The 144,179-nt window shown below is 33.4% G+C and overlaps 13 protein-coding genes, 2 long non-coding RNA genes and 1 other non-coding gene across 21 annotated transcripts; 10 read left to right on the top strand and 6 right to left on the bottom strand.

The window, feature by feature from the left end:
- Positions 1–16,945: 16,945 nt before the first annotated feature.
- LOC123921283 lies at positions 16,946–19,006 on the top strand. Its single transcript, XR_006814013.1, has 4 exons — positions 16,946–17,131; positions 17,387–17,472; positions 18,574–18,612; positions 18,757–19,006. It is a non-coding gene; the product is annotated as an uncharacterized LOC123921283 (long non-coding RNA).
- Positions 19,007–33,909: 14,903 nt separating this feature from the next.
- LOC123921313 (protein RDM16-like) lies at positions 33,910–38,862 on the bottom strand. Of its 3 annotated transcripts, none has more exons than XM_045973804.1 (3): positions 38,528–38,862; positions 37,002–38,436; positions 33,911–36,639 (listed from the first exon to the last, which is right to left on the bottom strand). In XM_045973804.1, exon 2 carries the CDS (start codon positions 38,375–38,377, stop codon positions 37,040–37,042), a length of 1,338 nt encoding a protein of 445 aa, XP_045829760.1. In that variant the 5' UTR covers positions 38,378–38,436; positions 38,528–38,862; the 3' UTR covers positions 33,911–36,639; positions 37,002–37,039. The 3 variants fall into 3 exon arrangements, with proteins under 3 accessions (XP_045829759.1, XP_045829760.1, XP_045829761.1); XM_045973805.1 differs by having other exon boundaries at positions 37,002–38,441; positions 38,528–38,861; XM_045973803.1 differs by having other exon boundaries at positions 33,910–38,436; positions 38,528–38,861.
- A 2,694-nt stretch (positions 38,863–41,556) lies between these two features.
- Positions 41,557–47,227, bottom strand: LOC123920737. Its single transcript, XM_045973040.1, has 3 exons — positions 47,185–47,227; positions 46,727–46,999; positions 41,557–41,900 (listed from the first exon to the last, which is right to left on the bottom strand). Exons 2-3 carry the CDS (start codon positions 46,944–46,946, stop codon positions 41,605–41,607), a joined length of 516 nt encoding a protein of 171 aa, XP_045828996.1. The 5' UTR covers positions 46,947–46,999; positions 47,185–47,227; the 3' UTR covers positions 41,557–41,604.
- Positions 47,228–47,704: 477 nt separating this feature from the next.
- Positions 47,705–51,489, bottom strand: LOC123920736 (probable inactive purple acid phosphatase 9). The gene is made up of 2 exons (XM_045973038.1): positions 50,632–51,489; positions 47,705–49,175 (listed from the first exon to the last, which is right to left on the bottom strand). Exons 1-2 carry the CDS (start codon positions 51,328–51,330, stop codon positions 47,910–47,912), a joined length of 1,965 nt encoding a protein of 654 aa, XP_045828994.1. The 5' UTR covers positions 51,331–51,489; the 3' UTR covers positions 47,705–47,909.
- Positions 51,490–54,577: 3,088 nt separating this feature from the next.
- Positions 54,578–56,710, top strand: LOC123921745 (peroxidase P7-like). Its single transcript, XM_045974401.1, has 3 exons — positions 54,578–54,943; positions 55,169–55,363; positions 56,038–56,710. Exons 1-3 carry the CDS (start codon positions 54,728–54,730, stop codon positions 56,587–56,589), a joined length of 963 nt encoding a protein of 320 aa, XP_045830357.1. The 5' UTR covers positions 54,578–54,727; the 3' UTR covers positions 56,590–56,710.
- Positions 56,711–59,226: 2,516 nt separating this feature from the next.
- On the bottom strand, positions 59,227–60,345 carry LOC123882332. Its single transcript, XM_045931179.1, has 2 exons — positions 60,150–60,345; positions 59,227–60,118 (listed from the first exon to the last, which is right to left on the bottom strand). Exon 2 carries the CDS (start codon positions 60,089–60,091, stop codon positions 59,507–59,509), a length of 585 nt encoding a protein of 194 aa, XP_045787135.1. The 5' UTR covers positions 60,092–60,118; positions 60,150–60,345; the 3' UTR covers positions 59,227–59,506.
- Positions 60,346–64,647: 4,302 nt separating this feature from the next.
- On the top strand, positions 64,648–69,229 carry LOC123882316 (protein INVOLVED IN DE NOVO 2-like). 2 transcript variants are annotated; one of them, XM_045931161.1, is made up of 7 exons: positions 64,648–64,901; positions 65,870–66,802; positions 67,157–67,338; positions 67,861–67,950; positions 68,054–68,341; positions 68,532–68,741; positions 68,854–69,229. In XM_045931161.1, the coding sequence occupies exons 2-7, from the start codon at positions 65,896–65,898 to the stop codon at positions 69,085–69,087; spliced, it is 1,911 nt and encodes a 636-aa protein (XP_045787117.1). In that variant the 5' UTR covers positions 64,648–64,901; positions 65,870–65,895; the 3' UTR covers positions 69,088–69,229. The 2 variants fall into 2 exon arrangements, with proteins under 2 accessions (XP_045787117.1, XP_045787118.1); XM_045931162.1 differs by having other exon boundaries at positions 64,895–64,906.
- Positions 69,230–71,144: 1,915 nt separating this feature from the next.
- Positions 71,145–74,443, top strand: LOC123923453 (WEB family protein At2g38370). The gene is made up of 2 exons (XM_045976140.1): positions 71,145–71,646; positions 72,840–74,443. Exons 1-2 carry the CDS (start codon positions 71,470–71,472, stop codon positions 74,313–74,315), a joined length of 1,653 nt encoding a protein of 550 aa, XP_045832096.1. The 5' UTR covers positions 71,145–71,469; the 3' UTR covers positions 74,316–74,443.
- Positions 74,444–75,678: 1,235 nt separating this feature from the next.
- LOC123923452 (proactivator polypeptide-like 1) lies at positions 75,679–79,017 on the top strand. Of its 2 annotated transcripts, none has more exons than XM_045976139.1 (6): positions 75,679–75,746; positions 76,158–76,244; positions 77,231–77,376; positions 77,511–77,705; positions 78,193–78,252; positions 78,706–79,017. In XM_045976139.1, the coding sequence occupies exons 2-6, from the start codon at positions 76,163–76,165 to the stop codon at positions 78,868–78,870; spliced, it is 648 nt and encodes a 215-aa protein (XP_045832095.1). In that variant the 5' UTR covers positions 75,679–75,746; positions 76,158–76,162; the 3' UTR covers positions 78,871–79,017. The 2 variants fall into 2 exon arrangements, with proteins under 2 accessions (XP_045832095.1, XP_045832094.1); XM_045976138.1 differs by lacking the exon at positions 75,679–75,746 and adding an exon at positions 75,790–75,891.
- A 4,877-nt stretch (positions 79,018–83,894) lies between these two features.
- LOC123923320 (CBL-interacting protein kinase 18-like) lies at positions 83,895–87,582 on the top strand. The gene is made up of 2 exons (XM_045976008.1): positions 83,895–84,044; positions 85,417–87,582. The coding sequence occupies exon 2, from the start codon at positions 85,820–85,822 to the stop codon at positions 87,176–87,178; it is 1,359 nt and encodes a 452-aa protein (XP_045831964.1). The 5' UTR covers positions 83,895–84,044; positions 85,417–85,819; the 3' UTR covers positions 87,179–87,582.
- A 3,528-nt stretch (positions 87,583–91,110) lies between these two features.
- Positions 91,111–94,875, top strand: LOC123923646 (TATA-box-binding protein-like). Its single transcript, XM_045976340.1, has 10 exons — positions 91,111–91,340; positions 91,641–91,721; positions 92,337–92,424; positions 92,786–92,857; positions 92,986–93,036; positions 93,279–93,323; positions 93,458–93,550; positions 94,273–94,374; positions 94,465–94,538; positions 94,650–94,875. Coding segments are annotated over exons 2-10 (603 nt in total). The 5' UTR covers positions 91,111–91,340; positions 91,641–91,644; the 3' UTR covers positions 94,651–94,875.
- Positions 94,876–96,388: 1,513 nt separating this feature from the next.
- Positions 96,389–96,474, top strand: TRNAY-GUA. Its single transcript is given in 2 exon segments — positions 96,389–96,425; positions 96,439–96,474. It is a non-coding gene; the product is annotated as a tRNA-Tyr (tRNA).
- A 2,429-nt stretch (positions 96,475–98,903) lies between these two features.
- LOC123922086 lies at positions 98,904–99,779 on the bottom strand. Its single transcript, XM_045974831.1, has 2 exons — positions 99,638–99,779; positions 98,904–99,142 (listed from the first exon to the last, which is right to left on the bottom strand). The coding sequence occupies exons 1-2, from the start codon at positions 99,777–99,779 to the stop codon at positions 98,904–98,906; spliced, it is 381 nt and encodes a 126-aa protein (XP_045830787.1).
- Positions 99,780–109,013: 9,234 nt separating this feature from the next.
- LOC123922727 (U-box domain-containing protein 16) lies at positions 109,014–111,573 on the top strand. The gene has a single exon (XM_045975421.1). It carries the CDS (start codon positions 109,190–109,192, stop codon positions 111,413–111,415), a length of 2,226 nt encoding a protein of 741 aa, XP_045831377.1. The 5' UTR covers positions 109,014–109,189; the 3' UTR covers positions 111,416–111,573.
- Positions 111,574–119,360: 7,787 nt separating this feature from the next.
- Positions 119,361–120,877, top strand: LOC123881509 (transcription repressor OFP1-like). Its single transcript, XM_045930218.1, has one exon. It carries the CDS (start codon positions 119,588–119,590, stop codon positions 120,752–120,754), a length of 1,167 nt encoding a protein of 388 aa, XP_045786174.1. The 5' UTR covers positions 119,361–119,587; the 3' UTR covers positions 120,755–120,877.
- Positions 120,878–125,555: 4,678 nt separating this feature from the next.
- On the bottom strand, positions 125,556–128,564 carry LOC123923107. 2 transcript variants are annotated; one of them, XR_006814266.1, is made up of 5 exons: positions 128,092–128,564; positions 127,800–127,931; positions 127,152–127,237; positions 126,896–127,006; positions 125,556–125,839 (listed from the first exon to the last, which is right to left on the bottom strand). It is a non-coding gene; the product is annotated as an uncharacterized LOC123923107 (long non-coding RNA). The 2 variants fall into 2 exon arrangements; XR_006814265.1 differs by lacking the exon at positions 125,556–125,839 and adding an exon at positions 125,873–126,446.
- Between the last annotated feature and the right edge of the window lie 15,615 nt (positions 128,565–144,179).

Genomic DNA, 144,179 nt, shown 5'->3' with positions numbered 1-144,179 from the left:
TGCGATTACATCTGTGTAATGCTTCTTCTATTTATTTATTTTTTTAAAAATTATTAATAATAACAAAACGAAGTCGTTTTGGCCTTTTGGGCGAAAAAAAAAACACGCATGTAATAAATCCGGCGGTTTTTTCCGGTTCACCGGTTTTTCCGGTTCACCGGTTTTTCTGATTTTTTCCGGTTTTTTCCGGTTCCCGTCGGTCCAACAACTTGTCCGATCCAACGTGTGAACCAGATCGGATCCTCTCCGATTCCCGGTTCGACCGACCGGTCCGGTCCGATTTTTAAAACACTGCTACTACTACTACCAAGTACCAAGTCTAAATCAATGTTTTTTGAGACACACAAACTGACAAATGTATTTTGTTTATTGAAAATTGTTCATTACGTATACTAGTATTATTAGTGTTATTAATATTTATTATTACTTACTTCCACTTCCCAAAAATAATCAATCCCCCTTTCACTTTCATCATCACCATGTTTCCACACACAACACAACCTCCTCCATCTCTCTTTTTTCTCTCTCCACACACACAACAACACAACACAACATTTTCTTTCTACTCCATGAACTAAAGATCTACTCCAGAGAGGAAGCACTGTTGGGGATTAACCCAAAGCAAAGAGCACTGAAGGATGAAAGATGAATGAATAATGAATTTAGAATAAGCAGAAATTGAGTAAAGGAAAAGTAAAATCTTATTCTTCCACAAAGGGCCTTGATTGTTTATATACAATAGGTGGTTACTTCAAAATGCAAGTAACTGCATAACTACCTAGGACAAACAAAACGTAACTGAATTACAACTGTACAAACTAACTAACTGCTAATTGAAAGCTAATAAAAACAGAACGCGTATCAGAACTTGAAACAGAGCTTCAGAGCCTGTATCAGCTTCAGTGCCTGTATCAGCTTCAGAGCCTCCTATGCTTCAGTGCCTGTATCAGCTTCAGAGGCAGAGAGGTTCAGAGGTTATGTTGCTTCAGACTCTGAAGTGCTGCTTCAGAGGTTATGTTGCTTCAAACTCTGAAGTGCTGGTTCAGAGGTTATACTGCTTCAGAGCTTGAATTACCAATCAAACCAATACTCCTCCTTAAGACAAGCTATCGAAGCATACAATCCCTATTTCCCTCCTGAGCTTGAGGAACTGATCTCTCTTCACAGCCTTGGTCATTATATCAGCTTGTTGATTGTCAGTGGAACAATACTCCAAGCTTAACTTTCCTTTGTTGACTTGGTCCCTAAGGAAGTGAAATCTTGTCTCAATGTGTTTACTTTTACCATGACTAACAGGATTTTTAGCCAAGTTAATTGCTGATTTGTTGTCAATCTTCAGCATTACCGTGATGTTGTCAATGATCTTCATTTCATTGAGAAGTGATTGTAGCCAATTAGCTTGACAAGCAGCCAAGGATCCTGCAACGTATTCTGCTTCACAGCTAGAGAGAGCAATCACTGACTGCTTCTTAGAACACCATGAGACTGGTGCATTTTGGAATTTAAACAAATAACCACTAGTACTCCTCCTGTCTACTTTGTCTCCACACCAATCAGCATCAGAGAACCCATTTAATTCAAGTTTCACACTATCTTTTGAATATGGAAATAACACACCATAGTGTATTGTGCCATTGATGTATCTGAGTATCCTCTTAGCAGCCAGTAGATGAGGCTTCAGTGGTTTGCTCATAAACCTGCTTACATAGCCAACTGCATAGCTAATATCAGGTCTAGTTTGACACAAGTACCTTAGTGAACCAATCAATTGTCTGAATATAGTAGGGTCCACAGTATCACTGTTTTCATCTATTTCCAGCTTAAGTCTTGTGTCTGCAGGTGTGACTGATGAATTGCAATCAAGCATTTCAAACTTTCTCAAAATCTCAGTGGCATATTTTGCTTGATGCAGTATCACCCCCTTTGCAGTATATAACAGCTCCATTCCTAAGAAATAGGTGAGCTTTCCCAAGTCGGTCATTTCAAATTCACTCTTCATCTGTGATTTGAAATCTTCAATCTCTGCTAGTGAGCTACCAGTCACTAACAAGTCATCAACATACAAACATATGATTAGCATATGCTTGTTCTCACTGTGTTTAACATACACACCATATTCCACACTGCATTTCACAAATCCTTGTACAACAAAGAATTGGTCGATTCTCTTGTTCCAAGCTCTTGGAGCTTGTTTCAAACCATACAAGGCTTTGTTCAGTTTCAGCACTTTATCTTCTTTACCTTTCAATTCAAAACCAGGTGGTTGCTTGACATATACATCTTCTTCCAATGGTCCATTTAAGAATGCTGATTTTACATCTAAATGGAATAAAGGCCATCTTCTGCTACAAGCTAGTGCAATAACCAGCCTTATAGTTTCATGCCTTGCCACAGGAGAGAATACTTCATCATAGTCTAGGCCTTGCTTTTGCAGAAAGCCTTTGGCCACAAGTCTTGCCTTGTACTTGACTACTTGGCCCTCAGGATTTTGCTTCACTTTGTACACCCACTTCACATCAATTGCTCTTTTCTCTGAAGGTAGCTTGCACAGGTCCCATGTCTTATTCTTTTCAATTGACTTCAGCTCATCAATCATTGCTTCTAACCACACTTTACTCTTTAGTGCACTCTTGACATCTAAAGGTTCAGTGTCTGCAAGCATAGCATAATGCACAATGTCACCCTCATTGTCTACAGCATTATCTGGAACCATTTCACAATCTGCTAACCTTCTTGGAATCTGAGTAACTCTGTGAGGTCTTGGTGTCGGATGAACTCTATCATCATCATCACTTGAGGTGTGCATATCTTCTTCATGATTAGTACCTTGATTTGGATTAACAAAAGTAACTGGTTCATCTATGTTGTTTAATCCATCATCTAAGTCCACTTCACAAGTTTTCTTAGATACAGATTTCTGTTTCCAATCCCAGCTTTCATTCTCAAGTACTTTCACATCTCTGCTGATCTCTATCTTGTCTGATGTGGGATTATACAGTCTATATGCACCAGTTCTATGATATCCAACAAATATCACAGGTTCACTTTTGTCATCTAGCTTCTTTCTCTTTGCATCTGGCACATGCTTGTAACTCAAGGAACCAAACACCTTCAAGTGTTTCACAGATGGAGTTGAACCACTCCATATAGCTTCTGGCACTTTGTCTAAGCATTTGGTAGGACATCTGTTTAGGATATATACTGCAGTAGAAACTGCCTCACCCCAAAATCTACGTGGCAAACCCTTCTGCTTTACCATGCTTCTAGCCATATCCAGGATAGTTCTATTCCTTCTCTCAGCAAGACCATTGTGTTGAGGAGTGTATGGTGCTGTAATTTCATGAATTATGCCTTGCTCTTTGCAATAATTCTCAAACTCCTTTGATGTATATTCTCCTCCACCATCAGTTCTCAACACTTTTATTGACTTGTCACTTTGTTTTTCAACCAGTGTTTTAAATTTCTTAAACACTTCAAATGCATCACTTTTAGCCTTTATATGATATAGCCATATCATCCTTGAATACTCATCAACAAATGTGATAAAATATTTGTTTCCACCAGTTGATAACACATCAATTGGTCCACAAATATCAGAATGCACAACATTTAGCACTTCACTAGATCTCATAGGCAAGTTACTTTTAAAAGATGATCTAGGATGTTTTCCTAACAAACATACAGTGCATGTATCGACTGGAGGTATAACACTAGGCAGTCCTAACACCATGTTCTTTGAATTAAGCATAGACAAGCTTTTGAAATTCAAATGACCATACCTCTTGTGCCATAAGTCACTGTCTTTACTTTCAGCAGTTGCAACTAAGCATTCAGCTTCAATTGCTTTGATTTGACTCTTGAAGGTTCTATTCCTGCTTTGTGCTGTTTTCAAAATTAATCTGTTCTTTGAATCAAAGAGTTTCAGTGCTTCATCTTCTAGCACTACCCTGAACCCTTTCTCAAGTAACTGACCTACACTCATCAAGTTACATTTCATACCAGGCACATATAGAACTTTCTCAATCACTGCTTTCCTTCCATTATTTCTCTGTATCACTACATTTCCAATGCCTTCAGCTGCAATGGAATTGCTATCTGCTAGCCTGATCTTTGTGTTGAAACACTTGTCAAAATCAGTTAAGATGCTTCTATTCCCTGTCATATGATTTGAGCACCCTGTATCAAAGTACCAAACCATGGAATCTGCTGCTTCATCAGTAATTGTTACCATGAAATTCACATCATCTTCTGATGTTGAATCATCTTGTGCCACATTTGCTTCTTCTCCACTGTTTTGATTTTGGTTCTTCTTAGGAGCCTTACATTCTTTAGCATAGTGACCATATTTGTCACAATTGTAACACTGAATGGTGCTCTTATCCTTCTTTTGATAATTCTTCTTTTTCCCTCCTCCTTCTTTTGAGGATTCAGGCTTGTCTTCAACACTTTCTTTCCCTTTCTTGAACTCTTTCTTTTTCTGCCATTTCTTTTTGTCATCTTGGTACTTTTTGAACTTTACAAACAAAGCTTGCTCATCTTCTTTGCCATGGTTTCTTCCACCATGCTTCATCTCATGAGCCTCAAGTGTACTCTGCAAGTCTTCAATCTTGATTTCACTTAAGTCTTTTGTTTCTTCAATTGTCACCACAATGTGCTCAAATTTTGAAGTTAAAGTTCTAAGTACCTTTTCCACTGTTTCCTGTTCAGCAAGATTACTTCCACAATTCTTCATCTGATTGGTGAGAGTCACCACTCTTGTGAAGTAATCTGCAATTGTCTCATCATTCTTCATCTCCAGCAGCTCATATTGTCTCTTCAAGGCTTGCAATTTCACTTTCTTGACCTTTGCATCACCACCATAGCTCTTCTGCAAAGTGTCCCAAGCCTCTTTGGACGTTGTGAAATCTGCAATCTTCTCAAATACCTTGGCATCAACACATTGATGAATGAGAAATAGAGCTTTGCTATCTTTCTTCAGTGCTTCTCTGAACGTTGCTCTCTGTTCTGCTGTTGCATTTGCTGGTAATGGATCAAGAACTGTCTTCACTTGTTCATCCACTTCTTGAACAATGAATATCACATTCATCTGTTTGACCCATGTATCCCAGTTCTTTCCATCAAGAATTGGCAAATTCGCATGGAAATTACTCTTCCCAGCCATGATTGAATCACTGCAACCTTTGATTCTCTTTCTTGGTGAAAGATCCGAATCAAGATCCCTAGGATCGTGAAAGCTCTGATACCACTTTGTTGGGGATTAACCCAAAGCAAAGAGCACTGAAGGATGAAAGATGAATGAATAATGAATTTAGAATAAGCAGAAATTGAGTAAAGGAAAAGTAAAATCTTATTCTTCCACAAAGGGCCTTGATTGTTTATATACAATAGGTGGTTACTTCAAAATGCAAGTAACTGCATAACTACCTAGGACAAACAAAACGTAACTGAATTACAACTGTACAAACTAACTAACTAACTGCTAATTGAAAGCTAATAAAAACAGAACGCGTATCAGAACTTGAAACAGAGCTTCAGAGCCTCCTATGCTTCAGTGCCTGTATCAGCTTCAGAGCCTCCTATGCTTCAGTGCCTGTATCAGCTTCAGAGGCAGAGAGGTTCAGAGGTTATGTTGCTTCAGACTCTGAAGTGCTGCTTCAGAGGTTATGTTGCTTCAAACTCTGAAGTGCTGGTTCAGAGGTTATACTGCTTCAGAGCTTGAATTACCAATCAAACCAATAAGCACTACTCCACTCCATTAAGCAAACTTCCTTCGCGTATGCTTCTATTAATGATATCCCCATAGTTTTTAAGCAAACTTCCAGGTATGAACATTTTCTCTTAGGAAAATGCTAAACAATGCCCCGGGCACTGTTTAAGGAACCAAATATAGTAATATCATATTGAAGTTTGTGCGGTCAACGCCTCGAAAGTCTAAAAAGTGTAATTTTTAATTTTAAAATTTCATTTTTTAGTTTCCTTAACCAATGTCCCGAGGGCACCGGTTAGCATACCCTTTCTTTTACTACACTGTTGAGGCCTTGACATGACAGCACTTGTATAATTGAATCTCCAACGGTAAAAAAAAAAGAGCAATGATATCAAACGGTAAACAACAGTAGTAGAAGTAAATTACACTGCCTCGGTAATTGAATTCCAACGGCTATATTAATAGGAGAATAAATAGAAACTTATTCCACTCTCACTGTCTCACATCTCTTCTCATCTCAGCTTCAAAAATTTATGTTGTTTTATTTTTATGTAACACTCTCTCTATACACAGAAAGATAGATTATGCATTTTATTTGATTCAACTATACTAGTATGTTAATTGAAATGTCTTTAAGATCAATCGTTGCAGAACAAGCTACAGGTAATGTTAGTGAAATACGTTTATTTATTTATTTTTTCCATCTAATTTGTTCTTGCAAATATTTTTAAGCAAATTTAGATTTTAACATGTACTACTAAAATCATTTGCTGAAAATTTTTATACAAAAAAAATATCCCATTTTATTTTTTGTAGGGAGAGATTAAAACCAAAAACATAAAACTTGTAACTTTATTGGGTTATGCTAACCGGTGCCCCCGAAACACTGGTTAAGGAAAACAGAAAAATAAATTTTTAAATTAAAAATAATATTTTTCAGACAAAGGGACAATGTTATATTACTTTTTTATTGAAAATAATATTTGAAAATAATACGTTGTTCGTACAAACTTCAATGTTATATTACTATATTTGTTTCATTAAACGGTGTCATGAGACGATGTTTAGCATTTTCCCACTTTATTTTTAAATTATAGCTAAAGTCTTGATTTTTTATATTTGGGTTTATCTTGAACATTTTTTTAGCCACAATCTTGGTACAATCTGAATTTGTGTTTCAGTTCGAAAGCTATAACTTTTTTTTATTATTATAGGGAATTTGGTGATTTCTACCTTGAAGATTATAATTGGATTCATATAGACTCATTATTCCACAATTGGCTAGAGGTATGTCTTTTTTTTTTTTTTTTTTTTTTTTTTTTTAATAATCTTATTATTGCCTTGTTTGCTGGGTTTTAAAATTGCGTTTTGTCAAAAAAAAATTAAAAAAATCGCGTTTATTTTAGCCTATACATCTTATATTGGTGTTATACTTTGCGTTAAAATTTAGGTTCTTATATTATTTGGTAGGAAAGAAAACAGGCAATGGTAATTGTTCTTGTGAATGAAAGCATTTATAAAAAATATCCCTATCATGTTCTCCTGCTTATTTATAAGCAAAATTGTTATATTTATTAAAAGGTATTGAAGGTATTGCTAAAGTGTCCTAGAACAATTTTTAAGCGTTCTATTTAACAAAAAGTAAAATACTTTAATTTTTAATTTGTTGACTTCACACACTTCAATATAAATTTAACAAAAATTTATTATTTAAGATGCTAAAAAAATGTTTCGAGGCACTGTTTAACATTTTTTTTTATTAAACTATCCTTAAAATACATTAAATTCCTATTGGAATTATGAAATCATTTTAAAAATAATCTCGTTAGTTGTTTTAGTGGTGAATGGCTTGAACCACTTGATGTCAGAACTGACTCCCGAACCAGATTAAACTGTAAATGAAAGCCAAAAAAAAAAGTAGACCAATTAATGAGGGATATTTTTTGAACAATAACATTAAATATAGATGAATTTAGTTACCTTTTCTTATATTAAAGGCAAAAAAAAATTGTTGACTTTTGTTTATAAATAATATAATTATCTTAAAACTTATGTAATCAACATATTTAAAATATAAAATGTTGTTTCATAAGTCATAACTCAACTGACAAAAATACTAAAATTGTTAGGTCGAACGTCGTCAATCCGAAATCTCACAATTATATTATATGTGAGTTTAATTCATTGGATTACCACTTTATTTAAAACAAAAAAAATATATAAAATGTTAATTTTAATTTATCCTTTAAGATCCATTAACTAGTGTCAAGAAGACTAGTTAGGGATAGGATTAGATTTTTTTATCCAAATGTCCCTAATTTTTCTATTACAACAATACCCTAATTTCCAAAAATATGGTAGATAGTTTATCTAGAAACAAAAATGAAAAATGGTACCCCCAACCTTTAAATTATGTACAACAGCTTTTTAGATATTTTTTTTCCTTCAAACCCGTGAATCCGTTCCGCTTTGAGATATGAGCGTGCCATAAAAGTGGCAGGAGCCACGTGATGGTCTTTGTAAGTGGCTGGTGCCATGTTCTTGTGTGTTGTGTGCTTGCTTCTTTTTGAGCCTTGACTTTTATTTTGATCCAATTTTTGCATTTATTTTGTAACTCTTATACTTTTGTGATAAGTTCCGGACATACTTAAAATAGATAAAAAAAAATAATATAATAACACAAAGAAAATGCAAAGAAATATTAAAATACTAAGCTAATTTAATTAAACAAATAATGCATTTTTTTGGTGTTATCAAATTTCCTTAAACTTGAACCATTGCTTATCCTCAAGCAATTTAACTTGAACCATTGTAAATCAGGACGTGGACGTGGGTCATTCAAATAATAATCGTCAGACAAATAGGGCATGTAGTCTCTTCGATATTGAGTTAAATTCTCGGTTGACGGCATCAGTGGTACAGTGTTGACCAGAACTCCTTGTAGAACACGAAGATGGCAAAGTATCCCACTGTTGGATTTCAGCATCAAAGTATGCGGCTCAATCATGAACATTTTTTTCGCATGTCTATCTTGTGGTAATGTTTCATGATTTGTGCGCGGTCCGTTACCTCATTATTAAGTTCAAATTGTAACCGGACTCGGTCGGTTTGGTGAAACTCAACAATCCCAAAATTAATGAGATATGTGGTTGCTGACCAACATGCCATGTCCGTTGGATACATCGTCTCGTTATTATCGTAAGGAGTCCAAATAAACTGGTAGATTAAAAAAAAAGTTAGAGATTTTTTTAATAGTGTATGAATATAGTTTAGAAATAATTAAGAAAGAAAGAGTAGAATATATATTACATCATTTTTCCCCATATGATCGAGCATGGTAGTAGCAGCATTTAAATTGTGGGCCGGATCACCTTGATACCTTGTCCCGGCAGCAACCCACCTGAAATAAATGTTCATATTTATTTGTTTCGAACACGCTCATATTCATATTTATTATTAATAAAATAATATATACATACTTACTTAAGGGGCAATGGCCTCTCGGCGGGTGGATTTATGACTCTTTCACGTTGGAATAATCGGATGCGAGAATGTACCCATGCTTGAAGAAGTATGGTGCATCCGGAAATTGAATTCACTTTTTTTGATTTAGTTGTCGCATCACACAAGCTTCTATACAACGAGGCCAAACAAGCGCAGAACCCCAACTATACCTTTTTATTGTCGGTATATCTTCCAACAACGACAAATACATAGTATGTATACGGTTGCCGGATTTGTCGGGTATTAAAAATTTTCCAAGAAAGTATAGGAGATACATCCTTAGATTTTGCATTATTTGTTCTTGGGTAGGATTTGGTGGAATCGCTCTAAGATGTTCTTGTAGCCATGCCGTCCTAATAGAGAATCCATGTGTATTATCGGGAGGAACGACTCCCAATAATCGTGGAAACTCTTCCCAAAGGGAAACATTTCTTCCGGTAACTGCTTGTCCGGAAATTTGGAGATCAAGTAACATGTTGACATCTTGGAGAGTTATTGTGCACTCTCCGCTAGGTAGATGGAATGTGTGCACAGCTATGCTAATCAGATGGAGACCAAAAATGCACACATTTCATCTACCTAGCGGAGAGTGCACAATAACTCTCCAAGATGTCAACATGTTACTTGATCTCCAAATTTCCGGACAAGCAGTTACCGAAAGAAATGTTTCCCTTTGGGAAGAATTTCCACGATTATTGGGAGTCGTTCCTCCCGATAATACACATGGATTCTCTATTAGGACGACATGGCTACAAGAACATCTTAGAGCGATGCCACCAAATCCTACCCAAGAACAAATAATGCAAAATCTAAGGATGTATCTCCTATACTTTCTTGGAAATTTTTTAATACCCGACATATCCGGCAACCGTATACATACTATGTATTTGTCGTTGTTGGAAGATATACCGGCAATAAAAAGGTATAGTTGGGGTTCTGCTTGTTTGGCTTTGTTGTATAGAGGCTTGTGTGATGCAACAACTACATCAAAAAAAAGTGAATTCAATTTCCAGATACACCATACTTCTTCAAGCATGGGTACATTATCGCATCCGATTATTCCAACGTGAAAGAGTCATAAATCCACCCTCAGAGAGGTCATTGCCCCTTAAGTAAGTGTTATTTTATTAATAATAAATATGAATATGTTCTTGTTCGAAACAAATAAATATGAACATTTATTTCATGTGGGTTGCTGCCAGGACAAGGTATCAAGGTGATCCAGCCCACAATTTAAATGCTGCTACTACCATGCTCGATCATATGGGGGAAAATGATGTAATATATATTCTACTCTTTCTTTCTTAATTATTTCTAAACTATATTCATACACTGTTAAAAAAATCTCTAACTTTTTTTTTAATCTACCAGTTTATTTGGACTCCTTACGATAATAATGAGACGATGTATCCAGCGGACATGACGTGTTGGTTAGCAACCCCTCATTAACTTTGGGATTGTTGAGTTTCACCAAACCGACCGAGTCCGGTCCGGTTACAATTTGGACTTAATAATGAGGTAACGGACCGCACACAAATCATAAAACATTACCACAAGATAGACATGCGAAAAAATGTTCTTGATTGGGCCGCTTACTTTGATGCTGAAATCCAACAGTGGGATACTCGGATACTCGCCATCTTCGTGTTTCTACAAGGAGTTCCGGTCAACACTGTACCACTGATGCAGTCAACCGAGAATTTAACTCAATATCGAAGAAACTACATGCCCTATTTGTCTGACGATTATTATTTGAATGACCCACGTCCACGTCCTGATTTGCAACCAAAATATACCAATATCCCACACCCATTTACCCAACAACAAACAATCTTCACACAACCAATTACCCAACAACAACATACCTATATCCCAGATCCACCATTATTCACCCAACAACAACAACATACCTATATCTCAGACCCACCATCATTTACCTTTACCCCACAACAACAACATAACTCTACCCCACAACAACAACCATTTACCCAACATCTGATGTCGATGTCATATAGTGAATCCGATTTTGTGACCCCATTTCCACAAACGCGGAATTTCTTCGACTTCGACCACGCCAACTTCGAATCACCGGGAACACAACGTTTCAATCAGAATTTCAGAAATCTTTACCAATCCGGTGAATCTACACAACCCCAACCAACCCAACAACCCCTTCATGAATTAACGTGGGAACAATTATCAGACGAATATTTAAAACTCAACGTGGGTTGAACCCCCTCTCCAGTAACAACAACTAGAAATTTTCTTGGAGTGCAGGAGAATAATGACATCGATGATGAAGAATTATTTGGACTTGGACTTCATCCTCGTAATCGTCCCCCTTGTGGCACCGATGGACACATGTAGTATTAGTGTGTATTATTAGTACTATTTGAATAAAATATATTTCGCATATTTTGCGATGTATATTTATTTTAATTTTTTTATTAATAATGTTTAGTTTTATTAATTATAATTACTTAAAAAAAATTTAAAAAGGCCATTTTTGGCCACAAAAACGTAAATAATAATAATAATAATAATAATAATAATAATAATAATAATATAATAATAATAATAGCCTGTTGTCTGACGCAGGCACGGAAAACGAGCTGGTCAATGACGTTTTCCTCTTTTCCGCCGTCACCCTCACATGGCGTTTCTGTCATTTCCGCCATACCTCCATACATGACGGATTCCTCGTTTCCGCCATCATCCTGTACGTGCACTTTGTCCCCAAAGAGGGGTATTACGGAATAAAAAAAATAGTGGGGGTACAATAAGAAAAAAATCGAGTTGGGTTTGTTGTTGTTGAGGAATGCGTGTATTTATAACACACGTGGTTGCATGTTGAGGTGAGGAATATTGTGGCAGGATGACAAAACATGCATCAAGAAAACATATATCATGGCGCACACCATGTGAGGAAGTATATGTGTGTGCTCTCGCCACAAGGGAAGTGCATATTAATAATAGTTCTACTTTGACCAAAATAGTTTTGTATATATATGATGAATCCTGCAAACAAGATATATCCTACAAACAAGGTATGCTGATGAATCTACCTTACGAAAATTACGATTACTAGATAGCGTAAATTATTTGTTCAAAAATTTAGATTTAAACTATTTCCTATCTCAAAGAAATCCTGAACAGCGCTTAGGTCTAATTGACGAAACATAGCGTCCAGACCCTACTTCCTTTAATATTTTTTATAGAGGTTAAATTTTATTCTTTGAAATTTCATTTTAAATATATCTTCATTTCAATTTTTATACTTTATTAAAAAGATTAAACATATTAAAGAGGTGATAATAGATACATGCTATAGTAATGTTGTACCAAAAACTAGGTACATCAACGTTTAAAAAAAAAATTCAAGAGCGTAAAAAAAATAATTGGTATACAACACAGTAAAAGAAAAATAGATAGATGCAAGTGGGCTGTGGCTGTATTTCATCTGATATGAAGTTTCATCTGATATGAAGAGTTGAAACTATGATGGTAACATCATCAATTTCAGAAGGGCTTATAGTTAGGCTGAGGGAGTTGTTTAAATAACCGTCTCAAAATCAAGAGAAAATATTTAAGAGATTAAAATTTGATAAAAAATTTATAAAATATTTACAGAGACTAAAAATATATTTACGCACTGTTAATGCTCCAGTCAATAGCTTAGTGGCTAGAAAATCCACCATAATGGTGAATAAGTGGAGTGTCTCTGGTTCGAACCCGGGCTCTTGCACATATAGTGCGATGTCCCAACCAGAGATTATCAAAATATACTTTCATCCATGTAGAACAACCATCTTAAGAAATATACATGACTAACAGTATTAATGTAGAACCATCTTTCGATTTCGATAATATCCTTTCATCCATCATAGAAACATGAAATGATTGCAATATTAGAAACATGAAATGAAAAATGACCATACACGAACCTAACATATAAAAATATAAATATGCATTAATAAGAGGCCTAATGGCCTATTTAACAGTACAAAAGTAAACAGAATAATTGCAATAAACTAAAATTCTTGGCTAAAAGCCCTAAGTTTATTCCATGTTTCCGATAATTGGCCTTTTTTTTCTCCAACTATATCCTGTTGTAGCAGGGTTCTTCAACGGAGGAGGGATTGAAGGATTGAAGGAGAGACAGAGAGATTGAAGGATTGTGGTTCTTCTACGGCAAAAGGATTAACGGAATACGGATTGAAGGATTATGGATCTAGTGGATTAGGGATTTTCTCGTTTCCTTTTTGTGTGAAATATTTGGGAAGAAAAACAAAAATTTAAGATATAAAAAATAAAAGATTATAATATGTTACAATGTTGGAACCTTTAACATAAGATGTCGTTGATTTTGCTTGTCATGGTTCAGACAAATATAGAGGCAAATGCTACTAGTGAGATCAAGTGAAAAACGCAACTGGAACTATTTTAATTAGTTTCTCACTAGTGGCTATTAGTACAAAACACGCATAGAAAAATATTTCAATTGCTAACAAATAATCCCTATTCACTTACCTTGCAATCATGTTTCAGAGTCATCAATCCTTTAGACTTATCTGAAATCGTCAAAGTATCAGTGACATCAAATATATAATTGCTACAATATAAATTTTTTTACTCTTTATTTTGTTAATTACAAAATAAATAATTTTTTTTTGACAATTACAAAATAAATAAATTAAAACATAAATATTCTACATAAAGTTAAAGAAAAAAATATTTAAACAATAATATTACGTTTTTTATTTAATTTAAACCAAGTATTTAATATTATGTTATTTATCTATACATAATCTATACTTCTATACTATATATAAAGGGAAGAGTGTGACTTTGGTGTAGCCTTTTTTAAAAAATACAATAATACCCTTAGTGGTTTTTTTTTTCTTCAACCACTTATTAACTTCTAAAACTTCCCTAAAAAAACCTTCCAAAACCACATATCTTCTTCCTATTTCTTCAAACAATATTTGTATTTATTTATGTTTTTTTTCTCAATTTTTTTAAAATTAAATATTTATCAACCATTTTACAGTCTAATATTTCGACATCAAAAGAGCGGACAGACGGGCACGGGAGTGCACGTCTGGACGCTAGTAATAATAATATTATAAAGGGAATAGTTAAATTTTGGTGTAGCCTTTTTTTAAAAATACAATAATATCCTTGGTGGTTTTTTCCCCCCAAAATTTTTAACTTCCAAAACCAACAATTTATTAGTAAAAAAAACCCAACCATTTATATTTATTTGATCTGTTCATTTGGTTTACATGTCATCTCCATATTTCTTAAACAAATATTTGTATTCATTTATAATTTCTTTTGTCAATTTTTTAAAATTAAATATTTTTTGACCACTCTATATCACTTAAATATAATATTTCAACATCAAAAAAGCGGACAGACGGACACGAGAGTACACGTCTGGACGCTAGTATATATAATTAGAATGAAATTTTTGTTTGAAAAAATGAAACCTTTTTTAAAAAAACTGTGATGCATGAAATTTATAATATAATTGCCTTTAAAAATAATTTTAAATTGAAACAATATGAGCATTAATATAAACAGTAAGTTAGTAGCATAATAAAAACAGTAAGTTAGTGCTGGGTTAAAAACCCCAACACAAAATTGTACTTAACATATTTAAATATGTTCAAAGAGATCTACAAACATTTCATCATTTCTTCCAACTAGGGCTAAATCTCTCAACTGCTTTCCTTGCCCTTAACGACCTTCTAACAGGTAGAGTCACTGAAGGCTGAGCATCATTCACAGGAGCATCATTCACAGGAGCATAAATCGCCGGAGGAGCATCATCATTCACGACGGGAGAAGCATCATCATTCACGGGAGCATCTTTCACGGGCGCTGAAGGCTGAGCATCATTCACGGGCGAAGAAGGCTGGGAGGATGCATCCTGTGAATGATGCTCCTGTGAATGATGCTCAGCCTTCAGTGACTCTACCTGTTAGAACCTCCACCAAGGCAGCGGACGTTTTAGCTTCCCCTTTGATATCTCTGTCCATCGGTGATGTGGCGGAGGATGTTGTTGAACCTGGTTCTGTGAAGGAGAATGTTGTTGAGCGAACTGCTATGGTGGAGGTTGATGTTGACCATACTGCTGAGTATGATGTGGCGGGGGACGTTTTAGCTTCCTCTTTGATATCTCCGTCCATTGGTGATGCATCTGCTGTGCCTCCACATCAACCTAAGGATGGTGAGGTGGCGGAGGATGTTGAACCCGGTGCTGTGAAGGAGAATGTTGTTGAGCGAACTGCTATGGTGGAGAATGATGTTGAGCATACTGCTGAGTATGATGTTAAGGATGATGATGTGGTGGAGGAAGTTGTTGAACCTGGTGCTGTGAAGGAGAATGTTGTTGAACCTAAATACGAGAGACCGAAGCGGAATCCAAAACCTGTCATCCGGCTTCCTTTTGATGAAACGTATATCAACCCGAGAAAGAATACGGGCAGAAGTGCGGGCGAGAGAGGCAGAGGTAGAAGTGCGGGCGAGAGAGGCAGAGGTAGAGGTAGAAGAGATTAATATGATGTTAAGGATGATGATGTGGTGGAGGGAGTTGTTGAACCTGGTGCTGTGAAGGAGAATGTTGTTGAACCTAAATACGAGAGACCGAAGCGGAATCCAAAACCTGTCATCCGGCTTCCTTTTGATGAAACGTATATCAACCCGAGAAAGAATACGGGCAGAAGTGTGGGCGAGAGAGGCAGAGGTAGAAGTGCGGGCGAGAGAGGCAGAGGTAGAGGTAGAAGACTCGCCCGCACTTCTGCCCGTATTCTTTCTCGGGTTGATATACGTTTCATCAAAAGGAAGCCGGATGACAGGTTTTGGATTCCGCTTCGGTCTCTCGTATTTAGGTTCAACAACATTCTCCTTCACAGCACCAGGTTCAACAACTCCCTCCACCACATCATCATCCTTAACATCATACTCAGCAGTACGCTCAACATCATTCTCCACCATAGCAGTTCGCTCAACAACATTCTCCTTCACAGCACCAGGTTCAACATCCTCCGCCACCTCACCATCCTTAGGTTGATGTGGAGGCACAGCAGATGCATCACCAATGGACGGAGATATCAAAGAGGAAGCTAAAACGTCCCCCGCCACATCATACTCAGCAGTTAATGATGATGCATCCTCCCAGCCTTCTTCGCCCGTGAATGATGCTCAGCTTTCAGCGCCCGTGAAAGATGCTCCCGTGAATGATGATGCTTCTCCCGTCGTGAATGATGATGCACTACTAGAAAAAGTTCAAATACCGACGGAATTTAGAGACGGAATTTGTTTCTTCTCTAATAGAGATGGAATTAGAGACAAAAAAAAGATGTTAGAGACCGAAATTCAAATATATGTATTAGTCACGGATTTTAGAGACAGAAATTTCTGTGTCAATAAAATTTTGTGTCTAAATCCGTCTCTATTTTATTATCTTTATAATTATAATTGAAATAAATAGTTAGAGACGAAAATTTGAGACGGATTTTAGTCGTGTCTAATATTTTCTGTCTCTATATTCGTCTCTGATTAGTTAACTTAAAATTAAAATAGTCAAACATTTGTCAGAGACAGAAGTAATCCGTCTCTAAATTAATCTCTTTCTAACTAAAGAACATTGAAAATTTATTTTTTGTGTCATCCCTCCAAAAAGTTTACGCCAATTTTTTCACTGCTTTTTTCACTATCCGCCAAAAAAATTCACGGAATTATAATTTTATTTAATATTTTTTTATGATAAGGTTTTTATTTTAATCAAACAAAAACAAAAACAGAGGTCACGTTTCACGCACCCTGCGGTTTCCTCCTGCCGTTTCATCTCTGTTCGTCTCCGCCTCCACGATTCGTCTCCTCCATCCACGATTCATCAGAGGTCACGTTTCGGTAATGGTTTCTCTTAGGTTTTTCTATTTTGTGATGTTTTCCTTGTTAACCCTTCTTCTCTTAGATTTCTACAATTTTCTGCATTTTTTCTTGCCTATGGTAGAAAATACTAGAAAACCCTAATTAAAAATTACCCCCAATAAGTTATCTTGATAAATTTCCATATTCAGAGGTTTTTGTGTCTTTTTTATAACAATGGAGATATATATATATATGTTAAAACTTTCCTGCATTCTCTTAATTGTTGTTGTTTAGTGGCCTGTTTTGCAGGCCATCAATTCCAAGGACTCGCCGTTGTCACACCGTACTCCTCCCATCCATCCCTCTACTACGAAATTAAAGTGAGTTATGATTTGAATTCAAAATCTTAATCCTTACCTTGTTACATGGCTGTGTAAAATTTGATGATACTGCCGCAAACATGTTGAATGAATGAAGTGTGCCCTACGCTCACCATTCAATTACTTGAGTCGATCTTAAAATGTTCAAAATTCTATAAATCAATGATTCATTACATTTTCCTTTCAAAATCATGCCCTCAATAAAGTTTATGCAAAACAATAATATCAATGGTTTTGAATTTGCTGTAGGGCTATATATGCATATATTTTGGATGGCATTCATAGTTGATGGAACTTTATTTAAGCTTTATGATCTTAGAAGTTAGAATGGCACTGATACCATGAAAAAGGTTTTGATTTCCCTGGTAAAGAAAGAGATTTCAAATTTGACCCTTTGGCATAAATAGAATATTTTGGGTTATTTGTAGTTTTGTTGCGTGTGAGCTTATTTGTGTTCTAATCTAATTATAAAACCAGTTCTGTTTAATTATGTTTAGAATTACTTATTTGTGAGATTAAGTGAAAACTCACTTGTTTAATTAGGTTCATGTCATGGTTTTGAATTTGAAGATCGTGCTTGTGAATTACTTATATTAATTTGTTTTTTGAAGTTTTTTGGGATTTTTAAGGTATAATTGAGATTTGTAAGAGTTGAGTTTTAAGGCCTGGCTGTTGTGTTGATCCTCGGTGAAGGTGGCTGGTTTTCCTCTCTGTCCTATTGGCCTCTGCTGTGTGTTTTTTAGTCCCCTGGGCTGCGCTTTTGATTTTTTTCTTCCCTGGTTCTGGTGGTAGCTTTGTGCAGTTTTTAGAAGCTGGTTTTGGTGTTGTTTGGGACTAGTCTTTTGGTGCTTCTTACCTTCTTGTATTATTAGAGATGCTTTTTACTTTTTCTGTGTTTGCTTGGTTTGGTGGTTGGCTTGTGTTAAGCTCAACTACTAACTCCTCCCTTTTGTTTGTATCGTTTCCTTTCCACCCTTGGCATTTCTCATGCTTTGGATTAGTGGTCTTTTAATAAATTATGTTAGATGATTTTGTCCACATTAGTAGTGGTTTGTGCTTGCTGGTTCCATATGTGATGATCACTTATTTTTTATATTGTAGAAAGCTAAGTGAGAGAAGTTGGAGAAGCTTGCTAGTAAGGTATGTCTTCAAATTCCACCTCTTACTCTTCTAATCTTTTACAATTTTACTAGTTTGTATGGTATCAATGTGAATGTTTTGCTATTTACTAGCTTTAATATAGTAGCTAGGGAAACATTGGCCCTGAAAAATGCTTTGTTCAAGGTTCGTAGCGGTAAAGATAAAGGTGAATGGATTGATGAAGACAAAATAAAAGAATAAACGGACCAATGGATTATAGTAAATCTGCTTTAGTGAATTTCAATTTAAGTAGATTATACTAAATTTATGTTGGTTATTGTTTTAGAGGATGAAATTGAATAGAGAGCCAACCTGTTTTGAGGTTTATCAGAGAATGCATAAACCAAAGGAAAAATCAAATGAGTGGTTTAACAAAGAACAAGCTCTGATAGCTATAAGTATAAACTAATCTTGTTTAAGTTATAACTTTTAGCAATGTAAATAATATACTTATAGTTACAATTTTTTAGGAAAGTTACCAAACTAAATTGTTTGAGAGAAATTCTCAAATAGGTAAGGGTAGTAACCAACAATCTGATGATAGTATATACATGGAAGTTGTTGGAGGCATTAACAAGAAGGGACACATATTTGGATTGGGATCTCAAGCTGCCACTATCAAAGAAACAAATTCCGTCTCTAAATTCCGTCGGTATTTGAACTTTTTCTAGTAGTGCATCATCATTCACGACGGGAGAAGCATCATCATTCACGGGAGCATCTTTCACGGGCGCTGAAGGCTGAGCATCATTCACGGGCGAAGAAGGCTGGGAGGATGCATCATCATTAACTGCTGAGTATGATGTGGCGGGGGACGTTTTAGCTTCCTCTTTGATATCTCCGTCCATTGGTGATGCATCTGCTGTGCCTCCACATCAACCTAAGGATGGTGAGGTGGCGGAGGATGTTGAACCTGGTGCTGTGAAGGAGAATGTTGTTGAGCGAACTGCTATGGTGGAGAATGATGTTGAGCGTACTGCTGAGTATGATGTTAAGGATGATGATGTGGTGGAGGAAGTTGTCGAACCTGGTGCTGTGAAGGAGAATGTTGTTGAACCTAAATACGAGAGACCGAAGCGGAATCCAAAACCTGTCATCCGGCTTCCTTTTGATGAAACGTATATCAACCCGGGAAAGAATACGGGCAGAAGTGCGGGCGAGAGAGGCAGAGGTAGAAGTGCGGGCGAGAGAGGCAGAGGTAGAAGTGCGTGCGAGAGAGGCAGAGGTAGAGGTAGAAGAGATTAATATGATGTTAAGGATGATGATGTGGTGGAGGAAGTTGTTGAACCTGGTGCTGTGAAGGAGAATGTTGTTGAACCTAAATACGAGAGACCGAAGCGGAATCCAAAACCTGTAATATTCTACATAAAGTTAAAGAAAAAAATATTTAAACAATAATATTACGTTTTTTATTTAATTTAAACCAAGTATTTAATATTATGTTATTTATCTATACATAATCTATACTTCTATACTATATATAAAGGGAAGAGTGTGACTTTGGTGTAGCCTTTTTTAAAAAATACAATAATACCCTTAGTGGTTTTTTTTTTCTTCAACCACTTATTAACTTCTAAAACTTCCCTAAAAAAACCTTCCAAAACCACATATCTTCTTCCTATTTCTTCAAACAATATTTGTATTTATTTATGTTTTTTTTCTCAATTTTTTTAAAATTAAATATTTATCAACCATTTTATAGTGTAATATTTCGACATCAAAAGAGCAGACAGACGGGCACAGGAGTGCACATCTGGACGCTAGTAATATAATATTATAAAGGGAATAGTTAAATTTTGGTGTAGCCTTTTTTAAAAATACAATAATATCCTTGGTGGTTTTTTCCCCCCAAAATTTTTAACTTCCAAAACCAACAATTTATTAGTAAAAAAAACCCAACCATTTATATTTATTTGATCTGTTCATTTGGTTTACATGTCATCTCCATATTTCTTAAACAAATATTTGTATTCATTTATAATTTCTTTTGTCAATTTTTTAAAATTAAATATTTTTTGACCACTCTATATCACTTAAATATAATATTTCAACATCAAAAAAGCGGACAGACGGACACGAGAGTACACGTCTGGACGCTAGTATATATAATTAGAATGAAATTTTTGTTTGAAAAAATGAAACCTTTTTTAAAAAAACTGTGATGCATGAAATTTATAATATAATTGCCTTTAAAAATAATTTTAAATTGAAACAATATGAAGCATTAATATAAACAGTAAGTTAGTAGCATAATAAAAACAGTAAGTTAGTGCTGGGTTAAAAACCCCAACACAAAATTGTACTTAACATATTTAAATATGTTCAAAGAGATCTACAAACATTTCATCATTTCTTCCAACTAGGGCTAAATCTCTCAACTGCTTTCCTTGCCCTTAACGACCTTCTAACAGGTAGAGTCACTGAAGGCTGAACATCATTCACAGGAGCATCATTCACAGGAGCATAAATCGCCGGAGGAGCATCATCATTCACGACGGGAGAAGCATCATCATTCACGGGAGCATCTTTCACGGGCGCTGAAGGCTGAGCATCATTCACGGGCGAAGAAGGCTGGGAGGATGCATCATCATTAACATGCATAGTGCTTCAACTCATAAATGATGATGCATCCTCCCAGCCTTCTTCGCCCGTGAATGATGCTCAGCCTTCAGCGCCCGTGAAAGATGCTCCCGTGAATGATGATGCTTCTCCCGTCGTGAATGATGATGCTCCTCCGGCGATTTATGCTCCTGTGAATGATGCTCCTGTGAATGATGCTCAGCCTTCAGTGACTCTACCTGTTAGAACCTCCACCAAGGCAGCGGACGTTTTAGCTTCCTCTTTGATATCTCTGTCCATCGGTGATGTGGCGGAGGATGTTGTTGAACCTGGTTCTGTGAAGGAGAATGTTGTTGAGCGAACTGCTATGGTGGAGGTTGATGTTGACCATACTGCTGAGTATGATGTGGCGGGGGACGTTTTAGCTTCCTCTTTGATATCTCCGTCCATTGGTGATGCATCTGCTGTGCCTCCACATCAACCTAAGGATGGTGAGGTGGCGGAGGATGTTGAACCTGGTGCTGTGAAGGAGAATGTTGTTGAGCGAACTGCTATGGTGGAGAATGATGTTGAGCGTACTGCTGAGTATGATGTTAAGGATGATGATGTGGTGGAGGAAGTTGTCGAACCTGGTGCTGTGAAGGAGAATGTTGTTGAACCTAAATACGAGAGACCGAAGCGGAATCCAAAACCTGTCATCCGGCTTCCTTTTGATGAAACGTATATCAACCCGAGAAAGAATACGGGCAGAAGTGCGGGCGAGAGAGGCAGAGGTAGAAGTGCGGGCGAGAGAGGCAGAGGTAGAAGTGCGGGCGAGAGAGGCAGAGGTAGAGGTAGAAGAGATTAATATGATGTTAAGGATGATGATGTGGTGGAGGAAGTTGTTGAACCTGGTGCTGTGAAGGAGAATGTTGTTGAACCTAAATACGAGAGACCGAAGCGGAATCCAAAACCTGTAATATTCTACATAAAGTTAAAGAAAAAAATATTTAAACAATAATATTACGTTTTTTATTTAATTTAAACCAAGTATTTAATATTATGTTATTTATCTATACATAATCTATACTTCTATACTATATATAAAGGGAAGAGTGTGACTTTGGTGTAGCCTTTTTTAAAAAATACAATAATACCCTTAGTGGTTTTTTTTTTCTTCAACCACTTATTAACTTCTAAAACTTCCCTAAAAAAACCTTCCAAAACCACATATCTTCTTCCTATTTCTTCAAACATTATTTGTATTTATGTTTTTTTTCTCAATTTTTTTAAAATTAAATATTTATCAACCATTTTACAGTGTAATATTTCGACATCAAAAGAGCGGACAGACGGGCACAGGAGTGCACATCTGGACGCTAGTAATAATAATATTATAAAGGGAATAGTTAAATTTTGGTGTAGCCTTTTTTTAAAAATACAATAATATCCTTGGTGGTTTTTTCCCCCCAAAATTTTTAACTTCCAAAACCAACAATTTATTAGTAAAAAAAACCCAACCATTTATATTTATTTGATCTGTTCATTTGGTTTACATGTCATCTCCATATTTCTTAAACAAATATTTGTATTCATTTATAATTTCTTTTGTCAATTTTTTAAAATTAAATATTTTTTGACCACTCTATATCACTTAACTATAATATTTCAACATCAAAAAAGCGGACAGACGGACACGAGAGTACACGTCTGGACGCTAGTATATATAATTAGAATGAAATTTTTGTTTGAAAAAATGAAACCTTTTTTAAAAAAACTGTGATGCATGAAATTTATAATATAATTGCCTTTAAAAATAATTTTAAATTGAAACAATATGAAGCATTAATATAAACAGTAAGTTAGTAGCATAATAAAAACAGTAAGTTAGTGCTGGGTTAAAAACCCCAACACAAAATTGTACTTAACATATTTAAATATGTTCAAAGAGATCTACAAACATTTCATCATTTCTTCCAACTAGGGCTAAATCTCTCAACTGCTTTCCTTGCCCTTAACGACCTTCTAACAGGTAGAGTCACTGAAGGCTGAACATCATTCACAGGAGCATCATTCACAGGAGCATAAATCGCCGGAGGAGCATCATCATTCACGACGGGAGAAGCATCATCATTCACGGGAGCATCTTTCACGGGCGCTGAAGGCTGAGCATCATTCACGGGCGAAGAAGGCTGGGAGGATGCATCATCATTAACATGCAAAGTGCTTCAACTCATAAATGATGATGCATCCTCCCAGCCTTCTTCGCCCGTGAATGATGCTCAGCCTTCAGCGCCCGTGAAAGATGCTCCCGTGAATGATGATGCTTCTCCCGTCGTGAATGATGATGCTCCTCCGGCGATTTATGCTCCTGTGAATGATGCTCCTGTGAATGATGCTCATCCTTCAGTGACTCTACCTGTTAGAACCTCCACCAAGGCAGCGGACGTTTTAGCTTCCTCTTTGATATCTCTGTCCATCGGTGATGTGGCGGAGGATGTTGTTGAACCTGGTTCTGTGAAGGAGAATGTTGTTGAGCGAACTGCTATGGTGGAGGTTGATGTTGACCATACTGCTGAGTATGATGTGGCGGGGGACGTTTTAGCTTCCTCTTTGATATCTCCGTCCATTGGTGATGCATCTGCTGTGCCTCCACATCAACCTAAGGATGGTGAGGTGGCGGAGGATGTTGAACCTGGTGCTGTGAAGGAGAATGTTGTTGAGCGAACTGCTATGGTGGAGAATGATGTTGAGCATACTGCTGAGTATGATGTTAAGGATGATGATGTGGTGGAGGAAGTTGTTGAACCTGGTGCTGTGAAGGAGAATGTTGTTGAACCTAAATACGAGAGACCGAAGCGGAATCCAAAACCTGTCATCCGGCTTCCTTTTGATGAAACGTATATCAACCCGAGAAAGAATACGGGCAGAAGTGCGGGCGAGTCTTCTACCTCTACCTCTGCCTCTCTCGCCCGCACTTCTACCTCTGCCTCTCTCGCCCGCACTTCTGCCCGTATTCTTTCTCGGGTTGATATACGTTTCATCAAAAGGAAGCCGGATGACAGGTTTTGGATTCCGCTTCGGTCTCTCGTATTTAGGTTCAACAACATTCTCCTTCACAGCACCAGGTTCAACAACTTCCTCCACCACATCATCATCCTTAACATCATACTCAGCAGTATGCTCAACATCATTCTCCACCATAGCAGTTCGCTCAACAACATTCTCCTTCACAGCATCAGGTTCAACATCCTCCGCCACCTCACCATCCTTAGGTTGATGTGGAGGCACAGCAGATGCATCACCAATGGACGGAGATATCAAAGAGGAAGCTAAAACGTCCCCCGCCACATCATACTCAGCAGTATGGTCAACATCAACCTCCACCATAGCAGTTCGCTCAACAACATTCTCCTTCACAGAACCAGGTTCAACAATATCCTCCGCCACATCACCGATGGACAGAGATATCAAAGAGGAAGCTAAAACGTCCGCTGCCTTGGTGGAGGTTCTAACAGGTAGAGTCACTGAAGGCTGAGCATCATTCACAGGAGCATCATTCACAGGAGCATAAATCGCCGGAGGAGCATCATCATTCACGACGGGAGAAGCATCATCATTCACGGGAGCATCTTTCACGGGCGCTGAAGGCTGAGCATCATTCACGGGCGAAGAAGGCTGGGAGGATGCATCATCATTAACATGCATAGTGCTTCAACTCATAAATGATGATGCATCCTCCCAGCCTTCTTCGCCCGTGAATGATGCTCAGCCTTCAGCGCCCGTGAAAGATGCTCCCGTGAATGATGATGCTTCTCCCGTCGTGAATGATGATGCTCCTCCGGCGATTTATGCTCCTGTGAATGATGCTCCTGTGAATGATGTTCAGCCTTCAGTGACTCTACCTGTTAGAAGGTCGTTAAGGGCAAGGAAAGCAGTTGAGAGATTTAGCCCTAGTTGGAAGAAATGATGAAATGTTTGTAGATCTCTTTGAACATATTTAAATATGTTAAGTACAATTTTGTGTTGGGTTTTTTAACCCAGCACTAACTTACTGTTTTTATTATGCTACTAACTTACTGTTTATATTAATGCTTCATATTGTTTCAATTTAAAATTATTTTTAAAGGCAATTATATTATAAATTTCATGCATCACAATTTTTTTAAAAAAGGTTTCATTTTTTCAAACAAAAATTTCATTCTAATTATATATACTAGCGTCCAGACGTGTACTCTCGTGCCCGTCTGTTCGCTTTTTTGATGTTGAAATATTATATTTAAGTGATATAGAGTGGTCAAAAAATATTTAATTTTAAAAAATTGACAAAAGAAATTATAAATGAATACAAATATTTGTTTAAGAAATATGGAGATGACATGTAAACCAAATGAACAGATCAAATAAATATAAATGGTTGGGTTTTTTTTACTAATAAATTGTTGGTTTTGGAAGTTAAAAATTTTGGGGGGAAAAAACCACCAAGGATATTATTGTATTTTTAAAAAAAGGCTACACCAAAATTTAACTATTCCCTTTATAATATTATTATTACTAGCGTCCAGATGTGCACTCCTGTGCCCGTCTGTCCGCTCTTTTGATGTCGAAATATTACACTGTAAAATGGTTGATAAATATTTAATTTTAAAAAAATTGAGAAAAAAAACATAAATAAATACAAATATTGTTTGAAGAAATAGGAAGAAGATATGTGGTTTTGGAAGGTTTTTTTAGGGAAGTTTTAGAAGTTAATAAGTGGTTGAAGAAAAAAAAAACCACTAAGGGTATTATTGTATTTTTTAAAAAAGGCTACACCAAAGTCACACTCTTCCCTTTATATATAGTATAGATTATGTATAGATAAATAACATAATATTAAATACTTGGTTTAAATTAAATAAAAAACGTAATATTATTGTTTAAATATTTTTTTCTTTAACTTTATGTTTTAATTTATTTATTTTGTAATTGTCAAAAAAAAATTATTTATTTTGTAATTAACAAAATAAAGAGTAAAAAAATTTATATTGTAGCAATTATATATTTGATGTCACTGATACTTTGACGATTTCAGATAAGTCTAAAGGATTGATGACTCTGAAACATGATTGCAAGGTAAGTGAATAGGGATTATTTGTTAGCAATTGAAATATTTTTTTATGCGTGTTTTGTACTAATAGCCACTAGTGAGAAACTAATTAAAATAGTTCCAGTTGCGTTTTTCACTTGATCTCACTAGTAGCATTTGCCTCTATATTTGTCTGAACCATGACAAGCAAAATCAACGACATCTTATGTTAAAGGTTCCAACATTGTAACATATTATAATCTTTTATTTTTTATATCTTAAATTTTTGTTTTTCTTCCCAAATATTTCACACAAAAAGGAAACGAGAAAATCCCTAATCCACTAGATCCATAATCCTTCAATCCGTATTCCGTTAATCCTTTTGCCGTAGAAGAACCACAATCCTTCAATCTCTCTGTCTCTCCTTCAATCCTTCAATCCCTCCTCCGTTGAAGAACCCTGCTACAACAGGATATAGTTGGAGAAAAAAAAGGCCAATTATCGGAAACATGGAATAAACTTAGGGCTTTTAGCCAAGAATTTTAGTTTATTGCAATTATTCTGTTTACTTTTGTACTGTTAAATAGGCCATTAGGCCTCTTATTAATGCATATTTATATTTTTATATGTTAGGTTCGTGTATGGTCATTTTTCATTTCATGTTTCTAATATTGCAATCATTTCATGTTTCTATGATGGATGAAAGGATATTATCGAAATCGAAAGATGGTTCTACATTAATACTGTTAGTCATGTATATTTGATGTTCTTTTGTCTTCGGAGAAAAATATTAAACGATTCCACCGATTAGTTGATGAAATTAAACAGCGTACTGATCTATCTACTCATGAAAAGGCATTCTTAGGAATGGCCAAAAGGTTTTCAAATATGCTGGCTTCTGATCAACCGCTATTTAAATTAGTTTCTTCTTCACCAGGAGAAGCAGACCGCGGTATGGTTGCTCTGAGAGAGGAAGCATCTTTAGTCCGAGAGAATATAAAAACGTGGGAGACTTCGTGGGAGATTCACTCCGAAGAGGAGCGCTGTGTGGATCAAAGTATAGAGGCAGAAATCCTGAACAGGATCGTTACTACCATCCCAGAATCTAGAAGTTTTAATGACACTAATTAAATTTGTATGTTTAATGATGAGTATAAGTTTAATTTCAATGATATGGCTGACCTCTTGCACTTTCCTCATGGACATGGAGTAGCATGTGAGGTCCGTGACGATGAAAGTTGGCTAAATACTTTTAGCCTCTTTTGGAGAGGAATAACGGCTATGCAAATGCAAACTGATAGTTACGAAGGGAACACTGCGTCTTCAATCCATAATCTGGCCTTACGCTACTTTCGTCATTTATTGGCCCATACTATTTTTGGTCGGGGTAGTGCGAATAGGGTTAATTCTAAAGAAATCCTTTATATGTTTGCTGCCATTAAAAAATTGAAAGTCAACATTGTCCCGTTCTTATTTACTCATATGCATTCACTAGTTACTGCATTCACTTGTTACTACAAAACGCGGGGCAATACTTTTTGGTGGCTTAATTACAACCCTAGCTAAAGTCATAGACTAGGACCACATTTAGAAAATTTAGCAAATAAACCACCTAATTGATGAAGACATGGTTAGGAGTATGAACTCAGTAAGGTTAAAAAGCGATAGTAGATATGATTTAATGATTAAAAATCGCGTCTTTAATGACATTATTCTTCATAACGCATCACTAACAGATGTACGTAATGCAAATAATTTCTGTTATATTTCTGTTATAATCCCGATAATGTTGCTGCTGGTGACCAATTTTATTCCACATGCACACACTACACATTTTTCTAACAATTTTGCAGGCAGTTTCTCCTCATCAAGACAAAGTAGATGGACTTTTTGAAATGCGTGCTCAAAATGCTATCAACGAGGAGCGTGATGGACTTTTTTAAGCTATGCATCAGCAACAAGAGGAGATGTTGGAACGAATGCAGTTCATGCAAGCCCAACAAACACAAATTCTCTAAAAACCAATATGAGATGCAGGGCTATTACAACAAATGGGAAAGCTCGGAGCAGCACCGTCAGCAACAGATCGACAATGTCATACAAGAGCTAGGCGGATTGAGGCTTCAGTTCAACAACTTTCAAAATTATCAACAGCCTACCCCATGATTTTTTTCACACTACTCCAGGTTTTGCACTCCAATTCTACTCTTGAGTCGCAACAGTAATGACACTGTTGGATTTAAGTTTAGGGGAGCATTTAACTGCTTTTATTTATTCTCGGTCATTTCAATTTCCATTAAAATAATAATAATAATAATAATAATAAAATTTTATTATTATTATTCCTTTTCTTTAGTTTTTTTTCTAATTTTTTCCTTTTCTTGAGCCAATTTAAAAAAATTTCTGAAGATTTAGGACAACAACTCACTTAGAAAGTATATAGGTTAAGAAAGGACGAGAGGCTAAGTTATGGAAATTAGGGAATTTTACAACAAAATCGGTATTTTTCCAACCTCCAGAAGTCTCCCTAGTATATATATCAATTTGAATACCCATCTATAGTCACATATAGTCACACATTAAGTAGGTTAGTTGATGAATATAAGCGAATCATCTAAGCAAATAGTATAAGGTCATACTGTGGTAATACGGTTAAACCTTGAAAAAAAAGAGAACCGACTTTGCATCATCTATGAAAGCAATACCAAATTTGCGTCATCGAGCTAAATTGCGAGTTGAAAAAGATGAATAAAGTTGCTAACCGACATTCTTAATATATCGTATCCACAGGGACTAGTGTGACATTAATTGCTGTTCCACAATAACAATGATTTTAAGTGCGGGTTTTAAAATGATTTGATTTTTTTTGAACATAAAAAGTGTAAAATTTGTTAGAAGTTCAGAGAAAGGGAATTAAAAGGCACGTGTCAACAAACCCTTCTGTGAAGTAACTTGGTCGCTCAGCGACCACTCTGTTCGCTCAGCGAACATGTATTTTCTGAAAGTCTATAAATAGTTATCAGATGAAGATTTTAGAGATATCAACCACTTTTAGAGAGCTCAAACGAGATAAACTCATAGATCTAGGGTTCTAAGGAGGTTTTGAAGGTGAATTCATCCAAACTTGAGAAATCATGGCTATGAGTAGTTAAATATTTCTTTGTTGGGATTAGATGTAGTTAATTTATGATCATGTATTTCCTTTAACTTTGCTATATATGTTTTATTCATCAATCAATATGAGTGATATCCTTGTTTTTACTTGTTTAATTAAAAGATTTGAATAATATAGACATATGTTGTTTGAATCAAAGATCTAGGATGATCACTTGTTAAATTTCAAAGTTTAGACATAGATTTTGGGCATAGATTTTGGGTTTAATATTCACTAAAGTATCAAAGCTTAATGTTATTATATCGATTAACGATTCGAGATATCGAGAGTTAATAGATACGATAGATTTCATGGCGTATTCCGGACACGGATATGTCCAAAGAGTGATACGTGATAATATTGATTGGTAAATGAAACATATATATCATTAGTTGAGTGATACATGTGAATGAGTTAATAAAGTCTAATCCCGGCAATTCTCTTTCTCTGAACTTCTAACAAATTTTATATCGCACTTTTTATGTTAAAACCCGCACTTAAAATCATGGTTATTGTGGATCAGCAATTAATGTCACACTAGTCCCCGTGGATACAATATATTGAAAATATTTACTTTTGTATTTCATCAAATGAGCCAACAAAGTCAATGCCCCAACAATCGAAAACCTCAACTACATGGATGTTTTGAAGAGGCATCTCATTGCGTTTTGAAATTCCACCTATTCTTTGACAGTTGTTATTTCTATCCGTTCTTTCGATTTCTGGATCAAACCGTAAATTTTCTGCAGAAATCTTTTCTCGCATAAACAGAATACAACAATCTAACCAGACAAGTTAGCATGCACAAAGGATAATAAATACTAAAATAGAACTTAAAAGTGCAAAATTGCTTAAAAGACAGAAATTGTAGTTAAACTATTAATATCAAACGCCAGTCCTCGGCAACGGCGCCATTTGAATAATGTTACATCGTTGATGTCCCTACCAACTGAGTTAAGCTCACGGGGACACTATTATTCTTGATTTAACTTGCAACAAAACAATTTCTTTGTAAAAATAAATTAAAAGCCTACAAGATCCGAACACACAACCATTGTGTAAAAGGGATGCTTCTTACCCACCACACCAAAAACAATCATAAGTAACAAAAATATGTATACCTACTAAAATTTGAAAATTCAGGTGTGGCTATAATCACACTAAGCCCCTACTTAGATCCGTCCCTGGTGGCACATCCGAACGTGGACGTGGTCGTTCAAATATGGATATTGTTTTCATTGCATAGATGGATCGTTGTTGGGTTGTTCTCAAACTAGAACATAATTCATACGATTATTCCAATGTTTGAATTTAGGTCATATATTTTGTGGCATAGTTATCAACTCTTTCCCCACTCATGTCAGTATTGTGGTATGCAGTCATAATATGTGGTATGTTTTGTCTATCTTGAGGGAATCCAAATTGGAGTAACTCTGTCTGCATGGTGGAACTTCACTATATCAAAACATATGATAATTTTAAAATGGTTAAGAAATAAATTGTTAGAATAAAGAAAAAAAATTGGTCTTTAAATGTGTTGTTTAACCGCAAATTTTTGTAGATTATATATCATGGTGAAACATAGATGTTTGAAAATTGATAATTTTTTTGGGATTTTATTGGTAGTTGTGAACTTGTGATGGTTCAATTCTTCTTGACTCTACACCTTCCCTGGAGTGAAAAAAAATGCAAATTAAATATCAATTCAGCTAGAGGATTTGAAGTGGTAGATGAGATCAAGCAAGCTGTGGATGAAGCATGTGAAAAACCAGTTGTTTCTAGTGCAGATATATTGGCCATAGCTGCTAGAGAGACTTTGTCGCTGAGGTGAGTAATAATAAATAATTTTATATATAATAACTATGCCCAAAAACCTGGACTTGAATGTTTATGCATCTATTCTATATTTTTTTGTTTATTTAAAACTTTTTAATTTTTTTTTTAATCAAAATCGTGTTTTTACCTAACTTATCCTTATAAAACCGCCGGCTTACTTAAAACTTTTTAATTTGAATTAGTCAATATTTAGGTTTTAAAGATAAGAATAAAATAGAATTTGTTAGAAAAGTTTTTCCATGATGTACTTTATGGATATGTTAACATTTTCCTTAATGAATTGCAAATTTGAACAACAAAATGTTTGAGTAACACGAATATTAAAATTGAAATTTTACGGATGCAATTAGGAGGCCCATCATGGAATGTGAAACTTGGACGAAAGGACTCCACAACAGCAAGTCGTGGCGATGCAGATGCAAACATTTCTGGACCATCTTTCAGTCTTTCTCAGTTCATCAAAAACTTTGACAATCAAGGTATGATACCAGAGCTTTCTATTATGACTTTGTGAAATCTATGATTAAGATGGGAAATATTAAGCCACTTGTTGGGAGTCAAGGTGAAGTTCGTTCCAATTGTAGAAAAGCCAATTGATTCATAAAGACAGTAAAGCATTATATATGTGTATTAATTAATTATTCATTTTTATTTAACAATGTAATTGCAATAATTAAGTGATATTTTCTCGGTTCCTAATCTTTGTCATTTTAGCTTTATATTTAGTCTCACAATTTGATTTATACTTTATTACTTTATACTCTTGCACAAACTGAAAGCATGTAATGAGATACAACAACATGAGTGTTGGCGATAAGCAAAGCTCATAGACAGAGTCGTGCCTATCTCACACAACGAGACTTGGAAAACCATGCAATCTCACGAAGAGATCGATCATAAACATTTCAGCCACCTTTAAACCTGAGCTAGATAACGCGTCTGCGACAACATTAAGACCCAATTTATATTCTATTGGAAAGTTAAACTCGGTAAGGATTCATTTAAGATGGGTGTTGAATATGTTGGTTGTTGTCTTGTTGTGTTGGAAGTCTCACATTGCTTAAGTTTTTGGGATGTGAAGTGTATAAATATGTGAGGGTAACCTCACCATTTGAGCTAGCTTTTGGGTTGAGATCCAATCATATTTAATATGGTATCAGAGCGGGGTTAAGAACTGCAATGTGGGCATTTGACCCAGAACCGCGCTAGGCGTGAGGGTGGGTGTTGAATATGTTGGTTGTTGTGTTGGAAGCTATGAAGCCCCGATACATGACACGATATCGATAGGATACAACACCGATACAACGATACGAGAAAATTTTCAAAATTCTCGATCCGATACGGCCGGGATACGTTATTTAAAAATTAAATTTAAAATTAAATATATATAAATGCACAATATATAAACATAACTAAAATCGATAATGATAAAAAGTTAACATTCAAATTAGCAAACAAGTGACAATCACATATCGTAAGTTAAGTATTATCCAAAAAGGGGAGTGAGATGTGTAACTCAACTGGTTAAGTTAGTTGAGTTAAGGGTTAAAGAGTTAGAGATCCATGATTCAAGTCCTGACAAGGAGAAAAACTAACATAACAATATAATATCCTATTAGTACCCTTTCATATGTTTCCATCTTCAAAGAACATTAATTGCCCGATGCTTTTTCGATACGTGTATCGGAGAAGTATCTGACACGTATCGGTTATTTTCTTTTTAAAATAATATTAATTTCTGATACTTCTTCGATACGTCTATCAGAGAGTATCAGATGAGTATCTTCGCTATTTTTGGAGTATCGGGGCTTCACAGGTTGGAAGTCCCACATTGCTTAGGTTTCCGGGATGTAAAATGTATAAATATGTGAGGACAACCTCACCCTTTGAGCTAGCTTTTGGGTTGAGATCCAATCATATTTAATAGGTTGAACTCTCCCAACAACCCAATGTTCCGGTTAGTTAAATAGTATTATTTATTTCAAACAAAAATAATTATTCATATTATAAAAAATTAAAAAAAAACGAATACTGAAAATAGCTGCTAATAATCCCCCCCCCCCCCCCCCCCCAGCTGCTAATAATCCCCCCCCCCCCCCCCGAAATTTTATTTAAATTTAATTATAGAACATGAATATTGTTGGATCTTTCTTGGTATAGTGGTTTTAAAAAAATCATTATTAAGATTAGTTTCATCATCAGCTAATTTTCAAACAATAAAAAGACAAAGTGACAAAAGAAAAAGACAAAGACCCGTAAATTTGTACAACTAGCTCATTATACTAAGTTTATTGCTTCGATATGAACATTTGAAACTTTCCGATAACATCAACCTAATAAGAAAATTACTAATAAGAAAATTAATAATAGTATTGCACATTTTTCTTTTTAAAAAATTACAATAGAATGAGAGAATGAAGTCTCAGTTCAAGGCAGAGGGTGCGTTTGATTTGCTAAAAAATGAGAGACAGGAAAGGACAAAAATAATTGTCCCGAGTCTGAACTCAGATTCTCAATGACACAGCCAGGGAAGCATCCGTTACCAGTAAAGTCAAGTTGAAATGGAGATGATGAACTGATGCTCACTTGACTAGCTTAGTGAGAACTGTGAGTTATGATGAATTCTGTCAAACTGAGACTTCAATGCATATAAACTGTCATTATTCATTTAAAGCACATTATTCGTGGAATATGATTTTTTATCCACATGTTAATGGCACTTGAGAATTAATTGAGATTATGGTTTCAACTTTCATGCCGATATTAAGGTAGTTTTTTAGGACAGGAACAGGAAGATTTTTTTTTTGAGTATATCTTTCGATGTCTTGATTAGATTGTAGAAAAACTTACTAGATTTTGGTAACTTTCAAATTCAAAAGATAATACATTTATAACATATTGTTCTGGAAATTTTAATTGCCGGTTCTTTTATAACTCACGAATATCATGTTGGGAGAAAACCACAAACGCAACGGAACAATTCAATCTCTCCCAAATACTAAATGCAACGAAAAATTAACAAAACACACCAAAACAACACAACACAATTTTAGCATGGAAAAACCTCCGTTAACTAGGAGTAAAAAATCACGGGATCTTTAGGCCACTTTAAATCTCCACTATAATCAACAATGGATACAAACAAGTTCTCTCCAACACTAGTTAGAGGTATACATAAACATCATCAAGATCTACAACCAATCTTGGAATACAACAAGAATCAAGAGAGACAAACAACCCAAAAACCATATTTTCGTACCTCAGAAAATGACTCGACAGACTGGCTTAGAAAGCTCCAAATCCAAATCACAATGGTCAAAATGTGCTCCTATGCGTCCTGAACATTGTGTCAAAGTTTCAGGACGATCCAACGGTTAAATTGTGAGAGATCTGCAATTTACTGGGACTGATTTGAGCAGAAAATGCTGCTGCGGGAATGGTGTTGTTGCTGCATATTTTCACTCTTCTCTCTACTTTTCTTTTGTTGTTTCTCACACAATAATAACCTTATTCCTCTTTGTTGGATAATAACAAAGGCATAGCACAGCTACAAATATGACACCACAAAGAAATACAATATAGCATGTCCACATGAATACGATAACTTCTAGATGGGGGTGGATAGCTTAACTGGTTTGAGTTAAGGGTTAAAGGAATAGAAGGACCTGCATTCAAACCCTAGTGAAGGAACAAAATACTAACCTAACAACTAAATACTAACATTGGTCGTTTAAAAAAATATCTAAATTCTAGATCATGATTCGTAGGACACAACATTACTATAGTACAACATATGAAATTAATACAAGATAAACATGAAACCACAAATCTTCAAATAAGACAAAAACCTCAATGTCCACCAATATTAGTATAACTATTATATAAAAACAGCACTGAAGGATGCAGATTGCAGACTACGAGTTATAATGGTATTTGAGGAAGTATGGAATTGAACACTAGTGCAACAACTATTGAACACTAGTGCAACAACTATTTTGAAGTGTTCCTTGCCTTTCACACGTGAAAAAAGGCTCTTCGGTAAAGTATGTGAAATTCTCAAGTCAATATTTGTAAACTCGTGAGACTAGAACACAAAGCCCAACATCTCACTGGAGAGCTAGATTTAGCTCAGTAGAGCTATATTTCAAGTGTCAACACATCAGAGTCGGGTTCATTCAACTCACTGTTCTGTTGGGTTCATTGCAAATTTGCAATGATGAGTTTGTTCATGCTTTATGGTCCATGACTCTGTATGTGTTGAAGCTATGAGGTTGAGACTCACTACAACATCGTTTACCTCCATTGCATATGGGTTCATGCTCGGATGTTGGATGCTTTTATGGAGTTGAGTGCTACAACTATGAAGTTAATGTTTTGTACATAACAAAGTCTTATTATTAGGTTGTTATAATTTGGGTTTCAAAAAAATCACTCAGTCAGTGTCATTGTAAAACTCTCAAGTCTATTTGAGGCTAAACGAATTTACCTGAGTTTATACATATACAATTTTATATTTATAATCTAGGAGTCATAAACTTGTATGATTATGAGTAAACTCTAGAGTTTAAAAACTACGGTTAAGGTTATAAAAACTGTTATAAAACCCCTTAATTTTTTCCTTTCTTGAACCAGCACAAAAATCATCAAATCCGAAACTCACGTTTCATTGTAATGTTGGTTAAACGCTGCTACAAACAAACAGGCCAAAATACAATGCATCAACTAAGAGTGTCATGAAATCCTAATGATGTAACAAGTACTGACTTATGAGTTATGTCCCAAAACCAGGTTCCAAGATAAAAAAGTCACAGCACAACACTTGAGTATTATAAATCATTAAGAATTATCAGAAAGTCCCACATCACTATTGGGAACTGTGAAGTCCCTATGTAGACCACTTCAGTATAAATCATTAAGATTTATACATAAGCACTAATATTAAGTTGTTTATCTAACTAAACAGGCCCTATATATATATATGCTTTACAGACCCAAACAACTTGACACTCAACTCAAACCACAATAGTTTCATAGTTTGGTACAGAATTAATATTTCATATTGAAATTGGATAAAATGCACCAAAAAACATATATTGAGGGGTAAAGTATAATTTCAATTAAAAGAAAAGGGAAAAAGAAAGAGATAAACCTGAAGATTTTGTGATGTTTTATTTATTTATGTTTTATGTAGTTGTTTAAGTTACCTCTTATTGTTCAAGTATGGTATCTGTGTAGGCTCTCTTTTTGTTTTCTCTTCGTTAATAAGAAGTTGAGAAATTGAGTGTTGGTCCGGAGATATTTGCATTCTGCAAAGAGTCGCATGCCACTGAACCTACATATGTACACATGACGTGCTCACCTAGCATCGAAGTACAAGAAACATCTGTCTTAGGATGAGGCTGCACAATTCTCATATCTTTTTCTTTTGTATCTGCATGTTGTTACACAAGAATATTAAGTTACAAATGAAACATACACATAACAGACAAGAATAAATCATGCAATAGATCAAATGGAAAAAATGAAGAACTAGATAGATTTAGGTTGTTTGGTCCATGTCACCGGACCGTCTACAGGCAGTCAAAGAGTACTCTCTGATTTTGTTAGGAAGATCAAGTACGACGTTCACAATTATACAATGAGCAACCCTATTACTCCCTAATATAAAAGATAATACATAAAAAAGGATCTGATATCTATAGATTAATCATTTATTCAAATCAGTTATTATCAGGTTAGTTTTTATATTAAAAAAAAATCTGTGCAAAATTACAATAAGTCGGACTGGCTAACCATGCTAATAATATTGACCAAAAACATTAGAAGACAATTCAAGCAGCACCGCCATCTTTATAGTTAACAGCATGGTCCCAATAATGAGGAACCCCAGCATTCACAAACACTTTTCGAGCAGCTGCTTCAGTGATGCAAGCCTGAACACTGAATTTATTGAAGTTTTGTTTGACAACATTTCCTTGCCACACCAGAACACACTTGTTGGCAGGCTTGTCATCATTTGAATCTTCGGAATTGATACGTCTGAGCATTAGTTTTCCATACCTCTTAATTGTCTTGGTTTTACCTTCAACCACGACAACGCTAATACCATCATAAATCACAGCACATCCGGTCAACTCATTATATTGAGCAGTCCGATCAATTTTAATGCGAGTCTGTGGATGAGAGAGGTCGTCAATCCTGTAAATTGCCACAAGTCTATCCGGTGTATTTGAGTCATCAAACAGCTTCCTTTTCTTCTTCTCACGCTTCTCGGCAGGAGTAAGCTTGCGTGCGATATTCCTATCTATGTGAGCCTGCTCACGCTCAGCAGCTGCATTACGTACTTCCTTCTCAAGCCGAGTGGGATCTTGAGTTGCTTCGGCCCCTAGCACTTTCATTAAATTGTTCATCTTCAACTTTGGTTTTGGCGGTTCTATGACACCCTGTCTAATCATCTCTTGTCGCTCCTTTTCCTTAGCTATCCGCCTTTGGGACTTAAGTTTCTTTTGCTCCTGTTTGGTTAGCTTGAGAGGTTGAGGTGGTGGAGGGGCAAGGTGAACAGGTGGTTCAATCGGACGAACGTGCTCCACATAAAAGGTGATTTTTTCCATTTTCAGTTTATCTTGGTCTATGTCACCGTAATTTCCAGAATGCAAAAGTGCCACGTCCCACCACTCAACTTCTGGAATCGGATCCTTCAGCTTTTCTTTCATTACATCTCTCTCTGTAATTTCTATTAAGTTGGGATTTATATCAGAAGCAGGTTTTGCCTTTGCTAGCTGTGCTTGTTTGGCCTTGTGCTCTTTTGCTTGAGCTTCTCCAAATTTACTCTTCAACTTTATTGATTCAGCATGTTTTGACCATTTTCCTTCTTCGACAAACAGAAAATTCGTCCTCTTGGGGCGCATGAGCTTTGTTTTGTTGATGCCAATACTGTCGTCAAAATGAGGGTTAGAATCAAATAATGCATCATCTATCTTGTGTTTATTAATGTTGACCTTTAATGTGCTGAGGTTGGTTGGCTTAGTTACATTAACAACAACATTCCCATGTTGATCTATTTCCCGTCCATGGGCGTCAAGACGAAGAACATGAGCAGCCTTAGTTGTGACACCAGTAGTAGCTGGAGGAGGAATTCTGTTGAGCTTCTCCGACAAGTCTTTTTGCATTTGTAAAACCTTCTTTGCCTTAGCTAAGGCATGAATAGAGAGGCTTCCAGCAATTGAATCTGTACTAAATTTTCCAGTAACCTCATGAGACATGGTAAAATTAACACCCTTATTATTATTTTCATTATTTGTGGTAGAAATCGATGATACCTTAATAGGAAAGGAAGGAGGAGGAGACACCGCAGCAGCAGGTGGTGATCTCATAGCAACACCACCGTTTTCGAAATCATCTTCTATCTCTTGATCGCGCTTCTTCAATTTGGTACCCTCTCTTTCGTCCCTGGTTTTGCGGTCGCGTTTGGCATTCCTGTCAGATCGATGATGGCGGTGGTCATCGCAGTCACCTTCGGAATGTCGAACTCTCTTTCGCCTATCTGGGGTGACGTCCATACTAGGGTTTCGGAGATACTCACTCTATTCTTTCTTTTTTGGTAGAATGGAGATACTCTATTCTATCGTGTGTGTGAGAGATGAAGAATTGTGTGGAGTATAAGAATCACTTTAGCTTTATTTATACTAATAATTTTTTAAAATCTACTTCTAATCTAATCTAATCTAATCTTTTTTTAAAAAAAAAATTTAACTTGCTTATCAAGAAAAAATAGGCTAATAAATCTAATAAGATTTGGCTAAAAGAAGATACTATAGTTTTGGTATATATTCCTCACAAATTTTCCCCTAATCTTGCGGTTACATATATTTTATTTCAAATCTAATAAAATTTTATTAGATTTTATTTTATCTTTTCATCAAATCTTATTAGATTTATTAGCCTATTTTTTCTTGATAAGCAAGTTAAATTTATTATCCTATTTTTTTCTTCATAAGCAAGTTTTAACGTTAGCTTTCTACCTATAAAAGCAATGTATACTAAACAAATTAAACCAAACTCATAAACACAAAATCAATTACTTTTCCACTTCTCATACTTGCCATAAACTTTTTATAACTCATTCAATGGAGTCTTTCTCCTTCAACTTAAAGGTGAATCCAATCTTTGAATCCATCTTACCAGACACTCCTTCTTTGAATGATTACTTCACCATTCGTTTTTGTTATAACCACTTAACTATTTCTTCTACATCCAATAACCGAAAAAATCCTATCTTTAATTACACAAAACCTATCGATGACAACTTCTTGATTCCTCGTGAAGTCTTATGCAATTATAATAGACACACAATCATGGATTCCATTGATAACACTCGATTTTTTATCGACACCTTTCATGATGTGCCTTATTACGTATTACCTGAAGTTCTACATCAAATGGGAGATTGCGCTAGAAACATGGTTGCACTCAACACCGAAGGATGTGGAATGTTGCATATGAATGTGTTGCTTCAGATTGTTACTAGGGCCAATCAATTTGATCTTAGTTGTATTGGTTGACAAAATATGGGGTTTTCACCAAGATTGGATGTTGAAACTACTACCTCAAAGTCTACGGATCAATGTTCAATTTGTTTTGAAATTTTTTGCAACGGATTCCGTAAAGAATGTCTTATCAAGTAGATCAATCAATTCATCAATCGTTCGTCTTCTTATTCTTTTTTGTTGTGCCGACGTGAGATATTATGATTTATGAATAAAGAAGGAGCGATATGTATTTATTATAGTGCAACAGTTGTCGTTTTTTGTACAAGTACATTAGTTGGTTAATTGTCTTTAAGTATGCATCTATATGTAATAGTTCTTTTATTATGTTTACCAAACAAAATATATTTCTATCTATGTTTTAAGATTGTTACTTTTTTTTGTGCATAACAAATCACCCATTAATAATTATACAATTTTGGATGTAGGTGTCATTGTTGAGATGAATTTCATTGCTGATTTATTCCATCCTACTATTTATTCCATCCTACTATGTAACATTCATTCAAAGATAGAACTTAATCTAAGAAGCACAACATATAGTCAGTTTATGATTGACAATAAAGGTCAAACGACTGATATTACTGATTCTTTAACATTTGGCTTTTCTTTTCATGATGCTTTCTGTAACATTCTAGAATTTTGGGACATTAATTAACACAATTTTACGCGAAAGACGATTTTTTTTATTAAAAGGAATAAAATAAACTTAATACTAATTATTAAATATTATAATATTTTTTATCAAAAATAATAAATCTGCGTAATTGTAATTACAAAACATTAATTTAATTTGTAACTCAAAAGTAAATTCTCAAGTCGAGACTCTCGACCTTTTACTACCCAAACACTCAACCTATATATATTGGTCATATCTTTGAACGCTTGTGAGAATGTCTTGACGAGACTAACACCAATGTCCATAAATCTCGAAACCTCAATCTTTACGACACTGCACTTTCCACGAACTCGTCTACTGGATTAGTAACCTACCCAAATATGTACGTTAGGGTCGCTCCAAAACATAAGAAAACATAAATACAGCATACAGATAAACATTCTCATGCTTTGAATCAGAAGCAGCCATCAACGTTCCACTAGACTTGAGTCACCACGCATATTCCTGAGAAGCATGAGTTATGTTTCCATTGGAGTCTCTCACACAGCTCCCAAAACTGGTTTTATTCACTGCTCTATGGAAGGCAGCATCTATATTGAACTTGAGCATACCTTGACGTAGTGGTTCTCATCGAGCACCATTTTTCTGTCACGCACATTCTTCTGTTCACTTGAGCATACATGAACTAGTCTAGGCATAATTACTCTTCTTAATCACTTAAATTAGACATTGAGTTTGAATAATCCAACAAGAATTTGTTAAGTTGATTTACTCAACAAGAATTTTTAAATTGACAGTTGGATCATTAAAATTCAAGTTTTCTCATTTCTGGTTCATGATTTTTGTTTGTGCTGAAGCTATGAGGTTGAGACGGTACCTATTCACCGCGGCATGCCCGCGATTACTAGCGATTCCAACTTCATGTTCCCGAGTTGCAGAGAACACTACAACATCATTTATCTCATTGTCCTTTGCATGTAGGTTCACGCTGGGATGTTAGATACTTCTATGGAGTTGAATGCCACAATTATCAGTAAGAATAATTTTGTGATCGACTTGTCAGATCATTATTCAACTTGACACATGAGCAAAAATAAGCCCGAAATTTAGTTGTGCAAAAATGTTCTGAAATTTTAAATTTCGAGATTATATTTTCAAAATAAAAAAATGGAAGGGTCTAAAATCGTGAATCGGTAAAAATAGGAGAATCAAATGTGCTCTTAAACCTATTTTATATAAGCTTCATGTAGTTGGTGAAGGTTCCTGTGATTATACCAATAGTATTTTGTGATGTTTTACCTCTTATTGAATGGAAGCTGCTTCCCATAGGCTCTCTTTTTGTTTTCTCTTCGATATTATAAGAAGTTGAGAAATTGAGTGTTGGTTTAGAGATATTTGCATTCTGCAAAGAGTAGCATGCCACTGAACCTACAGATGTACGCATGACATGCTCACCTAGCATCATAGTACAAGAAACATCTGTCTTAGGATGAGGCTGCACAATTCTCATATCTTTTTCTTTTGTATCTGCATGTTGTTACACAAGAATATTAAGTTGCAAATGAAACAGACACATAATAGACAAGAATAAACCACACAAAAGATCAAAGGGAAGAAATGAAGAACAAGATAGATTAGGTGGTTTGGTCAATGTCACCGGACCGTCTACAGGCACTAAACTTTATTTTCTTCAATTAAATTTGAATAATTCAAATTTACATGGAAAGATATTAAGAGACATCCTTCCTGCGGTGATATAAGTTACAATGCCTATATTGTACACCATAAGAAAGCTACTATTTGAATCAGTTAACTATAATGTACATGGACAGTTTAACTCGATATAAGCTCAAACATGACCATGGTCCCCTACTCTTTACTTTTAAGAAGCTTTCAAAACAATGCGTTAGTAACCAATTAAACCCAACACAATTTCCCTAAACTGAACTTCTTGCGAGGCTAACTGACAAAATATAATATAACTATCTAAATTATAAACATTAATGTACTGAATAAAATATATTAGAATGTGTGAAAACTGAATATATTATTATATTTCAAGTTATTAATAATTTACAATCACTAATGTGTTTATATAGGCTATTCTAACCTAATGGGCTCATGGGCCAAATACAAATTACTAATAGAAGATTACTCCTAATAATAGAATATTTACTATTTATTTACAACACTTCCCCTCAAGCTGGTGAATGAATATTTATCATTCCCAACTTGGAAACAATTCTTTCAAAGTTATTGCCGTTCAGCCCCTTAGTTAGAAGATCTGCAAGGTTGCCTTGGGAAGAGACATATGGAGTGCAAATTAGACCACTATCTAATTTTTCTTTGATGAAGTGTCGGTCAACTTCAATATGTTTGGTCCTATCATGTTGCACTGAATTATGAGCTATGCTAATAGCAGATTTATTATCACAATAGAGTTTCATTGGTTCATCACTCTTTATCCTCAAGTCTTCCAAGATGCTTTTCAGCCATAGTAATTCACATATACCTTGTGCCATTGCCCTGAACTCTGCTTCAGCACTAGATCTGGATACCACGCTTTGTTTTTTACTCTTCCAAGTCACAAGATTTCCACCTAAAAAAGTGCAATATCCTGTAGTTGATCTCCTATCCACAATTGACACTGCATAGTCAGCATCAGTATATGCTTCAAGTCCCACACTTCCATTTCGTTCGAACAAAATTCCTCTACCTGGAGTTCCTTTCAAATATTGAACAATTCGGAGTGCAGCTTGTAGATGAATCTCCTTTGGTTGGTGCATGAATTGGCTGACCAAGCTTACAGCAAAAGCAACATCAGGTCTAGTATGTGATAAATATATTAGTTTGCCGACCAATCTTTGATACATTTCCTTATTAACCGCAACATCTTCTTCTGCATTCCCCAACTTTATATTTGGATCAATTGGTGTACATGCAGGCTTGCATGCTGTCTTGCCAGTCTCTTGCAAAAGGTCGGTAATGTATTTTTGTTGGGATATGAAAATTCCTTTCTTAGAGTGAGCCACTTCTATTCCCAAAAAATACTTCAATTTTCCCAAGGTCTTAATCTCAAATTCCTTGGCTAAGTGTTGACTTAACATTTGCTGCTCCTCTTCATCATCGCCTGTTACGATAATGTCGTCCACATACACCAATAACACTGTGACTCCCCCTGACTTAGAGTGTTTAACAAATAAAGTATGGTCTCCTTGACTTTGTTTGAAGCCCAAACCAACCATAACTTTAGTGAATCTTCCAAACCAAGCTCGTGGTGATTGCTTTAGTCCATATAAAGCCTTTTTTAACTTACACACGGTGTTGGCAGCAATATCTTCACGATATCCAGGGGGTACATCCATGTAGATCTCTTCTTCAAGTTCTCCATGAAGGAAAGCATTTTTTACATCAAATTGCTGCAAGTTCCAATTGTAATTAGCTGCTAAAGATAATATCACCCTAACAGTATTCATTTTTGCAACTGGAGCAAATATCTCAGAGTAATCTATTCCATAAGTCTGAGTGAACCCTTTGGCTACCAATCTTGCCTTGTACCTCTCAATAGATCCATCAGCCTTGTATTTTATAGTGTATACCCATTTGCACCCTACAGGTTTCTTTCCATTTGGTAGAGAGACCAATTCCCAAGTATTGTTCTTATCAAGTGCCTCCATTTCCAAATCCATGGCTTGTTTCCATTTCCTGTCAGACAATGCCTCAGACAAGGAAGTAGGTATTGCGGTAGTGTTTAGACTTGTGAGGAAGGCTTTATGGGTAGTTGATAATTGTTCAAAGCATAAGTAATTGGATAGAGGGTAAAGTGGCTTGTTGGTGCAGGTTCTAGTTTCTTTCCTATGGGCAATTGGGAGATGCGAGTCTTTAGAGTGTATTGGTGTTACTTCTCTTGATTTTGGTTTTTTATGTTTTATCGGGTTGGGTTCTTGTAAGGTTGAACTAGATTCTGGTACCTGAACAGGAGAAAATTCGGAAATTGAATCACTAGATTTTGAAGGGTCAAGGAAAGTTTCTTCATGTAATGTTGGATTGGATTCATGGATATGAGTAGATTCAGGAATGATATTCTTTTTCCTTGTGTATACTAAATTCTTCCCATATCTTACATCAACACCAACATTTCCATCTTTTTCGGAATCAATTTCAGTCTCAACATTGTCACCTCTAGTTTCAACATTTTTAGGATCAATTTCAGTCTCAACATTGTCACTTCTAGTTTCAGTCTCAACTTGTGGTCCGAGATTAAGGTCAGGAAGTATAAGAGACTCATCTTCCTTACTTGTGTTCTCCCCGTGAAGATGAGTTTGAGCGAAGTAACTTTCTTGTTCATGAAAGGTGACATCTCGAGAGACAAAGAATTTATTAGACGGTGGATGATAACATTTGTAACCCTTTTGGGTGGAAGAATACCCTATAAAGACACACTTTAAGGCTCTAGGATCAAGTTTCCCTCTACCATCACTATGGATATGGACGAACGACTTACACCCAAATATTCTAGGAATGAGATTACAAGAGGTGGACACATCAGGATAAAATGAGGATAGAACCTCCATAGGAGTTTTAGAGGCAAGGACACTAGAAGGTAAACGATTTATGAGATACGATGCGGTTAAAACCGCCTCTCCCCAATACTTCTTGGGAACCTTATTTTGGAATAATATAGCACGTGTTTGATCTAACAAATGCCTGTTTTTTCTCTCAGCAATCCCATTTTGTTGGGGTGTTTTGACACAAGAGGACTCATGAATAATACCCTCTTTTTGACAAAAGGAATTAAGTCCTTGATTGAAGTAATCTTTGGCATTATCAGACCTGACCCTCTTAATATTCACTCCAAACTGGTTTTTTACCAATGAGAATAAATGTAGAAACACAGAGGTAACCTCAGACTTTTGTCTTAGTAAGTAGACCCATGTAACCCGAGTGCAATCATCGATGAAGGTTACAAACCATCGAGCACTTGATATATTTGGAACATTAGAAGGACCCCACACATCAGTATGAATTAAATAAAATGGAGAAGTACTCACTTTGTTACTGACCGGGAAAGAGGCACGTTTGTGTTTAGCAAGTTCACACACCTCACAACAAAGACTCTCAACATCTAAATTTTTAAAAAAGGAAGGAAATATTTGTTTCATGACTCTAAATGAAGGATGACCAAGACGACGGTGGTATAGAAAGACCTTATCCCTGTTGGTTTTAATTGATTCCGAAAAAAGTGAGTTGTTGTTGTTGAGTGGATTTGGGGGGAGATTTTGGTTATCCAAGTAATAAAGACCATTCCATTCTCTCGCATTTCCAATTGTCCTCCCCGAATGCTTATCTTGAAAAACACAAGCATTGTCATAAAAAATAGCATTACATGATAGGTTTTGGTGAGTTTTTGTATGGAAATTAGGCTAGTAGACAATTTGGGAATGTGAAGGACATTTCGTAGGATTATAGATGGACTTATTTGGATATCTCCTTGACCTGCTACAGTTAAAAGGGTACCATCTGCTGTGGATATTTTCTTGTTATTGAGACAAGGTGAATAAGTGGAAAATTGTGTGGGTAAGGGTGTCATGTGGTCAGTGGCTCCAGAATCCAGTATCCAATATTGGTTATAGGATTTATCCGAAGCATTAAATCCAACAGAAAATTGAGACTTACCAAGAGAAAGTGGAAACGGAAACATACCTGAATATGCCAGAGAAGTTGTAACCGTTGTTGGTGTCTCCAATTCACTAAGAAAAGATTTCAACCTCTTTATTTCATCTTGGTTGAGTGGAACAAATCCTTTTTTTGACATATTGACCGATGTCATGTGATTGTCTTAATAAGGAGAACAAAATAGAAAAAAATCCAAGTTTTTTTTTTTTTTTTTTGAATGAACAGTGACGCACAGTACTGCTATAAACAGTACGCGCGTGAACAGTGTCGTGAATGAACAGTACGCGCGTGAACAGTGTCGTGGATGAACAGTACCACGTGAACAGTGATTTCACAACTGTTTGCTGAAACTGCAATAAAGGCAGTAGTAACAAATCCTAATCCTGCAATGAAGGCAGTTAGGGTTTATGACCGCAATGAAGGCGGCTAGGGTTTATGCGGAAGCAAGGCCCTCAAAGAACGAGAGCTCTGATGCCATGTGAAAACTGGATATATTATTATATTTCAAGTTATTAATAATTTACAATCACTAATGTGTTTATATAGGCTATTCTAACCTAATGGGCTCATGGGCCAAATACAAATTACTAATAGAAGATTACTCCTAATAATAGAATATTTACTATTAGTGGAGTGATGAAAGAATCACAAAACAAGAGAAAATGCCAGCAAGCAACCTTGTTCAGTGAGTGGTTCTTTCAGTTCCTCCTTCTTGTCACCGGCAACATTCTTCACAGAAAGCTTTCTTATTGCTCCTCTGGAATTTGACTTTGTGATGACAAACAACTGCCAAATATTGCTTCTTTGACTGAAGCCTGTGAAGCTTGATTTGGAATGGGGATGTAAAGGTGAGTTGGAATTCCTGCAGATTGTTGAGAAGGGTATTATTGCAGACATTGTTGCAAGGCTTTTCTTGTTCCGTATGCATGTGTCTCAGAGGAAGTAGTAATCTGCAGAACAGAAATAAAGTTATCTTATTTTGACTTGTGATGAAGAAAAAAGAACCAGTGAAAGGGGAAGAGTGCGTGTGTGCGCGCGCGAGCACACGCGTGTCTTAAAATATCTTGGTATTTGGAGAGGATGTTCATATCATATTAATCAAGAGCCAAAATACTGCTTATAGTTACCCATTTACCTTTCCAATTGTGACATTAGTTGGTTGGTCCTCCTGCTTCATGATCAGCAATCCTCAAGATTTAACTGCACTGCATATACATCAAAGTTGATACTGCCATGCTGATTGTCCAAATATGTGTAAGCATGTCGTAACTGTTCACTGAAGCATGAGGTTTGCTTTGCTCTTAATTGAGGAGCAACATATTTCTGTTCTAAGTTTGTGTATCAAAAAGCAACATGGCTTTATAGATCAAAATAAAATCGGGAACTTGCATATTTTCACTATTCACTCCTTTCTCCATGCAGGAAGACATGGGGTTTGTATAATCAAACCATTCAGAGATCATCTCTAAAACACAAAATATGAAATAATATTAAGAACAAAGATAGAATTTTTTATTTTTTTTTTGCTGAGTTACTTCTATCTAAATACCAGCATAGAGATAAAGGGAAAGAGAGTTGTTTTTCCTTTCAATAATTGGTTACATTGGCATCCTTAATGTAACATATTTTATTGTGTAAGAAGTATGCTCTCGCCGTAGATAATATAACTTGAATATATTATAAAACACCACAAGTTACAAGGGATGCCTTAAATGGCATGTTTTGAGCAAGAAAAATTGCATATGTACAAACATAAGTCCCCAAGTATACCATGTTGCAACTCGGGTTTTTATCAAACAAATAGCAGTGATACATAATTCTGAACCTTCCTATAAAAAAGTTGTAAATGGTAATGAATAATCATGTTTCATCAGTCTTCAAGGCAGTAAAATCACTATTGGACCCAAGCTTCTTCCTGGAATGTGAAATGAAACCAAGAATGTAGCCCAAAAAAGCCCCAAGCACCAGTACACTTCCTCCTTGGATATACCACGACAATGTGGATTCTTCGATCTGACCTTCAGGTTTAACACTACCAATATCGCCAATACCATTGACAACTTCTCCAGATGCCAGAATCTCCATTGTATCATGCACCTCGCCATCATGATTTCCAACATAAGAAATCACGAGCTTCTGTTTTGTAGCCGCCAGTCTAATGTACCCAAACTCACCCCCACGGTACAAAGATCGTTTTGGTTGTGGATAGATTGGGTCATTGGGATGATCCGGTCTTGGTTCCCAAATGGGTTGCCAGTCTTGCCCTGCCATGCCAATTACAAGATGAATAGTATATCCTTTTTTGTCCCCTGCTTTCTGGCCCACACCATTTCCACAAGTGTAGTTATTCAGCGGACAAAATTTCTCATACCTATGAACATGACCCCAAAGGGCAAGGGTCACATTGTTATTCACCAATAGAGGTTCCAGGTGCTCAAGCATCTTTTCTCTTAAAGCAGCATCCCTAATTTCGTTGCTTGTTGTGTACATGGGTCGGTGCCCTTGGACTACAACAAAAGGTGTCTTGTTCCTGTCAACTGATTCCAAATCATGCTTTAAGAAGTTATACTGGTTGCTCCCAGGAAGGAAATTGGTTTCTGTGGATATATAGACAAAATGTACTACTCCCATATCAAATGAGTAATAAAGATTCTGAGTTGCTGGAGCTACAGTTCCAGTGGGTTCTGAAGAGTTTCCGGGCATGTTGAACCTTAAACTGTAGGGTACACCACACTCACCACCCCCATCTTTTCCATAATTAGCCCAATCAGGTTTCCATGGCTGTAAAGGCCAGTCATACTCATGATTGCCAATGCATACATGGTATGCCACTTTGGTTGCAATAGGTTCAATCTGCACAAAAAAATGGTCCCATAACCACGCATAACCTCTTGCATAACTAATGTCTCCAATGTGTGACACAAAGGTGGGCTTGTTTCCTAGAGCTTCAATATCACGGAGGATCCACTTCACAGTTGATATGCTTTCATCTTGTGTACGCAAAAATGTATTGTATGGTGTAGCTGTTCCCATGTCGCCAAAAAGGAAAGCTATTGTTTCATTTGAATCACTATTCCTGGACACAAAGCTATGAGTTGCACTCCAACCTCCATTATCATTTCCAACCTGGCACACAGAAAACACCACAATCCAAATTAAGTTTCTAGATACTATATACCAAACTATTAAATGAATAAGACTAAGACCTCAACATTGTTAGCAAAATATGAATTTATCTTACAAAACAATTTTTTTACATAATTGAGTATTCTCGAGTCGAATATAGATTTTAATTTTTATCTCTAATGGATTCTAACTTAAAATTGAGATTGAGTTTTTACATCTAAACGTGGTTTCGACCACAAATGTAAAGCCAAACATAGTTGGGTTCTACAGCTGATCACTTCTAAAAATGGTTCACAGTATAATTTGCCTCAAAAATATTACCATTTCTCATTCAACTAATAATCATTTTTTCTTACCATAGAACGAAACACGAAAGTTTTAAAATATCAGTCAGGTTAAGGGTTTCGCAATTTCGGCTGTGACGAATGTTGCATTATAGATTGTGGTTGTCACGATGTCTATTTTCCACAACATTGCACAAATCTTGTTAAATTATTATTACAATCAAATGTTATGCATAATAACTTAGTATGTCATTGTTTCTACATAATTTCATAACTATAATTCTTTTCATAATTTTTTAGTGAATTTGTTCATTTAAAAATGAAATTAACTACAAAATAACCACTAATAAATTCAGACTTTGTTGTTTTTAGAAGAGACAAGAGCATAAAATAAATCAAATAAGACAATAAATTTGTTCCATTCTATTCACACTATTAAAACGGAGAAAAATGATAATGGACACAACCTTTACCATTTGGTCCCTGCTGTTTTCGCACCGTTTTCGCACTAACAGACAGTTTTTTAAAACCTTACAGTTACATGCACCTATTAAAGTAAGAATAAAATGGCAAATACCCCCCTGAAATTTCAAAATTTGCCTGAAATTTGGAAATAGGCAAATACCCCCCTCCCCCCGAAATTGTAAAACGTCAATCAAATTGCCCCCTGATTCGTTTGCTCCGTCTATTTTGGGTCTTCCAAAGCACATTGTTTAAACTTTCAACCTCCTTGCAACTGAGTAAATAACAAGGAACCAAAACAGCAAAACTATCATCACCATATTCATCCTCATCATCATTATCATTGCTTTCAAAATCAGAACCAAGAGGTTCTAACCACCCAATAGATCAATCTAAGTCATCAGATTCATAACTAGACAAGAAGCACCAATCACCAACATCATATTCCTTATCAATTCTTGTCTCATCCATCTTTTCCTCATCAAAACAGACGGAGCAAACGAAGCGGGGGGGCAATTTGATTGACATTTCGCAATTTCAAGTGAGGTATTTGACGAATTTTATTCATTAAAGTAACAAACAAATAGAAAAATAACTATCAAAACAAAAGCTAATAAAAGTAATGTCACGGGAAACCCAACCCCTACTAGTGATAATTGATAATAGTAATGAAACTGAATAGTAATAAATAGAAAGAAAGAAAATTGAACCTTGTAATAGTATTTTTTTCCTTTATCCAAGCCAGTGATCAATGCATCATGTATATAACCAGGATCTCTCCAACCAACACTTTGATTAGCAGGAGCATCACACATATGCTCCCTATCATATCTCTTCAAACTCGCAACCGCCAAACCATCCATCTTATCCTCTCTTTCCCCATACTTCACATGAGTCTCCTTCGGATCCCAAGTCACATACATAACCCTCATAGCATCTTCTTCATCAGCAAACGCAAGATGAATCTGTTCCGGTGGTCCTCGACCGGTGGAACCACCAAATGAAACCTCTTCGGAGAATCCGAGAAGGTTTCGAGTTTGTGGTAAAGGGTTATGATCATGATCTTGACGCTTAGGGTTGATTTCGGATTGTGTCCATCGGAAGATTCGGAAAGAGTAATTTGATCTGAGGTTGATGAGAGGGAGAGAAAGGGAACCTGAACCTGATTTCCATGTTGGTGATTTTGAGAGGAAGAGGTATCCGATGTAATTGTCGTGGGCGGAGGTTGGTGGTGAGTAGATACCTACGAAGTCTAGCTCAGATGGTGATTGGATCCCGGACCACCGTATTTCGACGGTGTCGCCGGATTTAGTTAGGGTTGTTGGGGTTACGTTTATCGAGGGTTTTGATTGGGCTACAAGGTTGGTGTTCAAGATCAAAAATACAAAGAGTAGAATCATCGTTATCATTATTGTAGTAGATAAATGGTTAATTAATTAATTGTATTGGGAATTTGTTGAAATTGATTCATTCAATCATTTTGTTCTTTGAGTAAGATATAGGAGTACATCATCGAGCTAAAACTATTCAAAGATCATCTTTATCCATTTGGTATATTCTTGTTCTCAATATTAATTAAATAAATTCTTGTATTTCTTTTATGAGGAGAATGTTAACATGTGTCCAAGCCAGGAAGATAAATGTGGAAAAATTTATTGAACTTGTTGTGATGTATTCAATTATCTAACCATTAAATTATTTGTATCATTAAATGTTATATTTCTATTCTTATGTAGCTTTAATATGTGCTTTCAGGACACAAGTTAACATACCCTTCTTTTATTTCTATTTCTATTTTTGTATTTTTATTTTTTTTTAGAATTTTTTTTATTTCTTTCTATTTTGTATAAGGAAGATAAAATATTTAAATATAAAAAAATTGTATTTAATATAAAAAAATTTATTGTTTTATCTTTTTCGGACCAAGATTTGGTTGATAAGGTTTTGCTATTTTTTTTTTTAATTAAGGACGGTTTTGGTAGTTGTTGTGTGAGGATTATGGTTGATTGGTGAGGAGTATTTTTTAATAGTTTATGTGAAAACTGCTTATTTATATCAAAACAAATAGAAAAAATGCATGTGAGTGATTTCGAGTAAAAAAATGACCCAAAATCACCCATTTTTCAATGAAAAAAACTTAGATAGAATGAGGAGTCCGTCTCTTTAAAAATTAGAGTCGGCTTGTAATTTATGGTTGTTGATGATTGAACCTCTTGTGAAGGAGGATGTGATATTTGTGATGAGCTGAATTTTCCTTCCTTCCTATGAAAGTAAGATACTAATAAAATATCAATTTTACTCTTTCGATAGCCGCAATTTATTTCCATATTATACCAAATATTTTGACATTGTATTGAATTCAACAACGGTTGCAAATCTTTATTATTGTTGTATCTGAACTTCGAGGTGAAGTTGAATAAGCAGCAAGTGAATATAGTCGCTCATAATCTTGCTATTGGGACAATTTCTAGGACTAGTCGTTTTTAATCCAAATCCTTCTTGTATTGAATCTTATTTAATAATTAAATGAATTGAGTTTGTTTTTGTAAAAAAAAGAAAAAGTGGTCGCAATTTTTTTAAAAAAATCTTCTACTAACTTTATAAATTCAAACATAGTTTTTATTATATTTAACTAAATTTCACCTTTTTTTTCAAAGTCTTCGTTTCGCAAACTCGCCAAATTGTTGACCAAGCAAGGTCATTGAGAAGTGAGAACACTAACGGAACATATTCTAATAATTCTCATTGAAGCTAGACCTTATCTTTGACCACTGCACAAATCACTTGGTGATTGAGTTCCGAATTCCCTTTCTTCCACTATTCTCGCGAGTGACTCTTCCATAAAATCCATGGAAGGGATTGATTCAATTACTCGCCTCCGACTTGCCCTGATATTGACACAATCTTTCTTTCTATACATACGTAATTTCTTCGTCACGACAACTTTGCCGGCTATCTTCGGAGATCGACTTCCTAAAAACTCTCCAATATAAGTTTCTCATTGTATGTGGATCATCACCAAAAAGAACTTCTCAATGTTATTACAACAGAAATTCCTCTCACAACTAAATTAGGCTCTTCTTGGAAAGATATGTGCAAAGAAATTGCTGTATTTTGTTCACCGTGTACATCTCATGCTTTATACACATGGTTTTTTACCGTTAACATTGTATATGATTTGAATTATTTTCTGTAATGTAAATAAATATCTCTATAGATTAGGTTTATTCCGGTTTATAACGTATATTAATATTAATAACGTAATAACTTGATCGACCAACACGCTCTAAAATTGATCGAGTATTTTCATGAGGAAAAATCTTGAGAATATTCCATTGATTGCAAATTTGTAATAGTCAGACCAAAAAGTAAACAAACCATATAATGGTTTATCAAACTAAGAATGCTAATTAACTAACAAAAAAGTCCCACTCCCCTTCATATAGCTAATGCAGCAATGGATTTTGTCTTTAAATTTAATCTTGATGTTCCTAAAAAATCAAAACAGTACTGTTCAGTACAAAAACTTCAATTGTTCAACATGATCATCAAACAAAGTGAAGTACAAAAAGTTGTCTTGTAATTCAGTCACTTGTCCAGTATTGTTTTGTCCTGTAACCATCTTTTCATATCAAACGCACCCAGAGAAAATTAAAGTTTAAAAAATATGTGATTATATTAAATCAATTTTTTTTAAAGGATTAAATCAAATTTTTAGAATTAACATATTTAGTCTATATTATATATATAAGTCAAGGAAAATTTTAATATGGATCACTTTTTCAAATGGTTTATGGTGGATCAGTATATAAAAAAAATATTTAAAATATTATCGATAATGTACGTTGATGTTGAAAAGTATAATTTAATGATTATTATATTTTCATTTTTATGATTGAAATAATGATTTAATTGACACCGATTTGATTAAAACAACATATAATAAAGATATAACTTGTATTGAATTAACGCTAATAATGTCATTTTTTTTAGCCGTAAAAACAAGAAGAATTGTAATTTTTACTTTTAAAAAGTATTATCGACGGTCATTAAAATTCTTGATAATTTTAAACATTTGTCCATGGTGGACCACTCGTGAAACTTGTCCATCGTAACATTATCCTATAAGTCAATATTATCTAAAAATATATCTTTTCCTATATTAAAAATTAAAGGGATTAACATTGAAGGATTAATTAAGAAACTAGAACGAGTAAACTATGATTGGAATTGACTTCGCATATGTTTCTTATAAATTAAATTAAGGTGATATTGGACAACAAGATTGAACTAATCGAAAGAGATATGGTCCATGCACTCACTATGTATATGTTAAAAAAAATGTATTTTACTTTATATATAAATTTTTTATCTTAATCAAAATTTGACTTTTTAATTAACAAATCTCAAAGACTAAATCAATCATAGACAAATTCTTTCTTTCCAATTACTTACACAAACGAACTTTGTCTAATTATTGATTATGTGTGAAGTTTATTATATACTACGTACCTTGAAGAAATTTTACTATATTTTATGTCCAAAAATATGCCTTGATGCAACAGTTTACTATATTTTATGTCCTAAAAAATGCCTTGATGAAAGTTTCATTATACGAAATTGTCAATTTTATGCCTAGTCCACCACTCACTAAGTACCTTGGTATTTTTTATATCGTTCACACGTTTCTTGTGTCACTATAAATATACATATCAATATGCATACATTAGCAACACAAATAAATCTTCATAAGCAAATTATTTCATCTCTAATCACTTATCAATAATCATTATTTTCTTAGTAAAAATGTCTTCTCATAGGTACTTTTCAATGTTCTTCCAAACATTAGTATTTGCAGCTCTTGCAACCACAACATTTTCAACACTCACAACAAATTACTATGACTACACATGTCCCAACGCTTTGAGTACCATTAGAAGTGTTGTGAAAGACGCTGTTCAAAAAGAGAACCGTATCGGTGCTTCGATACTACGCTTGCACTTTCATGATTGCTTTGTTAATGTAAGATTTTCTATAGTTGAATTTATTTAATTATAGAGGGATTTCACATTTAATTTTTATAGTAGCGCAGAAAAATCGGTCAACAAATCAATCGTTCCATGAACAAATTCTTTTTTAGTTTAAATATGTTGTTCCAAAACAAAAAAAATTAGCTTATCTAATCCAATGATTTTTATTTGAAAGTGATAAATTAATTGCTTAATTTGTTATTTTTTGGTGATTCAGGGTTGTGATGGTTCACTTCTTTTGGACTCTACATCTTCCATGGATAGTGAGAAAAATGCAAATCCAAATATCAATTCAGCTAGAGGATTTGAAGTGGTGGATGCAATCAAGCAAGCTGTGGATGAAGCATGTGGCAAACCCGTTGTTTCTTGCGCAGATATATTGGCTGTAGCTGCTAGAGACTCTGTTGTTGAGGTGAGTAATAATATATAATAATGTGACCTTGAGCCAAACTTTGCATTAAAATATGAGTCAGGATCCGTTGACACCAACTAGTTTGACACCAAATATTACACCTCTCAATAACGTTTTAACCGATATAAATTTTATAAAATCCACCGTTGGATTGAAAGTTTACATCATATAGATCATTTGTGTAAAATTTCAGACAAATCCAAAATCATTTGATATGCTATTGAGACACATAAAGATTAACGGCATTTAAAAAAATACAAAAACCGTTAATTTTGATGTATCTCAATAACATATCAAATGATTTTGAATTTATTTGAAATTTTACACAAATGATCTATATGATGTAAACTTTCAATCCAACGGTGGATTTTATAAAATTTATATCGGTTAAAACGTTATTGAGAGGTGTAACATTTGGTGTCAAACTAGTTGGTGTCAACGGATCCTGACTCTTAAAATATATATATATATATATATATATATATATATATATATATATATATATATATATATATATATATATATATATATATAATTAACTTGTTTTAATTTAGAGATTTTTGTATCCAATAAAAATTTCAAAATCCAACACCTTAATTATAGGAACTCAATTTTGTTTAATTAAGTATAACACAAATATTAAAATTGAAATTCACTTTTATATATTTATGCAGTTAGGAGGACCATCATGGAACGTAAGATTAGGGAGAAAAGACTCTAAAACAGCAAGTCGTGCCGATGCAGATGCAAACATACCCGGACCATCTTTCAGCCTTTCACAACTCATCGAAAACTTTGAAAACCATGGCCTAAACAAAAAAGATCTTGTCGCCCTTTCTGGAGCACACACGATCGGATTCTCACGTTGTCTTTTATTTAGGGATCGTATCTACAACGAAAACAACATCAATTCTAACTTTGCACAACAACTTCAAAACATTTGTCCAAGAGAAGGTGGAGACTCCAACCTTGCTCCTCTGGACAGTGTTACATCGGCGAAATTTGATGTGGCCTATTTCGCGGATTTGATTAAAAAGAAAGGGGTTCTTCATTCTGATCAAGAATTGTTGAATGGTGGTTATACTAGTGCTTTGGTTAAATTATATAGACATAATACTAGAGCTTTCTATTATGACTTTGCGAAATCTATGATTAAGATGGGAAATATTAAGCCACTTACTGGAAGTCAAGGTGAAATTCGTTACAACTGCAGAAAAGCCAATTAATTATGATATATATGGGTATCGTTGTTCACTATGATATAGTTTATGATATTGTAATATTTTGGTAAAATAAAAAATGTAATATTATTGTGTATTACATGAGATTTTATTCATTTCTGTTTAATATATTTTAAAGATTATTAAGGGCATGTATTATTGTAGTGAGGTGATTTGTTTGCTTCTTTACTTCTAAATAAATAAACATGTCCGTATGCTAATCAAATTTGTTAGCTTCCGGGTGGGATGAGTAGCTCAACTGGTTAATCTAGTTGAGCTAAGGGTTAAGGAGCATGAGGTCTAGGGTTCAAGTCCTGACAAAGGAGAAAAAACTAACATATAACATTGTAATAACAACTAATATTACTCATAAAAAAAAAAAATGTTAGCTTCCATTTGAAGTGAAACATTATGTTATATCAAGTGAGTAAAAGTTTATGGAAATAGAATACCAAAAAAAAGTTCATGTAAATAAGCTTAAAACAAGTTTAAAACAGTTATAAACATGTTATAAGTTGTTCTCATAAGCTCTCAAATAGTTTTACAAATTTTGGTTTCAAATCGCAGTAAAATTAAACGCATCGCAACACCACAATTGCATTAGGCTAATAGACAATATACTTAGTGATAAATCATAATATTTGATCATGGCAATAGCCCCATAGTATGCCGCGACCGTAATAACCGCAAATTTAATACCATGCTCACAAGTCACGACTACTAAGTTAGACAATAAACTAAAATAAATCAATCCAAATAAATCTGTAGTGTTGGTTGATACTGTGTGGTTCCAACTTCTTGTGTAATTTTTTTTATCTTTAGCGGTTTCTATCTTGGTTCATTTATTTGTGATTCGAGTATCGCATATACTCTCTCTTCTTTTAATATTATATTTGTCATTAAAAAAATATCCTAACAATGAAAGATTATACCGCGTTTAGACTTTAGAACCGTAGTCAAACAATGTGATATCAAAGTATCAGTTTAATTTTTTTTTAAGTAGAGTGTAAAATTAGAATATGGGAATGATTCGTATGTTTTGAGAAAAGGACTTTTTGATGGATTTCCAAGCATATGATTTCAAATTATACTACCTGGTAAACCAAAATTTGCATGTTTCAAAAAAAAAAAAAAACCAAAATTTGCTAAGATTATATAAGACAAACACTATTTAACCCTTTATTTAAAATATCACATATGCATTAGTAACCAATGAAAACCTCATTTTTGGTTGCTAAGCAAACTTTGTTCAAACTTAATTCAAGTTGACAATGTTATATTTTCCAATGCAACTGTGGTATAACTAATGCAACTTTGTTCTATACAACTTTTTTTTTTTTTGTCACCTTACCTTTTTTTCTTTATTTGATAATGTATAGTTCTAAATAGTAAAGACCATCCATGTATAGTTCTAAATAGTAATTTTCAACCACAAGTGCAGCTGCAATATAAAGGCTTTTTAGAGGAATTTTATTTAGATACGTAACGATATATTGTTGAAGTTGATAATTATGACAGATTCATAAATAATGTTTATTAATTTTTCAATATTAATTACTATTTATAGACCTATTAGAATTGTTCATCTAAATAGTGGATCGGTACATGTTCAAATAAGATGTGTAGCGGAATGTTATACTATGTAACATTTTTATTGATGGAAACAACCTAAAAATGTGGCTGATGATTTCTCAACAATCTTCTTCAATGCAATAAATATATAACATGAATATCTAAATATGTTATTCTGTATTTTGGAGAAAATAATGTGCACATTAATTAGTTGATTTATTTGTTTATGTTATGCTGTACAATTGTGGTCCATATGCACATGTAACTTGGGACAAACTGAAGTATCTAATAAGTAAACTCCTCTACCGACAAATTAGCTGTAAGCATGTTTTTGTTTTGGCAATGAATTTCATATCATGTTTAATTTTTCAAACTTTTTACATTATATTGTAATACATTGTAAAATTGGTTATGATCTGTCTTTTTCATATACATATTTGGGCCAAATTTGTAACTTTCACTTAGGACCAACATAATTTAATTTCCACCCATTCTTGCTACTTGCAATAAATAAAACCATTAAGAATGGCAAAAAACAGAGATACCCTATAAAAACGTCTATTGCATAAAAGACAAATGCTAATTAAGATTTTTACCACTTCTCCCAAGTAAAAGCCTAAACAAATTACTAGAAAAAGTTGAATCCATAATAAAAAAATGAAAAAACAAATAACAACATGCAACAACACCATATTTTGAGTATAAAATTGAGCTCCAAAAAGATGATCCACCAAAATATCTATTAACACATGACATCCTAATCACAAAAAGATCAAGGAAACTATGTATGATCTTTTAAAACTACATGCATTTTCAAGATAGAGCTAATTGCTATTTGAAAAGAACAAACTCAAGACCAATTCTAGCATAGAAAATTGACACTACTTTTATTTTTAACGGCAAATAGAATTACCGGAAAATTTAAGAGACTGAAAAAATAAAATACATCTCTAATTTTGGCGTCTCTATCGCATAGTAATAAAACTAATCAAAATTAAAGACGTATTTTATATTTTTCAGCTTTTAGTTTTTTTTGGTAGTTCAAAATTTTCTAGTAGTGTGATATCCCTCTAAACATCAAGAGCTTAAGGCTTTACATTTTACTGAGAAAAACTACTGGAGAAACTTTTTGTCCAAGCCAAAACCAGGACTAAGTTACATCATTGGCACATACATAGACATACACCAAACATTACACTGACACGTTGATATTTGTAATAATTTGAGAAAATGGAATATTTGAATGTAACAATATGTTTCGGTGTCAGGTTGGTGTGTCGGACATTGAAACATATTGCACACTAGACACACATACAATCTAGTGTCAGTGCTCCACAATGACAAATCTTGATTACCTTATGCGCCTCTTGTAGTTACTTTGGAATCCAGTGTTCGAGCTGGACGAACGATGATGAATTCCAAAGCACAATGTAGAATTTGGTGAATCATTACCATCTTCTTCATTTTCACCTCTAAAATCAAAAGATGATCCAAAACTTAAGAATCTTCTCCTACTAACTCTTTTCGTTGCCGAGGTAATTTTGGAAGAATCCATTGACGACGATGATAACCATGAAGGGTATGAGGATGAGAATGAAGATGGTGAGGACGAGGACGACGAAGACTGATTAATTTTCTTCAAGTTTAGTTTTTGTAGCCATGCCAAGAAAAGATTGGTTGATTTTGAGTGTTTTTTCTCATTCTTTTTGTTGGAATTCTTGAAATGATAGGAAGGTGGGGGTGTAAGGGGAGGAATGGTGTCTTTAGAGAATGTGTATTTGGGTGTGCCAGGTTGAGATTCCCAAACAAATGGAACCGCAACAGAAACTCTAAAAGATGGATTAGTATTGGAATTTTCCTTTGATAGTAGCCTGCTGAAAAACTTGTCATCTTGTTTGATTTGAAGAACACTCTTCTCACATGTAGAATTGAACATCTTTTGTTTGATTGGTAACACTTCAAAAGAAGAAGAAGAAGAAGAAGAAGAAGAAGAAGAAGAAGAAGAAAAATATTTTGAGGGGGGTGGTTTTTGGTTTAAAGTAAGAGTATCAATTACAAGCTTGCATATCTTTTTATATGCATATTGTAAGTGTAGGGTGACTCATGCAACTTGGTTCTTGACAGCAATTGCTTTAACTGAAACTAGATTGTACTCTCTTTTTTTGTCTTTAACCATTTGGTTTTACCAAATTTAGTTAAATCAACCGTGATAATCCAGAGTTCAGTCAGGACGTAAGTAAAAGAATTGTGCAGTTATAAATAGCAATAATGTGTTTATTTGAAGGCAAAGCTTAAATTCATTTGAGAAATTATAACTGATGTGGCTGCTAGATAGCTTTTGATTTCTAGAACATTGGCTTTGGACCCTACACACCTTACACTCAAATGAATTTCTTTTTATATAATGTCAAAAAAAAAAGTGAATTTCTTTTCCCTTGATTTTTTATAAATATTCTATTTGGATTCGGGAATTCGAATTGTGTTTTGTTTGTTTCGAATTCTAGAATTTGAATCAGTGTTTGGTAGAAAGTCACCAGAATGCAAAATTACATCAAATATTAAACGAAAATATCATATGAGACCGTCTCAAATTTGTCACTGACATCTCCTCATAAAAATAAAAGATGAGGCAACCAACTTTTTCCACCTCCGAGAACAAACGAGAGCAAATGCAACTCTCTTTTTCACACACAAAAAGGTGGTGGAATTACGACCCACCACAAAAAAACCTCATTTGTGTTGCAGTTTTAAAGCAACTTAAGAGCCTTTTATTTGACTGATTATAACATTCTCAATAATAATGGCTCAGCAGCCTCTCGTTGACCAACATAATGTTTCATCATCAAAGGACAACAGTGAGAATGTTATGATTGGCCAACGATGGACTATGCAATTATTTATCTGCAAACTTTTAAAACGGAACAAAAAAACTCACAAGATCGAGATTAGCAAGACTTGAGTGGTCACAACTATTTAGACACTATTCGAGCATACTCACATATTTGTTAAAGTTAAAATGAGAAAATAATTAAATAATATGTATTTTTTAAATAATTAAGTGATATGTGTTTTGATGTGTGTATGTTCAAATAATTTTACCATATAAGTATTTTCCTAAAAAGATCGTTGAGAGATAGAAGAGATTAGATATTTGAGAGTTACATGCACTAGTGCATCTTGGCCATTAGTTTGAATTCGTATGATTCACATTACACCTTCATAAAATAAGTATTAACAATCTCTACCATTGATTCAAGTTCAAATGACTCACATCCACTACAGCGTCATGCAGTTACTGCATGAAATCCAAAATCATAGTTGAGAAAATAGGTAGAGGACGATGAATGATGCATGGTAAGAATGAATGATAATACTTATTGAATTGAGTGAAGCATACGACTGACGGATAAGAGGCAACACTTCTACAAAGACCAATCATAAAAGGCATCGGGCCAAGCACCAAGAAGATTTACCACAAACAAATTTGTGTATTTCCCATGTTCGATTTCTATAATTCGAGACCAAAATATATTTCGAAATTTAGAATTCGAGCATGGTATTTTCGGTTTAACTTGTTTTTCTTTTTCAATTGCATGGGTTTCAAATCCAACTTGTAATGGGCCAGTACTGGAGCATTATAATTTCACAATGTAATACAAAAATACAAATACAAAAGTACAAAAATCACTCATTCAAATATTGAATACATGCTCTACTTTTTTCACCCCAAAAATAAGATGCTACTGGATAGTACATATTTTTATTGGAGACATTTTGTTCATTTTCATTTTTTGTACCAAACACCTTTACTTTGGTGACTTCAACTTTATGGATGAACATAATGTGCAATTAAAACTGTCGAAAATTTCAACTTTATTTTTTGAAGAAGAAAATGTTAATAATTACTTGAATTGTTTTATTTTTTAGACACGCTTCACCTAATTAGGGCAAGTAATTAGTAGGTAATGCATATTCCATCATCATAATTGTTTGTTCCGGTGGTACATACACCCAAGGTTATAAATTTATGGCTGCTCCATCTCCATCATCATAATGGTTTATAAGTTTCGTGAATTCACACAGTCAGTTTCATCGTCGATCGTTAAATTGAAATCAAACGAGATGTATATTTTAAAACTCAGTTTCCAATTTTAATAAAACAAAAAATTTATTCAAAGTTCACATCGTCTAATCTTTATCTAACGGTCATCAGCATGAATGTGAAATTGCAGCGACTGCATGGAATCCGAATGCGAAAGAAGTTAATGGATTACACGTGTTCCATTATGAGATACTATTGTACTACTCCAGTAATTATTATTATGAGTTGTCTTCACATGCAGAATTCATTTATGAAGACTGAAGAAATTGACATGGCCACATGAATATACGACCCCATGGTGTGTGTGATAATAATGGGACTAAATTAAATGAATTGTAGAGGGAAGATGACCTACTTACCTGCGGTTCATATTTATTATGTAGTACAAATTTTAGTGTTATTTGTCAGTGCTATAAAAGGTAAAAATCATGGCAACAGGAGTACTTGCCCATGAACCTAGGTTTTCATAGATGTAGATTTGGGTGGATGCTCCGAACGGCGATTATGATGGAGGATGACAGTTGAACTCCACAAGGGGCCGGGTGTGTTGTACACTTATCAAGAGTTTACTTTACATTATGTCACTCTACAAGTTTCTGGCACGCCATACGTCATTTCAATTTTATCCTTCCGCTATTTAAGTAGCGGTCATTATAAAAATGAGAAATTTTGATAAATGTCATCCGCTACTTAAGTAGCGGACGTTATAAAAAAAATAAATATGGTAGGTGTTCCGCTACTTAAGTAGCGGACAAGGGTATTTTTATAATTTCGCAGGGCGTGCGAGAAAATGAGTAAGATGACAAAAGAAAATCCCGTTGATGAAGGGTAAATTTTCATTTGTCATTTATTCAAATGGGCCTAAATCGGTTGCTATTCAGCCCAATCTACATTCCACCATGTCTAACATGAGTTTTTTTTTTTTATGCTCAAACGATCGACAGAGGAAAAGCAGAGATACATGTCATATTTTATATTGAGGTTTTCTTTTGTCATTCTACTAGTTTCTTGCGCGTCCTACGTCTTTCCTATTTTATCTTTTTGTTATTTAAGTAGCAGACATTATAAAAATGATGTCATGATATTTCACACCTCTCCCACCTCTTTTCTATGCTTTTTTCTAGTTTTAGTAATTTTACTTTGTTTAATTTTTGCTTCGGGGACAACACTTCATGAGCCTCTTAGTTTATTTAATCAGAGCCTCTTTAGTTTATTTAAATATCAAATTAAATTCTCTAAGTTATAATTTTTTGTAAAAAAAAATAGAACTTGAGATTTTAGATGTGATATTTAAATTAAGAGGACTGCTATTTACAGCGAACAACAATTTCACGAACGATTCACGAAGTGTTCTCCACCGTTGGATTATTTTTTTTACTGCAACATTTAATAAAGTTGTTGTGCCGACTTTGTCACGTTGTTCCAAGTCTAAATCTTTAACCGACACCATTGCCTCTGTTTCTTCATGAAGGTGTGATAACAGAGAAACTCCATCGGTGAACAAAACTTAAATGGAAGACAATGCAATCAAGTAACAAAACTGCTTAACAACCACAAAATCGACCTGATGAAATTGACAATTGAGAAAGTAGACAACAACCACAAATCGATTCAATTAGCAATAGAAACTAAAATCGATTAAGGAAGGAAAAAGAATAACGGTGGCTAACAGCAAAGTAACGGCGACGACAATGAACAAAAGCAAGGAAAAAGCAAGGAAAGACAACGGCAAAGGAACAACGATGATGAAGTAAAGGAACGGCGACGGAGAGACACACAGAGATGGAGGAACAAAGAGGTATACACAGTGGAGACAAAGCAATCAGGCGGCCGCGGGACAATATCCGGAGGGAGAGATGAATACAGAGTTGCACTTGGTTTGCGGTGGTTCAGTTGCTGTTTTGGAAAATTTAATTAAACACAACGATGACACGTCATTCGTGAAGGATTCGCTATAAACTTTGTCGCGACATTTAGCATTTTCCTTAAATTAATGTAGTAGAGACCACTAGTGCGGCAAAAATGCTTAAAAATAGCGGCTTTCAGAATTTTGAGATCTCACACCTCTCTGTTTCTTCTTCTATTTTTTTTAGTAACGTTAGTTTGTTTAGTTTTTATCATTTCATGTGTAAATGACCGTTTAGTCCTTCTTTAACTAATCATACTGAATCCATCGATGTTATTTAGTCACCACGGATTTAGTTACCATGGTTGGGTGTGATATTGTTAATCAACGAGAGGTCCATAGGACCGCCATGACATGATGTCCAGAAGTGAGACTTTCCCGAACATAGATGAGATTGTCTTATTTGTAAAAGTGGATTAAATTTAAAGTGGATACCTAGTAATATATTTCATAAAATTTTAATAAATTTTTAAATTTAATTTTTAGAGAATAAAAGTAGATACCTAGAATAAAAATAAAAGTTTGATTCTCTGCTCCATTATAAAAAAAAAATTAAAAAATTTTAAATACTTAAATAAAATGTGAAAATTTATTCACCCAAATCATCCACTACACTTCACTTCAGATTATGAACATTCACCTTCTGGCTTCTACACCGATTCATTTTCTAATGGCCTAATTAGTAATTATTATCCATCTATTCAATTCCTGTTGTTGATTAAAAACCCAATTAAAAAGGTAATGTATGTAATTCTAATTGGCTTGTTGGATTATGTGCCTTATGGTTTGTTTTCATCATTTGTTGTTGTTGTTGTTGGATTTTTTTAAAATGAAAATGAACATCAAGCATGGATTGTGCATTTTTGGTTTGAGGAGTAATTTGTTAATTGTTGATTAATGCATGATTACTAGTTACTACTTGATTAGTGAAGAATGTTTATGTGCTTCAATGTTGCTTAATATATATCCCATGTTGGCTTTGGGAGACTTAATGCATGTTATTATTAATCTGAAGTTAGAGTCTAATGTCATTTCTATGGGTCTGGTTGGTGTCTTCTAGGGTAGTCTAGAAGCCGAGGAGTGTCGTTCTAAGAATGAGATTAGAACTTGCCTATATTAGGTAGTGTTGGTTTTGGTTGTTTCATTGGTGTTCTGCTTATATACGGACGCCTTTGTTTTTGTAGTTCCATTTTCTCCCCGGCCTCTGTTCGTCTTGTACGGAGACCGGTTAATTTTAATAATATATTTTGCTGTTCGAAAAAAAAAATATTAATCTGAAGTCTGAACAGTTTTGGAAATTAAACTTCTATTACATTGAATTTAGGTATTTCTTGAGGTTTTTTTAAAGCTGTGTGTTTATATGTCTGATCTTTTATCCAGTATTCTTTCTAGTCCTAGTCACCACACTACGAATTATTCGAGAGAACCTGAATTTGATTCCTAGGTGGAACAATTTTTTGTCAATTTTTTCTTACCTTCTAGCAGAATTCCGGGTTACCAAGGCCCCTTCGCTGGGAACCGGAGACCGGAGAGTTAAACACAAAAAAAAAGTCTTGGTCGGTCCCATGTTTGTGGAACTTTGTAATTTCTTATTTTTCAAAGCAATGGAGCAAATGTTATTGAAATAAGATACTTAAAGGAAACAGTCATTGAAGCAACAGAACAACAATCGGTACTAAGTACTAACGCTTAAATTTGTATTTCAGGTGGTATAAGCCCGGGAGAAACTACAATGTCTCACAGCTCTGAGGAGGATACTGATATAAGTGATTCTGAGATAAGTGAGTATGAAGATAAATGTTATGAAGAACTTAAAAATGGAAGTCAGAATGTGAAAACCTCGGACGAGAAGTTCACTTGTCCATACTGCCCTAAGAAAAGAAAACGGGATTATATGTACAAGGAACTCCTGCAACATGCTTCTGGGGTGGGTCAGAGTAGTTCACAAAAGAGAAAGGCAAGAGAAAAGGCTACTCATTTGGCTTTAGTGAAATACTTGGAAAATGATCTTATGAATATAGATGAGACTCCATCGGAATCAGCTGATAAAAGTGACACTCCTATTGATTCTGGTGAACAGTTTGTGTGGCCGTGGATTGGAATTGTAGTTAATATTCCCACTAGCCGGACACCAGATGGACAAACTGTTGGGGCGAGTGGTTCCAAGCTTAGGGATGAGTACAAACGTAGGGGTTTCAATCCATTTCGAGTCAATCCTCTATGGAATTTCCGAGGTCACACTGGAATTGCCCTCGTGGAATTCAATAAAAACTGGCCTGGCTTTGATAATGCACTCGCATTTGAAAAAGCATATGCATTAGAACATCATGGGAAAAAGGATTGGTTAATTAATACGCAGCAGAAGTCGGGTCTTTATGCATGGGTTGCCCGAGCAGATGACTACAAAGCAAACAATATCATTGGGGAACATCTGCGAAAGATGGCCGATCTCAAAACCATACCAGAACTTATGGAAGAAGAAGCTCGAAAGCAGGATAAACTTGTGTCCAATTTGACCAACATTATTCAAGTAAAAAACCAGCATTTAAGTGAGATAGTGGCAAGATGCACTGAGACTATGGTCAAAATCAATTCTGCTATGACAGAAAAAGATCTGCTCATTCAATCTTATAATGAAGGTATCTGTTTATTGAGCCTGAGTTACTTTTCACTAATTTGGATCATGACTTGTGTTAGTTGTGGTGGCGGGTTTTTAGTTTTATGTGTTTCTGATTTGTGTCTAGTTCTAGGAGTCCAATTATGTAGTGCTACTTGCAACTTGTGCTTTGGTTACACATACAACTGCCACTATGTGGTGGTTTCTGGACCAAAGGGTTGAGTCTGAATTTGAAATTAAGGTGGCATCGTTCAATTGATTTATGAAAAATATTATGCTGGAATTTTATTTTACAATTTTAAGAATTAATTATTATTTTGAAATTTTGTGATCTTTTCTAACAACAATGTTATATGCAATGATTCCTTGTATTTAGAGATAAAGAAAATACAGTCAGGTGCTAAGGATCATTTCCAAAGAATTTTTAATGGTCACGAAAAGCTTAAAATGCAACTGGAAACTCAGAAAAAAGAGCTTGAGTCACGGAGACTTGAATTGGAAAAGCGTGAAGCACATAATGAAAGTGAAAGAAAAAAGTTGTCAGAAGAGATTCGGGAGGTATAGTGTTTTTTATTTGCTCCACCCCCTCTAGCATACTATGATTGGGATTTCTGTTAATTGCTTTGAATGATTGATACTTAGATGTGTCATTGCTTTGAATGAATGAATTATCAACCAAGGTTCGATTTCCACTTTACTTATCATGTTTGATGATCATGGAATGGAATGATTGGTTGGAAAATTATTTTAATTTGAATCTATGGATAATCAATTCTGAAAATACTAGCAATATGAATATGATAAAACCGATTTTTGGTTGAGTGGTATGTCGTTGAAGGTTTTGAATCCAAAACAAGTTAGTGTCTGGGTTGCTGGTGTATTTACTTTAAAAGGTAAAGTATCTCATCATGCAGTGGCGGATAGAGAAATTATCATTCTTAAGGAGCCTATAAATTAGAAAGAAGTTTGACATAATATATTCTTATTCTTATTGTGTCTGAGGTCATTCAAAATAATAATGTGCTTCAGAAGCTTGTAGAAATTTTCTTTTAACTTTGCTGGCATTTATTGTCTATGCAGAATGCAACGAAAAATAGCTCTCTTCAGATGGCTTCTCTGGAGCAATTGAAAGCTGGTGAAAATGTTATGAAACTGGCTGAAGATCAAAAGGTTTGTATTGCCTTTCTTTTAGTATTGTTAATGATAAAAGTGTGCTTGTTAGGTTCAGAGTATAATTATGCTATTTGAAATTTGAATAATATATTTAATATAGAAAGAAAAAGAGAAGCTCCATGCTAAAATCATTCAGCTTGAGAGACAACTGGATATGAAACAAAAGCTGGAATTGGAGATTCAGCAACTAAAAGGATCACTTAGTGTGTTGAAGCACATAGAAGATGATGATGATGAAGAAGTTTTGAAAAAGGTGGATGATTTGCACGAGGGTTTAAGAGAGAAGCAACAGACACTTCAAGACTTAGAGGCACTGAACCAAACACTGATCATTAAGGAGCGTAAGAGTAATGATGAGCTGCAGGAAGCTCGAAAAGAATTGATTAATGTAAGTACTTTTTCCGGATAGATCTTCACGTTCTAGTTTACTGATTCATTATATCAATTTGGAAGTTCATCTGTGCAAAGGGGGCCAGGTTTCCAATTCTTTGATTGTTGCAATTTTAAAACATTTCTTATACTTTTACCGTTTAATATTGCTTGAAAGATTTTGTGGTAATATTTTTTCAATCTTGTAGAGCATTAAAGAGATAGAAACTCGAGTCCATATTGGTGTGAAGAGAATGGGGGAACTTGACACTGGACCATTCCATGAAGCTATGAAGAAAATATATAATAAGGAAGAAGCTGAAGACAAAGCTACAGAACTAGGTTCATTGTGGGAAGAGTATCTAAAAGACCCAGATTGGCATCCATTCAAAGTTGTCATGGTTGATGGGAAAGAAAAAGTAAGTTTATATCTCTATATTACCTCTTCATGAGGACAGTGAATATTTTGGTTGACTTGTTCTCTTGATTGGAACTATTTGGTTATCCGGTTCTACAAATTTTTCGTTTCAGGAAATCATCAAAGATGACGATGAAAAGCTGAATGGGCTGAGAAAAGAACTGGGTGAAAAGGCATATAATGCTGTAGTGGCAGCTTTAACAGAGATTAATCAATATAATCCTAGTGGTCGATATGTAACCTCGGAACTATGGAACTATAAAGCTGGAAGGAGAGCAACTTTGCAAGAAGGAGTGCAGTTTTTGTTGGACCAGTGGAGACGCAAGAGAGAAATGTTAGGTTACTGAAATTTTCCGGTCAACAATATATCTAGAAAAATTTGGAAAAGAAATGAAATCGTTAAGTGATCTATAAGTTATAAGTAACAGCCACTAAGTTACTTCTTTAATCTTTGGATCTTTTCTCAAGAAATTTATAAGTGATCTATAATCACCCGCTTTCCATATGATTACTGCTATTGTTTTAATGACTATGTCATTTTTTTTCGAAAAAGCTAAATTAGGCCATCCAAATTGACAGCAGAGAGAATCAAACCTGAGACCTTAAGGAGGAGCAAACTCTCAGGTCTTAAGTCAATACCACCAGACCAACCCAAGTGGGTTATGACTATATCATGTTACGGTGAATTTATTTCAGAAAGGATGATTGATGATGATGATGATGATGATAATGGCAAGAATGAACATCTATAAATTGTGCACGGGGACCGAGTGGTAAGGCCATGAGCCCATGATCCGTAGGGGAACGGATCACTCATTCGTCCATTGGGGACAGGTGCACGAGACAACTCCAAACGTCACACATCCGCCGCCTACCGAAACAAAAATCACTTTTTAAAAAAAAAAAAAATTAAAAACAAGTCATCTGTCAAAAATTATTTTCAAGGGAAGCAAATGAAAACGTTTTCATTTTAAAGCTATTTCTAGATTTTTATTCCTCAGATTCTCATTTTGAAGTGTTTTATTTGGACTAATTAGTTCAATGAGGTTGGTCTGAATATTATTTGGACTAAGATTTTGAAATTGAATAACCGGAGAGGGTTCAAAGTTGATGTTTTCTCTTCCCCCCTCCCATGAATCTTTTATACCCCCAATATTCCAATTTTGCCCTTGCAGAAAAATTCGGTTCGCTTTTGAAGACAAAATTGAAGATACGATTCATGTCCTTTGTGATTGTCCTTTGGCTAAAGCAATAAGTACATTTGCCTTCATGAGTTTTTTTATACAAATTTAGGAGAAATGGAGAATGAGCCAACATGAATAAGGAGAAAAAATGTCTTGGCCAATCCTTGCCTTCCAAGGTAGTAACATGCAAGTTGTACCAACGAGATTGAGCATGCACAAACTCCTGGTAACTTTTATAGAAACAAGTACAAGTTGAGGATGTAATTCTCTCAACCTCGAAAAATTATGCATCAACGTTACACTTGATCCGAGGTCTTTCCCAACTATCATTGGCCTGAACAAGTTGTTGCACTATAAACACCTCATAAAATACATCAATGACATATGAGTCAACGGATTTTATGTTCACGTATGCATTAACCTAATACAAATCAAAAGGAGTCTAACTTTTACAAAAGAAGTTAAAGTTGGAGATCAAAGTGCAATTTTAAAAGTTAAGAAATCAAAACTGCAAAGTGCAAAAATTAGAAGATAAATGTGCAATTCAACCTTTTTTTTTTATTGCCAAAGAAAAAGGTGGACAAAAAACTTCTTTTTACTCTCTCCGATCTCGTTATAAACTAAATACATTATTTTTTCGGTAAATTTAAAAAATTGATTTTTACTTGAGAGGAATGGATGCTCTGTTTAGGAAGGCCAATAAGCTAGCTTATAGCTTTTAGCTTGTTTGGTAACAATTTTTAAAAAAGAGCTTATAACTTATTTTTCAAACGCTATTTCAAGTAGCTTATGAACTTATAGCTTATAGCTTATATTTTTTCTTCAAATTTTATCCTTATCATCTTACTTAAAAAAATTAAAAATTAATTGAATATATCTTTTTTATGTCATTTCACACTTATAATTAAACAAACCACTACAAATTCAATCAGGTATCTTAGACCATCTCCAATGGTGTAGTACCTATTAGGTACTCATGGTACTTATTAGGTACTACCATTGGAGCACAACACATTTTAGTACCTAATAGGTACTACTTCTAATATAAGAACTCTCTCTCTTCTTTTTATGGGACCCACTTTATTTAATATATTCAAAAAAATTTAATTTGGCAATATTATTTTAAATTAAATTTCAAATTTTAATGATGTGGAGTTATTGATGGGACCAATTATCCGCCTACTATAGAGTTCCTTCATTCATCAATATTCACTTCAATTGTTTTTCTTTCTTTATTCACAAAATCATCATCATGAATCATGATCATATAAATTTTCACTTTAGCCGTTTGTTACCGTTGATACTAACCCACTCTTCCAATGACCAATGGGACCAGCATGACCCACATAATTTCGAAAATCAAGGCAACAACTCCGGTTCGTTTCAACATCAATCAACAACAACAGTTGACTAGACAAGACCGTTTGTTTGTTTGTCCTTTTCCTTATTTAGTTGAGTTACACTTCCACTTCTTCCTCAATTCCCAAAACACTACGCAACACAACACAATAACCTTCTTTCTTTCTTTCTTCTTCTACTCATTCTATGGAAATTCATGATGCAGTTGTGGTGAACCGGATCGAACCCGGTTCAAAGGAGTCCGGTTTAAGAGCTGAGATTGATACTTCAGCGCCGTTTGAGTCTGTGAAAGAAGCCGTTACTCGATTCGGAGGTGTTGGTTACTGGAAACCTACTAACACTACTAATCTTGTCACTCCTCAGGTATTTTTATCTTTCTCTTTATTGTTATTTACTTTAATTTAATTTAATTTAGGAGCTTTTTTTTTTTTTTTTTTTCTTTCTTCCTTTTGTAAATCAATTTAATAGTAATGTTTTGTTTCACTTCAGTCCAAAATTTGCATTTTTATTATATTTTATTTTTATTATTACTTATTGGCTGTGTTTATTGATGTGTTTTGCAATGTTAGGCTACTAGTTGTTCATGATTTAGAGGTTAATTTGTATTTTACTGAGAATTAAGGAGGTTTGGATCTGAAGAGCTATAATCTCAAAAAAGAAAATGAGTGAAAAATACCCAATTTAGTTCATGAATGGTAATCAACTATTTTGGTCTCGGTGAGGGTGGTTAGCTCAGCTGGTTTGAACTAAGGTTAAAGGAGTGAGAGACCTGAGTTTAAGTAATCTGTGGGCTAAAAATTTCACCTTTGAGGTGGATGAGTTGGATGACCGGGTTCGAACTCTATCCCCTTGCATATATATAATGCAATGTCCTGCCAACTGAGCCAAGCTCACGGGACTCTGAGTTTAAATTCTAACAAAGGAGAAAAAACATTAATTTAATAACTAATTTGACCGTTTAAAAAAAATAAAATTGTTCTTTGATCTACTATAGTCCAATCCCTGAATCAATTGAACATGCTTTTAGATAGTCAACTTAGTTGCAAATGTGGTGAAGCACTAAACATGTGTTTGTAATTTTGATAAATTAGTGACAATGTCTAGCATATTTATGGACTAAAATGGTTATTTGTTTGCTTGTTGTTCCTAAAATACTTTTTTTTTTTGCTTATAAATAGTGTCTGTATCCTCAAAGGGCTGTCAATTTACTCTCTCACATTAACAACATTTCAAAACGATCACCGAGATTGTTGTAAAACGTTAATCAGATTGGTCCCTTTGCTGGTATTTGACGAGATTGTTATGATTAAGTTATAATAATATCGGAGATGCATTTGAAATTAAGTGAATAATGTCGGAGATGTATTTTATAACCAATTTAGACTGATGATGAATCTAATTAACATTTTACAATTTTCAAGATTATTTTAGAATATTGATAATGTTGTGAACTAGGTTGATTCGGTTCGACAATAACATACCAAATTGGGTATTTACTAAAAAGAAAATATAAATTATGAATGCTAATCAAAATTTCTATCTTTTTCTTTTGGCAGCAAAACACAGAAGAGCTTGATGCTGGAAAATTGGAGGAACAAGCAGTGGTATTGGAGAAAGAGCTTATAATCAAAGAAAGGGAAACTCTTGATGTTTTAAAAGAGTTAGAAAGTACCAAAAAGCTTGTCGAAAATCTGAAATCAAAGTTACAAGCAGAAGAATCTGATGCAAATTTGAATACTAAGTTGAATTCATGTGATGATAAGGAGAATGAGAAAGAAGAAGAAAAGGAAAACCAAGTTCGTCGTGTTCCTTCTAATTCGGCGACTCCTGGTTTAATATTAAGGGAATTGAAGCAGGCGAAAATGAATCTAAACCGGACTACGAATGATATTGCTGATGTTCGAGTATCTGTTGAATCGCTCAACAAGAAACTAGAGAAGGAGAGAATCTCGCTCGAGAAAACCCGTGAGAGGTTAACTCAAAACTCTTCAAAAATAACTTCTTTAGAGGAAGAGCTAAACCAAACAAGACTTAAACTGCAAGTGGTGAAAGACGGTGAAATCGAATGTGGTTCTGATGAACCTTCCGATATTACGGAAGAGCTTCAACGGTTGAGTTCTGAGGCAGAACATTTCAAGAAAATGGGAGAAGCTGCTAAATCAGAAGTATTGAGAGCTATGTCTGAGATTGAACAGACAAAAGGTATGATAAGAACATCTGAAATTAGGTTAGTTGCTGCTCGGAAAATGAAGGAAGCTGCTAGAGCAGCCGAAGCAGCCGCACTTGCCGAGATAAAAGCTTTATCTTATCTTGATGGAGATTGTGGTCAAATCCATGATGGAGTTACTCTTACCTTTGAAGAGTATAATGCTCTAACACGCAAAGCTCGAGATGCCGAGGAACAGTCGAAGAAAAGAGTTCTTGATGCTATGTTTCAAGTTGATGAAGCAAATGTATCCAAAATAGATGTATTAAAGAGGGTTGAAGAAGCTACATTAGAAGTTAATACAAGCAAGAAAGCACTTGAAGAAGCTTTGGAAAGGGTAGAGGCTGCAAATAGAGGAAAATTAATGGTTGAAGAGGCTTTAAGAAAATGGCGATCGGAGGGTAACAAAAGGCGATCATCAATGCAAAATAATAACTTTACTAAGTTTAAAAACCCTTCTCACTACCGGAGAGACTCTCGATTATTCAATGTAAATGGAATGAATCAAGTTGATGATGAAGTCAATCCGGTTCTTAAGCCGACTCTATCAATAGGACAAATATTGAGTCGGAAATTGATGATGCCGGACGAATTTGAAGGTGGGATGATTATAGAAAGAGGCTCGATGAAACGAAAAGTGTCTTTGGGTCAGATGCTTGGTAAACAAAACTATGATCTATCTTTTGAATTTGATAGGCAAGCTGAGAAAGAAAATGGTCAGAAGCAGTTTTCTTCTGCTAAGAGAAAGAAATTTGGATTTGGTAGATTCTCACTTCGTTTGACAAAACAACAAAAGAAAAAGAAGCCAACTTTGAATTTGAGGTGATTATGGAGTAATTACTTGATTATTTTACTCTTGCAACTAGTGATGATAAGATTATAAAAATGAGATTATTAAGTATTGTGATTGAATTTTTTAGGTTAATTAATTAATGTAATGTGTTTCTATTATCACTTGCTATGGTAATTTGTAGAGGGTATGGTTTATATGAATTCAGTAACTCTTGTAAGATGGTGCTATAATTTCAACTGTGTCTTGTTTTATACAATTTATTACTATATTTTTTAACTCTTGCTATGCTTGGATATATGGTAAAACTAACAAGTAAAAGAAGGAAGATTAGTATAAAGTTTGTTGAAATTCCAATCTCTATTGTCTAACAAGTCACATAGATGAAGGCTAGTATCACAAATATTGTTAACATGGGGTAGCATTATAGAGATAAATAGATGTGCGCTCTTCATTGCTTAGGGTTCGTATTTTCTTTCTTTTTCTAGTATCATTGTTACTCTTTTCTGAGTTATCTTCATCTGACTCCTTTGAATCAACTATAGATTGATTTGTTAATGATGTTTCAACCTCAATATTTAAATCTGGTATATGAGTAATCTCACCATTCAAATCTATGTGTGTGACTTTAGCATTTGTTGAAGTCATAGTTGAAGCCTTAATTTTGATTAAAAGAGTTGGAGAAAAGTTAATTTTTTTCTTAGCTTCTGATTGATGTGAAGTTGGAATAGTTTTAATATCGACGTAAAATAATTAAATAGATATGTACAATATTTAGAAAATTGAAAATAGTTTGTTACCAGAGAAAGAGATATAGTAGTAACTACTACTAACGTTACTAGAGAAAAATAACATATTAATTTTTTTTTTGTATGTTAATAAATTTATTGGGAAGATTATAGAAAAAATGAATTTATTGATGAATTAAGATAATGGTATAATAGGAAGATAATATGCAAAAAAAAAAAAAAAAAAAATCACTTTTTAAATTTAGTGTTACTATTCTAACAGGACTCTTAAAAAAAACGGAGAAAGTAAGTGTAAAAAAATAATTAGAAAAAAAAAAATTTAGTGAAAAAGATCAATTGTAGTTTATCGGAACTTTGGTTATTGACTTATTGTGTTGAATAGTTTGTTGAGAGATGTAAGTAAGATTATTTTTTTTTTACTTAAAATAAATTATGTTTGAAAATAAAAATTTGTTAAGTACTAATACTATATGTGAAATTAAAATATCATTTAAAAAATTAAATAAACGTAGAGTAAACCCATGAAAATGAAATTGATATCTATTGAAATTTAACAAGATTGAAACAAACATCTGTATCAAAAAAATATATAAAAATTGAAACAAACACCCCCTAATTATATCAAAAATTTGTTTTGTTATATTCTCCAACCCGTCATTAGTTGCACCACACGCAGATTTCCAGCACATTACCCTAACCCTCCTATCCTCCCCAAAAGGCATTCATTCTTTTTCTTCTTCTTCTTCTTCTTCTTCTTCTTCTCATATAGATATCGTTTAATACTCCTTTTTATTTATTTTTCATTATAATTATAATTCACACAATTGATCGTCAGTCAATTGATCATCTTTTTTCCTGTTCATGTAATTTCACTCATTCGTATATTTCTTATGTTAGCTATATTAATTTCATTAACATAAGTTTCTGGTACACATTGATGTCACGTAACTTTATGATGATTACTTATATTATATTATTATTTTTATGATTACTTATCTGCAAATTCAAAATTCATTATTTACATAACACTTCATATGTTTTATTTTGCATGTATATTTTGGAAAATATAACACTAAAATTTTTTATTGGCTTGTTAATATTGTGTTCTTTGAATGATTGTTTGTTACAGAAACTATGGAGGGCAAAGTAGGGATTTTATTTCTTATTGTGTTAGGTGCTGCTTCGGCTTGTCATGCAAGAGGCCTACCAAACCTTGGTATGGAAACAATTTTGTGTTTAGTATTCACTCTCTTTTATTTGGATAAACAACTTATTTGCAGCTTATAACATAAACTCTAATTCAGAATTCATAAGTTATTTTTACAGCAAAAGATAAAATAATGTTAAATTGTTTTTGTAAGGTATAAGCTATGAAGCACGGACACTCTTTAGATTAGTCGTGCCCCGGTGTCGGACACGCCTCGTCAGATTACACTGAATTATGTCACTTTCTCACATTATTATCGGCATCGACGTGTTAGTGTGTCAGTGCTTCATAGGGTATAAGCTGTTTTCAGAGGGCTAACTTGGAGAACTTGTGAAAATAAGCTGAAAACAACTTATAAACATGTCATAAACTGTTATCATAAGTTGTCTCGGTCTCAAAAAACTTATACTAATAGAAAAACTCAAATAGGTCAATCAAAATAGGCTCATATGTTTAACGATCGATAGGATTGAACTTGTGACCTCAAGGTTATTACAAGGAAAAACCTTATCGTTGCGCTAAGGCTCACTCTCATAACCAAATGGCCGGAGAGATTGTTTCGAGGATTTGAACTTATGACCTATAGGTTACAAAGCCACAACAACCTTACCATTACGCTAAGGCAGGCCCTCAGAACTAGATTAGTCAAAATTAAGCTTGAAGTTTGAGCTATGCCATCTTTTTTGAAATTTCAAATTTAAGCACTTTTCTTTAGATAAAAAAAAAACTAGCTTATAATATAGATCTATTGATGAATGAAATTTCAAATTTTAGCACTTTTCTTAAGTACTTTAGGAACCAATTTTTCAAAAAATGCAGCAGCTGCACCTCAGTTTCATTAGACCGAATTAAAAACGCGCCTTGACTATAAATATAATGTATAAATTTTGACACTAAGAAGAGAAATTTCTGCTAAACACAAAATAGAATGTTGAGATATGAACGTAGCATCATTATTTAATCTTGTTGACAATCGACATATTTCTGATATGCAGAATTATACGGAAAATCAGATGCGTGTACAATTTGCGAGGAATATACAACTGAAGTACTTGATTATCTAAAGGATAACAACACTCATGTAGAGATCATTGATTCCCTTCACAATACTTGCCATCATCTTCTTTCTTTTAACCAGCAGGTTTGTCTCCTTTTCGGGATTCTGTTTTGTTTTGATTTCGAAATAGTTGTTTTCGGTTGTTGCAAATATTTACTTGATGAGTTTCCCTATTTTTAACTCATCTATGTTTGTTCTGTATTGTATACTCTATGCAGTGCTTGAAATTGGTGGATTATTATGTTCCACTTTTCTTCTCCGAAATAGCTCGAATTACTCCCGGAGAACTCTGTGACAAGTTCAACCTTTGTGAGTCTGCAAAGAATTATGCAAGAGTTCGAGGAAATAGCTGCGGCTTTTGCAAAGACACTGTTGCACAATTATTGGTTGAGTTGAATGATCCTGACACTAAGGTTAGTTATTTTACTGCCTTACTACACTAAGTTGTGAATCGAGTCTTGTTACGTCATAGTGAATCGGGTTTCAATATGATATTTTATGTACAAAATAGATGCACACTAGAGATTTGTATCGATTTGATTCAATTTTGTATTGAATCAAGATACGCGACTTGCATGTATGGTATGATAATGAAAATCATTGCAAAGAGTACTTTTCTAAATTTTCAAGTTCCACACTTGATTTGCATATACAACAAATGGTTCTTGTAAGTTAGACTTTTCCATTTTTGTCGAAAAGTCTATGGTTCGATGTCAAACAGATAAAGGAATTTGATCCTGACACGAATGTACAGAAGGAATTTTTAATATGCGATGCACAACGTAGTTTTTTTCGCCATCTTATGTTATAAGAATGTTGAATTTGCAGAAACAATGTATATTATCAATGCTTGGTTTTTAATCATTTTACACAACTAAGAGTTTTATTATTAAATGACAGATTGAGATAATGGAGAAACTATTGAAAGCTTGCAATTCTCTGGAGAATCACACAAAAGAGGTAACAAAAAAATGAGAAATTCTTCCTAATAAATTGTGTCTGAATTGTTTTTTAAAGATTTCCTAAGTAAAAAGTTAGAAACAACTTATGAACATATCATAAGTAAATTTTATAAATTGTTCCTAATATTTGGACAAGTGTTTATATCATGAGAGTAAGTTAAGTTCAAATAAGCTTATAATCTCTTTTGAAAGTCCTTTTCTAGAAAATGACATCAATATAAATGCCTTAAAACTTGAACTAGACCATCTCATTCAACCGCGATGTTGAACCAATTGAACCATGAGTCAGATGTCTCATCGGTTCAATCCTTGGTCCAGTTTTTAAAACATTGTTCATTACAACATAGAAATTGTTGCAGTTACATATATGTAAAGTGCAAGAGAACATAGTTTTCATATACATTAATTCATGTTCATTTATAATTTTGCATAATCTTGTTATTATTTGCAGTGCAAGAGGATGGTTTTCGAGTATGGACCTTTGATTATAATCAATGCAGAGAAGTTCCTAAAGACAAATGACATATGCACTACAATACATGCCTGCCCCGCTTCCTCTATTGTTAGCCAGAAAACTACAATCAATGAAGAAATACCAATGCTTTCTGACTCTTAATCATGAATGTTCAAGGATTTAATTTACTGCTACTATATGTACATTAAATATTTCTTCCATTGTGAAACCAGGGAAAGTGTTTCTGTGTGAAATTATGAATTTTCAAATTCTCTATAGAAACTGTTGAACTTCCTTTTGTTTTCTTCATTCTTCTTGCAATATCATTAAAGTAGATTTGTAATTTTTATAATTCAACAACAAAGCTTCAACTTTGGTCATCCGATCTTGATTTGTATTGTGTGTGCCTTAAAATCTCAAGAAATGTCTGAAATCTAGTCTTGCCACTTCCAGGCGCGCTAGGCAGAAGGAAAGTTGTCAAAGACTTTTCTCTTCTGCCCGATGTGCTAGGCGGAAGCAGGTTGTGTTAGGCACACAAATTCTTGCTAGGCATACTAAACAAGTTTTTCTGACTTTTGTAAATTTTAGCAAGGGCATTTGTTGGGAAACACTTAGGGTCCGTTTGGTACGAAGGAATGAAAGTGGGAGAAAAGAAAATTACGCAAACCAATGAATAAATTAAAGGAGCTTTAAGGGGCTAGGGTTGGTGTTTTTTGTTCAAGTGTGAGTTAAGTCTCATATTGATCCAATCATTATTCAATGTCCAATGTGTTGATCCAATTCAGTTAGGTCGCCCCTGACGACCCAACAAATTCATATTCATTAATCATAGTCTTACATCCAGCCTTCATTAGCCTAAATCAATTAATATAACATCAATTGATTCATTAGTTTTCCTCCAAATTTTGGCAAGATCTACTACAAATTGTTCATGAAATTTGGTCTCTAAATGTCCCAATTTGGGATCGAATTTGGTGGAAAATTTGTGAACCAAGTAAAAGCGTCTTTATTTAATAAACTTGGAAAATATTTGATTTTTAAAGATTCATCATTAGCCAAATCTTCACATTTTGTTTGATATTTGACTATATGTTCTATAGTAGATTCCACTGCGTCACAATGGAAGAAATATTTGCAGGCTTTTAAAACATTAGTCGAGCTAACTCAGGCTTTAAAACATTATTAGGTAAAGCAAATACAAAATATGGTCTATTTGGAGGCCAAGCCTATGTTGCACAATTTAGACAAATTTTTCACCATGCACAAATTTGTTTTAGCAATTAGATCAATTAATCTCACCATTGAATCAAACAAAATGTTGTTTTGAACAGAGAATCAAATAAAATGTGATGTGACATATTGATCCAATAAAAAAAATTCAAGGACTTGATTAAAAAATTATAAATAATTTGATTCGACGCAACTATCTATAAATATGTCCTATAGGATGTGCCAAATTGTTGACGGTGAATCATATGATTTCAACTAATAAAATATCGTCTGTTAAAAATAAATTAGAAATGTTCATACTACAATTTAGTGATGTTTATAGGTAAATTCTAATATGGACCATTTCATCAAATGGTCCATGGTGGACCAGTCATGAATAACATTATAACGAATACGAATTTTACAAAATTCATCGTTGGATTGAAAGTTTATATCATATAGATCATCCATAGAAAAATTGAAAATCATTTGATATGTTATTGAGACCCATCAAGATTTACGTAAATAACGTAAATCTTGATGTGTCTCAATAACATATCAAATGATTTTCAAAAAAATTTAAAAAATTTATGAATGATTTATACGATATAAACTTTCAATCCAACAATGAATTTCGTAAAATTCATATTTGGTAGATCACTTGTCCACCGTAGTAGCATTAGTGATGTTTATATCAATATAAGTTGGTTTAGTTCAAGCCATGTGGACTAACAGAACCTGAAAAATTAACACTGTGGTCTATGGTCCCCGCCATGTGGACAAAGTCCAGCGTTACATCCAATGAAAAATTAACACGTGTCGGTAATTATTGTGTATATACACCTTTCAGTTGTTGACACCTTTGAGTGAAACGTAACGCGGGGAAGGTTATACCTGGCTCGGTGACTCTGGTGGTGGAGCAGCTGATGAATGAACCTTTCGCAACATGATTGATTGATTGATTAGGAAAGTTCGTATGAAAACTTGATTTGTCTTTGATTAATCAACGTTAATGTTAACATTAATCAACATTGTGTTTGTTCGTGAATCAACATTTTTTATTATATTTAGATTCTTGAATAATGCTAGCAACACACTCTTTAATAAACATACTCCAATACACTCTCTTTTATTGGTTGAAATTCACATGGGTCCCATAAAAAAATGTGAACCCATATAACTTTTATGGGACCCATATAAATTTTAACTAATAGAAGAGAGTGTGTTAGAGTGTGTTTCTTAAAAAGTGTGTTGCTAGTACTCCTCTTAGATTCATTGTCTCAACATCCACCAAACACACGCCTAATTGTGTTTATGACCGCATTAAACACACGCCTAATAATACTATTACTAGTACAAGTTTGGATCTCAATGAGTTTAACTCAGTTGATAGAGACATCGTATTTTTTATATAAGTATTGTAGTTAGAATCCCGGACACTCCACTTTAATTGTAGAATTTTTAGCCATTATATCTAACCAAAAAAAAAAAAAAAGAGTTTGGATCCTCTCCTACGTTAATGTGTTCTACCATCTCTTCTGTCTTAATCTAATGGTTGAGATTGTGAAGAAAAATAAAGTGGTCTGTAGAGAAAAACAACAACCGGAGAGGATCAATAAGCTAGGAGATGATCTGAATTATACTGATACTATCTTCAATCTCTTAAATATAATATATCTACTAAAGAAATCTCTCTTTGATAAAGTATAAACAAAATTTACTTTTATAGGTTTATTACATAATTATGAACCTGATACATTTATTATTGAATGAATATAAAAATTGAAAATTTGTTTATATATAAGACCAGAGAAAACAATTGAATTTAAGTTATTAACAAGCTCCCCTTAAAAAAATCGTTTTGTATAACCCAAATTTGATTCATGGTGAACAAAGACTTAATCCAATAAAAAAAAAAAGCGAAAGAGGAAGAGAAATAAAAAAAGTTGTTGGAGAGTCTTAGTGAGCGCCGAGAAGAACAACAAACTAATGCTCTAGGGATCACAAGAGATAAAGACGTCACATCTCCACTTGAAATCTTAAAGCATTGGGTTCACGGGTCATCTCTCTTATACTTCCATTATTCTTCTTATTCATTGTCGATGTAAGATTTAATCAGTCACACTTTAACCTAACAAAAACTTCTCACATTACATGAGAGTTTTCTACCTTTTTACTTTTCTCAATTATAGTTTTTCTCGGTCAATGCATCACTCAAAGAGTGAATCAAGGCTTTGTCTAACGTGAACAACCACATTAAGTGGTGTATGGTGAACAAGTTACTAATATCGTTATAACAAATACGAATTTTACAAAATCCACCGTTGGATTGAAAGTTTGTATCATATAGATCATCCATGTCAAATTTTAAAAAAAAAAATTGAAAATCATTTGATATGTCTTTGAGACCCATCAAGATTAACGATATCTATTACTAATATATTAAAATCGATTAATTACCACCAAAGTTCATGAATTATCCTTATTGTTTTTAACTACGTTGCAAGTTTTATATTATTCATTGTAATTTCACTAAAAAAAAAACAATATATAGAAAGAATATAAGATAAATACAAAAAAAAATGATATGCTTAAAAATAGGAACAAAACAAATTATAGATAGAAACAATAATAATAGAGTTAAATAATATCAAACTTACTAAATTACCATAAATATTCTTAATAAAATTTATAATTTTTTATTAAAAATATATATATGAGACTATTATTTATCACCGAAACATAAAAAATTGAATAAATAAACTTACAAGAAAAAATACAATAATTTCATTTATATTTTAAACATATTATATAATAAATTTTTAAATACTTAATTCTAAATAAATTTTCTACTTTAATATAATGACAAACTTAGATATAAAATAAAAACCAATAGACCCGTGCGAATGCACGGGTCTTTAAACTAGTTTAATAAAAACTCATAAACCGTTAATTTTAATGGGTTTCAATGACATATCTAATGATGATACAAACTTTGATAATCTATATAATACAAACTTATCTAATGATGATACATATCTAATGATGACATATTTTTAAAATTTGACATGGATAATCTATATAATACAAACTTTCAATCTAATGATGAATTTTATAAAATTCGTATTCATTATAGAGATATCACAAACTTGTTCATGATGCACCACTTGACTTGGTTTTTCATGTTAGAATTAGCCACCAATACTATATGCATATCATGATATATATTACCATGTTGATCCTCTATTTATTTTATAAATTGATTTTTCCCTTTGTAACTACTTATTTTGAGCATTCAAGTTTTTAATTATCACATCCCATGTGGAGTGACCTATTTTGAAATACTCAACAGTTTTATCATTATACGTAGCTCATTCACTTTACTTTTTCTGACATCTTTTTTAACATCAACTTCAACTAAACGTCATTCAATCGTGAATTGTGTTCTGCAACACTTAAAATCAAGTGCATTTTTTATGAGTCTTGCATCCTCATGTGAACGTAGTCTAGGTGAAAATGTGAGATAAGTTGTTTGTCTTTTTTATTGTAGTTCAAATTTAAACGAATTTCAAAACAGTTTGATTACTCCTTAAAGTAACAGTGTAAATAATAATTTTTTCTTTAATTTATAATCTATTTAACTCATAAAAATTGTCAAATATGATAAATATTTTGTAATAGAAAAAAATAAGTTTTTATATTTAATTACCATATTATAAATAAAAACATCTCTCAACCGAAATTTCTCGGTACATCAAACTTCTTTAACTATTTACCTAACATTTCAAATTTCCCTAACCAAACAAATAACAACTCAAATTTCTTACCAATTATATAAATTTATTGCTGTTAGAGGTAGTTTTCCAATAAATGTAAAATTAACTATTTTTGATTATATTGTTATGTTGTTACAATGTCACAATAATAATAATATATTAGGTGAATCATATAGGTAGAATATTCTCAATTATTCTTTAGTGTATTAATTCAATTCAACAGCTAACTCTTTTGTCTTCTCTGCCAACTTCTCAATTATAGCCTCTACTTCCCTTCTTCTTTCTCTTCAATTCAAAGAACCCAAAATTATTCAAAACACAAATCTTGGATTTGGATTCAAAGAACTCAAGGTACATTGCGTTCTTCTTCTTTTTATTTACATTTGAATTTTTGTTCTTCTATTTGTTTTTAAATTTTGAAACTTTTTTTATTTTTGCCTTTAAAGTTTCATTCTTTTTAATTTTTCTTTACATGGGTATCTGAATTGCTTTAGGTTTTGTGTTTGAGCTTTGAGTTTTGAGGGTACTGCTTGAGGAATAAGAATTTGAAATTGTTAATTTTTAATGGTTTTGATGATGTATGTGTTAGGACGTTATTATGTTATAATTATATACAGTAATTATATAATTTACAGTTTATAACACAAACGCTTTCATAAGTGTTTATGTATAAGCTTACATAAGCTATTTTTATAGCAAAAGATAAATTATGTATGTTAAAAGCTGTTTCCATAAGTTCTCCCAAATAGTCTCATAAAACTTATGTCAGTAGATAAACTTAAATAAGTCGATCCAAACAGGCTTATGTTTTAAATTCATCCTTATAAAACCGACTTGTGTAACTGTAAGGTGATGGTGAGACTTAAAATTGTTCCCAGTTGCGTTCTGAAGCTCTCGTAGTAATAAGGCTTAAATTCATGTTTAGTCTCGAGTATAGCAATTGTGTGATTTTGGTCTTGAACTTTTCAATTGCACAATTTTGATTTCCAATATATTTTCCAATAAAGGGGTCTCTGGTTATCCCACCTTTTACCAAAATTGTACATTCGCGATACTTTGAAGATTAAGATTGGAATTAAGTCTCATAACAATCATAGATTGAGCTGCCTATATTTGTGTCTGGTATATTAAATGTACTTTTCTGCCTAATATGAGAAGAAAAATCGGAATTGTTTTCGTGAGTTAAAATTTCAGATTATTTGTTCTCTATTTTTATTCCGGGTTGGTTTTTATTGTCTGTCATGGCTTCGGAAAACTGATTGTAGTTGTTTTGATGATTTTGGTTGATTCCAAATTGTTTCTCTTACAAGTTACAAGAAACAATCATTTTATTTTCGTTTTGCATGCAAATTTCTTGCACAAGATTTCTTGTTCATACCTTGCTTATTCTCATGAATTAAAGTAAACCATAAAGCATTTGTAGAGGATCCAGATTCGTAGTGACACGGACTTGATGAAATCATGTGAAACAATCCTCAAAATATGCATATAGATTTTACCAAAAGTTAGGTCATGATTATAATTGAAAGTCGAATCACATGCATAAGGAGACATTATATTGCCAGCTTATTTATGGTTATAACTTATATTGCATGCTTTTCAACCTTAGTTTCTTTGGTATCTTATGCTTATTTTGTGCATTAAAAAATTTTATGTAACTAACTTATTTATTCAGATTTGATTCTTGTGTGACTTATCAAATTTCCTTCTTTCTTTCTTTCAGGTGTGCTTTTCATTATATGTTCTGATACTCAAAATTTGAAAGGTTAACCAGGTGCTTATTGTTCTTGATTATTCTACAAATTTTTTACAAAGTCCATATTCTTCGGTGTCATAATAAAATTCAGGGAATGCTGAAAGATGTGCTTGCTAGTTGAAAACTCTTTTGTCGAGGCTAACGAGGCTGTACCTCCATCTGAGCTGCCCTTAATCATTCTTGACGAGATTGGATGTTTAGTCCAATGTTCATATCTTTATCGTGCTCAAGCGATTGAGGTGGCTACAATTCTCCGCCATTGTAGGATTTCAAAACTTGATGTTGATGAAGATGGTTGAGCTTTGAATTTCTTGAGAAGCAGCTTCTTGGTATTAATTAGCATTGGATTATAAGAAAAGTGTTACTAGAAATGGAACGAAGCGGAAGCGTGCTTATGCAACGATACGAAATAGGGAAATTATTAGGTCAAGGAACATTTGCAAAGGTCTATCATGCAAGGAACCTCATAAACGGCTTGAATGTTGCCATCAAAGTTATTGATAAAGAGAAAGTTTTGAGGGTTGGGATGATCGATCAAATTAAGCGTGAAATTTCAGTGATGAGACTCATCAGGCATCCACATGTTGTCGAGCTTTACGAGGTAATGGCGAGCAAATCCAAAATTTACGTTGTTATGGAGTATGTAAAAGGCGGTGAACTCTTCGACAAGGTATCGAAAGGAAAACTAAAGCATGATGAAGCAAGGAGATACTTTCAGCAATTGATCAGTGCTGTTGATTACTGTCATAGCAGAGGTGTGTGTCATCGCGATTTAAAACCAGAAAATCTTCTCTTGGATGAAAATGGAAATTTGAAGATCTCGGATTTCGGGTTAAGTGCACTTGCCGAGACTAAGCACCAAGATGGATTACTCCATACTACATGCGGCACTCCTGCGTATGTCGCTCCAGAAGTGATACACCGCAAGGGATATGATGGGATGAAAGCTGATATATGGTCGTGTGGTGTGATCCTGTATGTTCTATTGGCTGGTTATCTTCCGTTTAGAGATCCGAATCTGATAGAGATGTATAAGAAAATCGGTAAGGCTGATTTCAAGTTTCCTAACTGGTTTGCATCGGATGTACGCAGATTGTTGTCGAAAATTCTGGATCCAAATCCAAAGAGCAGGATATCAATTGCCAAAATTATGGAAAGTTCTTGGTTCAAAAAGGGGTTAGAGAAGCCTATTGTTACTGACACAGACAAACAAGAACTAACTCCTCTCGATGCTGATGGAGTATTCGGAGCTTGTGAGAATAATGATCATGTTGATCTGTTGAAACCTCGTAATAATTTAAACGCTTTCGATATCATCTCCTTTTCATCAGGTTTTGACTTGTCTGGTTTGTTTGAGGAGAAAGAAAAAAAGAAAGAAATACGTTTTACGGCTAACAAGCCTGCTTCAATCATCATCTCCAAATTTGAAGAAATTTGCAAGTGTATTGGGCTAAAACTGAAGAAAAAAGACGGAGGTTTGTTCAAGTTAGAAGGTTTGAAGGAAGGAAGGAAAGGACATTTGGGTATCGACGCAGAGATTTTCGAGATCACGCCAATGTTCCATTTAGTTGAGTTGAAAAAGTCGAATGGAGACACGTTGGAGTACCAAAAGCTGTTGAAAGATAATGTTAGGCCTTCACTTAAGGACATTGTTTGGTCATGGCAAGGAGAACAACCACAGCAATTGCAACATGGAATGGTGCAGAAAGAGGAACAACCATCTTCCTAATCTATAGGATGTTCCTAAATTGGTTTTTGTATGCTTTATGTTTCTTAATTATGTTCTTGGTTTCAAGTGCACACTGTCTTATATACTATTGTCATGTGATAACTGTGGTTGTGTAACTATTTGACCATTTGAGTCTTCTGTTGGAAATGGTATTTACATTGCAGCTTAATTGGTGGCATGGTGAAATTGCTATAACTATAATAGCTTAGTTTACTAAGCAACCATTCATGTTCCCTCTTGAAATGAAACTGTTTGATCATGTCTTTCTTTGTTAAATTTGGATCCTTTATCTATATTGATGAGATCAATTTTAATATATAAATGTTAGAAGCAAAGAACCCTATAATCAATCATGTTAATCATCTAAGAAATAAATATAAGCAGAAATGTATTTGAATTCATAATGACCTAATAGTGTTGTGATTTGATCTAATAGATCGTCATATTCTAGAAGATAACCCTTTAGGGCCTGTTTGGTTCGGGGGTTTTGGAGTGGAGGAGAGGTGAGGTGATATTTTAAATTTTTGTGTTTAGTTCAATTTTTTATGAGAGGGAGGGGAAGGAATATAGAGCAATTTTTTATTCCCTCAAATTGAGGGGATTTGGAGGGGGAGGGGAGGGGAACCAAAATATAATTTATTATATTGACAAAATTATCCTTAATTATTTTTTTAAAATCCTAAATTATCCTTAATTATCATGTTGGTTTACTCTCATTCGGCAATCATGTTATTTTGATGATGGTGTTATGGTTTGCACTTATTTATCATTCCCATCTAATTTAATCATATTGGTTAGATCTAAAAAAAATAAATTCTAATCTTTCATGTGTGGGGTTGAAATTTCGCATGATAGTCCTTGGCACCATTCATTTAGCAACGCTCGGTAATAATAAATAGATATTAGTTTTTAAAATAAGAGTATTATAATTGTCAAAAAAAAAAAGTTTTTAAGATTTTATTTTAAGGGTAAAAAAGTAAATTAGTTTTAAAATACCTCTCCTCCTCTTGTGAACCAAACACATATTTAATTAAAATATTTCCCCTCCCCTCCTCTTCCCTCTTTTAAACCAAACATATATTTAATTAAAATATCGCCCTCCCCTCCCCTCTATTAAAATTTCTCCCCTTCCCTCCCCAATCATCCTCTCCATCTACCTCGAACCAAACGAGCCCTTAGCTATTTTCTCTAGATCTTTGTGATAATGGAATGTCAACAAAGGCTGCTAGAAACTGTATGCGTTGTGTTGAGTTTTGCTTTTCTTTCTAGAAATAGACTATTAAAACTCTTTTAATATCATACTCTAGACTAGAGCGGGATAAACTTGTTACCATAGACCTCGAAGTATAAAACTTCACTAAAAGGATTCAAGTGTTTACCTCTTGTAGTGTTGAGGAGATGCGGAATAGATTCGATTGATCATGAGAAAAGCAAGTGTATCAATGCCTCTATTTGTGCAAACAAACATAATTTCTCTAATGACCGGTGTTAGCTAAATCAAGCGGAGCTTATGAGATAATAAGCTTCATAAAGAGGTTTGGATTTCTAAATTTCTATGACTAAAATTACATCACCCTAGTGAGTCTTATGGTGCATCGTGTTTCATTAAACACACGTTATGGTGTACCACGTATCTCTAATTTCATAAATTAAATAATAAGTCTTCATTTATTTAATCTTTCATTTATTTGTCCGACGTGTGTAACCTTGTAAGTTTTTGTAACATTGACAATAATATTAAATTATATACTTAATATTAGACATAGTTTTTTTTTGGTTGATTAATATTAGAAATAGTTATAGACATTTAACAATATATCGCTGCTATCCAAGTGATAAAAATGTCACGTGATCTCAAGAAAAAAAACTTTTATGTGATTACGATCATGTGCATAATTATCCTTTTGTCCTTATATCTATATTGAACACATGATATGTGTTGTATTTTATGTTTCTTCATCCCAGAATATATTTAGTAAAGAATAATCTCAATATCTCATTAACTTAGTTTGGTGTGACCATGATTTTATAGTTATATTCTAACAAAAGACCTATTAATATTACTCCTGTTATGTGGGAGGGACAAATTTTATCCAGGTCACTAATGTCCCTCAACATAATTTGTGGAGTACCAAACAACCAACTTTATAGTCATTTAGTTATGTTTGAATGACAACTAAGCACTCGACCCACGAGTTGTGGTCATCAGTAAAGCTTGACTATTATTCTACTTCACATTAAAGTTTGACTACAAATACTTTAACAATAATGTCATTGTGTTTGATGATGTTCTTGCGTAAATTGTTTAGTGATATCAGACTAGTAGTGAGTTAGAGACTGCTTTTAGGTTTTCTAAATATTTGTGAATAGCGAATGAATCCCTTTGATGAGTCTTAATCCTTTATTTATATCCTTAGGGTTAAGGGCGATTGTTGAGGATAAAGTTGTGTTTCATTTTCCCTATTTCCTTAACTTCGTCGTCCCTCTTCGCTAGTGTACACCCCTAACATTTAACCACATAGTCAGCTCACTTGGTTCTTACATATCCTGATCCGAGTGGATCTCACCCTAGGAGTCCTACTCGGGCCGTACGGGCCAACAATACATTGATTGAACTTTTATTGGTTTGGGTCGTGCCACATACCCCCCCGTCCCAAATTATAAGGGAAAAAAAAATAAAAAAACAGACATATTAAGAAAAATTCAAACATAATAATTTGAAATATGTTTCTTTGTATATCTCTTGAAAATAGTTGCATGAGAAGATGTAAAAACAATTTTTATTGTTTATTGGTTATAGAAAAGATAAAAGAGAGAGTAAATTAAATGCATGAATTTAATTTCATGAGAATAAGCAAAAAAAATCTTGAAAAAGATAAATATATGTGTTTTTCCCTTACAATTTGGGACACCAAAAAATGAGTTTTTCCCTTTTTTTTGAAGAAGCTAAATTAGCCCACCCAAATTGGCGCCAGAGAGAATCGAACCTCAGACCTCAAGAGGAGCACACTCTCAGATCCCAAGCCAATACCAATGCACCAACCCAAGTGGGTTTAATGAGTTTTTCCCTTATAATTTAGGACAGAGAGAGTATGTTATTGAGAGGCCCAGCATAGCTATGACGGTCCAAAGGAGGTTTTACAAGTAAGTGTGAGACAACTATTCTGTGAATGTTATTATTTTGGAAAACCAACATTATAAAAAAATGTCTTATTTTTTTATTACAATGGAGTTGATGATCAAATTCAGAACTTCTTAAATACTATTCAAATTCCTCGCTATTAGATCAAACTAATGGTAAGGAAAAAAAAAAACACAAATCACGCTTATTATGAAAAACCATAATAATTTAGATTTTTTTTTTTTACATTTTCTCTGAAATAAGTTGCACGAAAAGATGGAAAAACAATTTTTATTGATTACTAGCAGGCCAGGCAAGCGTGTTTCGCGTCTGCCTGTGTCTAACTTATATCCAATTAAAAAAAATATATTTTTATGTTATGGTGAGTTTCTTAATAAAAAACTTTTGTTGCTAAAAATAATGTGTTTTATGTTATGGTGAGTTTGTTAATAAAATATTTTTATTGCTACTAAAAAAAATCAAGGATATTGTTGGTATTATGAAAGTACACACCAAAACTCATGTATCATCTTTATATATAGTATAGATATAGATATAGAATAGAATAGATATAGATGAAAAAAATCAAGATAAAGTAAAAAATTTAGTTAAAACATCCTCATCTATAAAATATTTTAATAAAAGAAAAAAAAAAGAAAAGATTTGATAATTAATTTTGTTGACCGAAAATAAAAAGCATCAAATCAAATATATATTAAGTTATTGGGCTTTATTGCAAAAAAAGCCCAACACCATAACCCGATCCAATTCCCACGCCTATAAATATAATGGTAGCTGCCAACACATCTCTCCTTATAAACCTCTCTACAAACGAACACAATACAAATAGCTTTCTCTCTCTATAAATATATCTTCTTCGCAAATCACACAAATCTGCACAAAACCGAACACTCTCTCTTATATAAACCAAACATTACAAATCTCAATTCCTCCATTACCTATAAAAGATTCATCTTTTCAAACTCTTCGCGCTCTATTTTTCACAGACTAAAACCCTAATTTTTCTCCCCAAAAATCAAGGTCTGATTCTGATTTATTTAACATCCATTTGATCTAAATCATCATACATAGATATATACATACATAATTACATAATTACCCAAATTTGAATTAGATTCATGAAAATTGAAAACCCTATTTCTTCAATTGATTACTGTTTTTGTTAACCCTAAATTGATTTTAGATAAAAAATGATCCTTTTTGTGATGAGATGAAAGTGAATAATTAATTATGAAGATGGTGTTTTGTTTTTGTTGATGGGTAGTTTTATGATGTTTGATTAAGCTTAATTTAATTTATTTTTTATAATTATATATTAAGGTTGATGGCTGATCAAGTATTGGAAGGGAGCCAACCTGTGGATCTAAAGAAGCATCCTTCTGGGATTGTGCCTACTCTTCAGTGAGTATCTAATTATTAGTTAATATATATGTTTTTTTTTCCTAATCAAGTGTTTTATTTTATTAAAGAAATAATAACTAGTTATTGGTTGATGAGTATGGATAATTGGAGAGTTTTGAGTTATGGGTTTACACTTTTTTGGGTGGGACTATAATTGAACTGAAATTGTTAGTATCCAATTCAAGAGTCCATGGACATGTATGATGTTACTGTTGGAAGTTTTGGTAGGAGGAATGTACAATACTTGATACTTTAACTGACATTGTATGTTACCTTGATTTAGGCTAAAATTTTATTTGTCAATGTCTTTTTCTTTTGCATTGTATATAGCAAAGTATCTGATGGAGAAGCTATTGTTTGTATCCTTATTTAAGAAGAAAAAGTTTCTATGTTGTTTGCCTTTAGACATCCTTTGCGATAAGAAGTTATTGCATTGCTTGAATCATTTTACTAATTTCCGCAAAATTGCAAAAGGACATTTTTGTTGTTTACTTCATTTTACATTACCATATCTATTAATTTTGCCTTTTCTTTTTAGAATGGTATGGTGGATAGCTTTTTTTTCCTTCTATTTACTTTAGCATAAACTAATTACTGATGTGTTTTTTCTTCCAGAAATATTGTTTCAACAGTCAATCTGGACACTAAGCTAGATCTCAAAGCAATTGCTCTCCAAGCTCGTAATGCAGAGTACAATCCCAAGGCAAGTTTCTTATGTTGATTGTGAATTTCATTCCAATGCATCTATGATAAGTATGAAAGTGTGTGCTTTGCCCGTTCTTCCTTTTTCCATTTCATTGGAATTGGAAGTGAAGATTAACTTGATCGTTTTACTGTTCATACTTTTTGAAAATTCTCGTGTTCCTTTCTGGATTAGAGATGCTTAGTTGATCTAACTACCTATATCTTATATCAATGTCACTTTTGATATCTTCTTCAATAAAAAATGTTACTTTTGATCTATTACTTGTTGTCACTCTTTTGTTATTCCAATTCAATATTCTACATATGAAACTAATATGCGTGTTTAGTGTCACTAATGTTTGTGATGCAATTCGTTGCAGCGTTTTGCTGCCGTCATTATGAGGATCAGGGAACCAAAAACAACTGCTCTTATTTTTGCTTCTGGCAAGATGGTATGCTCCTTTGTTGCACTTGCTCATGTCCCTAATGTTCCTTTTGCCAAATCAAAATAAATTGACATTGTACTTGTGAAGGGTTTCTCTTTCTTTTTATGCTGTTCTGATTTAACTTGTATGCCTAGGTTTGTACTGGAGCCAAGAGTGAGAATCAGTCTAAATTGGCAGCAAGGAAGGTGCGTTCTTGTTCTTTTATTTGTTAATCTCATTCATGCTATGTACATTATTGATCTCTCTCCAATGGAGTATATTGCAGTTAATTAGGCTGAACAACTAAGACAACTAAACCATTTGCAGTTAATTAGGCTGAACAACTAAGACAACTAAACCATTTGTGTTTGGTTGATTTGAACCTGTTAAATTTTTTTCCTTCAAAACTTTCGGTATTTTCTAATTGGCTTTTTACTTATGCTTTCAGTATGCCCGTATCATCCAAAAGCTTGGTTTCAATGCCAAATTTAAGGTACAATATCTACATTTTCAGATTATCTTAACTGAAAATGTTTCATTAACTATGGTTAATTTGTGCTTTTTTCTCATGGTACCTAAGTATTTGCATCTCGATTAGTAGTTGATTCCTTCGGTTTTATTTTATAGGATTTCAAGATTCAGAACATTGTTGGCTCTTGTGATGTCAAGTTCCCCATTCGGTTGGAGGGTCTTGCATATTCCCATGGTTCTTTCTCTAGTGTAAGCTATTTATTACCCCCTCCATTCCTTTTTAATCGTCGTTTTAATAAAACCAACTAATTTTATTGTTTTTGATGAATTATTTGTCATTTTCCTATAATACTCGTAACTATTTATTATCCCGTTCCAATCATTTCTCTATCCATCCATAATAAATAGTTACTGGTATTATTAACAAAACAATAACTATTGTTGCATTCAACTTTAAAAATGACAAATAAACAAGAACACAATTCTTCTGCAAAAGCGACACTTGAAAAGGAACTAAAGGAGTAAATTTTTTTGAAGAGTTTTTATGATTGGTTTGCTTCTGTTGACTTTCACTCGCAATCATATCTTCATGCTTGATGATCACTTGGCATAATTTGTATGTGGAGTGAAATAATCTATAGAAAAACTGTGTTTTGCCTTAAGCACTATTTCAAATTATTGAAGATATTGATTGGACTGATTCTAAACTAGAGATGCAAACGCAAAACTAATTTCTCGGGAAGCCAAACAATTACAAAGCTACTTTGATTTATTTATATATTTGTTTTGTTTAGAGCTTTTCTCTATATTTGTTGTTTAGCCTTACTCGCTGAATTGCCTAATTGCATGATGAAAAGGTTTGGGAAGTTTCCTTAAATTTGAAATTGCAGATACTTGTGTCTGTCTACATATTTGTATTAATGTCTATAAGTTGAAGAAAATATGCTGAACTCTCTTATATGGGGTGGTAGTATGAACCAGAGCTGTTTCCCGGACTAATCTACCGGATGAAGCAACCGAAGATAGTCTTGCTTATTTTTGTCTCTGGCAAAATTGTTCTAACAGGCGCAAAGGTAATATTTTTATATATATAAGTCCCTTTTATTATTTCCCCTGTGAAAATCCGGTTCAGTCGATTTTATGCATGTTTTTCGTTTTAATAGGTGAGAGATGAGACCTATGCAGCCTTTGAGAACATATACCCTGTGCTTACTGAGTTCAGGAAAAATCAACAATGGTATGGATATATTTTATTATTTGTATATACTGGCTACGCCAATTGTTATGATTTCAATGAATCCCCCCTATTTTGTGTACTGACATTTCTCGGCTATTGATTTTATGGCAGATTTTTTGTCGAAAGCAGGAGCAGTTTTCTCGTGGAAAAGCTTGATGTCGAATTGTATATTAACTAAGACAAAGGAGATATCTGTTGGATTGATAAAATTAGATTTTGTTCTCTTCTGGTTTTGATATATTTGTTACTTGAAGGGTATTTGTTTCTATTGAATTGATATCTTTGAAAAAAGATGATTCCGAAGAAGTTTTAAACCGTTTAAACATTTGCTCCTGCATTACAGTTTTGTTCTTTTTGGGATATGAAGATTATAGATTGTTTTAGTTCTAAATCTTTGTTCAACTTGTAGCCTTTATTTATTTGGCCAAAAAAGCAAGAAAAAAAAGGAAGCAATGCATTTTTTTTTATATAGAAGGAAACAATACATATGAAATAAAAAATGTTATTTCAGTTCTTCAGAAATTGTGATGTTTGTCAAATTATTATTAGTATAAAAAATGTCTCTAAATTATACCAAAACGTTATTATCATACCTTCAAGATGCTAAACTTGAGATCTTTGTCATATTTACTTTTTAAAATGTAAATAATTCAAATATCAATCCACCAACTTTGAATGTTGTAATATACTGTATAGACTCTACAAAGTATATTTTATTTCAAAAAATTTGGATAAAATGTTTATCTTTATATAGGGTGCACCAAGTAAACAATGAAGTTGAGATTGTGTTGATTTTAAAATTTAGATTGTTTAGAGTCATATGAACAATCATTTGTCTCACGATATGAACACGATATGAATGACAAATCTTTACATCTCAATCTAACTCAATCAGGAGGAGGTTTCCACCCAATTTGCTTGCATTATTTTACCAAATCCACCTTCTATTTTGTAGGTCCATAGCTTGACGATATTGATCACTTCGTTTCAAAATATCCGGCCAGTAGTCAAGTATAGAGGTGTCAAAATGGATGGATTGGATCGTTAATGGATGGATCAAAGTGATCCATTAATCCATTACCAATCCATTAAAACTCATTGAAAAAAATCCAATTCATCCATTAGAGATAAAATACGATCCAATCCATCCATTAACAAAATTAAATAGATGGATATCCAATTCATCCATTAATAAAATTAATTTAAATTTTTTTTTTTGAAAACTTGGTATTCGGCCTTAGGACCGACTAATCCAAGGGGACCAATCCCACCGCCCACTTGCGGGGGCCCCATTTAAAGCCAGAGTTTTTTGCTCTGTATGGACTTAGCCCACCGAAATTGGCACCAGTGGGAATCGAACCTGAGACCTTGAGAGGAGCATACTCCAAGGGCCCAAGCCAACACCACTCGACCAACCCCAAGTGGGTTAAATTAATTTAAATATTATTGTGTAATTTCATAAAAACAAATCACTGTCAAGCATTCTTATATTCCAACATACATCATTATTAACAATATCACTGTGGAAGAGCTACGAGAAATCAAATTAAAATGTTCAAAAAGAAACAAAAAGAAAATTCAACACCTAAACAATTATTTTTGAGAAAATTGAGACATAATATTCAATTAATTATAACTTATCATTCAACTCACAAAGAACAAATGTCAAAACAAATCACATAGAACAGAGTTAGAAACGAATAAAATTAACAAATAAATATTATATGTTTTCACTGTATAAGTGAGAGATTGTTCTAGCAACCATTATAGGTTGATTTTTATGTAGATCAAATAATTGAAATCGTAGTACTGCGTTAATAAATAGTCATATAGCTGAACTAAATCAACAACCGACCTTAGCTCAGTTGGTAGAGCGGAGGACTGTAGTTGGTTAACAGACATCCTTAGGTCACTGGTTCGAATCCGGTAGGTCGGATTTTTTTATATTTTTCTTATATTTTTTTGGTTACTTATAGAAATAAAATAAACTGAGTTGTTTCAGGAAAACTCCAAAATTAATAGCAGCAGCATCAATAAAAATTAAGCCATGTTGCTGATGTTAAGTCACATAATATAATTATCAAGGTTGTCAGAACCGGACCGGTCATCAAAACGGTGAGCTTACTGGTTCAAGGTTCAATTGGTCGGACCGAGGTTCAACCGGGTCGGACCGTTTTTAATTAAATATATATTTTTTAATTAATATATAATAAAAATATATAAATAATTGCTCAATATTCCTTAATTTCACACATTGAAAAGATAAAATGTCATAAATATAAAATAAAAAATTTAGTACATTAGTATAAAAGAAAATACATATATATTTTTTAATATTTTGTATATAAAAGAAAAAAACAATTTATTTTTTACAAATATAAGTGGGCTGTTTTAGACTTTTAGTATGCGTTGGTACTTGTACATTTTAAGGGCAAGCCCACTATCTCAACCCTAAAATGTTACTAGAAAAAATGAGTAGCAGTGTTAAAGCCAATAATAACAGCCGCCACCCTCTCTTTCTTATCTCATACATTCAACTTCTCAGCAAGTGGCCTCCACCCTTTCAATATTCTCTCATCACTCATTTTCTCTATTTCACTAGTAATGAATACAGATCATCCTTCTTCATCTTCTTCTAGTGACTACATGTTTCTCCTTCTTCTTTGGTACTATACATATAAATGAGGGATTTCCATTTATGTGTATGAGAAACTCAATCTCTATTGCCCTTGATTTCTTTTTTTACCGTAAAACGCTTCCAATTCTTTCTTTTATTTTCTTCCCATCAAAATCAGTTCTTTTTTTTTTTTCAAAAAAAAAAAAAAAATCTGGACTCAAAAAAACAAACGCTAGAACCGCTAAACCGTTCCGGCCGGTTCGCCGGTTTTTCCCGGCTCGGCGCCGGTTCGTCCGTTTTTCTGCCGGTTCGGATGCTCCCCGATTTTCAGGCTTAACCGGACCGGATTGCTCCCCGGTTCACGGTCCGACCGGTCCGACCGGCCGGTCCGGTCCGGTTTTGACAACCTTGATAATTATATAGTACTCCCTCCGTTGTCCAAAAACGTTGGATTTAACGTTCCTATTTAATTGTCAATTTGATGTTTTAAGTGTACGATTTGTCGATTGTACCCTTTGTCAATTACTATTATATTTTTTAATAAAATTAATTAATGTTATATATTTGGAAAACTAAAGGTTTTTTTTGGTACGTAACATATTAAACTTTTTTTTTTTGCATACTATATTAAATTTATTGGAAAGAGAAAGTATATACAAAAAAATACATTTTCTTAATTTGGTGTTACTATTCTAAAAAAATACTTAAAAAGTAACGGATGAAGTATTATACTTAGTTTTTGTGTAAAAAAAAAATTATTATAAAAAAAAATTCATAAAAAAAGTTTAAATAGTATTTACACACGTTGTAATGTGAGCGAACTAATTTTAATTTACCTTTTCTTTTCTTTTTCGATTCCCCTCTTTAATATGAAGATTTTTTGATTTACCCCTTAGGCTTTGTTTGGATTGATGGAATGCGATGAAACAAAATGGAGTATAATAGTGTTCCATTGTTTGGATTTGTAAAATAATAATGGAATGGAATGAAATAGGATGTAATGGATTCCATCCAATACCACCACTTACCTTCAATTTTGTTCATCTTCTTTTTAAAATATCCAAACAATGGAACGAAAGATTTATTCCATTCCGCTCTATTCCATTATATTCCATCAATCTAAACAGAGCCTTAGTGGACGGGGGAGATGTGGCAAAAATCCATCTTCAGTTAGTTGGTCATACTCATACTTAATTTTGAATAGTTTGGTTCTTTCACACTTACGTTGCAACTTTTAAAAATAAAATATATATTATTTTGCGAATCACCAACTTTTGCAAGGTTTCTAAAAATGAAATTGGGGATAGAGACATGAAAAAATGATAGATTCTTATCAGGGTAAAATTGTTTTACAATGATAATTCACGAGTATAATTTAGCCGATAAAAACATTACATGTATATGTATGCATTGAAGTTTGAATTATAGTACATTCGTTTTAAAAATATGAACTTTTAATTACTCAACTATTTGACCAAAGGAAATTGTTTACAAGGATAAAAAATGTGCCCGCTTAAAAAATTCTGGAAAATACTCTTGCTTACGTATAGAATACAATAGATAGAATAAACAGTGGGAAAATAGACCAAAAATAAATTATGAGTTCATTAAAAAAACCACAAAATCTCAAAACTTTATTTGTTATAACCGGCTTACAATATTAATTAATCGTTCATGTCTCACAAAACTATATATAATTCGACTCGTTTGATTATTTAACTAATTTAAATCCATATCAACGAGCCTTTCTATGTAGAGTTAGAATCTGGTTTAAGAACAATGCATCCAAGACCAATTTCATTTCTTATAGAATTGTGCATGTCATGAATCATTAAAACCTCTTCTGATGATGAATTATTTTGTCTCCGATACTCACGAAGAAGTTGCCTATGAAACATTTGCATTGGTGTCAACCTCTTATAAACCTTTGGTGTCCGTTTCTTTGAAGGGATGATCCTTGACTTCCATAAAATTGGAATTTTCTTACCTAACAAAAAAAGTGACCAATAAATTGTTAGAAAGATATATAAGAATATGTCCTTAATTTTTTTAAAGGGGATATAGTATCTTAAAATAAAAACCCTATTAATTAAAATTTTAAATATCGGTCAATTATCTAAAATAATTTTTAGTGTTATTTTTCTTTAGGTACAAATTTCTAGTGACATTTTAGTTCTTTTGAAAATGTTGTGTTTTTTTTTTTATATATTTAAATTCATGTATATTATCATTGTAAATATTTTTCACACTATCAACAAATTATATCTTGACTTTAATTTTTATTACTTTTAAAGTCACACATATGATTGATTATTATTTGACTAGAAACACTCTTACCCAAACAACATGCATATAAAAAATGATATAAAAAAAAAACATATAAAAATTAAACTCCAATTATTATTACATTTTGAATAAATATTAAACTTTTAATTTTTTTACAAAGTTTGTCAAACAAAAAAAAAAAGACAATTACTAGTACCATTATCTTGATTGTCTTGCTTTGGTTGACAATGAATTGGACAATTGCTATCATCGTTTTCACTTGATCCACATGCATTGCTCAACACTAACTCGTTATCTTCTAGTTTCTTTGTACAAAGTGGAGGAACCGATGATACCATAGTGTCGTATAGTAACAAAATAATTAATTCAAAAAGTTAGAAAATTCTCTTAAGAATTTACACGCCTATATATGTAGACATCTTTAAGTGTTGTATCGTTTAATTTTTTTCTTGCATAATAATAATAACATTTCATAAAGATACAATGGTTGGTGCTCATCAATAAAATGGACACAATGGTTGAAGTAAAAAGAAAAGACACAATGGTTAGTGCCACTATAGAATAAACTTATTGTATCATAATTTTTCAGCGTGTGAAAAATAATTTACCATAAAAAGCTTTTTAAAATCAAGTATTTAATTTTGAATATTTTCATTTGCATTTTTTGTTTTTGGCATCCATTTTTTCCTCTTTTAAGTGTCAAATTAAAACTTTGGTTGTTTTTCAAGCCAAATTTTCTAGGTCTATGGTTCTTCACTAGTCACTATGACGGACGTACCAAACCAAATTCACCATTGTTTTCAAATTGATACTTTTATTAATTTTTTTAGAGGCTCGACGAAAACAGTTCCTCTGCAAAAATTAAAGCATTGATAAAAAAAATTCTAATCATGTATACATGCTCTATAGCGAATTGAAGGGACTATATACATCCTTCTCAAATTAATCAACCATCTATATTTTCGTTCCAAATGGAAGTGCTTTTTGCATTTTTTATTTTTTCCCACATTACAAAAAAAATATTATGAAGGTTTTTTTTAAAAGATTTGGTAATTTTTCATTGAATTAATAATTATTTTTTTTTTTATGTTAATGGTAGAGATTAATCTTTCAATCGTGCCTTGTGAGATACGTTACTGCATACCCAAACAAAAAATCGAACCCAAAATCTTGATTAAGTTAAAAAAGACATGCATCATCTCATCTAAGCTCTCTTGAGTATTATGCGATTAATTTATGATGGTCTAATGTTTAAAAATGGTTTAATATTTTATTAACGATTGATGCGTCTTATCACTACAAGAAAAATAGTGATTTTGCATATGTGCGAAAAACTCATGTGAAATGCGTAAAAACTCTTTTTGAAATGCTAAGTTGTGATTGTGAAATGTTAATATGCATCATCACAAATAACACAATAACACAATCAGTGTCAATTCAACAAAATTTATTAATGCTTTAAAATACAAGTAATATTTTTTTATTTAATTGAATCAATACCGGTTAGATGAATGTTAAAATAATAAGAACGCATAAATCATTTCTTGAGGTAATAAGAACACATAAATTATTTTTGAGGGAGAACTTTGTCTATTTTATTTCTCTTTAATATATAAGAGATTGATTTTTACAATTACGTGCAGAGAATATATAATTTTTGTTAAAAAGAAAGTGCATAAATCTTGATTATCAAAACTGTGGCAATGCCATTTGTCATCTAAAAAAGTTTTGAAAATTTCTCCATCCTAACAATTGTCTTTTATGAATCCTTAAATATTGTTTATAGCTAAGAATCATTTTGTTTTGCTTAACCTTTATCCTAAAGTCACAATTTGGGATAATGTCATAAATTCATGAGTCTATACCTAAGCTACAAACTTGTCATGTAGTTGGATTCTTGGAGAGACCAAAACAAAATATTGTAAATAAATATAAGGGCCGGCTTGGCCTCTTTTCAATCATGCAAGTTTGTTACAACTAAAAATAATTAAAGTTACCAAGTGGTTATTCAATCATGAATCAATTGTCGCACTTCCACAAAAGCCAGAAATTTTTATTTCGTCTAACGTCATTCTATTCCTTAAAATTAATTATGCCCATTCCTATCAACCAAAAAAAAAAAAATTATGCCCATTCCTTCAAAAAATAATAATAATGCTGCCCATGTTCACTACCAAAAGCATGGAAACAAAAAATAAATGCTTAAATAATAGATTCAATATATAAGCAAAAAATCCTAAAATTAATGATGCCCATGCTGATAAAGAAAAACATGGAAACAACTGAAAGACTACAGTCATACATACTCCATCCGTCCCAAAATATAAGCAAAAATTGGTCAATGAAAGTTGATGTATTTGGTTTAAAATTTAGTCCAGATACATTCACTTTTATTGACCTCCTTTTACTTATATTTTGGGACGGAGTAGTATATGATATTTCAAAATTATTTTCATGTTGTGAAATTCGTTATAAAATTTACATAGAATAGCAAAAGTTTGGTTTTTAATAAGGAGAATTATTCTTATATGTGTGTGAGAGAGTGATAACTGGTAAGAGTTCAATTATTTGTTTAACTTAAATCAACAATGAATTAATTTAAGTGGTAAGATTTTTTTTTTTTTTTTGTTAAGTAATTTAGTGATTAAAATTTCATCTTATTTTAGGTTAATAAATAGAAGTACCTGAGTTTGAACATCAATTTGACATATTACATGCAATATTCATGTGAATTGAGTTATAATCGTGGAGGCTATAATTATTTACAAAAGGAAAACGTCTAGTACTATATATGTTTTCTATATATCGTGTAGGCAAGTTTTGCTTGTACCGTAATGGAAGAATGCTTCACCTTCTATGCATGTAGAGAATATAAAAGTCATTTCATTTTTTTTCCAAACTAAACTATAATTCTCATGCAACACCGGTAGAGAATAATCATTTGAACTGAAATCATTTAATTGGTTGATCTCTTTCAGCATGTTTTTCTATATGTACTTGTCGGTGATGAAACTCTAAACTAAATAGTTTGTTTCACATTTGTTGTAATAAAAAGTTATACTACACGCATCAGATTGGCCAATTCAATTGGGTGAACAGATAACTAACTAGTGTTAAAAGTCTCGCATTGAGTTGCCTTGGACAAGAGTTTATAAATAAGAGGCAATCTTCACCTTACAAAATAGGCTTGTAAGGTGAGAATTGCCCTCACTTACAAACACACATTCAACTAGCTTGCAGTTTGGTTCAATGTCTTTGGTTGATCCTGTCTTAGAATCAAATCGATGCGAGTTGAACCAAATTTCATTTTTTTTGGGTTACCATGATATTGATATGAAGTTTACACTGTTGTTAGCAATGATTAATCTTCGTCGAAAAATCTGTCGATCACACAAGGTAGGTTCTCCCCTCCCAACCAAATTTTCTTCATACGCACGAGTCGGGATTAATTGAATCCTTGATCACATAGGGACCAAAACTCTTACCACTTAAAATAAATTGTTTTTTTTTAAAACAAAATAATTAAATTCAATAATTTTTATTTATTTATTTATTAGTCATCATATCCAAATGTGTTTTACACTAAATTGTGTGAAAAGTGAAAAAAAAAAGAAAAAAAAAAGTGTGACACTTTGACACAGCTAGGATTGGAACAAAGTGGGTCAAATACAGATCCCTTTGAGTTAGCTTAGCTGGTGAAAGGTGCAAACAGAAAGAAAGCCATACCATTACCAACCACACCATGTCAATATTGCATAGAGGTTTCCAGATTCCCACGCCTAATAATACAGTTACCAAATTCGGATCATACTCTTCCTTCATATATGGGGCCAAAAATACTATAAAGTGATATTCAAGAAACCTATAATAGAGGGTAGTGTGTAGGGATACAAATTTGTGAAAGCGAAATATTAGATATCTTATCCAACTCATAATACTTTCTTGTCACTAATTCAGTTTGTTGCCGATGGAATTCAGAACTTCTAGCATATTATTAAAATTTCTTACTATTAGATTAAAAGATTAAATATATTTTTGCTTCCTATAGTTTTCGAGAATTTTTATTTTAGTCCGTGAAATTTTTTTCCACACTTTTTAGTTCTTGAAGTTTTTTCCGTCAATATTTTTAGTCGCTACTTTTTATTCAACTCGTGTATACTTTCACATTTTTGAGAGAGATCAGCCCCTTAAATTTATATTCAAATCGGAGCAAGTAATGTTGATTACTCTCACTTAAATTTGAATTTAAAATCTTACAATTATATATAAATTTTAGTTTAATTGACAATATTATTATATTATTATGCTGAATATTTTTATCAGAATATAAACCAAAAATTTCATAATTTGTGAATTTTATTTTCAGTTATTTTGGCCACTTCGTCGAAAAAAAAGAGAAAGAAATAGTAAATGGTTGGGACTTTTATTTGAACATGCTTATTGCGTGCTTGTCAAAGCTAGTTGCGGCAAAGTCAAAATTTACTTAATCCATTTGAAGGTAACCTCTTTCGGCGGCTAAACAGTTGTAATCAAAGTACTGTATTAATTATTGATTAATTAAGATAAAACAAAATCTCATGCTTGGATACAATGTTATTCTTCCTAATAGTAACAGTAATACTAATAGTTAACGTATGTATATATGACACATGTTAAAGAATCAAAAATAAAAATTATGCTTTAAAATTTGTGTATTTTAATTTTTCAAGCATTAAATTTTTTATATCATTAAATGTTGAATTTCTATATTAAAATACCTTAACATATGATCTATATGCACATCTTAACAAAACTCTTCATCTTCATAATATTAATAACAATATTATTTGTTTTGGTACCAAATTTTTCACTTTAAGATTCATAGTTTAAGTAAATGTAATTGCAACTAACAATAATTTTGGGTTAAGTTAAGTTAATATAGACCGGTAGTTGTTGAACAATTGATAACGTCAAATGGACTTTTTTATATGACACGCAAAATTTCTATCATAGTCGTTGATGAAACTTACAAGAGGTTAACGAAGCAAACATTCATGCCACTAAAATACAGAATATATAAAATATATAATGTAATAGTTAGTTATCATCATTAATCAAACCGCTAATACCACTCTTTGCATCTTTTTTTCTCTCATCTTCTAAGTTCTAATCCTAGCCGTCACTTTTTTTCTTCTTCTTAGTTTATCAAAGAGGGGTGATTTCAGGTCAAATCTTGACCTAAAATCACCCCTCCAAATTGTTTTTTCTTTCTCGTTATTAAATAAGTGTGATTTTTCACATATTTGTTTGGTTTTGTGTTATTTGTTATCCCGTCCTTGTGCGGTGTATTCTGTTGTGCCGTCTCTGTGCGGTGTATTTTGTTTTCCCGTCTTTTGTGCGGTGTTCATTTGTTTCAGGTTGAAGGATTAGATCTGATCAAGTACAAATCTATTCAATGTCGACTTTTGTGTCATCAACGCTGCAGATCTGGGGGCATGGACATTCCAGACACTTCAATATAGTCATATATGTAGGCTTATGTAATTTGCCGTTTTATGCTATTAACATGGATGCTGTGAGTTTGTTTGCAGATTCATCCTTTTTGTTTTTAGCAAATTTGAATTTGTATTACATCGATGTACTCTATCAGTTTGAATGAATGAATATCCTTTATTTTTAGTCAAAAAATAATGTAATAGTTAGTTATCATCATTACTATAAATAAAATATAACTATTTTTATACTACGGAAAATACTAAACGGTGTCTCTGGAACAGTAATTAAATATATTAATATAAAAATTTTGTGTTATAACTTGTGCATTCAATATCTTAAAAATGTAAATAAGTTATCCTATTACTTCCTTCGTCCCAAATCTTTGATCATTTTAGCTTTTTTAGTTTTGTCCCAAAACATTAACCCTTTTAAGAAATCAAGACAAAATTAATTATTCTTTACCATTTATACCCTTGCAAAAAGTAATCCATTCATTAAATGAATTTTATCTTTCTTAATAAAGTAAAGATAAATATGACTTAACTTAACAATCTTTGTTACTTCTTAATCCACGTGCAAGATTCTAAAAAGACCAAAATTTTGGGACGAAGGGAGTAACATTAATTTAACTTTTTTTATATACTTAACAAGTGCCCTAAAACACTGTTTAGCATTATCATTTTTAATATACTCTTCATTTAATTCAAAAACATAATTGAATTAGTGTTTTTGTCGTTATAATATGTGACTAAGAGCATTGTTAAATGAACCTAAGAAAAAATTGTCTTAAAATTATAGGTCAAATATTTCTCAAAGTGAGAAATAGACATTTTTCCTATGCAAAATTTTGATTCCTCAAACAATACCTTATTTGTTATCATTTTCTCCTTCCACTAAATATAATAAATGACAATTTACTAAATTTTATTTATGTTTTACCTAACATCTAAAAAAATAATTGCAATTAAACGGCGTTTTTAAAGTTTTGGCCAGACTTTACTTACATCGCGGCCAAACTCTGGACTACTAGGACCTCTTTCCCCTAGGAACCAGAGAGTTATAAAAAAAGTTTTGAACAAAGCTCAGAGTATGAGAATGACTTACAATGATAGTGGATTGGTGGAAGAAATATTGCTCTGGTGAATGGGAATGAAGTCGGGTTTCGAGGTGGATCTGGAGATGGCATTTTATCAGACACCTCAGTAACACATCAAGATCTGAATCAAGATCCTCTCTATTTCTTAAAATAAACGGATTTCTTCATTATTATAACTTTAGTTTATAAATATTTCATTAATGATCACAAATTTTAAAAAATTTATATTACTTAGTTATTTTAAAATATAATAATGAATATTTATTTTTCTCAAAGAAATAGAGAGAATCTCAACTCAACAACTCGCCTTAGAAGAACAATCACAGCCGAAAGTTAACCGTCAAGACAACAAAAGTATAAGAGTATCCTATAAGCCTAGATACTTGATATGATACGGATACAGTGATAGAGTAAATTATGAAAATTTTAATAATTACTACTTAACGCTTAACAATAATTGTGTCAATTTCTCTTCTCCATATTTCCACCATCAAGGAACAATATAGCTTCCAACTTAATTTGGTTCGACTTTTTATTTATTCTACACAAAAAATAATCCATGGATTCCTATCTTTTAATAAAAATATTAAAAGAGTCCTAGTATTTTTGGAGTTCGCCATATCTTATATTGTATCCGTGTCATTCAACCGTATTTTATGTCTTATATGTGTCATTCAGTTGTATTATATGTCATATCCGTGTCATTTAACCTTATCTGGTGTCGTATTTGTGTCATTCAACCGTATTTATCCCAAAAGTATCAGCCTTACTTTTTTTTTTTTTAGATTTTTAATTATTTTACACTATCATTTAATATTAACTATGTATTCTATCTGTATCTAAAAAATTATGTATTCTGCCAAGTTATCCTACTACAGTTTATTATAATGATAGATGGGTAGAAATAATTGATTTATATTGAATGCTCGTGTAAAAAATTTACCCTGACCTATGTCAATAGATTACCACATGGACATAATATATACTTCCTTCAATGTTTAATATAAGAAATAAACTATTTTTTAGTTTAAATAGAAAACTAATGTATCTGTCCCTGTGAACTTAACTCAACTGGTAGGTAAATCGTATTTTATATAAAGGGGTTGGGGTTCGACTCTTGGACGTCATACTTATCTATCTTAATGGTGAAATTTCTAACCGCTAGTCTACCTGACAAGAAAAAAATTAATATATCTATTCAAGATTATAGATCAAATATATTAATTTTTCAATTAACCTTAAAAATAGTTTGTAGTTTATATTAAGAATCAGAGGGAGTATTATATTAGATGTATTACAATTGCAAGAGAGCACTGAGCTGGGACAAAATCATTGTTAATCATATATGATGCTCTTTTTTTTTTTTTGGACAGAAATCATATATGATGCTTAATATGCGTATTCTGTGTACTTTTTCTTTTATTGTGTGATAAAGTATTTAAAGGAAATTGTACCCCTAAAAAAAAGTATTTAAAGGAAAACTTTAACAAAAGAGAACAAAGTTCTCAAAAAAGGAAAAACAAAGGAGAAGAACAAGAAAAAGTTAAAAAAGAAAGAAAATAAAGAGAAGGAATTTTCTTTAATATAATAATTTAAAAATGGATATATACCATACCAAAGAGTGATTCTCAAATAATTGATTAGTTCAGCGAATATATATATTTTTAATACAATCATGGATGACCATAAAACATTATTTACAACTAAGTCTACAACAACTCTTACCAATTTGTAGCCTCACTAACTTGATCAAACCACTGTCACGCAGCAAAGCATACAAAGTCAAGAAAATGCTAATAACAATTCAATGATAAAGCACTATTATACGTAATATTGAACTAATAAAACGTAACTTAAAATTAAATGGTTAATTAGTAAACCATTTGCAAAAACTCAAATCTTAATTTATTTTTTTTATAACCCTCTTGTTCTTAGGGAAAAGAGTCAGAGTAGTCATGAGTTTGGCCACAAGGTAAGTAATATCTGACCAAGAAATTGTTCCACACAGGAATCGAACCCAGGTTCTCCCGAAATTCGTCTTTTTTGGTGAAGCTCATTAACCACTTGAGTCAAATGACTTGATTACTCAAATCTTAAATTTTTTATTTTTATAATGACTCAAATCTTTTTTTTTTGATAAGTATAATGACTCAAATCTTAATTCTGGTCAAACTACATATTATCAAAACTACTTTCCGATTAAGAAACGGCTGCTTAATACACACAAAAAACATAATAATCAATTAATGCCTTCGTTTGGCTAAGATAATTCAAATATTTTCCATTTTTAGTTTGAAATCATATTAAAAATGCAACAAAGGTAAAACTCTTGATAGAGAATTTTATCATTCATTATGGTCGCATCTTATTCATAAGATTAGTGTTTTTTTTTTTTTTTTTGTGTAAATCAAGAATCTTTGCACATAAATTGTATAGACTAATCCTTCGAGCCAAATTAATGGTAAACTCTCCCTAAAAGTTTAAACAATTCTGCATATCAAATTAGAGATCAAACTCACGATTTTAGTTAAGCTAAAAGAGACTCGCGTCTAAATACTTTTGATTTAAACATGAGGTTAAGTTAGAAAATACCTGCGTCATTTCATCTAAATACTTTTAGTTTAAACATGACTTGAGAGATTAATCCGTGCCGAGACTATTACACCAAAAATTTAATTAACGTTCATTTATCCCGTTTTTTGTTTGACTAAAAAAACCCAATATTGCTGTTAAACATTTTAGTTGACAACCACCCTGCGGCGGACTTTCAATAAATAGCAGCTATATATTTTTATATTCACACACAAATTATCAATATGAATGAATTTGACCACATAATTACAATAAAATATTGTCAACTAGCTCAGCACAACAAAAAAAAAACGGTGTGCATATTACATCAATGAATAATTTTCATAAAAAAAAAGAAGTCAAAATTCAAAACCACCACAACTGGTAATAATAAAATAAATTTTTATTATTCTTAATTGCTACCCAAACCAAGCCAGCAAAGCAGACCCATGTTTTCATTTATTGAATTGAACAAGTTTGTATTTTATACAATCACAAAAAACAACGGCAACCCAAATTGTTTTTAGTATATAGTTTCTTTCTTTCTATAATCACTTAAATATATAATTCATTATTTTTCTTTCCTTCATCTATCATCTATCTTCAATGAAAAGTCATCATCATAATCTTCTTCATTCTTCCTTCACTTCTAATAATAATTCCATCATCCAACCCTTAAACTCAAATAATCAATTAACAAAAAAAGCTATGGCAATATCACCCCAAACATTCCCAACAACTAAACGACCACCATCAGAAACGTCGTCGTTTATTACTCCAAACCTAACAAATTTCAATCTTCTTCACTCTCTTTTACACCTCACATATCAAATATGTTCATTAAATGCAGCACCTTGGTGTCGTTTTCTCTTAAACAAAATTTCCTCTTCAACAATCCATAAAACGCATCTTTTAGGTGTCGTTTTCGATGACCTAATTCGCAATTCAACTACAATTACAATTTCGAATTCATTTTCAATTTCAACTAATTCTTTCGATTTGTGTCTTGAAGAAATGTATATTGTGTTGCATAGGATTAAGAAATTGATTGAAGATTGTTCTAATGGAAGTAAGTTTTCAGTTTTGATGCAAATTGAAACTGTTGCTGATAATTTCAATAAACTTACCGGTGAATTATCGACGCTTCTTGATGTTTTTCCGATTCATGAAATGAACTTAAACGACGACGTTTTGGAGCTTATTGTTTTGATCAGAAAACAGTGTTCAGAATCGAAGAAGAATAAGCTTGGAGAAGAACAGATTAATCTCAGAAACGACGTCGTTTTTGTGCTGGAAGGAATCAAGAGAGAGATTGTTCCGAATGAAGAAAAGCTAGCTTCGATTTTCGAGAAATTAGAGATTCGTGATTCTTCAAGTTGCAGAAGTGAAATTGAGAATCTGCAAGAAGAAATTCAGAATCGAAACGAAGAACAATCGAAATCTGAGATCGTTGCTTTGATCGGACTCGTTCGTTATGCGAAGTGTGTTCTCTTCGGAGCATCAACGCCGTCGTCGAGAAATGAGACTCTACGGCGGAATCAGTCGTTGGAGATTGTTGTTCCGGCGGATTACCGGTGTCCGATAAGTCTTGAACTGATGCGTGATCCTGTCGTCGTGGCAACAGGACAGACGTACGATCGTGGCTCTATCAAATTATGGATGGATTCTGGACATAACACGTGTCCTAAAACAGGTCAAACCCTGGCCCACACGGATTTAATACCTAACCATGCTTTGAGAAATATGATAGCTTTGTGGTGTAAAGAACAGAGAATTCCGTTTGAAGGTGAAACGGTTACTGTTAAAGTTAACGGTTGTGTGATGAATAAAACAGCTTTGGAAGCAACGAGAATGACGGTGACGTTTTTAGTCAACAAGTTGACTAATGGTGGTTTAGTTTCAGAGTCTTGTGGTATCGAAGAAACGAATGCGGTTGTGTATGAGCTTCGGGTGTTGGCGAAAATAGATTCGGAGAGCCGAGCCTGTATTGCCGAGGCCGGAGCTATAGAGATTTTGGTTAGGTTTTTAAGTTATGAAGTTGGTTTGCAACACCCGAGCCTACAGATTAATGCCGTGACAACGATTTTGAATCTTTCGATACTTGAAGCGAATAAGACAAGGATAATGGAAATTGACGGCGTGTTAAATGGTGTAGCGGAGGTTTTACGATCGGGCGCCACGTGGGAGGCGAAAGCAAATGCGGCTGCTACGGTGTTTAGTTTAACCGGAGTGGTTGCTTTTAGAAAGCGGTTAGGGAGGAAGACACGTGTCGTGAGTGGATTGGTTGAGTTGGCAAAGTGTGGGCCCGAGGGTGCAAAAAGGGATGCGCTTGCGGCAATTTTGAATTTAGCAGCCGACCGTGAGACGGTGGCGAGGTTGGTTGAGAGTGGCGCGGTGGAAATGACGGCAGGGATTATGGCAGTGATGCCCGAGGAGGCGGTGACGATACTTGAAGCAGTGGTGAAGCGTGGAGGATTGGTAGCTGTTGCGGCGGCTTTTGTGGGGATAAAGAAATTGGGGACGGTTTTGAGGGAGGGATCAGAGAGGGCAAGAGAGAGTGCCGCAGCGACACTTGTGACAATGTGTAGGAAAGGTGGATCAGAGATTGTGGCAGAACTAGCTGGGATTCATGGTGTTGAAAGGGTGATTTGGGAGTTGATGGCAGTGGGGAGTGTGAGAGGCAGGAGGAAGGCGGCGACATTGTTAAGGATTTTACGGCGGTGGGCAGCGGGTTTAGACGGAGGCGAAACAGAAGGATTTACATCAACAAACACTTTTGTTAGTACGTCAACTACTGTGGTTGTTCCAACTCCAACTTCATTAGCACAGTAACACAATTTAATTTGTAAATTTCACAAGTGTTGTGGTACCATTGTTTTCTTTATTCTTCATTTTAGTTAATTGATTTTACCATCCTTGTAAAATGTAATATAGGGAGCAATGTTTTTTATTTCATTTAATGAAAAATATATAATGACATTCTTTCATTTGCTGTGAAGTGTAAAGTAAGTCTTTAATTTTGTTATTTGGTCTTTGAACCGTTAATATAGAATTTTGATTCTTTGAACCGTTAATATAGAATTTTATTGAATTAAGATCCTCTCTTTCAACCTTTGATTATGCTTCTTAAGATAGTTTTGTCTTGTCATGCAACTATTTTTCAAACCATGACAAATGAGTTCTCTATACTATCTTTGGAATTAAATATAAAGCCTTTTAGAAAAAAATTGTCAAGTCTCATTTTAAATCGTCTATATTCTTAATTAACACTACATAGTATTTTTATCAGAATTTAGGAGACTTATACTCAACCACAAAAATTAGCTTGAGAGTTGTGGCTTACACTACCCTTATAAAAATTATCTATGTCATATCTCTAGTCAATGTGAAACTTCTAACAGTTTTAAAAAATTAGAATCGTAGTTGAAGCGTGTATCAATACAAACATGTGTTGTATATGGGTGAAAGAGGATTTTAAACATGTTTTGGGTGCACAGTGCACTTAAATTTCTAATTTGGGATAGGATAATTAGAAATGGTGTAGGGCTACTTCTGACTTTCTTCTTCATTGCAGTACAATGGTGTAGGGTTATGAAGGACACCTAATTAGATTAAGATAATCAAACAAGTGAGTTGGATGTTCGTAATTCAACACCATGAATCACTCCTGCTTTGTCATAAGTCATATGAAGTATGGATACAAACACGGACACGAGACACAACACAAATATACTGATACGCCGACATCGATAATAATTTGATAAATAACACAATTCAATGCAAGTGTCAATGTTGTGTCGGTGTCCAACACTGACAAGTGCCCGACACCCGAACACGCCTAGTCGAAGGAGTGTCCGTGTTGATGATAAGTCGAACCGGACTATGATAGCATTGTTGAATTCTAAGGGAGAACTTCACTAGTTGGATTGACACATTAGGTTACCAACCATACAAATGAGTTTGACAAAACATCTTAATGCATTGGATTTATGTGTCTCAAACCTTAAGACATCCAATTTATGGACTCTCTCATTTAAGACATATGATGCTCAACCTTAACTAATCCATCTAATGTGAGACATTAACATTTACATATCAAAAAAACTGATAACTCTCATTGGGCTATAACATTAAATGCTTTCTTTGGCTTATTTTCAATCACAGGTTGAAGTCTATAATGATAAGAGAAATCAATGTGGTATTGGCTCAAACTCTACTCATCCTTTCTTTTTGGCACATGATGAAACTTTTCTCCTGCTTTTGCAAGATTGTTGGATGGTCCAACCAGTGTTGTAGCAGAAGCAGATTAGCTGTTCAATTTGAACTTCTCTCACTATTCCTTTCAAATTGACTTGCAGGGCTTCACAATAGACATATGCTGGTATCACTGTGTAATCAGGGCCGGTTCCGACAATTTGGAGGCCCGGCTCCGAATATTAAGAATAGAAGCCTTAATAAAAAAAATGCAAAAAATTTAGAAAGAATAATTTTTATTTAAATTGTAAATAACATTAATGACATAAAAAATTGTCATCCTTATAACTAACATACAAAATATTCATATTTTAATTAATCACAACAAAATACATTTTAACTACGTAAACGCAACACTTAACTTCTATAGCAGTTTTTGAAGTAAATTCATCGAAACAAATCTTCATATTGTATTTTTTTTGTTCACTTTATGTTTTTTCCGGAAGCTTAGCCATTTTAATTGGGCATTTGAAATTATTTTTTAACAAAGACAGGTTAAAAAAAATATTGAGTTCTTATTTTATTTTTGTGAATCAATTTTTTTCATAATTTTGCAGAGATCTACTACCATATAAATTTTTGTTGAGGCCCCGATAAAACTGAGGCCCGGCTACGTAGCACACCCTGCACATGCTAGTAGCCGGCACTGTGTGTAATGCATTTGGTTGAATAGAAATAAACAGGGTTTCACTAATAAGAGGTATGACTATTAGGTCATTATTCAACATATTAAAGGTTTGTTGTCTCATATATATATATATATATATATATATATATATATATATATATATATATATATATGAGATTAATGTTTTGCCAACTTATATACTCATATGCAACAGAATTACACTTTAGGACCAAGTGCGGTGGGAGTTTCCTAGTAGAGACATTGGAGTTGCTCCTCTCGAGATCACATGTTCGATTTCCTCTGATGCCAATTTCGGTGAGTTAATTTATACAAAAAAAAAAAAAACTCTGACTTTAAATTGATTACTAATGATCACCAAGATGCGTGTGGTGGAGATTTTCGAAATCAGTCGGGAGCTTATGGCCAAATCCTCTCTACTCTCTAGTATACTTGGGACAAATGTTACTAAATTGTTTCTCATGAATTGGACTAAGCGATTTTTGTCCCTCTAATTTGTGTGCCTCTATTGGCTCATTTATCAATGATTATTTTATACCTGTATTCTAAAGCTAAACTCTTATTACTGAGCTAATATCTCAAATGTGAACAATTAAATAGTGAAAATGAGGAGATTTGAAGTCTTGGTCATTTTTAATCATAATCAATCACTTGAAATTTTATTTCCAAGCGTTAAACCAAATTCAAACACCGATCAAATCTTATTTCCTTGTATATTATATGCAAAATCCTTAACAACTGAGTTATGTTCATCAGTAAAATCTGTTTAGTTACTACCTAAATCAAACAATTTTGCCGCACTATAAATTAATTACAATCCTTATGAATACAAACTTGCCAAATTTCTAGTGCCTAACAGCACTTCCTTTCTTTTTTTTCATATTATTTTTTAACAGTAACAATTTTCTCTTATAAGAAAAAATATATCACATATCTTTTTACCCTATGTGAAAATTGTAAAGAGATATACCGTAAAAAGAGACAAAGAGTAAAGACAAACAATACTTCAATCTATTTTATTGAAGTGATATTATTCTCATTTGAATTGAAAATAATGTAGTAGCTGCAAGGAATAATACATCAAGGTTTTTGGTCTTGAATGTGTGTATAACATATTCCTTAATTGAACTATGAATATCCATGATGCTTAAGAAACATTCTAAATTTTCATTTCATGTTATGTTGTGTCATTTCATGTCACAAGATCCATGATTTATGGACAAGGCCAACCAAACATTAAATCTTCTATCCTCAAGTCAACTATTCAATATTTCCTCTTTTTTATTAAGTTGATATTGACAATACAATGATAAGAATAAAGCCCAACAACATTCATTGCCCAATATCTTTTAACTTTATGGGCCTAAATCCTCTTTTAATCAAAATTGGAATTTTTTCCTTGCTCACCCAAGAAATAAGGGTAACCCCTACAAGAAACCAAACAAAAACAGAGAAACATCATAAATCAATATACCATTTTTGTGAACTTAACTTACATTGATTGAGAAATTTACTTATTATGACTTTAAGTAAAAAAAATTAACACTTAAATAGGATACCTATGATATGACCTAGCTAGCTAGATATATATATAGATAATATAGTACTACAAAAAGAAGTAAAATAGCAATAAAGTGACATAGCATTACAAGCAAAAGGGACTAATAATAATAATAAAAATAAAAAGCAAGAAACAAAAGGGATAATATTGCCACTTGTGACATCCTTTGTCCTCGTTTAAAAAACAAACAAACTAATTAATACTCATTACAATTATGACAATTACACTCTTTGGTCCTGTTTGGTCCCCTCTTTAATCAACTCTTATCTTTCTTGATTATGTTTAGATTATAGATTGGCCACGAAAACACTACCTATACCATTAACTTGGTTTTCTAGTCTTGTACCTTTCTATACAATAACGAAAGGATGGGACCAATTGACTACATTTATTATTTATTTACAAATAAGCATAAACACCAAACTTCTTCCATACATGTTTCTGAGAGGAAAGAATCTATGTCTATCGTAGGTTTTTGTATTTATATTGAGAGGAAAGAGTTTGTGTACATCATTAGAAGGAAGTCACTCTTTTTACTTAATAGTTGCAAAGAACTTTATTGGTAAATATAAACTAGAATTATCTCAACAATTTAAACAATGTGTGATTTTCTACGTAAAAAATTCATGTATAACTAAGGTGTCTATTTCTTTTTTCTTTTTTTTTTTTAAAATAAGGATGATCCTTACCTATTGTTGGGTTCAAGTGCAATAATTAGTCTCACATTAATTATGAATGAGTTTAATGTTTGACATATAAGAAATGTGATTGATATACTTAAGGTCCATAAGTACTTTATGGAGATATAATCTCTCTCTCTCTCTCTCTCTCTCTCTCTCTCTCTCTCTCTCTCTCTCTCTCTCTCTCTCTCTCTCTCTCTCTCTCTCTCTCTCTCTCTCTCTCTCTCTCTCTCTCTCTCTAGTTTGAGTTGGTGAAAATGGATCTTGTTATTGGATGTAAGAGACTCACTCTTGGTTGCTTCCACATCGACTATGAATAAGTTAATATTAGATATATAAAATATGTGACTCGTATATCTAAATCTAATGACTTAAAATCTTGGTTGCTTCCATTTCTTGTTGTTTTTCCTAGCGCTCCCAAAACTCTCCAACACCTATGAATCACTTCACTTTTAGGATTAGACTTGTTGTCGTGTCTAACAAGCTTTTGTACCTGACAATGCGTGTGTTAGCTACTTCATACAATAAGTGTGCCAAAAAAAAATTTGTCCTTACTTCGACACCTCAGACTCTCTTTAGACTCATCCCTGGCACAACTACGATGAGGATGGACACTTTGTGCTCTAATTTTTTAGTGAGTATCCTAAGTTTTTGACATTTGGAGTGTTGATCTGTCTGTGTCTCTATCGTGTTTAGTGTTCTTGTGGGATTATTGCTTCATAGATCCTTAGTTTTTAATCTCAATGTTGCCTATCTTTTTTGTTTTTATATTGACCTAAATTATGTAATCATGACCAAAACGAAAACCCTAATATAATTTAGCTATACTTTGGTATCCAATACCCATGAATCCTTATTAAGCAAGTATTATTCATATTTTTCACTATGGTACAAATAACATTGAATGAATGTTTCACTATGATGTACCAAAATGATTGAATTTTTTTTGGTAAATGATTTTGACATGAATAAAAACTTTCAGATCTAGCAAATCCAGGTCAGCAATTCAATCTACACCTGAAATATTTTTCCCTTTTGCTAGGTGAATTCATGACGAATTGTACTTTTTTTTAACCCTTTGCAGTGTGTATATTCATGATATTTCCCTTACTTGAAAATTGATTCGTTTTCTTTATCTTAGACATGGTACATATGAATGACTTGCCAAGAAAACGATGGGTACACATGGGGACGAAATAAAAGTCTAGAACTATATAACAAACCCATGTTCTAGTTTCTATAAATATGAAATTTATATAAGACAATAATAACGAGAACATAGCAATATTGTAGAGTAATACAAATTTTTTAAAATCTATCAATTTAATGGGCCACTTTGATTTTCCACATTTAGATCCCATGTTATATTCACCCCACAAACAAAACTTTCACTACCTAAAAGTTTCTTCCTTTTTCCAAGCCTTACAAATTCTTTTCTAAGGTTTCTTTTTTTTCTAAGGTTTCTAAAATCTTATATTATGACAAAAAAAATTTAGAAATGTATGTTATTTATTACCAATACCTTCGTTACAAAAATAAATGCGAAAAGACAATGAATCAATCGCTATATCCTAACCGTGAGCATCAACAAAGTTTACAAAGAGTTTTTCAAATAAAAAGTACGACGTGATGCATTATTCTCAAAAGGAGAATATATTTATTCTTTGTATTTGACAAAAATCATGATGGTCAAATGTTGAAATTGTTCCATTAAATTATTTCGTCACATTTTTTTTCTTCTTCTATTCTTCATAACAACCAATATTTCTGTATAACTATACACGAGTAGTTAAAAAATGAATTGAAGATGATTTATGGTTAACCACGTCAATTGTGTGGCATTCATGAAAGTTTCATTTGCATTGTCCACACATTACTATTGGAAAAAATAAAATAAATCTATAAGCGCAAACATTGCACTTAAAAATAATTGCATTAGCTTTGATGGTCTCACGTTTGCATATGATAGAGGTTTCAAAAAGATTGCGCTGCATATCGACTCTAATGTAGTGGTACACACTCTTCAAAGCGACAAGGATGGAAGTGTTGTTGATGGAGAATTATTTAAGAAATTAGACGGTTACTTGGTATGGATTGAGAAGTTAAGATTTGTCACTCTTATCGTGAATCAAATATTTGTGCTGATGCTCTTGCTAATTTGGGGTGTGATCATGAGTCGGGGATGCGTGTGTATGAGCAATGTCCTGTGAGTCTGAACTCATTGTTGTTAGCTGATGTTATGGGGATAACTACCCCTAGAGTCATCTCTCTGTAGTTTCTTTTCTTTTGGGCTTTGGTCCCTTTTGTATCAAAAAAAAATAAAATTGCATTACGTTGCAGTTAAATGCGATTGATGCAGCTTCAATCGAATCACAAAAACATAAAAATCTTTGATGTCACAATCAAAAATTTCTTTTGAAAACATTGATCTTGGATTAGATTTTGTTTCAAGAATTTTTTTTATGATGCTATGCTCCCACGTTTGGTGCATTTTGCACTAGAAGTGAATGATCTTCAATGGGCCACGTTCAATTTGGATTAATTGTTGTTTCTCTATGAAACATTATTTGAGAGCATGTAATCCACGTGGAGTAAGTAGCTGTGCCTTAAATCCCAGAAGGCATAAAATTTCTGCCTTGGAATCAACCTACGTGGAAGATTGTTTAATTTAATAGAAGCAAAAACAAAACAGTAATTAAGAGTTAATTATTTGACATAACATAACATATACTATATATTACTATTTAGGTTAGGTGTTTTTATTTAATTTATTATTTGGGTTAGGTGTTTGATTAATTATAGTGTCACTATCTATATCTCCCAATTGTTATTCACCACCCCCACTACATGACCCCACACATTTTCCTTTTGTGCCATCTTTTTTCCTCTCTTGTGGACCTCACTTCCTACTACCAATTCCAAGTGCCCATTTCTACTTTTCTCTCTTAGTTATGTTTCTACTAACCAATGCTTAAAAATAGCATAAGAGATTGAATCCATGAAACCACTAACTCAATTGGTTCAATTTACTTTTCTTTTGTAACTATATTATTAGTGTAAAATATTCATCAATCTTTATTGATGATTAATTTTTATTAGAAATTTAGTTGACCATTTTTACTTTTAGTTTGTCTCTTTTCATCAAAAAGACTCAAATGTGAGATTTAATATAAGAGATTTGATTGTAATGTTGATTAATCATTGTTGATCAAAGTTTTAACAAAGTAAAATAGATAAATAACAAAAATTGGTTGAAGCAAAATACAATATGGCTTAAGTGTTGGATGTTTAATAGTTTTGAATCTCATTCTAAAACTTAGTTTAAAGAATGAGATTACTCAAACACATTTATATCTAATAGTCTAGAAACTTGAGTAATGAAATACTCTAAACATATTCCAAACAACTTTAACACTCACAGTCACACTCACGTCTAGCGTGGGTCTTAGGTCAAATACTTGTATTGCATTCTTTAACCAAACTTTGATACCATATTAAACAGACTTGAATCTCAACAATGCGGTATTCTAAATAAACATCAACCATAAATACTTAGGTCCTTAACCATTCAACCTGTTAAATAAATCTCGTACGAAATTAGTCACCGCACTTACATGCGAGATGTATTAATTTAATAATAAAATGGGAAAATTTATTTCCTTGAACCCATAAAACCCGCGAGCATTGCTAATATAAACAGAGTGTGCAAAAAGCAGACACTGATAGATTTATCATATGTCTCACTCCTCTCACTCTCATCCCCTACAAATTGCATTAAAAACTAGAACTACAAAAAGCATTCAGCAACACACACACTTTCACAAAACCAAAAACAAAGACAGAGTGTGTTTGTGTTGAAAAAGATGAGGAATAACAAGTTTAAGCTCTCAGATATGATTCCAAATGCTTGGTTTTACAAGCTTAAGGAAATAGGTAAAGGAAAAAACCAAACACCAACACCTTCTAAGAACAAACAACAACCTTCTTCATTAGCCTCAACAAAAACAACCTTAAAACAAAATCAACCAAATCAATGCAATCCTAGAAAATCATACTACTTCACAAGAGACCTTAAACAAGACAACAGCCTCAACAACACCAACAAATTTTTCACTTCACCAAAAACAACTCAACCACAATCACCATCCAAAAACAGAACAAGAAAAAGAACAACTACAACATCAAAGTCAAAACCAAAAACATGTTCTTCTTCACCAAAACATGCTACCTCTTCAGTTTCTGCAGGTTGTAGCTGTCGAACAACGCTTGAATCAGTGTGGACAAAATCTGATTCTCCACACGAAAACTCGTCCTCATCTCCACTTGATAGTTTTACTGGGTCAGGGTCAGAATCCCCTGACCCAGAATTTAGAACAGACCGTGTTCTAATTCCAAACGAAACATCTTCGTTCGACAAAATGGTTTCGTTGTCTACTACTTCTTGTGCTTGTAACAAAATCTCCAACAACAACATTGATGATATTGTTATTGATGTTGACAAGAATTCTCTAGCTAGAAAAGATGATAAACTTAAAAGGTATGATTATTCATATGATTCTTTTTCAAAGCTAGAACTTCCTCGTATCATTACAAAATCTCCGATGAAAAAAGAACACAAACCCATCAAAGAAGAGTCTCTAAAGATTAAAATTTTGAATCAACAACAACAAGAGAAGAAGAAAAAGAAGAAGATAATTGGTTCTGCAAATTCTCCTGGATTGAAACTTCGTTTAAAGTCTCCAAGAATTGCTTCTATAAAGAAAGTCCAATTTCATCATGGCCAGAAAAGCGCAACTTCTGGCTACCGGAGAAGCTTCTCCGGTAGCCTGGCAATAGTGAAGTCATCTTTTAATCCTCAAAAGGATTTTAGAGAGTCAATGGTTGAGATGATTGTTGAGAATAACATAAGAGCATCTAAGGATTTGGAAGATCTTCTTGCTTGTTACCTTTCATTGAATTCAGATGAGTATCATGATCTTATTATCAAGGTTTTTAAGCAAATATGGTTTGATTTGACTGAAACAGGGTAGAGAAATAGTAAAATTATTATTTTTCATATTAATTTTTTTAATGTGTATTATATATCTATATTTATGTATGTAATAATAATTATGGTAATAATAATATATCTTGTACCTTCAATCAAGGTTTGAATTTTGTCTCTAGGTTATATTATTAAAACAAATTCAATTCTTATATTTGGATACTCTTAAATATGGTACGTCATTCAACACTTTATTTTATTTTTATTTCTGTCTTCCTATCATATCATTGCGTCTATTTCTTTATCTTTTATTGTGCGATGGGATATTTTCGTGTCCACAAAACTTGTTTTAGAGAAATTGAAACAATAATATTATTAAAAAAAAGTTACATCATGTTGAAACTTTTACTCTTTGACATAGGAGAGATCTCAAAAACTAGAGTATACATAACGATGGGGGTGTACTTTTGCGAGGCGTGTCCCAAAGGGCATCTAATATTGTAAACAAAATCGAATACACTCAAACAGGCCACCACAGATGTGTTTTCGCTTCCTGTTAGATTGGGTTAAAGTTACATCATGTTGAAACTTTTACTCTGAAGTATTTTTACTTTGAAATTAGAGCTTGTGTGAACCGAAAAAATGTGAAAATCCCACATAGGAGAGTCGCACAAACTAAAATGTTTATAATGGTGGAGATGTACTTTTGCAAGGCGTGCCCCAAGAAACATCCAATATTGTAAACGGAAAAGAGTACACTAAAACTGACCACCTCAAATGCGCCTTCGCTTCCTGTTAAATTAGGCTATAGATGTTGTGTTATAATTGGTTACCCAAAAAATTAATATCTTTGTTTTTTGCCCAAGTTTCACATTCTTTCACTTTTGGTCATTAGTGGCATCTCCTCAAAGTCTAAAATTTCAATTGCATAATCTTAAAAAAATTTGCAGATATTAAAACCAGATTTGACTCATTGTATAGAGACCAAAAGTGAAATCAATTCATTTTATTTTCAATTATGTATGGATTCAGAGTATCCCACATCAGTAACCGTAGAAATAATGTTGAGATGATGTAAAGTACTAGTCTAGAGACAATTATTCTCTCAACCATGTACCACTTTTTCCATCAACAAAATTCAATTTTGTACACATAATTGAAGGGTCTCAGTTACTTGTACTCAGACCACAGACAATGTTGGTAAACTATGCATTAAAATTTACTATAGTCATTAAGTATATGAAGTTGTCATTTTCAATTCAAATTGAAAAAATGGACTAAAGTCAAGTGAGTTCATGAAATGGTTTTTATCAAGTGGGAGAGATATAAATTTGATTTTGATATGTTTGAATAATGTTGAATAAAATTGATTTTGTAACTAGAATTCATTTTAATGCAAAGTTAAAATTTGTGGTTTTTGAATCTCTGGTAGAGATTATGATGCTATTTTAGAATTTTGAGTTGGACTTAACTTAATCCCATGTAATAATAGTTTGTAAGGTGAAGATTAATTGTTCTCACTTGTACACATATATTTGTTAAAATTCTCACAGCGGTTGCAAGATGACCTTACAAGCTGATTTATATAATAGTTTATATATGAGAGTAATATTCACCTTACAAGCCGGTTATGTAGAGTTTAATTACACTCAATTATTGATTCTAAGATGGTACTAAAGCATTCCCATGATCAGCTGAGACACCTGTTAATTATTAGGTTTCTGATCAGGTTACCACACCATTTATTTGCTTAATAGTGAGTCTCACATCAACTGTAAGATGACCACTCTAAATATATATATTATAAGTAACAATGATCTTTACAGTAAATTTTATAAAGTTGGTTTATAATCAACCGTCAATTCTAAAAAATAAAAATATTCATATCATCTATTGATCAATATGAAATTCTTAACATTTCACAATCAACTAACTTTTAATAAATAATTTTCTAGATCAATTTTGCATAACCAAACACACTAAAAATGCGAAGGCAAAAAAATTCCACCATGTAAGGGGATATTAATTTCCATGGCATGACTTTGGTGAGAAAATAAAATAAGAATAGCAAATTTGTTTCTGTTTGAGAACATCATAAAGAGTGTGTAGCTGTGTAGGGTCCATGAAAATGTATACGTGTGGAAAATAGTTTCTACAAAGAGATTGTGTGTGAATGAAAAAGCAATAAATAATTTGGGGATGTTGGCTTTCTGTCATCTTAAGAAATTTATTTATCACTAAATTTGTTTCTGAATTTTCAGTACCCTCATGGAGTCATGGACCTAAAGTGGTTTGGGAACAAGACATAGAACTGCACGAAATTGTATAAATAGTTTGGAACCATAGAGGACCCTACCTCAAATAATTGGCACCTTCTTCCATTAAATAATTTTTAGTTATTTCTTATAAAAAAATTATTTTTATTTATTAACTAAAAGAACTTGTACTTTTGAACAAAAAAAAATAAAAGAACTTGTACTTTAAAGATTTTAATGGACCTTATGCTTATCCCAAAGCTAGACCATGCAGCTTTTAATATGAATATCTGGGACTGGCATGCCCATTTTCCACCTCAAACACACATTTTGAACATGGTTTTCTTTTAATTTGTTTTTTAAAAACAACAAAAATAAAAACTTGGCTGCAATTTGAAGTATTGAGGTGTGTTATTCAAACACTAATTTTAAGACACAAAATTAATACAATTCTCTTTTCACTCACAAGCACGCAAAATGAGGTATGCAAAAAATATTAAAAAAATCAAAAAAGTATATTTGTTGTATTTTTGTCAAATAAATATGTTTACATAACATTTTCCTAATTATAATTAGGCTAATTTCATTTTTGTTCCTTTAGCATGCACAAATTTTTCATTTCGGCACTCTAATTTCATAATAGCGCTTGCGCCCCCTTATATTTAGCTCATTTTGTAAAAGGTTGACCCTAACTGATTTTGACTAAATCAACACTTGGTATATGAATCATTGTGGCGGGTTGATTTGGTCAAAATCGGTGAGGATCAGCCTTTTACAAAAGAGGCTAAAGTTAAGGGATTAAAAATATTATTATAAAAGTTAGCGGGTCAAAATTATAAATTTATGAAAGTTAGAGGATCAAAATCGTAAGTTTGTAATTATTAACAATATTTAACTTTCTTACTAATTTTTTTCACTAAAACGTTAATACTAATCACTTTTAAAAGTAAAAAATACCATTGTTTATTATCTGCTGGTAGTGTAATTTTTCTAATATTGACTCGTGTATCAAATTAAATTCCAATTTGTAGTGTGCATTTAATTTTTGAAAAATAATAAATCAAGGGTTTTGAACCAAGGTGATTATGATTTAAACAATATTTTTGTATGATTGAGTTATGCCAAATTCTCGATTTCATATATGGTATCAATGCCTCATCTACTGTTCGCTGAGTTGTCTGCTATTAGGTTTTTGATCGGGTTATCCACCATTCAATATGTGCCCCAAGCCCAATAGTGTTAGGTGTGAAGGGGGTGTTAAGAAATCTCACATCGGTTGCGAGATGACCTGAATACATATTTATAAAGAAGAGGCAAACATCACCTTAAAAGCTGATTTTGTAGGATTGAGTTACATTCAACTCTCAATTTTAAGAGCATTAGCCACATTAGACATTTTTTAAATAGAAAAATATATATTTTTTTGTTTTAAATATCTAAAGCCTAATGTGTAAGAACGTACTCAAGTAGAAACCTTCACATAGTCATAGAAATATTTTCAATGTTGTGCGCTGTTTTGAAATGTAGCAACTCTTTGTCTGACAATGAATATCTTGATTCAAATTTGTATGCAATAGCATTTTTTATTTTGTGTTAAACTCTAAGAAACATAGAAACATAAAAGCTCTCTTATTTTCTTAAGCATGTTTGAAGGTGGAGTTTGATTTTCAAATGTATAGAAAAAAGTTATTTCGATTGTCTAGGGGGTGCAGACATTAACCATAAAGGCATAGGGTGTCTTCTGGTTTGTTAGGACCTTGTCAATGTACCCTGTCCCTTGGCTTCATATTTGTTTTCTAATTTTAAGGGATGAGTAATTCACACAATTTGATCAAGCCTATATGGTGGTCAAAAAAATTTAGAATTATTGATTTTTTTTTAATAACTTTCATAATAAAAAGTACTTCGTATGTATGAAAGTTAGCACAACTCTTCATAATTTCTTTGATGATGTATGGTTTTTGTATTGTAAACTTTTATATCTTGAAATGAGAATTGGTTCTCTTGTGAATAGTGGTGCCGTGGAGCTTGGCTAACCTCGTACTATATTTTGTCTTGATATGCAATTATGCGCCGGTCCACGGTCATAAGATCACGTGTTTGTACTATAGCAGGTTAGTGTGATACATCTGTTGATAGAAAATATTTTTTATACCTAAGTAAACCTTTGATAACACTATAGTATTTTCACATATGAGAAGAATACTCTTGTTAGTAAACATTTAGGTTGGCCTAGAGGATGATAGAAATTTTCAACTTGCACTAGTACAGAAAACACTTTTTACATCTGGCCAAAACCCCATTTTACATCTGAAGCCAGTCAGATGTAGACGTACAAGAAGTAGTACGTTTATGCTTTTTACATCTGACATTCGCCTGATGTAAAATCAACACTTTTTACCTCTGTTCTCGTGTTTCAGTTGACCATTTTTTAATTAAATTGGACCTTTTACATCTGACCAAGTCCACCAGATGTGAAATAGTTACTTTATTTAATTTTTTTTTTAAAAATCCTGCGTTTTTTTTTTCTTTAATATTTTAAATCCTATTTTGTAATTAAAAAAACTAAAATAGCATTACAATTCAACATTCAACCAAAATACAATTACATTACAATTCAAGCAAAATACCAAATGTCATTACATGCCAAATGTCAAGCAAAATACCACAATTCAAGCAAAACATCATAATTCATACAACTAGCTCCTAAGCAAAATACCTAACATCACACAAATTAACCTAGCTAGCTCCTAAGCCTCATCATCGGCAACATCATAATCCACCTCGGGATTATATAAGTCAAGAAAACAAGTTGCCCAGCTGTTTCGCAATTCATACAGCTCCTCCTCAGATAATGACGTGGGATCATCGAACACCTACAATATGTAAATATATATTTACTTATACATACATGGCTCAAATCCATTATGTATACATGACCAACTTAATATATATTAACATTACATTCGGGTAGTATCATACTACATGATCTAAAATCGAAAAAAATGCAACACAAGTTATCTTACATTTGATCTATCCACTAAGATAATTGAGTTAAGACAAGTTCAATGATATTCATTTCAGATTACAACTCACAAACCACAAGTAAATATTACTTTCTAACACTAAGTACAAAAACAGATTGTTCTCAAACACTTAACACGCACAAGCTTCATCTCTTTCACTAAATCCCTAAACTTTTCAAATAAGAGAGATAAATGACACTTAGAAGGTAAAACTAAAACTTAGAGCAAACAAAAACACACAAATTTGACACTCACATTTTCCACAAAGTTAAAGCAGTCATAGACACAAAAAAACAAATTTCACTAGTCTTACATGTACAAGGTTCACCAGAAGTAGAGTTTACTGGCCATACCTGCTCTGTTGCTTCACTCTTCCACACACTCACTTTGGCCTATGACTTTTGGAGTTCAATTTTCCTTTTATTTATTAAACTCAAAGCAGAGTTGGATGGATATTCTGCAGAGTACCATTCACAAAATAATATATGACTTTTTCTTTGATCATTAGTAACTAAACTCTTTATCAATAAACATAATAGTTTATGTTTATGTATGGTAGTCACAATAGTAAAAACCCAACATGAGCAAAATAGAATCCCTAGAACATGAAAGGAACAACTTATCAAAGTTCCTATTAAGAGAGTGAAGACAATGCCACAAAAAATAAGGTATCAAGCATAAGATCAAAATATGATATACATATCAGTAATAAAGGATACATGTCATATACTAGCATACATTAGCATTCAAATTGATAACAATCCTAAATGAAACATAAACATTCGTGTTTGCTTTAGAACCCTAATACATTAGCAGTTTTGGGCATGTCACATACAATTAATTAGAGTACACATGGTTTGGAATTACCATGTGTGCAGGTTTCACAATAACACTTCATACACATACCTCTGTATTGTGATGTTCTCTGTCCAAATAATATTGTTACATTTCCATCTTCACATAGTTGACTAGTTGAAAGCACTTTACTCATGACATTATAAAGTATTAAGATTCAACCTGCTCAAAACCTATTACTTGTCATATTCCAAAAAAATAAATTATATATACACAATAAGTTTAAGAGGTTTTCAAAAGAAAAGTTACCACTTGCAGAGACTTTAAATCAAAAGAAAAGTTTTGATTTTGATTATAATTTCATTACCTTGATAAGATTCTGCACAACAAAATACTTATCACTAGTAGTTTGATTAGGATTTAGGATCACTTCATTATTTAGGATTTAGGATTCTGTACAAAAAAATCACAAATCACATGAAAAATTTTATGAGTAACCATATATTAAATATTTGAAAACATAAAATTGACAATTGAACAAGTAAATTGGTACATTATAAACATGAATCAGAAAAAAAACCACAGTTTCTACACTTCCATAAGAATACATTAGCAGCTCGAAATCACAAATAGACACACTATATAGGTGATGTAGTTCTGCATATACTACTTTTTCATGATAAGGATTACTAGTACAAATGTTTTTTAAGAAACAAATAACATAAATTCCTAAGAAAGCTTTAACAATACATTAATTCTTAAGAACTTTTATTCACACATAAAATTGATTTATATAATGATGGCCAGTGAAGCATTCAATATCTTAAATAAGTATTTGGTTATTGGATAGTGACACACATGTATGCTAGAGGAATTCCAAAACGAAGACACCTAAAATCAACTAAGAAACAGTTCCTCATAAAAACATGACTAACCTCATGTAATGGAAATACAAAACTCCTCTATAAAGAACTATACATCCTGTTATTAGAAAGGACAATTTTAACAATCTTACACTTCTAAAAGAAACTCTTCTATAACTCCCTCACACTTTAGCATGTCACATTCAAACACTCCAAACTGAAGCTTTCGTTGTGGTTCCAAGGCTTCACCAACATCACTTCCAAACTAAATAGCAGAGGATAGACTTTCCACACCATAGATAGTAACCATAAAAAATGCAACAACAAACAGGACATTAAAAAAAAGTAAATCACAGTGAGGAGGCACAACAACAGAAAAATCAAAACAAAAAAAAATAAATAATAACTTTAGAACAACCAAAGTGCATTAGAACAAATGGTTACCTTTGACGAACGAAGAATCGGCAAATCGGCATCGACGAAATCGGTTGAAGTGGAAGAATGAACCTTCGATGGTGGTACCAATTCTTCAAGAGATTTTGCGCGAACCGATGTCTGGAATTTGGGGATGAATCGACACTGGGTTACGGATTTGGGGACGAATCCATACCGGGGTTTGAGATTTAGGGAGAATCGCCAATTGATATCGGGATCGTCACGGTTGAAGGATGAGTTGATGGTTTGCGATGCTGCGTTTCCCTTACGGGTGAGAGAAGGTTTGGTTTAGAGCTACGGTTGGAGATTACGAGTGAGAGAGAGGACGGATGAGAGTGAGAGAGAGAGAGAGGACGGCTGAGAGTGAGAGAGGGAGACGGCGGTGCTTGGAGGAGACGGCGGAGAGTCGATTTGGGGTTGTAGCTGGGTTCGATCGATTTGGAGAAGATGGTGTTTGGTGATATCGCGTAAGATGTGTTTGGTGAGAACATAAGATTTGCCTTTCTTTTACTTGGCTCCAATTTTTTTTTTTTTTTTATTCATACTGACTTTTTACATCTGTGGCTATATATGGCCAGATATATTTATATTTTAGATAATTTTCGCCATAATTACAGGATTGCCACCGCGTTCAGTTATGCTTCTGGTACATTGAAACCAGATGTAAAACGTTTTGTCTATATATTTTTCACATCTGTGGATATTGAAACCAGATGGAAAGACTACTCCATATAGCTTTTCACATCTGACATATGTTCCTCAGATGTAAAATGCTTATGTAATATGTCATTTTTCTACTAGTGTTGTATTCAGATATAGGGATGACAATGGGTAGGGTACTCTAGTACTCATTCCCATACCCGCAGTTTGAAAAAATATTTGTACCCATCTTCATACCCGCGTGGGTAACAATCTTTGTCTCCGTCCTCATACCCTATGGGTACCTAAGTACCCATACCCGTACCCATTACCCTCATTTTTGTTAAAAATAAACCGATTGATTATAAAATATCATATCGTTTTAATATAATTATTTTTTTTTTTAAGATTTTAATGTCGACTCATGAAAATTATAAACAAAAACTTTACCAATCTCATGTTAAAGTTCATTTCTTTGTTAACATATTCACATTGTGTTTGTATTATATTATAAATAAGCATTTTTATTAAAAATGTGTAATAGTTTAATAGTTGTTGTATTTTTTTAAATTGATATAGATATCTTATTATATAAAAATATATATAAAATAAATATATATACATTATGTGGGTATGGGGCGGGGTGGGTACTTGTTAGTGTTGTTTAGCTTGAGGTTAGGCTCAGCAGGCTCATGGCGTGCCAATGAGCATGGTTGGGCGCGCGCAAGGCAAGCAGGCTTGGCCTGGCTTGGCCTGAAGTGACTTGGTTAGCAAGTTAAGCACTTGTATGTGTGTGTGCTTACTTGTATGTCTTGTACTCCTATATAAGGACTTGTTATGTGATGAATAAACTAGAGAATGCCACTTGAAACCAATAATTGGTATCAGGAGACCTCAAAATCCAGTTTTGCAAAAACAGAAAAAAGTTAGTTACAACGGTGTAACCGTTTCTTTCTCTTCTCTTTTCGTTCTTCCTCCAACGTAAAGCTTCACCAAGCTTTATCAATGGTGGATTCTAATACACCATTTCATCAATCTATTCCAAAGTTCAAAGGATTCTATGATCATTGGGCTGAGCTCATGGAAAACCTGCTGCGATCGAAGGAATTTTGGAGCTTGATTGAACATGGTGTATCCGTTGCTCCTGCAAATGCAACGCAAGAACAGATACGTGCTGCAGAGGAAAGTAAGTTGAAAGATCTTAAAGTCAAGAATTACTTGTATCAATCCATTGATAGAGCAATTCTTGAAACAATTCTTAATCGAAGCACATCCAAAAGTATTTGGGAATCTATGAGACAGAAATATCAAGGTTCAACAAGGGTGAAACGCGCTCAATTGCAATCTTTGAGGCGTGAATTTGAGCTATTGTTGATGCAAGAAGATGAATCAGTAGATGACTACTTTCGAAGAACTCTTGCAATTGCTACAAAGATGACAGCACAAGGTGAAACATTATCTCAAGCCACTATTGTTGAAAAGATCACAAGATCTATGACTCAGCGGTTTGAATATGTTATCTGCTCAATTGAAGAATCAAGAGACGTTACTACAATGTCTATTGATGAGTTGCAGAGCAGCCTTCTTGTGCATGAAGGAAGGATGAAGAGGCACAGAGCTAAAGATGAAGAGCAAGCTCTGAAAGCCTCCAATCTTGGCAGAGGTAACAGCAATTCAAGCAATTCCACCACCACCAGAGGAAGAGGACGTGGTTCTAGGGGGCGTGGAAGAGGTAGATCCAATCCTATCTCTAAGGAATTTGTTGAATGTTATAAATGCCACAAGCTGGGACACAATCAGAGTGAATGTCCATCTTGGGAAGAAGGTGCAAACTATGCTGAATTCAATGAACATGAAGAACTCTTGATGATGGCTCAAGAAGTAACAGCTCACACACGTGATCAGGTTTGGTTCCTTGATTCTGGCTGTAGTAATCACATGATAGGCAACAAAGAATGGCTATTTGATTTTGATTCCAGTTTTAGAGAAACTGTGAAACTTGGTGATAACTCCATTATGTCTGTCATGGGAAAGGGAAATCTTAAGCTGCATTTAGAAGGGAAGATAAGTGTGATTAGTGATGTGTATTATCTTCCAAATCTTAAGAACAACCTGCTTAGTATTGGCCAGTTGCAACAGAAAAATCTCACTATAGTGTTTAGCAAGAACACCTGCAAGATATTTCATGAAGAAAAAGGATTGATCATTTCAACTCCTATGACAGCCAATAGAATGTATGTTTTGCTTGCACCAGTTATGATGCCTCAGTGTCTTGTAGCAAAACATGAGGATATAGAACATATATGGCACTGCAGGTATGGCCATCTTAATTTCAAAGGTTTGGTGACTCTTGCAAAGAGAACAATGGTGAAAGGCCTGCCTATATTGAAAGATTCAGCAGAATTGTGCCCTGATTGTGTGATTAGCAAGCATCACAGAGATTATATTCCTAAAACAGCATCATGGAGAGCCTCAAGCAAGTTAGAATTGATTCACTCTGATATTTGTGGGCCAATCAATCCATCTTCCAATGGAGGCTGCAGATATTTCATAACCTTCACAGATGATTTTAGCAGAAAGACTTGGACCTATCCATTGAAAGATAAGTCCAGTGCTTTTGAAGTTTTCAGAAAATTCAAAGCATTAGTAGAGAAGGAATCAGATCATCAGATTAAGTGTCTCAGAACTGATAGAGGTGGAGAGTTCACTTCAAGCCAATTCAATGATTTCTGTAGTGAACATGGAATCAAAAGACAATTGACTGCAACATATACTCCTCAGCAAAATGGAGTTTCAGAAAGAAAGAATAGAACCTTGATGAATATGGTGAGAAGTATGATGTCAGGGATGAATGTACCAAAGAGGTTTTGGCCAGAAGCTGTGGTCTGGGCCACACATGTCATCAATAGAAGCCCAACATTGTCTGTGAAAGATAGAACACCTGAAGAAGCATGGAGTGAAATGAAGCCTTCAGTAGCTCATTTCAAGGTATTTGGTTGCATAGCATATGCACATGTGCCTGATGTGCATAGAAAGAAGCTAGATCCTAAAAGTGTCAAGTGTGTTCACTTAGGAGTTAGTGAGGAATCAAAAGCTTACAAGCTCTATGATCCTGTTCAAAAGAAGATAATCATTAGTAGAGATGTTGTTTTTGATGAAAAACAAGGATGGAAATGGAATGAAACAAGTGACAAAAAGGAAATTGAGTTAATAGACAATGATGCTGAAAATTCAGTACAAGCTGAACCTGCTGAAGTTGATCCAGTCACCACTGAACCAGCAGTTCAAAGTGATAGTGACATGGACACTACTAGTGAAGAAAACTATGATAACTCAGAGGATGGTGTAGGGCAAAGAGCCAGAAGACCTCCAGGCTGGATGAGAGATTATGTGACTGGTTCTGAATTGCAAGAGGAGGAATAGTTGCAAAATCTAGCAGTGTTTAGTGATAATGAGGATCCAACTTGCTTTGAAGAAGCAGTGAAATTGGCTGTATGGAGAGAAGCAATGGATCAAGAGATAGAGTCTATTGAGAGAAATAGAACCTGGGAATTGACAGATCTTCCTCAAGGTATGAAGAAGATTGGTGTGAAATGGGTTTATAAAACCAAGTATAATGAGCAAGGCAAGGTTGAAAAGTACAAGGCTAGATTGGTAGCTAAAGGGTACAGTCAGCAGTATGGCATTGACTTCAATGAAGTATTTGCTCCTGTAGCCAAATGGGATACAATTAGAACCATTCTTGCATTAGCTGCTTCACATGGTTGGAATGTATATCAGTTAGATGTGAAAAGTGCATTCTTACATGATGACTTAGCTGAAGATGTGTATGTTGATCAACCAGCAGGTTACAATAAGCAAGAGGGAAAATTGTATAAGCTGAAGAAAGCCTTGTATGGACTTAAGCAAGCTCCAAGGGCATGGTATAGTAAGATAGAATCTTACTTTGCTCAAGAAAAGTTTCAGAAGTGTCCTCATGAGCACACATTGTTCATAAAGCAAGATGATAAGAAGAATGTATTGATTGTGAGCTTGTATGTGGATGACTTGATTTTTACTGGCAGTAATGAAGTCATGTTTGAAGAATTCAAGACTTCTATGAAAAGCAAGTTCTCAATGACTGATTTAGGCAAAATGAGGTACTTTCTTGGAGTAGAAGTAAAGCAGTTTGATGGTGGGATTTTCATCTGTCAACAGAAGTATGCAAAAGAACTTTTGTTGAGGTTCAAAATGGATCAATGTAACAAAGTGTGTAGCCCTATGGTGCCTGGAAACAAGTTGATCAGAGATGAAAATGGAAAACTGGTGGATGCTACTAATTACAGACAAATGACAGGTTGCTTGATGTACTTGCTTGCATCTAGGCCTGATTTGACATTTTCTGTGTGTTTGGTGGCTAGATATATGGAGAGGCCTACTGAGATTCACTTGGCTGCAATCAAAAGAATAATGAGGTATCTCAAAGGAACATTAGAACTTGGCATTTGGTACAGAAGGAATGAGAAATTGACATTGGTTGGATGGTCTGACAGTGATTATGCAGGTGATCTAGATGATAGAAAATCTACATCTGGATATGTGTATATGCTTGGCTCAAGTGCAGTATCATGGTCTTCAAAGAAGTAGGCTATTGTCACTCTATCCACCACTGAAGCAGAGTTTGTAGCAGCTGCTTCATGTGCCTGCCAAGGTATCTGGTTAAGGAGAATTCATGCAGAGCTTGGGTAGCTGCAGGAGTGTACTATAATAAAGTGTGACAACAGCTCATCAATTAAGCTGTCAAAGAATCCAGTGATGCATGGGAGGTGTAAGCACATTGATGTGAGGTATCATTTCTTGAGGGACTTGACTAGAGAAGGAGTGGTAGAGCTCAGCCACTGCAGTACAATGGAGCAAATTGCTGATATCATGACCAAGCCATTAAAGCTTGAAACTTTTTGTAATCTCAGGGATAAGCTAGGTGTATATGATGGTCATAGCTTAGAATGATTGTTTGTTGTTGTTCATTTGTATAAACTGTTCACATGTGTTCAGTTTAGGGGAGTGTTTGTTAGTGTTGTTTAGCTTGAGGTTAGGCTCAGCAGGCTCATGGCGTGCCAATGAGCATGGTTGGGCGCGCGCAAGGCAAGCAGGCTTGGCCTGGCTTGGTCTGAAGTGACTTGGTTAGCAAGTTAAGCACTTGTATGTGTGTGTGCTTACTTGTATGTCTTGTACTCCTATATAAGGACTTGTTATGTGATGAATAAACTAGAGAATGCCACTTGAAACCAACAGTACTAAGGTACCCGTACCCGCACCCATACTTGTTCATTTTTGCGAGTAATTACTCATACTCGTGTCCGTACCCAAAATACAGGTTTTTACCCTACCCGTTATGGGTAATTTTTACGAGTGCCCACTAGGTATGGGTCAAATTGACATCACTATTCAGATGAATGAGTGAAATGTTGACTTTAACTTTCTGATCATTTTGTCAAGAGATGACCGATCATCAGTGTCCAAAGTAGTATGACAACGTGATGCATCAAAAGTTTGAATTATATACCCTATCTAGAGGATCAAATAGGGCTACGCATAGCTAGGAACAAATACAATATTAGAGAGTAGTATCAAATTATTCCCGCATGTATTGTTATGATCAAAATTCAAAATTAGCTAGAGGTCATTATTCTTCAAACATTTTTCATTGTAGTACTTTTAGTCCCTAAAGGTATACTATTTGACTGGAACAATGCATATGATTAGTCTCAATTTGTTACCAAACTTTTAAATGATTAATGTGTATTAATTGATAAATGTAGACAGAGTTTTGAGAGATGTACACCAGTCATAAAGGTTCATGTTCGTCTCGTGAACGGATGGACTAAACACATCATTCCTATCATGTAGTGTTAGTAACATAAACGTCTGTTTTTTTTTTTGTTTTTTTGTAACAAGTCTATTTAAAAGGTTAACACCTAAGTTAAACATTTATAAACTAAAAGGATTAATTTATTTTTTAAATAATTAACTTATTACTCGTTCCTTTTTAAGTATCGTTTTAGCATAAAGTTCTCCAATCAAGATAACGGATTGTTGAAGTTTTTTCCTATTTTACCTTCACTTTGAAAAAAAAATATATAATTATTGAGAAAGAAGAAATTAATTTTATGAAAAATGTGAAGTAAGAATTATTGAGAGAATAAAGGTATAATTGACAAATTATAACTTGAAACTCTTAAAACGACAATTAAATAGATAGGAACAAATAAATTCTTCTAAAACGATTAGAATTTAGAATGTTGGGTTATCACTTTTTGGAAAAATGCATAAAAAATTAATAATATCTGCATTTTTATCTAACTTCTTTTCTTTTATTTTAAAAATAAATTTATAGAATTTAGAATGTTGGGTCAACAAATTGTTAAGAAAGTGGTTAATTCATCTTGAAGTTTGTTTTGTTTGATCCTAGGTAGTTAGTTGGTTAGTCTAACTACCAAAAGTTGTTAGGAATTAGTTAGGCCAAAGGTAGTTACTTGTAGCTTAAGTAACAAGCATAAATACACCTTAGTGTATCAATTGTAATTCACTTTTCTTTGGCCCATTAAGGATGAATAAAATTTCTATTTTCCCTAAGTTTTCATAATCAGTTTTTCACCAAAATCATCAAGAAACGTTTTCATCTTGTTAAACACAGTTTTTGCAAAACTGTGTGTGTGCTTAAGCTCAAGCCTTCCTCGCCTATGAGCTCGCCTGCAGTGTGCGTGCCTGTGCCTGCAAATCAAGCATGCTGAGCCTGCCAAGCCTGCAGCTTGTGCTTGCTGAACCTTGTCTTGTGCTTCTGCTGCGCCAACAATTGGTATCAGAGCCTGGTTCAATCATAGGTAACAAGAGTGAATTGTGAAGGAATCAAGTGGAGAAACACAAAGTGAGCTGTGTAGATTGATTTCTTGAAAATTCAAGATGAACACCTAAGGTTTTGGTACAAACATTCCGATTCTTGATGGAAAGAATTGGGATAGATGGAGTGCAGTGATGAAGTCCTTATTTGGAGCACAAGAGTGTCTTGAGGTAGTGGTGAATGGATACGATGAGTTGGGAGCAAATCCAACCAATGATCAGAGAAATACCTACAAAGAAAACAAGAAAAAAGACTGCAAGGCTTTGTTCTATATCCAGCAGAATTGTGATGCACAGCATTTTGAAAAGATTTCAAAATCAACTAAGTCCAAAGAAGCTTGGGATATACTCGAGGGTTACCATGATGGTGGAACTAAGGTCAAGAAGGTGAAATTACAGGCCTTTAGGAGGCAATATGAGTCTATGGTGATGGAAGAGGATAAAAAAGTAAGTGATTTCTTCTCAAAACTTCTTGCACTTGTTCATCAAATGCAAAATTGTGGAGAGACTGTCACTGATGAAATGGTAGTAGAGAAAGTGCTTAGATCCTTAACTCCAAACTTTGATAATGTGGTAATAGCTATAGAGTATGTGAAAGATACAGCTACTATGAAAATTGAAGAATTACAAAGTGCTTTGGAAGCACATGAGATTAAAGTTCTCAGTAGAGGTTCAGAAAAGAAAGAACAACAAGCCTTGCAAGCTCAAACCAACAAGAAAGAAGATAATGGCAAGAACTACAAAAAGAAAGGCAAAGATAAACCAAAGTGGATTAAAGATCAGAGTTCAAAAACTGATGACAAAGCTGAATCCTCTAAAGGAGGAGGTTTTGCCAAAGGTAAGAACAAGAAGAAGAACTTTGATAAAAGCAAGGTGAAATGCTACAATTGTGAGAAGCTTGGCCATTTTGCAGATGAGTGTTGGTACAAGAAAGATCAACAAGAGGCTAATGTTGCAGAAGAAAGTGATGTCAAGTCTGTCTTGATGATGGCTACTATAGGGGATGAATGTGAGAAGAATGAAGAATGGTTTCTTGATTCAGGATGTTCAAATCATATGACACCACATAGAGAATGTTTAACCAATTTTGATGCAAGCAAAAGGTCTAGTATAAAACTAGCAGATGGGAGAAAACTTGCTGCTGAAGGTATTGGTAACATAGTGATCAAAAGTAAGAAGGGAGGTAAAGTGATCATCTCTGAAGTGTTATATGTCCCTGGTATGAACTGCAATTTGCTCAGTTTAGGTCAATTGGTGCAAAAAGGGTTCTCTGTAAGTATGGAGGACAATGCACTGAAGCTGTTTGACAAAATGAAGAACTTGATCTTGATGTGCAGCTTGTCAAACAACAGAACCTACAAGTGTAGAATCTCAAGTGTAGATATGATGTGCATGTCTACCACAGTGATTGATGAGGTTGAAGCACTTTGGCACAAAAGGTATGGACACTTGAACTATAGAAGCCTCAGTGATTTAAATTCTAAGGAATTGGTGTATGGCCTGCCTAAGTTTAAGACTAAGAAGTCCATATGTGAGATATGTGTGAAGAGTAAACACAGTAGAAAACCTTTTGTAGCTGAAATGCCTAAGAGAGCTAGTGGTGTATTGCAAGTTATTCATAGTGACATCTGTGGTCCATTTGAAGCTGCATCATTAGGGGGAAGCAAGTATTTCATTACATTTGTTGATGAATATAGCAGAATGATCTGGTTATACACTTTGAAGCTAAAGAGTGAAGCTTTAGAAGTGTTTAAGAAGTTTAAAGTCTTGATTGAAAAAGAAAGTGAGAAATCAATTAAGATCTTGAGAACAGATGGTGGTGGAGAGTATACCTCAAAAGAGTTTGAGAACTTCTGTACTAATCAAGGCATTACACATGAAGTTACTGCTCCATACACACCACAGCACAATGGACTAGCTGAAAGAAGAAACAGAACATTGTTAGATATGGCAAGAAGCATGATTAAGCAGAAGAATTTGCCACACATGTTCTGGGGTGAAGCAGTACTTACTGCAGCCTATATTCTAAACAAATGTCCAACTAAGAAACTGAAAGTTGTGCCAGAGGAAGCTTGGTGTGGGAGGAAGCCAAGTGTGAAACACCTCAAGGTTTTTGGCTCATTATGCTATAAACATGTACCAGATGCTAGAAGAACCAAACTTGAGGATAAAAGTGAAATAATGATACTCATAGGATATCATCCAACTGGTGCCTACAAGCTAGACAATCCAGTTACTCAGAAGGTTCACATTAGCAGAGATGTAATTGTGAATGAAGAAGAGAAATGGAAATGGGAGAAGGAACCAGTGTACAATAGTGAATTGCAGTCAACTTTCATCTATCCAAGTTCAAGTGATGAATCTGATGGAGGTGATGAAGGTGAACCTGCTGCTGAAACTATTCAGAATCAAGGTACTGATAGTGATGGTAATATGGATTTATCAAGTGATGATGATGATAGAATTCATATGATTGCAAGGACTCAAAGAACCAAACGTGTACCAGCTAGATTAAATGATTGTGAAGTTACTCAAGACAATGCAGTGAATGATGAGGGTGATCTCATTCACTTTGCATTACTAGCTGATTCTGAACCATTGAACTACAGAGATGCTTTGAAAAGTAATGTGTGGAAGAGGGCAATGGAAGAAGAGCTGAAGTCAATTGAGAAAAATCAGACTTGGAAGCTAGTTGACTTGCCAGACAAGAAAAAGAAAATTGATGTGAAATGGGTGTTCAAAGTGAAATTGAACCCTGATGGCACAATTTCAAAGCATAAAGCAAGGTTAGTTGCTAGAGGATTCTTACAGAAACATGGAATTGACTACAATGAAGTATTTGCACCAGTTGCTAGAATAGAGACTGTGAGGTTGGTTGTAGCATTGGTCTGTAAGAACAAATGGAGCCTATACCATCTGGATGTGAAATCAGCATTTCTGAATGGTCCTCTTGATGAGGAGGTATATGTGTCACAGCCTCCAGGTTTTGAAATAAAAGGAAAAGAACCAATGGTGTATAAGCTGTATAAGGCACTATATGGCTTGAAACAAGCTCCTAGAGCATGGAACAAAAGGATTGATGACTTTCTGATTCAGATAGGGTTTAAAAAGTGTGCTGCTGAGTTTGGTGTATATGTACATTGCCCTAAAGATGAAGATATTGTCATAATCTGCTTGTATGTTGATGACTTGCTCATAACTGGAAGTAGAATTGCAGAAATTGCAAAAGTGAAAGATAAGCTCAAAAGTGAATTTGAAATGTCTGATCTTGGTGAACTTTCATTCTTTCTAGGAATGGAATTTATGAGAAGAGGAGATGGTATAGTAATGCACCAGCAGAAGTATATTGGTGAATTGCTTGAAAAATTTGAAATGGAAAGCTGCAATCCATTATCAAATCCATCAGAAACAAATACAAAAATTGATGGGTGCTCAGATGAAGAGAAGGTTGATCCAACTGTGTTCAGACAAATAGTTGGCTCATTGAGGTATGTGTGCAACAGTAGGCCTGATATATGCTATGCTGTGAGTGTTATCAGCAGATTTATGCATGATCCAAGGAAGTCACACATGATAGATGCTAAGAGAATCCTCAGATATCTCAAAGGTACTTTGGAAATTGGCTTGCTATTCCCTATTGGTACAAACAGTGCAGGGAGTACTTTGATAGGGTATTCTGATAGTGATTGGTGTGGAGACATAACTAATAGGAGGAGCACATCAGGGTATGTTTTAAAGTTCAATAATGCTGCAATCTCTTGGTGTACAAAGAAACAAGCTGTGACTGCTCTCTCATCTTGTGAAGCTGAGTATATAGCAGGCACCTTTGCAGCATGTCAAGCAATTTGGTTGAATTCAGTGATGATAGAAATCAAGTGTGAACCAGTGAAGCCTCTAATCCTAAGGATTGATAACAAGTCTGCTATAAGTCTTGCTAAAAATCCAATTTCACATGGCAGGAGCAAGCACATTACTACCAGATTTCATTTCATTAGGGAACAAGTGACAAATGGAATGATTGAAGTGCAGTATTGTCCAACTGAAGTACAGCTTGCAGATGGTTTTACAAAGGCTGTGAAGCTTGACAGGTTTGAGTTTTTGAGGAGGAGCTTAGGACTGGTTGTTTGCAATTCAAGCATGAATTAAGGAGGAGTGTTAAGAAAGTGGTTAATTCATCTTGAAGTTTGTTTTGTTTGATCCTAGGTAGTTAGTTGGTTAGTCTAACTACCAAAAGTTGTTAGGAATTAGTTAGGCCAAAGGTAGTTACTTGTAGCTTAAGTAACAAGCATAAATACACCTTAGTATATCAATTGTAATTCACTTTTCTTTGGCCCATTAAGGATGAATAAAATTTCTATTTTCCCTAAGTTTTCATAATCAGTTTTTCACCAAAATCATCAAGAAACGTTTTCATCTTGTTAAACACAGTTTTTGCAAAACTGTGTGTGTGCTTAAGCTCAAGCCTTCCTCGCCTATGAGCTCGCCTGCAGTGTGCGTGCCTGTGCCTGCAAATCAAGCATGCTGAGCCTGCCAAGCCTGCAGCTTGTGCTTGCTGAACCTTGTCTTGTGCTTCTGCTGCGCCAACACAAATGACAGAATTTTTTTAAAAGAGCATCAACAACCCTAGCTAATTTAACCAGCTCCCTAACGTTATACTATAATTAAAGGTACCGTGTACAAATTGTAGAGCAAATTAATAATATTTAGGGTGTGTGGATGGTGACCAATTGAGGCAAAGTCATTAACAATAGTTTTTTTTTTTTAATATTTTGTCCCGAGAATTCACAACAATCGAAAGGAACAAATATAGGTAAAAAAAATGGACTTAACTACCTTTGTTCTCCTACCTACTGATCATATATGTTATTACTTGTCTTTTATTTTATGCTGTTTAATTGTTTTCTTCCTAATGTATTTTCCATTCAAAATATTCATATCTTGCAAGATTTAAGGAATCAAACAAGCATATATATCGTTTTCTTTGTTTTGATTAATCATAAGCATAGATTAAAGGAGTTGGTTTAGTGATTGTTGATTAAGTTACAAGCAATGGATTTTTTTGTTAATTACACTGCAAACATCTGTGTTTGCATTAGAGGAACATACATTTGTGTGTGTATACTAATTAGATATTCTTAATTGCATTAGTGGCTAGTATTCAAATTTTTGCACATTAACTATACTACTTTTATTTTATGGAGAATATGTCTTTTTATTTTATTTTATTGGAGAATTTGTCTTTAAATATGTGATTCTATCATTTTTAAAGGTAATGATTTGAATCAGGGTGTCAATAAAACTATATCCGATATTTAATGAATCTAAAAAATAAATTATTTCTTATTAAAAGAACTGATGAGAGTAAGTTTTAATGATTTACTGGATTGAATTACAAGGATATGCATGATTTGAATCATGCAATAAGAATCTGTGTGCTAATAATTCCCTCCATGGTTATTCAAATCATATTAATCTGTGTACTAATAAGCCCCGATACGTGACACGATAGCGATACAATATCGATATGGTGATATGTGAAAATTTTCAAAATTCTCGATACGATACGGTCGTGATACGTTATTTAAAAATTAAATTTAAAATTAAATATACAAATATAAACATAACTAAAATTGACAATGATAATAAATTAACATTCAAATTACTCAAACTGAGCAAACAAGTGACAATTACATATCTTAGGTTAAGTAAGTACTACCCCAAAAGAACATAACTAGTACCATCCAAAAAAATATCATCGGTACCACCAAAAAAGACGTAGTTGACAATCCATAAAGAACATCATACTCTAACATTCACTATTTAAAAAGAAACACATATTGTATCAGTCAATTATCCTCCATTTCCACCATAAAAAAACATTAATTGTCCGATACTTCTCTGATACGCGTATTGGAGAAGTATTTGACACATATCGGTAATTTTTTAATTTAAAAAATAATCTCAGTTTTGCCCTAAATAACCCCTAAAAATATCAGTTTTGCTTTAAACTAATTCCTAAAATACCAAGTTTTTATCAAAGTCTGGACAAATGCCCAAGCTACTCGGGCCGTAGATCCACCCATACCCCTAACTATGCACACATGCTTAAGGTGGGAGCAAGATTAGATGTATATTAAGTTGTACTTGTACATAGGTTCTTTGTTTCGGGGTCGTTTGACCCAACTTTTTTTAGAGTTTATGCAAATAGCTTATGCAATTTTTATATATTATTACAAGTTTGTCAAGATAGTTTATGATAAAATAGTTTATAAATTTACAATTTACACTAGTGTAAACTTATAAAATTGCATAAAACATAATTTATATTGCATAAGCTCTAAAAAAAGCTGGGCCAAACGGACCCTAAGTTGGTTAAGTTATTTTTTTCCTCTTAATTAAATTTTTGTTTTTAGTTTGGTCCTCTAAATATCAAATATATTAGGTGTACTAACATTATAGGTGGAGATAGTCTTACCTAGACACAAAAATTTGGACATAAGATTTGGGCACACATACACAAATCAAAAAAAGTAAATATAAAATAAAATAGTCACATCAATGTATATTACTTTAATTATTTTCTATTTAATTTTTTTAGCTTCATATGAGTGTGCCTAAGAAATACTTATTTGGGGTTGTGCCAATATAACTATTTCTCCTATGAAAATAGGTGGAGATAGTCTTACCTAGACACAAAAATTGGGACACAAGATTTGGGCACACATACAAAAATCAAAAAAAGTAAATATAAAATTAAATAGTCACATCAATGTATATTATTTTAATTATTTTCTATTTAATTTTTTTAGTTTCATAGGAGTATGTTTAAGAAATCCTTATTTGGGGTTGTGTCCTTATAAGTATCTCTCTTATTGGTAGCGATAGTCTTACCTAGACACAAAAGTTTGGACACAAGATTTGGACACACATACACAAATAAAAAAAAAGTAATTATAAAATTAAATAGTCATATCAATGTATATTATTTTAATCATTTTTTATTTAATTTTTTTAGCTTCATGTGACTGTGCCTAAGAAATACTTGAGGTTGTGCCAATATAAGTATTTCTCTTATAGGTGTAGATAGTCTTACCTAGACACAAAAATATGAACACAAGATTTGGGCACACATACACAAATCAAAAAAAGTATATATAAATTTAAATAGTCATATCAATGTATATTATTTTAATCCTTTTCTATTTATTTTTTTAGATTCATGTGAGTGTGTCTAAGAAATACTTATTTCGGGTTGCGCCCATATAAGTATTTCTCTTATAGGTGGAGATAATCTTACCTAGACACAAAAATTTGGACACAAGATTTTGGCACACATACACAAATCAAAAAAAGTAATTATAAAATAAAATAGTCACATCAATATATATTACTTTAATCATTTTCTATTTAATTTTTTTAGCTTCATGTGAATGTGCCTAAGAAATACTTATTTAGGGTTGCGTCCATATATGTTAATTATTTTAATTTTAACGATTTAATTTTATTTATTAAAAAAATAACCAATTGAAAAGAAAACTTACCTTATGCTCTTTACTTTTTAGATTCATCGTTAGATACATTAGATGTAAATATTGTAGATTGTCTCTTATATTTAGGATCGTATGAAGTAGCACATATGTACAACATTTTCTCCGATAAAAGTTAATCATTAAATATCTTGTATGTCATGATAAAAACATATAAAATCCAAAAGATATTAAGATGTTGGATTGGATGTATGTGCATGTCTTCTAGCCGCAAGGGGAGACTCTATCACGGCACAAATTCTGACCAGATGCAGAAATTTAACATATCAGGCAGGAACACGTACTCTTACTAATTAATTACTACTAATTAATTGAACTTTTGACTACTCATAGTTCATTAGACACTCCCTCGTGTTTTTAGAGTTCATTAGAGACACCCATAAATGAGTGGATATGCACCCTAATTAGTTGAATCCTGGCTCGGCATATTTTTTTATGAGTAAGATATGCATTCTATTTTTTGCTGAAATTGATAGAGTTTGTCGGGTGTTGAGTTAGGTCTTCATGTTGATTAAAGATCACTTGTGTGTCTTTCTTGGTAGTTGACCTTTGTTCCTCTCTCTCTTTCTGAAGGGTCCTTGGATTCTTTGTGATGGTGGGGTAGAAGTGTTTAACTTTTGGTTTGCCTTCATGTAGGCTGTTTGTGTTTTTTAGATGTTGTTAGGTATTGTCGGGGTGTACTTCTGATACTCTTTTGTATTTTGAATTTTCTATTATTCTTTTTGTTTATTATGTACTATAATATATTTACCATTGAAAAAAAACATTCCCTTATTTTTATTTTTTTGGTTTCATAGAACACTCCCTTTATTTTAACTATAAATAAGATATGAATATAGTTAAGTTTTGAGATATATAAATTCATTTTTTTAATTTTTTGTTGTATTGGTTTAGATTGTATTCGCTCCAAGACATTTTTTTTGTTATATCGGTATAGATTGTATTCGCTACAAGACAATTGTAAATTTTTAATACTACCATTATTTTATTTTTTAAAAAATTTGTTTTTTTAAAAAAGTATTGATTGAATCA

The sequence above is a fragment of the Trifolium pratense genome, linkage group LG4 (genome assembly GCF_020283565.1).
Source record: "Trifolium pratense cultivar HEN17-A07 linkage group LG4, ARS_RC_1.1, whole genome shotgun sequence".
In the NCBI taxonomy this organism is placed as follows: Eukaryota; Viridiplantae; Streptophyta; class Magnoliopsida; order Fabales; family Fabaceae; genus Trifolium; species Trifolium pratense.
This window is presented reverse-complemented; position numbering and strand designations above follow the sequence as displayed.

Excerpts from the sequence above, each read along its gene's own strand:
- LOC123921313 (XM_045973804.1), bottom strand. The coding sequence starts at position 38,377 with ATGCAAAAAGACTTGTCGGAGAAGCTCAACAGAATTCCTCCTCCAGCT.
- LOC123920737 (XM_045973040.1), bottom strand. The coding sequence starts at position 46,946 with ATGTCTGCAATAATACCCTTCTCAACAATCTGCAGGAATTCCAACTCA. Across the intron at positions 41,901-46,726 it reads AGAACCACTCACTGAACAAG|ATACAAAAGAAAAAGATATG; the intron begins GTTGCTTGCTGG and ends AACAACATGCAG.
- LOC123920736 (XM_045973038.1), bottom strand. The coding sequence starts at position 51,330 with ATGATAACGATGATTCTACTCTTTGTATTTTTGATCTTGAACACCAAC. Across the intron at positions 49,176-50,631 it reads GAAAAAAATACTATTACAAG|GTTGGAAATGATAATGGAGG; the intron begins GTTCAATTTTCT and ends TCTGTGTGCCAG.
- LOC123921745 (XM_045974401.1), top strand. The coding sequence starts at position 54,728 with ATGTCTTCTCATAGGTACTTTTCAATGTTCTTCCAAACATTAGTATTT. Across the intron at positions 54,944-55,168 it reads TTCATGATTGCTTTGTTAAT|GGTTGTGATGGTTCACTTCT; the intron begins GTAAGATTTTCT and ends TTGGTGATTCAG. Across the intron at positions 55,364-56,037 it reads CTAGAGACTCTGTTGTTGAG|TTAGGAGGACCATCATGGAA; the intron begins GTGAGTAATAAT and ends ATATTTATGCAG.
- LOC123882332 (XM_045931179.1), bottom strand. The coding sequence starts at position 60,091 with ATGTTCAATTCTACATGTGAGAAGAGTGTTCTTCAAATCAAACAAGAT.
- LOC123882316 (XM_045931161.1), top strand. The coding sequence starts at position 65,896 with ATGTCTCACAGCTCTGAGGAGGATACTGATATAAGTGATTCTGAGATA. Across the intron at positions 67,951-68,053 it reads AACTGGCTGAAGATCAAAAG|AAAGAAAAAGAGAAGCTCCA; the intron begins GTTTGTATTGCC and ends TATTTAATATAG. Across the intron at positions 68,342-68,531 it reads CTCGAAAAGAATTGATTAAT|AGCATTAAAGAGATAGAAAC; the intron begins GTAAGTACTTTT and ends TCAATCTTGTAG.
- LOC123923453 (XM_045976140.1), top strand. The coding sequence starts at position 71,470 with ATGGAAATTCATGATGCAGTTGTGGTGAACCGGATCGAACCCGGTTCA. Across the intron at positions 71,647-72,839 it reads CTAATCTTGTCACTCCTCAG|CAAAACACAGAAGAGCTTGA; the intron begins GTATTTTTATCT and ends TTCTTTTGGCAG.
- LOC123923452 (XM_045976139.1), top strand. The coding sequence starts at position 76,163 with ATGGAGGGCAAAGTAGGGATTTTATTTCTTATTGTGTTAGGTGCTGCT. Across the intron at positions 77,706-78,192 it reads TGAATGATCCTGACACTAAG|ATTGAGATAATGGAGAAACT; the intron begins GTTAGTTATTTT and ends ATTAAATGACAG. Across the intron at positions 78,253-78,705 it reads TGGAGAATCACACAAAAGAG|TGCAAGAGGATGGTTTTCGA; the intron begins GTAACAAAAAAA and ends TATTATTTGCAG.
- LOC123923320 (XM_045976008.1), top strand. The coding sequence starts at position 85,820 with ATGGAACGAAGCGGAAGCGTGCTTATGCAACGATACGAAATAGGGAAA.
- LOC123923646 (XM_045976340.1), top strand. The coding sequence starts at position 91,645 with ATGGCTGATCAAGTATTGGAAGGGAGCCAACCTGTGGATCTAAAGAAG. Across the intron at positions 93,037-93,278 it reads CTAAATTGGCAGCAAGGAAG|TATGCCCGTATCATCCAAAA; the intron begins GTGCGTTCTTGT and ends TTATGCTTTCAG. Across the intron at positions 93,324-93,457 it reads GTTTCAATGCCAAATTTAAG|GATTTCAAGATTCAGAACAT; the intron begins GTACAATATCTA and ends TTTATTTTATAG.
- LOC123922086 (XM_045974831.1), bottom strand. The coding sequence starts at position 99,779 with ATGGTATCATCGGTTCCTCCACTTTGTACAAAGAAACTAGAAGATAAC. Across the intron at positions 99,143-99,637 it reads GCAAGACAATCAAGATAATG|GTAAGAAAATTCCAATTTTA; the intron begins GTACTAGTAATT and ends TTTTTTTGTTAG.
- LOC123922727 (XM_045975421.1), top strand. The coding sequence starts at position 109,190 with ATGAAAAGTCATCATCATAATCTTCTTCATTCTTCCTTCACTTCTAAT.
- LOC123881509 (XM_045930218.1), top strand. The coding sequence starts at position 119,588 with ATGAGGAATAACAAGTTTAAGCTCTCAGATATGATTCCAAATGCTTGG.